At 43.4% G+C, this 112827-nt stretch overlaps 2 protein-coding genes across 8 annotated transcripts; both read right to left on the reverse strand.

Annotated features, from left to right (window-relative positions):
* Positions 1-10772: 10772 nt before the first annotated feature.
* On the reverse strand, positions 10773-26398 carry TBR1 (T-box brain transcription factor 1). 2 transcript variants are annotated; one of them, XM_083427001.1, is made up of 7 exons: positions 25118-25484; positions 23702-23856; positions 23111-23232; positions 22261-22419; positions 21029-21090; positions 17834-17914; positions 10773-15727 (listed from the first exon to the last, which is right to left on the reverse strand). In XM_083427001.1, exons 1-7 carry the CDS (start codon positions 25441-25443, stop codon positions 14761-14763), a joined length of 1872 nt encoding a protein of 623 aa, XP_083283127.1. In that variant the 5' UTR covers positions 25444-25484; the 3' UTR covers positions 10773-14760. The 2 variants fall into 2 exon arrangements, with proteins under 2 accessions (XP_083283127.1, XP_083283126.1); XM_083427000.1 differs by lacking the exon at positions 17834-17914 and having other exon boundaries at positions 25118-26398.
* A 7400-nt stretch (positions 26399-33798) lies between these two features.
* PSMD14 (proteasome 26S subunit, non-ATPase 14) lies at positions 33799-97562 on the reverse strand. Of its 6 annotated transcripts, none has more exons than XM_083413244.1 (13): positions 97195-97507; positions 96883-96978; positions 92422-92516; positions 89915-89967; positions 68126-68197; positions 67399-67518; positions 64474-64544; positions 63415-63565; positions 44875-44982; positions 41985-42059; positions 40483-40608; positions 39647-39709; positions 33799-35504 (listed from the first exon to the last, which is right to left on the reverse strand). In XM_083413244.1, exons 4-13 carry the CDS (start codon positions 89960-89962, stop codon positions 35406-35408), a joined length of 933 nt encoding a protein of 310 aa, XP_083269370.1. In that variant the 5' UTR covers positions 89963-89967; positions 92422-92516; positions 96883-96978; positions 97195-97507; the 3' UTR covers positions 33799-35405. The 6 variants fall into 6 exon arrangements, with proteins under 6 accessions (XP_083269370.1, XP_083269371.1, XP_083269367.1 ...); XM_083413245.1 differs by having other exon boundaries at positions 96867-96978; XM_083413241.1 differs by having other exon boundaries at positions 92433-92516; positions 97195-97505.
* Between the last annotated feature and the right edge of the window lie 15265 nt (positions 97563-112827).

A 112827-nucleotide genomic window follows, 5' to 3' on the forward strand; every position in this document is an offset into this window, starting at 1 on the left:
TGGCCCTCTCTCTCTGGACTCCTCCCAAGAAGCCGTGAATTCTGACGTGCAAGGCTCTTCGTGACCTTGGTGTTAGTGGAGGAGGAGAGCTAGCTGAAGAGAGGCTGTCCTGCTGCTGGGCAAATGAAGTAACACCTGTGGGATTGCAGTCAAATACAACATTCCTACAATGCACATGCTGGGGAATGCTTTGTATCACTCAGGAGAAAACTTGCTAGTTCCTCCTGAGCTAGTACAAACTTCCTTTGCATGTGACTTAATGTGGGTGTGGCCTGTTCTTGGACAGAGGAGCACATGGCCTCCGTGTTCTGCTCTTCTTGTTCTCCATTTTGCGTTCCTGTGTGTTAGGAGACGTGACTGCTCAGTTGCAATCACTTGGGACTAATTCCCTTATGGGACAGTTCATGTAGATATATAGTTATGTAACCTAAGCCTGCCTTCAGGGATCTTATTGTGAACTGGATGTTTGTAAGTAAACTAGTTTTATGTTAACTTTAATCAAATAGTCGTGTCTATTCTTTTAGATTAAAATACAACATTAAAACATTAAAACAATTAAAATGCAGCCTCACAGGAGGAGAAAGGAAAAAGAAAGGGGGGGGAATCAAATTGACTCCAAGCCAAAGGCCAGGCAGAACAACTCTGTCTTACAGGCCCTGCAGAAAGAAATCAGAACCTGCAGGGCCCTGGTCTCATGAGACAGAGCGTTCCACCAGGCCGGAGCCAGAGTTGAAAAGGCCCTGGCTCTGGTTGAAGCCAATCTAACTTCCTTAGGGCCTGGGACCACTAGGGTGTTGTTATTTATGGACCTTGAGGCTCTCCGTGGGGCATACCAGGAGAGGCGGTCTCGTAGGTACGAGGGTCCTAGGCCGCGAAGGGCTTTAAAGGTCAAAAGCAGCACCTTAAATCTGACCCTGTACTCCACCGGGAGCCAGTGCAGCTGGAAAAGCACTGGGTGAATATGCTCCCATGGCAGAGACCCCGTGAGGAACCTCGCTGCAGCATTCTGCACCCGCTGGAGTTTCTGGGACAGCTTCAAGTGCAGCCCAGCATAGAGCAAATTACAGTAGTCAAGCCTGGAGGTGATATGGGATATGGGCCGCATCAGCATGACGGGAGACCGGAGTGATGAATCCCGGGGGACGCTGCGGAGTGATGAATCCCGGGGGACACCCCAACAAAGGGGTGGTCCTGGGGAACAACTGTCTTGCACTGAAGCAAATAGTGTGTGTGCAGCAATGTGCATACATTATCTAAGTCATTCTTATGGAAACTCGGTACTGTCATCCCCACATTGTAGAAGCAGGGGGCCAAATATAAGGTTTGTCTAAGGACACCCACGCAAATTTTAAAGCACTGCAGTCCCACCCAACCTGAATGAGCAGTACTGTATTAAACTGAGAGCTACCATTTGTCATTACATTCTGAGCTCCTGTCTCTATATCTCTATGGCTGAAAGTCCTATATGCCTTGCATGTGTTATTAGAGTAGCAAATAGTTCGATTTCATAGGATTTCAAGCAAATACCAGAAGTGCCAGTAAGGGTTGTATTGGGACTGTACCTGCTTGAGGTCTCTTAGTCCTAGTTAGGTCTCAGTTGAAGAATCTATGGCAGAATTCAGGGCTTCCTGCCCCATAGCTCACACTGCTGATCACAGACCTTAAAGATGTGTGACTTACTTTAATGTCTGTTCCACCTTATTCTTCAGATGCAGAGTACCATAAGACACGGGACAGAGGAAGACCTGACAAAACAGCTATTTGTCTTTATTAATTAGCTTTTTTAAAAGAAAAAAGAAAAATGCATTGAAATCTCATGTGATTAACATGAAAAAGGATAGCTAAGATCTGCTTTAATTGTTACCATACAGCCTCCTTATCATCACTGCATCGAAAGTACTGTAAATGGCAAGAACCATTTAAGGCTGAAATGCAGATTGCAGTTACTCATGCATAAATCCAAGTGAATTCAATGTTACTTACACACATGTAATTAATAGCAAATTGCTCCCAAGAAATTAAATTAAAACATTAACGTTAAGAACACAGCACCTTCCGCCATGAGTGTTAATGAGAAGAGAAAACTGAAGCCCAAAGTTGGTGAAGTGTATTTGTTAATATAAGCTATGAGATGGAATATAACAGTTCAAATCTCACCTCAGCCATGAACTCATTAGATGGCCTTAGGCAAGCCCAAATTCTCTTGGGCTCAGCCTACCCATCTGCAAAATGGGTATAATAACAATATAGGTCCAGATTACATAACCATTGGATAATATGTCTGCAATGTATTGGACATTGTGTGTGTGTGTGGTGTGATTACTTGGATGCAAAACAATGTAAATTCAGCACACCCATACAGTATTTTCCACAGGGCTGGGATCCACCTGACTTTGATAGAAAGCACTCCTCCTGTCAGTTTTCTCAAAGATTTCTGGAAATGCATCACACACACTAAAATAGCCCTGTCTCCCACATCCTGTGTGTTTTGCTAATATGGGGGTTGTCTTCATCTAGAGTACAGTGGTACCTCGGGTTAAGTACTTAATTCATTCTGGAGGTCCGTACTTAACCTGAAACTGTTCTTAACCTGAAGCACCACTTTAGCTAATAGGGCCTCCTGCTGCTGCCACGCCGCCGGAGCCTGATTTCTGTTCTTATCCGGAAGCAAAGTTCTTAACCTGAAGCACTATTTCTAGGTTAGCGGAGTGTGTAACCTGAAGCGTATGTAACCTGAAGCATATGTAACCCGAGATATCACTATATCTGAAATTAACCTTTTGACTATGCTGGATATTCAGCAAAGTTTGAACCCTGTTTCTCACCCCAAATACATACATTTCGCTTTAGCCCCCAGGGGTACCAACTTTAATAAAATATTGGGGGAGCAAGTAAGCCCTGCCCACATAATCAGTCACAAAATGTGGCACGCACACACACCATTTGAATGACAATGCCTGTCAACTGGGGGGGGGCTCAAATATTTTATTGGGGGTGCAAAGGGACATCAGCTCCTAAGAGTTGTCTCCTATATTAGCTCGTATCCTGTAACCTAGAGGTGGAGAACTGCACCTGGGAGCCTCTCTACTTAGTGATCTCTATCTGGCCCTTGGGATTCTCCCCAGACCACACTGCTCACTGATTCTGTTTTACACCAGAAATGCTTTTGCCTGGCTGGAATGTGTCCTTGAAGTATGATTGTGCCTCTTGCTTGACTGATGCGAGGATAGAGAGTGTGTGAGTCTGTGTAGAAACTAGCCTACTGAACAAAGGCAAAATTCTACCTTTGTTGCTCCGCCCATTTTTGCCTCTGGGACCGCCCACCACTGACAGGTGGCCCCCAGAAGGGAATGTGGGCCTCTAGTTGGAAGAGCTTCTCCTCCCCTTCTGTAATGGTATCTCTTTCTTTCTCCTTATCAAACAGTGAGGGGCCCCACAGCCAAGTTGACTTGGTCATTGCAGAATCTGAAGTATATTTCTTCGTGGCAGCCTGTGGAGTGATGGTCAGAGCCATTTGTGTCCCTGCCACATTTGTAGGTCAACAAACAAAAGGAGGCAGTCATCAGTTGAGTGCTACCAAACCAATCTTCTGGGCTGGCTTGGGCTCCCAGGAGATGGAGTTCAAGTTAGTCTCTAATATCTTTGTTATTCATATTTTAAACTTTCCTGGTTAAGAGATTGAAAAACATACACTAAGAATATATATATTTTTAACCACTTCCTATAACTGAAGTAGCGTGTATATGGGTCACTGGAGACTGGGGTCTGTGGCTGCAATACTGTACTCGTTTACCTGGGAGTAAAGGCCCTAGAACTCAGTGGACTTGCTTCTGAGTAAGTACGTATATAATTGCATTTTATAGCATGCTAATTATTAGAACCAGGCTATTCAGCACTTGATCGGTGGACAGCGGAATGGAGACCTGCCTTTACTAGGATTGTGTTAGGAGTGAGGAAATATAAAAATTGAATTTGCAGCAGTTTAATCAGTGATGGCGCGTTCACACGTGCAAGTCGTAATTTGATGCTCCCGTCTCGGAGCGACGCACGTGCGAACCTGCTCTTAGACTCCTCCAGGCACTGAAGAGTTTTGCTGCTCCGAGAAATGCTCGTTCTGCGATCAGCCTAAAATTTTGCACAGCGTGAAACTAAGAAGCGTGGCGTATGCTTTCAGAAATGCCAATCAGCGACTCGCGGGACAGACTCGCCAGACAGACAAGCCTAACATTTCGTCCAGCGCGCTGATTATGCGGAAGGGGCGACTGGCAGAAGTCCTGTCCATTTGCTCAACGATTCCTACCGTGTACTTTACGTTCTTCTTTAATCCAGGCCATGTGCTGCTGTAGCTGTGGCCAGCTCCTGAGCCTATTTACGGAGTCCCCCCCCCACCCTAAGTTTAATGGGACTTATTCCTAAGCATAGCATTGCCCCACTAGCCCTATTTTGAGGGTGCGAATTATTCCGTGACAATTTTACCCTGAGAGGTGGGAATATCCCGGTGAATATCCCGGTGATCCCACAATGTGCTCCTCTAAATCCCCTTTTCCTGGAAATTAAGGCTGCAAGCATAGCCGCAATCACTTGCGGGTAGGCCCTACGAAATGCAACTGGCCTTACTTTCGAGGAAACCTACCTGGGCTCGAGCTACAAATCTCCTTCATGTCAATAATTCTGCACCAGGAGTTGAGTGGAGATGTGATAAGGAGGACCCTGAAAAAGGGTGGATAGGGGTGTTCAAAGGCCTTACACCGCGGGGCCTACTCCCGAGCAAATGTCCATAGGACTGGGGTGCAGGTAATTGTTAATTAATTATTATTAATTAATTAATAGAAATGAGAATTATTAGGAACGAGAGAAGACCTATTTCCGACGCCAAGCTAGAAAAGCATCTATTCAACTTCCTCCAGAGCTAAGACTCTCCTAATTTCAGAGAGCTGGAGGTGTCATGATAATATCTGAATTTCTTCTAACTTAACTGGGGCTTGAGCTTTCTTGCCTCCTCCTCCTCTCTCCCGAACCTTTTCCCTTCTGTGTTATGTTGCTTTAGATTGTGGGCCTTAAGGTCTGTAAATCTCTGCGAGCCTTCTTTGGGTAAGGGGTGGGAAGCAAATTCTTTAAGTAAGTGTATGAGCAAACATACTAGGCATCGTTGCCTGTGGTACGGACCCTGCTCGCTGCAGCTCAGGCTGTGTCATTTGAGTAGCCCAGTGGACCACAAACCAATAGAGTAATGCCAAACGGTATACCTTCAACCTTCCCTTCCTTCCTTCCTTCCTTCCTTCCTTCCTTCCTTCCTTCCTTCTCTCTCTTAACTACATCACTCTCCCACACACACCCCAAAAAATACGGCCAATGTCTTTTGTCTATATGCTTTGCTGTTAAAGGCGCAGGAAATGAGCCTCTCGGGGCTCCCATTTTAAATGCAAAGAAAGAGGCCCGTATCGATAACAGGAGCACGACTCAAAGGTCACCCTCGTTCTTCTTCCCTAGATAACTTCGCATCTGATTTACAGATTCTGTGAGGAATCGCATCAGAAGGATCGAGAGAACAGGGCTGGGTAGGAAGCGCATAATCCGTGGCAAGGCTGAAGGAAGGGGCGGCAGGGGCAGGGGACAAAAAGGGCTGCTTTAAACAGTGCCAAATATATCTTTCTCTCCCCCACACCAGGCTCTTTGCTACCAGCAGTCACCGCCCCTTCACCGGTAGATGTCAATGATCTGTCAAACGTAGCCTCCTGGCCCTATTCCTCTCCCACCCAAGACGCCGACATTCAAGAGCATCACTTCGCCTCTTTCATCGGTGATTCAAAAAGCCTTCCAAAAATATGCGGGTTCTTCTCCAAGACGCACAAAGGCCGGTGTGTGTGTGTGAGCCTTAGACTTGTAAGAGCATTATTCACGTGAAATGAGATCTCCAGGCAGCCCGTCACTACTTGCAGCTGTTTGTTTTGCGAGGGGGCCTTGTCAGTTTCAGGCGGTGTCTCTGCTTTAGTTTATTTTAGTCCTGTTGGGGGGGGGGATTGAACATCACCCCACCCACGCACCCCCTACCCCGGAACAGTTGGACAATAAATCAAACTGAGCCCGGATTGAGTTCTGTTCAGGCAGTTTTAGGCAAAATCCAAGGGATCGGTTTCTTGGCTCGGAAATCCCGGACACATCACCGGCTTTGCATTCACCAAGCAGGCATAGCCACGTCTATATATTTTAATACTCATTGGGGCTGAGCATTCGGGATATGAATGGACTAAGTGCAGGAATAAGTAAATTTGAAAACTGCTCATACTCGAGTTGCAAGCCCCTGCACATTTACTAGGGAGGAAGTGCCATTAAAATCTATTTGGGGTTGGATGCTTTCAGGTTAATGTGCATAGGATCGCCGCCCCGCACTACAATCCTCTAAGCCACTACCGAGAAATAAGTCCGACTGAGTTCATTTGGACTCATTCCGAGGTGTGTATAGTATTGCAGACGCAGTTGTTATCAGGAAATAACAGATGTGCATAAAAAGTAGTGGAAAATAAAAAATAATCCAAACACTTGACAATTGCCAATGTACAGTTTTGTACACCTGTACAATTAAGGTCACACACAAATCGACAATCTAAACAGAAGTCTATAAACTCTCCTGGCCCAGCAGCTGCTGCCAACTCATTAGGCGTAATTTACTTACCCAGCAATTCTTTCTAGTATGCTGGTGTCTCTTTCAGCCATTCCCCGTAAACAGTCTTGCTCTTTTGCTGAAAGCGGAAACGCTGCTTGAACTCGGGGTGAGTTTTTGTTTTGAAAAGGCAGAAACCCCGATTTAGGTTCTGTTTAACAAGAGATTGGATATGAGAGGGCTATACGCCAGTGGACTGATTACATATTCAAAATAATTCTTTTCTGACATAGGGATGTTCCACAGATTTACAAAGCTTATTATTGTAACCATTGGATTTTTTTATATACTGTATAAAAAAGTTGGTAGGACCTTTATTGCTGGGAAGATCGCCACCACCACCACCCCCTGCGTTTGTGTTGTCTAATTCTTGCCCATGCCAGTTCCACCTACCTACAGTATCTCCAACCTTCAAGCGCATATGGGAGCTTTACATTGTCCTAGGGCGGAAAAGAGGGAAAGTAAGAAAACCTACAAAGTTGAGGACCGCATCAGGGGCAAGGTAAGCTCGCCCATGCAGTGGGCCCTGGAGTTATTATGCTGACCACGTGCCCAGTGAGGCCCTGGATATCCCGTGACCCAACACTTCAGCCCTTTCTATCCGCCTAGTAACAGACCAGAAAGTTAAGAATCGTCCCTTCCCAGATAGAAATTGCCGTGAAGCCTCCAGGATCTGCGGGAACTTGGCAGGATACTTCTTTGGCTTCGAAAAGAAAAGGAAGGGGTGGAATTGCTTCTAAAACACAGTGAAACGGGTTACTGGTCTAAAGAGACTGGCGGAGCGGTGCACTAATTTCGCTAAGCTGTATTGCGTATTGCTGGCACTGCGTCTGGCACTGCGCTGTCCCAGGTCCTGAAATTCTTCTTAAGGCAAAGAATAGACCCTTTCTGTCCTGTGCAAAGTCGGCAATGCACAAGGGCACAAATTCTGTCCTTGAGAGAGCAGCTGGATGTCTAAGGTTAATATATAGTTTGGCGCAATGCTTACTCGAAATGCTGGTCTGCGGATCAGTACCGGTTTATGAACTTTCACCCGCTGGCATTGGCGATTCCACCACAGCTCCGGGTGGCTGGGACGCTTCAGGGACCAAATACAGTAGCGGCCCTGGCACACAGGGCTGTGGGAAATTGCCACCACGTCTGATAGTTGGAGAAGCACTGGTTTAACCGATGTTAGGTGTATAGGGAATCTGGGGTACCTTCTAATTCAAAGGTTCCTGTGATATACAACCCAGCTGAGCAACAACAACAACAAAAATCCAACTACCTCCAGCTGAACTGGGGTGAGGAAAGGACATTTGCCCGGGGAAAAGGACAAGCCAGGTGGATCAGCACAACACCCTCTAGGCCTGTGTGTAGCAGGAGGCCAAGGACCCTTTCCAATTGTTGCCCTACAGCTTGCACTGTGATGCATATTTCGCAAGACAGCTGCCATCCTCCCCCGGAAGTTTAGGAGAGCAACATTTCAAGACGAGGGAAATATCAGGTCTGCGTCTCTTTATCTTGCCGCAGCGAAAAGACATCTCCCTCAACCCCATATTATTTGCCTTGGGAAGATTCCGCCTAGCCAGACATTTTGGAGCACTCGCAAAAAGCGGGCAACTCTTTCTTTGCCCTCCTCTCCCCGTTCTTATTTGCTGGTCCTTCCTGATCTGAATCCGCCCAACTCCTTGAAATAAACGGCCACCACCGCCCCCCCCCCGTTTATTTATTTTTAAGCACTCTTCTCTGCCCAGAGCACAGAGCTCTTATTCGGAGAAAAGCCAGTTAAGGGCAATTTGCTTTGGATTCAGGTCTATAGCTAAGAAAAAGGAGGAGCAGGAAAACTGACTGCGCCCGCCTTCGAAGTCGCACTCCTTTCATTTTAGAAACAGTAACAAGAAAACAACGAAAAACACCAAGTCTCAGACAAAAATGGATTTCACGATGCTGTGCAACCATTCATTGTAGCAATTGTTTTACTCATTAACAAAGATAAACATTTGTTATATAACAATCATGTACTCATTCTTAAAGGTGAACCTGTTCTCTCTTGAAACAAAATAAAAAATAAAAATAAAATCCTTCCAGTAGCACTTTAGAGACTAACTAAGTTTGTTATTGGTATGAGCTTTCGTGTGCATGTACACAAAAGCTCATACCAATAACAAACTTAGTTGGTCTCTAAGGTGCTACTGGAAGGATTTGTTTTTATTTTTTATTTTGTTTCGATTACGGCAGACCAACACGGCTACCTACCTGTAACTAGAACTATTCTCAAGGTATGAATTTCATTTGGGTATTACTGTCCAAACAGCAAATGGCAACAGGTTAGGCACATTTGCTGCAACAGGCTACCATATACTACCACAAACACTTATGATTTGAGTCTGAACATCTGTTGAACTAAATAAGTGCATCTTGTTGGTTTGGATTTTTGTTAACAACAACAAATCAGAACCCCAAAGGCTCCTGCTTTTCCTCTTTAATGCTACCCGCCATGCCAGCGTCACTAACAAAGCAGGCAGCCACCTCACCACCACCTCCTCTTCCAGCGTGTGGCCTGCAATTTGGAGAGCCGGAGTGTTTGAGCAAGAGTGAAGCTGGATTCCGACAAGCGCTTCAGACCTGGAAGCAGGAGGCGCATTTTATAAAAGCCGCTTCCTCTGGGCTTATTGACAAAGTGGAACAAAGGTCGCTTACTTCATCGTAAGGGCATACAAGATAAGCAAGCCTCGTAGTGCTTTTGCGCACCATGAGTCACCTGCTGCAATAGGATTTATTAAGTTCAAGCGATGTGCAATTTAAGAATGCTGTGTGAGAGAGATCCTATCACAAACTGTCCTTGGCCCTTGAGAGATGGCTAGACGACCACAGAATAAGTATCAATAATAGCAGTTAAGCGAATTGCTGAATATAATTATTGTTAATAATGTGACAACTGCAACGGTATAATTCTAAACAGCTGTGGCGCTCCCTGTTTTCTGTCGCTTCTGGACTGCAGAAAATACTTTCCTGAAATATCTGTGACGGTTTAGAATACCTGGTCTCTGGGAAATAATATAACACATTTTTAAGCAGGGTGTGGGGAGAGTGTTCCACTGTTCCTCTATTTAAATATGGCCTTTCATTAACAGTAATAACATCCTGCGCTTCGTGACAAAACTAGCTATATTAACCATGCAGAGCCGCCTAGTGGCCAGTCGTAGCATCGCTGGAAACTTCCCAGCAGCCGGAGTCTGACTCGCTCGAGGTTCTGTTTACATCTTTGATTATATATATTTCCTCAAATGTTAGAGTTTTCTGGTTTATATAAGACAAATAATTCCTGGGAGTATTCAGGTGGCCTGAAATCTAGGAAACCAGGTAGGTTTGCTAATCGGTGAAGCAGCATGATAGCCTCAAGTTGTTGAGGATATTTATAACTCTCGGAAGGGGATGCGCAATGGATGGAAGGAGACGGGTCCGGGCCTTTTCAGATGCTTTCTGAGTGTGGTTCAAAAATCTGCATAGATATAAATAGACACACCTTTTGCCTTCTTAGAGCCTTGGGCGGAGAGACTTTTGAGCCAGAGGAGTCGGCCGTGTCTCTAGCATAGGAAAAGGGTGTAAGAAGACGACTCTAGTCTAAACGAACGAAACTGCTTCCAACCAGTGGGATATAGAAGGGAAAACCGAGACAGATTGCTCACTAACAACCTTTGCACCACGCTCTCTTATCCAAGCAGCGTCACCCCACCAACAAAATCTGCATCCTGCTGGATGGAGCCAATGGCAACTGAGTTCAATGGCTCCTGGCATTCTATTTAAAGACAAGCAAATAAAACATCCGGCAGCAACATCAGAATCATACTTTCCCCTAAAAGTCACTGACTTCCTGATTCATATCAAACCCCACCACTCTTTTCCTAACTGCAGGAAAAATTACTTGCGCGGCGGGGCAGCACGTAAAACTGAGACTGTAGAAGTGAGAAGGACAAAAACAAGTTAATTTTCGATGTCGAAAAAGAGGCCGGAGGTGGGATAGGAAACAACTTGAGGGAAGCAGAGATCGGACGCCTCTACTACACCTTTCCTTGCTCGACTTGCCAATATTTCCTAAAAGGGCAGCGTGTTGTGTTCAAAGACCGTCTTAACGTTTTGCCAGGTTTTATTATGCTTGTTGTATACACAGACAATACAAACGGGCGAAAAACCAAAACATTTTTTTTCCAGTGGAGTTCGCAACTTGTAGAAATAAGTATTCAAGTGCACAGACATAACAGGAACAAATATTGTTTTTGTTTTCTTTCCTTTTTTTGTTTGCTTGTTTTTTTAAAAAAAACAACCACAACAATCATTTACAGAAGAGCAAAAAAATATACACACGGTTAAAACCCTGAATTTCTATTTGGGAACTTTTCCCGCCCCTCTGTCGATTGAAACCTAAAGTACATAATTTTGCCTGATGCATATTTCAAGGTTCTTTCCCTTCCCACCCCCATATTTAAAAAAAAAAGGTATAGATTTCCTACACAAAATTCGAAGACTGGCTACTCTACATCAACAAGGGTCTTAGGTGGGTGGGTGGGACTCGGTCAGGTATTAAATGCTCGAATTAACAGGATTTTTTCTTTTAAAATAAAAGAAAACCACTCTTAACTGGCACCACCTAGTCTATTGTTCCCCAGGAAGGCTGTTTTCAGGTACTTACTTTTCCATTAAAAATATAAATTAAATTAAAATTTTAAAAAAATCCAAACTAAATGCAATTTTAAAATGTACAGCTCACGAAGTCATCTTCACTGGACTACACTATGGGTACCAACAAGTCAGTCGTCTATTATCGGTTGTAGCTTGTTCATTACAAAGATTTACAGCAATAGAAATCAACTGGAGCGGGGTGAGGGGACGACGAGAATGGAGAGAGAGGGAGAGAGAGAAATTGAATGGCCTCTCTAGGCGAACCAGCAATGGACTAGGGAGGGAGAGCAGGCAGAGGAAGCAGACGGAGAAAAGAATAGTGGTGCATGTAAATATGGATTAAAATCAAGAGGATCAGTGGGATAAGTTTGCAACGAATCCCCCCCTTCATTCACTGATTGTCTGCTTGAAAAGTGGGCATTTAGATCGGTCTTAATCTGAGCTAACTTTTCTTGAAGGAGTGCTCACACTTATAAAGCGCTGCCTAAACAAACTAAAATCTTAATAAGGCTTATGCCCAGGCGTTGGATTACGCCGTAGATCCCAAAGATTTCACTGACAGAGTTAAGCACATGCTTAGCCAGTAATCACATGCTTAACTCGCCCCTCCCCGCGCATTAGAATCAACTGGATGTTAAACAGTTGATTTAATTTACAGCACACTCATATCCATCGCTACAAGACAGAAATCCCACCGATTTCAAATAAACATTTGCTCCCGTGTAAGGGTGCGCAAAACAATAGCCTTGAGCTGAATCGTGTTCTCAATCTTTATTTCCAGTACCCTAGTCCTAAACATGCCCAGCGAAGGAAATTCGGGGAGAAGCGCGCTCAAGATTGAAATCCGGGGCTGTTTATAAATGCTGCAATCCTAAACATGCTTATTACGGAGTTAGAATGCTTTGGACTGAAGAGGAATTTGCCGGCTATAATCCTATACATACACACTTGCCTGGAAGTAGGTTTCATTGACCTCCTTGGGACTTATTTCTGGATAGGCACCGTATAACACTGCACTGTTGCTTTCTAAGGAATAGAGTATAGGCTCTGGCTGTTGTTAGACCCATTGATTTATTAAACGAGGCTTGAAAGCACGTAACAACTGTTTCGAGACTGCACTCACTAAGTGAAAGGAAGCCCCACTGATACTTTTTATAATTAGTATTATACATTTGGTAGTGGTTGGTATTGTTGTGATTTGGCCACCTGTGTACATAACGCTTTGCAAACAGCGATCCTAGTGACACAGAATCGGAGAAAACTCTTTGGAAATCGGTGGGATTTACTAGTCAACCTGTTCATGATCCGAGTGCATCTTCTGCAACAGAGAATAGATGGGTTGTAGGCACACTTTAGATCCATCTATCCACATCCTATGCGTAGTTACACGAAAGGAAATATCGCTAAATTCAATGGGTCTTACTTCCAAGTAAGTGCACATAGGATCGCGAACTAAAGAGCCCCCTTGATTTCAATTAGAGGGATTTAAGCGAATTATTCTTTGCAGCCTATGCACCTCCACAAGGGGGGGGGGGGTTGAAATTTACACCCGAGTAAGTATAACTAGGATTGCGCTGTAAACGTGACTAGATCGCTCCCAAAGAAGTTATTATGCATCTCCCACCAATATTGCAGTCCTATAAATTCGATAGGGTCCCACTACAAATTCACAGTAGGCTCTGCTTCTAAATAAGCATACGGTCGATCGTCACATAACTTCTCAGCTGCGAAATTGTAGCAATTAGCCACGTATACTTGAATTCAAATTCCCCTAAAATGGTAGTGCATGCAAAATTACACACTACACTCCCCCCTTCATTTCACTGCGAATGTGCGAAATATTCGCTTAACGATCTCATACAGGGCCTTAAAAGTGTTTAACTTTAGTATGGATCATGCGCAAAGGTCAACAAATGCGCAAAGGACTCAATTTCTTAACCCCTTTGAGACTAAGGTGCCAATTAAACCACCAATCCACAATCCAGAAAACCGGAGGTAAGTGGAATTCACACACCATTCTTATGCAAGTGTAATAGGCGACGAGTCCTTTACTTTTCTGCGAAACTTACTTCCACAGAAGTGTTAACTGAATTTCTGGATCCATTCATATTAACTTTAATTAATGCCTAGTTGTATTCATTTCATTGTTGTAGTTTAATTCCCTTAACACTGTTTTGTGAATCCGCTTCCAGCTCACATTAAAAAACAGGAAAATGCCTTTTTAATATTTAAAAATCAATTTGTCAGGATATTAAATACAGGCAAGTATGCGCCTATTTATGTCTCAACTAAGGACAAGAAGTTTCCCACTAAATCCACTAACATCCTTCTAGAAAGTTTTGAGTCCCTTTTCTTTTTCTTTTACAGTGAGAGAGCGTGAAATAACGTTACGAAATAGGCTAAACTTAGTCTGCAGACTCAAAACCATCGGCAAGTCTCTCTTTTCAGCCGCGTTTGCCGTTTACCAGGACACTTAGTAAGGACGCTTAGGATTGCAGCCTTAACAGAATTAAATTTGGATAAGCAACTGGAGGGCGCTGTGCGAACCCTAACAGAAGTTAGCTTTCATGGCGCTGAAAAGGTCCCATTGTGCTCCGCAGAATAACTGTTACCTGGGCGGGTTGATAGCCAAACCTCTGCCAGTGCGATCCTAACTCAGGATGCAGACCAGTTCGCAGCCACTTGGGAGTAAGCCAAATGAGAACAGTGTACTGACTTCCGAACAAAATAGTCCTAGGCTCGAGCGGCGAGGAAGGGGTTTCCTCCCAAACAAAGCTGTATGCATAGGACTGCAGTTTTAGGATGAAGGTTAGGATCCGCACTCTCAGCCTTTAACCATCTTCACTGCAAGCACCAGTTGAGATGGCTAAACGGGATCACGATTCTCGTTGCCTTGATCCGAATGGGTTACCCCTTAAGTGGAGTGACTTAATACGGATCAAGGAAACCTCTGACCTCTCCCTGCAGGAGTTTGGGGACCTGGGTACAAACAACATGGGGGGTGGGAGCTGGGGAGCGTTCCCTATGTTCCCTTTGCCTTTGCCAGGGGCGAAGCGATTAAAATCACCACTTCAGATGGGAAAGAGAGATGGAGAGAGAGAAACAACGATTTCTCGTCGGGGGTGCCGATCCCACCCCCCCACCCCGACTGCGAAGCTAAAGTGGGTTCCGTGCGCCGATGTGCCGCTCGCGCCCTAACGCGCGTGCGTGAGTGAGAAAAAGCGGAAGGGCAGCGAAAGAGAGGGTGCTTTGACTGCGCGTGCGCAGGTTTCCGGAGAAAGAGAGGCGCTCGAGTGACGCGCCTAACTAAGCGCCCAGCCTCTCGCGCAGGCGCCGAAGCTTGGCGGGAAGGAATTGGCGGGAAAGGAGAACCATTGAGGGGAGGGGGAGGGGTATGTATGCGTGGTGAGGGGTGGAGGGGGTAAAGGGCCGCCTCTCTAGCTGTGCGAGTAGAAGCCGTAGTAGCCGATGTCCTTGGCGCAGGTCTTGTCGCAGTCCCTGGGCGCCAGGGCGGGCTCGCTCTTGAGCGGCGAGGAGCTCTCGGAAGCCGGCGTGCCTGCCGGGGAGAGCCGCCGGCGTTTGGCCTGCTCGTAAATCCCAGAGTCGGTCGAGTCGATGGACTTGATGGACGACGGCGTCTCGATCCAGCTCGAGTCGGACAAGTCCTTCGGGGGCTTCGAGTCCTCGGGGGGCTGCCCGGCCGAGGGGGGAGGCGGCGGAGGCGCCACCAAGGGGGAGCGCTCGGGGGGAGCCAGGCTGTCAGGCTCCTCGCCGCCGCCGCCGGCCCCTGTGGGCAAATAGGGGTTGCCCCCCGCGCGGGAGCTGCTCCCTCCGCCTCCTCCGCCGTTGGGCCAGCACGACAAGGCCTTGGCGCAATACTGAGGCGGGCTGCGCGCTCCCCAGCCCGACGGGTCCGGGTAGTAGCTGAGGGGCCGCGCGGTGCAGCCGGCGGCCTGCAGCGGAAGCGCCTTGACTCCGGCCGCCGCGTAGGACAACAGGGTGGCGGCGTTTCCCGCCAAATCGCCCGCCGGGTCGTAGGCCGAGGCTGCCGCTGCGGCGGCGAAGTCCAGCCTGTTGTTGGCGGGCGTGACGAACCAACGCTGAGGGGAGGGAGCGCCGGGCTCCTCGGCTTGCTGAGGGGACAGCAGCCCGTTGGGGTGAGGCACCCCCCGCTCCGGAACCGGCCCTCCGGGGCCCACGCCGGCTCCCGCGCCGGCCCCCGGGTGGTGATGGTGGTGGTGGTGGAAGCCGCGGGACTTGGCGTAGTTGCTGACGAACTGGTCCTGCAGGAAAGAGCCGGCCGCCGCGGCCGCCATGGCGTAGCGGGCGCCCGGCACGATCTGCGAGCGAGGGGAGTCGTTGGGCGACGGGGTCAGGCGGTCCATGTCGCAGCCCGTGTAGATCCTGAGGGGAAGGGGAGAGCGGGAAGGAGGAAGGGAGACGTGTGGGTGACTGGTCAGTCGGCGGGAGAGAGGACGCAGAGCAACGTGGCCGCCCTTTAACCGCCGCCCACCCCCAAAAAACAACGTCAAGAGAGCCGCTTCGGGACTCAAATCCTTGCTCAACTCACTGGGCGTTACTGTCGTCAGGGGTACCAACTTGAATAAAATATTGAGGGCCCTGCATAATCGATCATGTGAACATGGTGCATGCACAGCATATAAATGGGAATGTCCATCAATTTTGGGGAAGTGGCCCCCTCAAATATTTTTTTTGGGGGGGTGAAGACCCCTCAGCTCCTAGGAGTTGACTCCTATTCCTGTCCTGGCACCTCAGGCCTACCTCACGGGATTGTGGTGGTTAAAGGGGGGGGGGGTCGTGTGCACGCCTCTCTGAAGTCTTAAATGATCGGCATCGTATGCATGAGTAGTGTTCAACCTATGGGATTCTAGTGTCCCTCCTGTAGTTAGGGAGGTAGCAGCCCTTCAGGTGCTCCAAGACTCCCAGTTCCTATCAGTCCCAGCCAGCGTGGCCATTGGTCAGCACTGATGAAAATTGGGAGGGGGGGGTCACAGGTTTCCAATCCCTGGATTAACCCTGGTTAATCTCGTAAATCAAGTCGTCAAGGCATCTGAGCATGCGTCAAATTTCTCTGCAGCTACACCCCCACCACGCACATAAAGGAGAAGAGCAGCTAGGTGACAACATGACTTCCTAGGCGGGCTTTGTGCTAGGGTTGCCACTCTCCTCCCTTTTAACAAGGGGAGGACAATCAACCTCTGTCCCACAGCAGTAAATGGCGGGTAACGCTCATTTCTTCCCATCTGGCTTAAAAAGGAGAGAGAGAAATATGTGGGGCTGCAGCTCAGGAGCCTTCTTAAGTTATAAAAGTCAAACACTAGACTCTGCTCTAAAATGAAGAATTCGGGCCAGTTAAGAACCGTTAGGTTCCAAAAAGAAATAAATAAAATGGACAGATCTTGGAATGATTGGGTCCCCACTCCCCAAATTTCCTGTAAATGATGGTTGGGCTGCAGATAATAGGAGGGTCTTGGGAAGGATGGGGGAGTTCACCGCTATAATTCCTAGGGCAGCCTTGCTCAACCTAAGGCTGATGAGAGTTGTAGTCCAAAGCATCTGGAAGTGGCTGTCCTACGCAAATAAGGACCACAAATAAGGGAGAGTAAGACTGCAATATCTTCAGGACCTTGGATAAGGCCCTCTTGTCTCTAGACCCTTGACAAGTCTAAGGCTCTGAGCGAGGTATCGGCAGAACAAAATATGTGTCCTTGGGAATCAAGGAGACGAGAGATTAAACCTCAGGAGGTATCCAGGGGCAATAGTTCTATAACCATTCGCCTGTGGTAGAGCTAGATTATTGGGAGGTCCAGGAGGTTAAGGAGGAATCGACTACACGAGCTCTAAGAAAGCACCTGCTTTTCTATTCTATTATAGTCAGAATACAGAGGATTCATGAAATGAACAATCCAAAAACATTTGATTCGAGAGCCTGAAGCTCAACGGGACTTAGTTCTGAGGACTGCAGTAAGCAACAGCTGGACAGACGAGCCCAGGAAGAGTCAGTGCTGAAAACTGCAGGGTCAGAAGGGACTAGATAAGTGACGTGACCAGATTACTCTTAAGGGGGGGGGGGCTGCTTACTCTAGATAATCACAATTCTCATTCTAAAGAGCTACAAGCTTCAAATCACGGTGGGCATTTTTTTTTTTTACTGCAAAACACCACAATTTTATACAGTGCAAGGAATCTCCCTTTCCAGAAAACGGTGTTCCAGGACATCCCTGCAACTTCACTGGATCCAGGAACTTCACTGGACAGTCAAATGCTTGGGAGAGGGGATCCAGTGGGGTTATTTCGCGGAGAGAAACTAGCACAAGGGAAGTTTACATTTCTGCCCCTTGGATCCAAGAAACTAAACAAAACCCAAGGGACCCAGAACCCTTAAAATAACCTGGAACCACCCACCGAAAAGGCAGCATTCCTAACCCCTTAAATCAACGGAGCCCCGTGGATAAGGAGAAGCCTAGAGCTTCAGACAAGGCAGCGCACCTGGAGATCCAGAGAGGAAGAGGATCGCTGCCTGGCTTGGAGCCCAGAATCCAATCAACTGAGTCCTCGTCTGCTTGATAACTAACCCAGACAAGGAAACATTGGATTACGTCAGATTCACTAAAGTACACGTACGACTTTTGTTTTAAAAGGCGTCCTTTTTTAAAGAGGGCGGGTGGGGTGGGGAGAACTAGACTGGGCTTTTTTTTTTTTCTTCCTGGCCAGATTTATTTATTACCATAAAAAGGAAACCAACAGCGTGCAAAAGGTTAAGGCCGGTTTTTCATTTTATTTTAAACAAGGCACCCCACCCGTCCTGCAAGAATAAGCCTGCCAGTGGGGTAAATCGACGCAGGCCCAAATACACGCAACAGGTACTCCGGGGCCATTTGTAGCAAACAGCAGGCGAGGCAGCCTCTGAGCGGTTCCCTGAATAGGCTGCTTAACGAGCTAAGCGCCAGCGGCTGTGCGAGCAGAGACCAGCCAGGCGGCGTTCAATTGCAACCGCTCCGATCATCTGAGGGGGCAGGCACACGATCACACCCTTTTATTCTCTTCCCGAGGTTGCTAATAAGAAACGGTGGATCGCCGCGCAACGGAAAACGAGGAGATCTATAGCGCGGGAAGCCAGCAAGAACCGAGTTCCGCGCGCTGCTGTTGCGCCTGTATGATGGCTTTGTGCACGACTCTGTCGCCGTAATTGAGGGAAGGGCCCGCACTGATTAACTCTTGCTAACTTGCCACCTGTTTCTTTGGATGACCTTGCGGTCGAGGCTGTTTACATTACGCATGGATTTAAATCTCTAGGAACTTTCGAAATAAATCCTGCATTGTAAACTGGAGGAGAGGAGAAAGTGGGGTGGTTGGAGCGCCTTAAGGGATAGTTGTCCCCTGCCGCTGCGGGAAATTGCTATTGCGCGCCTGGAGGAAGGGGAAATAAAGCCTTTAGTGGCAAATACCCTTCACCATATGTAGGGAACTGTTTGTGCATTTTAGGTCAGATTTGGGCTTTAGGGAACTTCCTGCTCCGCCCAGAAAGGAGCGATGCAGCATCTGTTTCCAACAAATTTCAGTACCTTGGAGAGTGACTTCAGTGTTGCTTGCACTGTGCTAGCTCCCCCATTGACTCTACCCATCCGGATTTGCACGCCCTCTTGGAAACTGTTTGTGGATTGCGAGCTAAAAAGGTTGCTTCTAAATCGCCACTGAAGCAGGGCGAAGAAGCCGAGGAAAGGGTCCCTTCAGGCCCCAGGCAAGGCACGTTTCTCCAACACATGTCTGGAAGGCTGGGTAAACCTTTCCAAAAGCCAGGACCAAGGAACACAGGCAAGGTCAGCATACTTTTTCCTCTACAGCCCTGAGGACCTCGGGGCCACCTGGTGACTAGCCTCCATCAGCCTGCCATCCTCTGCACGTTTACCTGGGAGAAACCCCACTGCGCACAGCGAGAATTACTCCCGAGTAACAGCACGCGCGCACACATGGGGCTGCGCTGCTGGCCTTACGGGGTCCTCTTGGGTCTCCAGCATCAGCCCCAGACGGCCTTCTCCCAGCACAGATGGTGCTTTTCCTTTCCCAAGGGTCTAATGGCTATGGCAGCCCCTCTCGCAACATTGCCCCCTTTACCAACACCAGTCCACAGATCTGCGTGTGGTTGGTGTCTTCCCGACAGAGGAGGAAAGTCGAGGATGAGTCAGGATCTTGAGGAAGGGGGTGCTGTTTCTGGAGAGGGGAGGAGGGGGTCACAGGAAGCAGCAAAGAGTCAGGTTGTTTCTAAAATCGATTTCGCTGATGCAAAGCCTAGAGGTGAAATCAGGGCGCCTGGGAAATCACCGACAGTTTTGCGAAAAGTCTAAAAAAGCACATCTCACAATTTGAGGCAAAACTGGGGATAATTGGTGGCTCTAGGAAGAGAGACAAGCAAACATCAGCCGAAGGTCTTCTCCCGGGGGCAGCCTTTGTCCCTGTGGGAACAGGCGCACTCTAAAGCTATTCTTCAGGGCCGCCGGCTGAGAAATTCTGGATAACTCGAAAACCTGGCTAAGCGCATCACCTATTTTGTAGCCATTTCTTCTTTCGCTTTTGTTAACACTCCTTTTCCTTTGACTTGTAGTTAGGTGGGGGTGGGGGGAGTAGGGACCGTCTTGCTTGGCAAACTTCTGATTAGATAAAATTCTAGTACTGGATCTGCCGAACTTTCCTTATCCTCTCCTTTTGTTTGGAAATGGATACGTCGCACACCTGATCAATTTGTCCGTACAAGGGGCACTCCGCTATCAGCCAAATCTCAAAGCAATGACTACAGTCAGCTGTTTTAGACAGCAAAATCCAAGAAGTGTCAGAGGATGGGGGTGTTGTTTTAAAGACAGGTGATAACTTTTCGGGTTTTAAAAGCGCGCCTGCAAGCGCGTTTACTTAGATTCTAAGTAAGTCCCATTTGACTGACTTATTCTCTAGAAAGGAAGCTTGCGATCACTGCATTTGGCTCAAGTCAAACTTTAGGATCACGCAGAGCCGGTGAATTCCCTAAGATAGTGATCTCCTTGCCTAACCTGCCTCACAAGGTTGTTGTGTGATTGGAGGAAGAGCGGGATACGAAGGTAATTAGGTCAATATTTATTTCTAACACAAAGCACTCGGGGTCGTTTAAAGAGCCATTTCTTCGCACAGGTAACCTGCCCCTTCTTTCACAAGTCTTGTGTCAATAGGCACAGCGCACCCTCCTGCGAGTAAACCCACAGAACTGAAGTCACGCCTCCAAAAGTGCAACTGTTACAATTGGGAATCGGGTAAGCAAAGGAGATGAGCCTGCACTCCCTACTCCTCTCCCCCCCCCCCCCCGCTTCGTCATGCACCAAAATATGAGCTGGACGACCAAACTGCGTGTGCCCACCTGCGCGCACTTCTGGGAGCATCATTCGCACGACCTACTCTGCCAGCGCCTGCTAGGGGTGCGGAAGACTCCCAAAGTCCTAGTTATACAGCAGCCTCGCCAAAGGGGGGGGGGGAGGAGAGAAACGGAGTGGATTCCAGGAGCCCAGGGTTAGTTCCTCTTTGGGGGAAGCCGGAAAAAGGCAACGAACATTTAACGGAGCCGTTCTTTTCAAGGGAGGTGAAGAAGGCTACCCCGATCTAAACATTTCCCTACTACTAACCAGCAGACAATAAAAAGACTCAAGTCCACAGTTGACTTACGTGTCATAGTTATCTCGGAAGCCTTTTGCAAAAGGGTTGTGATCTATTTTCAGCTGTGTGATCTGTGGAGGGGAGGGAAAACAAGAGTCAGAGATGCTTTCTTGGATAGCACATTTCACACTTGAGGATTAGTACTACTAATAAATATAAATCCCACCCAACACCACCATCATTTAAAGCTGGGGGTTCTGTTGTTTCATTCTGGGATTGCCACCCTAACAGGAATAATAGTCACAGCAATGGTAATAGTATAGTATCAGCAGCACTACAGAACACGCCAACACGCGTACATATCCTCCCATCGATGAATTTCATTACCCTGATGGGCTAAAATGTTCTAAATTAACTTTCAAATGCAGTTATTTTTGCAACTCAGCCTAGAAACGCTACACTTCCCTTTTTTTCAACCGGTGTGATCCAGCCGTTCAAACGACTTATCTTCGCGCGCGGATGGGGGCTCCCTCACTTCAGCAAGTGCCCCGCTGAACTCAGGGGGACTGACTTCCCAGTAAACTCGGCTCAGGATCGGGCTGCAAAGGCAGCTCACTTCGAGCCATGTGCTTTATTTACAGCGCCAGGACCCAACAGACTGGCACGAAAGCAAAAACCCGAGCCATTCAAGCAGAACTGGTGGACGCGCGAACAGCGGCCTCCTAGCCGCGTCTACTCAGAAGCAAGTTCCATTGAGTACAATGGGGCTTCATCCCAAGGAAGTGGGGGTTGGACTGCAGCCTAAAGAAAGCTGTTTACTAAAGCGCCCCAGCAACATGACACCTACCGCTTTCTCTTACGCATACAGACACGGGCAAAGCCAGTTCAAATGTGTGTTTGTGCCTTAAAACTGTACATACAAGAATTGCCATAATACTTATCAAGTGGCCAATGCAGGGTGACAAACGCTGAAAGCTATTTTTGGTTTCTTGAAGCTGGTGTTTGTTTGTTTGTTTGTTTTACTTCCTTGGAACATCTAATTATTCTCCCTACTTTGGGATGAGGGAAGATTTTTAGCATTTTAAAATAATATATATTTTTTTAAATCGCGGAACTGGCTGCCCTGCGATCCCTGAAGGTGCTCTTCAGAGTTAGGGACACAATAACTGAGCTCAGCTATGGAGAACCCACGCCACCACTTCGCCCTCCGAGATCCCTGTCTTCCTGCCAACCCCTCCGCCGCGGGCCTCTGTCCCGAATTCAGAGCGGGATTCGGAGCGAACAGACGAAAAGCTCCTTACATCGGTGTTCTGGTAGGCGGTGACGGCGATAAACTGCGTCTCCGGGAAAGTGAAGGTTTGCACCCTGCCGGGCTGGCTGGTGTCCTCCGTGCCGTCCTCGTTCACCTCCACCACGTGCAAGCGGGGCTGGTACTTGTGGAGGGATTGCAAGACCACCATCTGCGGGCGGAGAGAGAGAAAGGGTGGGTTGGAGCGGGTGGGTGCGGGAGACAAGAGCCCAGGCTTGACCGCGGTTGTTTTTAAGGGAAATAAGAGGAACAGGAAAGGGGAAGCAAGATCCACCGGGGATCGATAGCCTTCTTGCAGCGTCTGGGAGCCAGCAGTGTAGGAGCAAGCTTTGATCCGAAATCTTTCTTTCCCGCTCAACCTCTCCCCCCCCCCCCCAAATCGCACTAGTAATTTCGCGCACCTACCCAGCTCACCTTCGGAGATCCACCGCGGATTCCTTCGCCTTTCCCAATAACCCTCTTTGTTCTCCCTGATCCCGCCTATTTGCCTTTTCCTTTCCCTCGCGGTGGCTCGGTGGATCCGCTCAGTTCTTTTGAAACTGAAACCAGATCTTACTCAGCTTCTGTTACAAAAGCGGGGAAATTGGGCGAAGGTGCGGGGATGCTGTGATCCGCCGCCCTTAAGGTGTGGGTGAGGTGGCTCAATTGGAAAGCGCATGAAGGTGGTGTTGGGGATCCCTTAGGATCCACAAGCGAGAAGTCGATCGGGTTCTAAGGCAGTCCCAAGTCAGAGCTGCAGATCGGCATGGGGCGAGGTTGCAAAGGGATAAAAGAAATCAAAGTCCCTCTTTCCTCCTCCTCCTCCTCCTCCTTTTCTCTGGCTCTCGGGCGCAACAACTGACCTGCCCGTTGTTGTTCGAGGCGCCTTTATTGTTAGTCAATTTCAGCTTCCCGAAGGAGATTTCCTGGCGCATCCAGTGGGCTCCTGTGTTGGGGGAGTCTGGGTGCATATAAACTCGATTTCCTGAAGGCAGGCAGAAGGGACACGTTTGAAAACAAAACAACAAGAGAGAGAGACCACTTTGGAAAGCAAGACACAAGGTGCGCCTCTTTCCTGCGCCCCCTCCCCAAGCCCTTCACAGATGGCTCCATTCAATTCCCCAGTGGAAATTGACAGCGCTCAGGAGCCGCGGCGACTCCCCTTCGCTTCATCTTTATTTGATTTTTAAAATCTCAACGCGGGGAAGGATTAAAATAGCCATTCTACACACACACACACACACACACGAGAATAAATCCACTCTGTCTTTCCTCACCAGGCTTTTCAGGTCCCCCACCCCACCCGCCCTCCTTGGCGTCGCTTCCTCGGTCTAAGGCAGTCCAGCCAGGCTCCAATTAAGCCTTCTCACCTAAGCTACGTGCGCGCGTGTGGATGCGGAGAGGGAGAAGAGAGAGACGGGGGGAGCGAACGTGTTAATTGGGGAAGGACTCGCCTTGTACATTGGTGTCCGCTTTGCCGCAAGGCACCCATTTGCCGCCTTGAAATCTCCAGTGGTTTGGATCGGCCAGTATGACATCCACAAAAATATTGTAGTGAGCCGTGGGATCCAGACCAGATATGTTAAAACTTAAGAAAGGGAACATTCGCCTGTTTGGAAGAGGGGGAGGAAAGAGATTTTACATGGAGGAAAAATAATCACAATAACAATATTTTAAAAATACATTTGGATGCCCTAGCACGCACCACACCTCTCACTAGATTTCTTCCAAGCCAGCGTCGATCTTGCTCTCCGCTTTAGGGAGTTGCAGACTGTAGTTTCCCCATAGTGTCTAAACGGACCTCATCGGACCGGGACGGAACCTCAGTTTTGAATGAGCACATTTGTCATCTTTTCTCTCTCGCTCTCTCGGATCGTGCGCCCAAGGCAGTAGCAGCTTCCTGCGTATTTCTCCTTAAGCCACAAGGCTAAAGCGCACGCTTCCAAGTAAAGCCGGCTGAAATGGAGGAGACTTCCTTCCGAGGAAACAGGGTTACCACCAGACAGTCAGACTCTGGTCCGAACCGCGATGGCTTGAATAAATAGTAGCTACCCTTGTTTCGAAATAGATTTGCTCGGAAACAAATCCCGGTGATTTCAGTGGAGCTTACTTTCAGGCCGTGCTGTTTCTGATCCGGACGGAGCGCGGGGAAAATATGCAACCGGTCGAGCGCGATCCCGGTTGCAAAATGTCTTGCTCCTGTCCTAAACTGCTGGCCACCGGGCTCCCGCTCTCCCTAAGGCACAAGCCGCTTCTCAGGTCGCCAGAGGAAAGCGAGGAAACGAGCGGCAGCGGAGCGCAGCGCCCGCTAAAAAAATGAAGTAGAATGAAGATAATAATAATAATAATAATAATAATAATAATAATAATAATAATAATAATAGATTTTTGTAGCGAGGGAGAAAACAATTGAGGTCTGCACGATAAAAGGTGCGTACTAAAATAAGAAGCGCCCCGAAGGTAAAAAAAAAGAAAGAAAGTAAGAAGGAAGTCACTTCTTTTTTGTTTTCTGGCTTAAAAAGAAAAAAAGAAAAAGCCGCTGGTGTGAACTCCTCGACGAGTTCCTGGTACTCGGTGCGTTGTCCAAAAGGAAAGAAAAACGCAGAAGGCGTGTGCGTAAAGAAGAACAAGAAAAGTTTTGAGCAAACCCCAAAGAAGGAAGGAAAGTCGGTTGGAGCTAAGGAAGCTCTTCCGTCGGAAAGGTTCTTGGAGTTCGAAGGGGTTGTTTTGGTTTTTGCCTTTGCGTCTTTTCTTCCACCTTCCACCCTCCCCGCCGCCTTTGCCTTGCGCCTCGCTGGCATTTCTTTCCCGCCCTCGCCACCCCATCCCGCCGCTCCCGCTTTCCTCCGGGCGCCGCCGCCGCCGCTTACCTGCCTTGCTTGGTTATGATCATCTCGGTCTGGTGCCGGTGGAACTTCAGCCAGAGCGGCCTGTTGCATAGGTAGACCTGCGCCTTTCCCGGGACAAGCCCGGCTTGCGCCGAGGGGAACTGATAGAAGGGAGAGCCCTGGTACGAGGGGCCGTACTGCTGAGGGTAAGGGTAGCCGGCGGCCGGGTAGCCCTGCGGGGCCGAGTTGGACAGCAGGCTGTTGTAGGCTCCGTTGGCGATGACCGGGTGGTGCGCCATGTATCGGCTGGGGCTGGCGATGGAGAAGGCGGCCGCGTGCGGGTTGTGCTGGCCCGGGTAGGGGAACATGCTGGCGGCCGTCGGGGGAGCCGACGCGGTGGCCGGAGGCGCGCTGGACGCGGCTGCGGCCGCGGGCGACGAGAGCAGGTAGCGATCGGCCGCGGCCGCCGCCGCCGCTGCTGCTGCTGCTGCTGCCGCTGCCGCAGCCGCGGCCGCTCCATCGAAGGAGGGGCGCAACTGCTCCGCGGCGCCACCGCCGCCGCCGCCGTCCAAGACGACGGGCGAGAGTTTGGCGCGCTGTTGCTGCTGCTGCGGAGGCTGAGGCTGCTGTGGCGGTGGCTGCTGTTGCGCGTCCCCTGGCGGGTCTTTGGAGTCAGAGAAATTGTCTGCCTCGGCCTGATTCGTCATCCCCCCCCTGGCGAGTTTTTTCAGAGGTGAACTCCTCTCCAGGTTGTCAGCGCTCGACGACAGGATGGCGGCGGCGGCGGCGGGATGGTGGTGGTGCGGATGGTGATGGTGAGGATGCTCGTGCAAGGCAAGCTCGGATCCGCCCGACGCGTAAGCGCCGCCGCCGCCGCTCACATGGAGAAATTTCTTGGAGAGCATCATCGACGGAGGCGACAGACAATGCTCCAGCTGCATCGCTCCAGACCCAGCCCGCGCTCTCGATTTGCCTGCCCGCCTCCCCCCCGCCCCAAAAAAGCAAGCCCTGGCGGTGGTGCTTGGGTTTTTTCTTTGCTTTCTTAAGGCCACCACCGCCGGGCCCTCATCCTGGGGCCCCTCCTCGGCGAGGTATCCAGAGACGCTTCTCCCACCACCCAAGGCTGGTCCCAAACTGAAGCCACGATTGCAGTCTCTTTTCTCGGGGCCCCCACCACCACCACGCTCCCTCCTTCTTCCTCTTCTCCTTCTTCTTCTCCTTCTCCCGGATTTCTCCCCGGGAGGAGAGATTGGCCAATTGACACCGCGCAGCAATCAGCCAAGCCACACTTTTGATCTCCCTGCTTGCGGAGCGCATGAAACGGCTCCTGCCATTGGTTCACCGCTGACTGTAATTTAATTAGATAGACATTAATTAGGATAATCACCTGGCTCCCGGTCGCGACGAGCAAGGCAAATGGATGGAGAGAGACTTTTAAAAATAAAATAAAATAAATATTATTAATATGATTGCGGGGGTGGGAAGGGGATAGGAAGGCTGTGGTGAGAGGTTGTTTGTGTTTGTCATAACTGTGTGACCTTTTTGTTGGGGGGAGGAGAAGGAAAAGACACTCAAGAGCACCTTAAGGAGGAGAGAGGGAGAGAATTTGGGCTTTAGGATCAGTCCCCACCTGACGCCATACAGGCCAGGGGTCCAAACGCCCACCCACGATGTCCTGACTCCTAACAATGTGTTTCCACCGCAAGTTTCGGCTCCCTTTTTTTGGCATCCGAAGCAGGCGACCCAGAGCCCAGAGCCTAGGATGAGACGGGACAGAGGCCCCACCTCTTCAGGTGCAGCGATTGGACAGGCCACCCTCCTTCACTCTCAACTATTAACACGAATTGACCACGCGAGAAAAGCGCCGCTGCCGGCCACTAAAATATAATACCAGATGATATCAGGACGTGTCAGGGTCAGCTTCATCCCGGACTGTCCTCGTGCAAATAATAATAATAATAGTTGTTATTATTATTTCCCTCTAATTCCCTCCTTCCCTTCCCTGCCCCTCCCGTGTCCAAAACAAACACCAGCTCCTAGCATAGAAAAGTAACTACAACCCTGGGGGGTAGAAAGGGAACGGGGGGGCAACAACACCCCTTCTCTTTTTCTCCATCCATATTCATCCAAAGTATTATTTCCATTCAGTTTTGAAATAATCATAAGCTTGAAGTGCCTTAATGTATTTGCCTTGATGTTTACGGGCTCTTTGGTAAATAAATATTTTATCTGCACGCAGTGCATGCGGGGGAGATGATCAGAGACAAGCCGCGCACGAGGCATCCATCTCCAGTCAGAGCGACGTTCTCCAAAGCCCCCACCTCAACCTCTCTCTTCCCTGCACCGTCGCTTTCTTCAGGCTTGTGTTCCTTCGGTATTTTTGAATATTTTTCTTTCACACGGAGCTCTCTCCTGTGATAATAAGACGGTTGTCACAAGTAATTACCTGGATTTCGTAGGAATAAATTAACATGCTGCTAGAATCAGAGGAAAGATGTTCTAAAACACACTTTTTTTTTTATTTGAAAAAAGAGCGAGAGAGAGAGACGGATTTTAAAAATCCAGGCTTAGTTAAACACTTTGAAGGCCATTGGTTTCAACAGGAGAGGTTTGCCTTTCAATCAATGCAGCGCGATCCTGCTCCGTGAGGCTCAAGGGTAAATCCCTAGACCAGAATATGGTTAGGATACCAGCTTGAAAATGGCTGTCACTAATTAAATGGAATTTTTTAAAAAAAATAATAATATAGATTTAAGGGGATAATATGCCACTGAGGCAAAGTAAGAGCTGCCTAGCAGGGGGCTGGGCTAGATGAAAGTCGTGGTCCCATCCAACCTTACAATTCTTTAATTCTAAAGGGAGTAACACACTCCTTAGACAGGGTGCGAAGAAATAACTTTCTTCAATAGCACAGCATATCCACAGTGTTATGCTTTGGACAGTCCCCGATTGGCTCGCCATCCCACCAATCGCAGGACAGCAGTCTGGGAGGAATGAAGACCGGACCATATTTTATAAGCGATCATCTTCCTGTATTCCCATTTTAAAAGCTGAAACCCACTGCAGGAAAAGCTCAGCGCCTTGCCCCCTCCCATAAACATCTTTTTCTCTTCCTTTTTCCAAGCATCCAAGTCCGAATAAGACTTTGGAGTAACTGGGAAGCTGGCATTCCACATGGTGACCTGACATTCATTCCAACCACATCTGTATTATTTAACTATATCGTCCCTCTGAATTTCGACAGGGTTCAAGTTTTATTTTTAGCCCCTCTCCCAAAATCTGGAAGTTCTGATCAGCAGGTTCCAACGCAGAGAAAAATGTGGGAGGGCAGCCATTAAAAGAGACCAGTCCTGCTATAATAGAAATGTTGAGGTTCAAAGTTCTTAAGGTTGTGTGTGTGCATCCTTTAAACGTCCTAGCTGATCTTACGCTATATGCAATTTAATTCCACATCACCATAACTTGTTTATATTCTGCAATGCTGGACCTAAAAGTGGGGCTGGTGGGAGGGGGGGTGGGGAAGAGAGAACCTTAAAACTTTATAGAGTACAATGGAGTCCTTAGGTTAGGCAGAAGGCTTTTAAAAACTGGTTGTCCAATCAATTCCATTAACCGAAACATAGAAATCCCAGTACACATAAACTTGAGGCATCCATCCTCTTGCAATGCATGCATTAAGAAAAGAGTATCTATGAGCTTATCTGCCCTTTACAGAGACTAGTATCCAAAGGGTACAAACCAGGCGAGAAAGGTGGTAATTTCAGTTTCCCAAAACATCCTGAGCTGTATCCCATTAAGTTCTCCTTGAAATCAATGGCCCTAAGTCATGTCTGATGGTGTGAGTGGCTCCACTCTATGATTATCACTTAATGCAACCTTCTGTGGTGGCCCTTTAATGCAATTTAAAAAAAAACCCACAAGTTTCAATGGGAAATTCCAGCATGATGCTGCTAAGTTGCCATTCATTAGTACATTCCCTGAGGGGCAGTCCTGTTAGTTTGTTTCAGCAAAAGCTGATGCCCCAATAGAGTTGTGTTAGCCTTTAAGGTGGCGCAAGTCTCTTACTGCATAGCAGAAATTTATTGTGTGGAACTTCCAACACTACAGGGCCTAGCTGGTTATCTCAGTACAGAAATCCATTTAAAGTATAAGGGAAAAACTCTCTCAGACTGCACAGGACAGAGATAGACATACCTTAACAAAGATCTCTGCTGCTCATGCTGTATATTTTCCAGCTAAGAACCTTTACCTGCATTTTATCATTTCCACTAAGGAAAATGCAAGTTTGAGACATATGGAGAGTCTTGCTTGAGAGGCCATCATGAAGATTCTCTTGGGACAACAGTCAAGCAGCAAATGGCCACATCCATTGTCCAATAATATTGAGAATCAAAGGGCAAAGGGGAAGAAACTCCTGGACAACTTACCAGACCCTATGTCTGCAAATGCTATTCTAGGCTGCAGTGATAGAAATATACTGTCCTGGTCAAGCCTAGGCGTAGCCAAGGGGGAGTGGGGGAGGGCAGGGAGGGGCAGCTGCCCCCCAAATCAATAAAAATCCATAGCTGAGGTTCTGCCCCCCTCCAACAAAAATCCTGGCTATGCTCATGTGATGAAGAGAAGCAATAGTCCTACTCTATTCTGCCTTGGTCAAACCACACCTAGAGAACTGTGTCCATTTCTGGGCACCACAATTAAAAAAGGATATTGACAAGCTGGAATGTGTGTAGAGGTATGTAACCAAGATTATAAAAGGTTAGGAACCCAAGTCTTATGAGGAACAGTTGAGGGAGTATTGGTATGCTTATCCTGGTAGAGCCTGATAAAGAGGAGACTGAGTGGAGATATGATAGCCATCTACAAATATCTAAAGGCATGTGACATGGAGGGTGGAACAAGCTTGCTTTCTCCTGCTCTGGAGGCTACGACCTGAACCAATGGGTTCAAGTTACAAGAAGGGCATTCTGGCTAAACATCAAGAGCTTTCTGATGGTGGGACCTGTTTGACAGTGAGACAGAGTCCCACCAGAGGTGGTGGACTCCTTCCCTGGAGGTTTTTAAGCAGAGGTTGGAGGGCTATCTGTCATGTATGATATAGTTGGGATTCCTGCATTGCAAGGCGTTGCATTCGGGAAGCAGCAATTCATATGCTGAGGGTCAGTGGCTTGAAAGATCGTAGCAAAATTGGATGAGCTTAAACAGCACATTCTTAGCTGACTGATGAGTTATGACTTACACTGGGTTTACAGTGTAATCCTGGCCATGTCTACTCAAAAATAAGTCCTATTGAATTCAGTGAGACTTGTTCCCAGCTAAGTGGGGCTAGGATCTAAGCTGAGTGCCAGAATGATCCTTTAGAGCAGTGTAGAAGAAAGAAGGCAAGATCTAAATACAAACCTGTATGCTTATAACAGAAGTAAAAGTAGTTTTGACAAGTGTAACACTAGAAGTTGAGGCTGGTGCCTATTGGCAAGGAAACCAATAGTACGAGGAGCTAGAGGCGACAAATTCTAATTTTCTCCTCCTGCTGCCCAATTCTTGTAGCTGGAGACACCATGAGTTATACCCTACACTTGTCTACTTAAAAGTAACTCCTGCTGGGTTCAGTGGGCCTTAGTTCCAGGAAATGGGTTGTAGGTTTGCAGCCTTACATCCTTATTAAAGTAATGCAACCTTGGCCCATTGATTGCAGTGGGATGTGGGAACTGACTGCAACTCGCACTATCCCCAGCAACTATTGCCAGTGGTAAGAGATGGTGGAAGGTGTAGTCCACCAAGATCTGGCGGGCACATGTGGCTATCCTGAGTTTGGAGGAAAGAAGATTCACCTTGCCCCCAGCTGTCTGAGAACAAATTGCTAGGCTTTGCCATGTCTGTATTTGTGTGTGGATGTGGTGTATATCTGGTCTGTGCATATCCGAAATAACTAAATGAAACACGTGATTTGGGTCATGATCTCACATTTATGCATCAGTGTCTCAAAGATGATCAGGGACACTCTTAAGCTTCCAAGTTGTTCTGAGGCCTTGGTCTTTCCAAACATTTAAACAGGGGTGGGGGACTTTTCTTTTTAGACAGGGGGCCACATTTCCTGATAAGAAACCTGGGTCTGTATGTTCAGGGCTGCTCACACGGGCATACAGGGGGCACACATGCACAAGGATGCAAGCTATTGGGAGTGGGTGAACCACTTCACTTTCATTTAGAAAAAAGAGCAGTCAAGCAGATAGCTATGAAGAAAGTTAGAAAGCAAAGAGTGGAGGCAAATTTCAAAGGTTCCATCAGCCAGATACAAAGAAGCTGCTGTTGCTAAGCTTGCTTACACAACTTAATTGCTGTTGCTAAGCAAACAGAGGAAGGACTGCTCACCACCCTCACCTGGGAGTAGGGAGGGAGGCCTCCAAGAACAGCAGAAGAAACAGGATCAGCTCATTATTGTTGCTGCTAGCCAGATGGAAGATTGTATGTGTACTGGGATATGTTTGTTTAAGCACTTTCCTCTGTGTCCACATTATTTCATTCACTCCCTGTGAGCTGTCTTTATACTATAAAACACAACTGGCTGTTTTTGGCATGATTTGGAAGCTACTTCCTTGAAACTGACCCCTCTCCTCCAATATTCCATGTCTCGCTCTACCCCCCACCCGTGTCATCACTGGTCTGCATGTCATCATTGCTGTTTATTAATATATAGTAATTATAATAAAAAATACAAACTTAACCAGAAAATAGAACCTAAGATCATCAAATACCTTGCAGCAGCCACAATCTAAATTCTAACAGGCTATACTTTAGAAGGGGCGGGGGAACTATCAAGTTTAGGAAGTTTTCCAAGCTGAGTTGTGAAATGTCACATGCTTACAGTATTAGTTGCTTGCCATTGCATATATGTACCTTGCTTTTCCTTCCAGGAGCTCAGGGCTGTGTACGCTGTTTTCTTCTCCCACTCCCTATTTTTATCTTCACAACAGTCCAGTGTGATAGGCTAGGCCGAGAGTTGGTAGTTCAGACACTTAAAACTTGTAAGACTCTGCATACTTATAGATTCTTATTCTTGCTCGTTGTTCTTCATCAGGGTTGGCAAACTTTGATTTTGTTTTTGTATTTTGCTGTAAATATCAGGACTCTGGAAATTTTGCAGTTAAAGCAAGGAGGCTCTTCTTCTGACCTTAGGCATGCTTATTTTTGTGTGATCTGTGAGTAACATTTTAGCGGCAACCTCGTGTGGTGAGCTAGACCGAGTAAACATGTGTACTTAAAAAGCAGTTCTACCCAACTTGTAAGGTATAGCAGACTAGTAGGGGAAAAATACACATGCAGTGGAGTGGGTGCAGGAAATCCTGTTGGCATCCCTGCATATGCCAGTGGTAGATGGGGCTCTCCATCCTGGCATGCAAAGGCATTGTGACAGTTCCAGGAAACATTCCAGCCAGGCACTTGAGGAAGCCACAGGGCAGCACTGAAGACTGCAGCCTGGGAATGTCCCAACATCAGATGAAGAGAGGTGGAGGACTGCATTTGCTTCCCGCACCTGAGGTTCCCCACCTTCAAGTTAAATGCGCAAGCTTTCCCCCTACCTTTTCTGAGAAATGAAACTAAGCTGATGGGAGAAAATGGCCAGAGCTGAAGAGGGAAGTGGTAGTTCTTTTGTTTTGATGGACAATTTTAGCTTCACAGTGAATTATTTTCCAAGGTAAATCAGTGTGATTTGGGAGAGGGATGTTGAAGCCATGCATCAGGTGCATTCATCTCCCAAGTATTAGAATCCTAGAACTGTAGCGCTGGAAGAGACCCCTAGGGTGATCTAGTCCAACCCCTGCAATGCAGGAATCCTGACCAAAGCATCAATGACAGATGGTCATCCAACCTCTGCTTAAAGACCTCCAAGGACGGAGAGTCCACAACCTGCCAAGGGAGTCTGTCCCGCTGTCAAACAGCTCTTACTGTCAGAAAGTTCTTCTGATGTTTAGTCGGAATCTCCTTTCTTGCAACTTGAATCCATTGGTTTGGGTCCTACCCTTCAGAGCAGGAGAGAACAAGCTTGCTGCATCTTCCATGTGATAGCCCTTTAGATGATATTTGAAGATGACTGCCGTATCTCCTCTCAATCTCGTCTTTTCCTGGCTAAACATACCCAACTCCCTCAGCTGTTCCTTTTAATGCTTGTACAGTATATATTTTTTATCTCCCAATCAATTAAAACAGTCCTCTTCAGCTGCAGTCTTCAATTTAATTAAAAATCCTTTACATCTTCAAGGCTGTGTGTATTGCTTTTAAAACAAAAAACAAAAAAACCCCACATTTTATGCCTAGATAGCCAAAGTTTTGCAATCTGCATCAAGTTTGAATATTGCTTGTTTCACATTCATTTACTCTGATTCTACTACTTTAGGTGAGGTGTAAAAACTGTAGTGCTCCAACGGCTTGCATACTGACTACAAAATAAAAGAATTTTTTAATTTAAACAGAAAGCTAACAATTCTAGGGGACAGGGAAGTTACTGTTATTCTATTACAGTTTATATGTTAGCTGTCTTTTGCCAATGCATATTCAAGAGCGAATACAAAGACAGCATGAATGACAGTAGTTACCAGAACTTTATGCACCGGATACTGGAAGCAAGCACATTTTTAAAAAGTGGGCAGCAAAGATGTGGACTTCTCCTGTAGTGGCTGAAGTTAAAAATTATCTAAGAGTGAAAGAAAACAGACAAATCAGGGTTGTTTTATTGGTAAATTTCTCTTCCTTTATTCACCTTCGAATCTACCAGCAAGAGATTGTTTACAAAACTATTTTCAGAGGTTAAAAATCTCTCTTGAACGAGTCTTGATGGTTCCATCTTTTCTTATGGTTTTTAACGTGCAAATCCTTGTTTGATTAAATGTGTATTTTTCAGTTTCTTTTTTACAAATAATAACAATAAAAGATTTAACCCAAAAAGAATTTGTGAAGGCATGTTTTTGATTTGGTGTTTCGCCGAATTTGCTGACAAAGAATCATTGTATTTTATGGCAAGTTTGTTTTTAATAGGTTTGTTACTCTGGCATTGCGTACACTACCCTTTTTTCTGAATTCACATATATTTTCAAGGCTCTTTGCAGTCCCAAGAGCAAGAACAAAAAGTTGGAAGGGGGGGAAGTGACTGAAAATGAAAGTTTTTGAGATACTGAATTCTGTACTTTACAGAGCTGTAGTGAAAGAGACGCTCACCATCGCTTACAGCAGCTATGCCAGGAGCTTGAGCCAGTTTCATGATTAGCTCACAAGGGTTTTAGAAGATTAGTTGTTTTGTGCAGCATTTGATGGGTTTAGCATGCTTCTTTCAAAATCTTGCTTTCCCACTGCCCCTTTCCAGCACACATCCCATAAAGGTGTCCGGGTTAGCTGCTGTAAAATTGCCCCTCTCCTGTTTGCTCAAAATGATAGCTCAAATTAACTGGGCCACCGTATACATTCTCAGAAAAACCTGCCTCCAATTTCGAGGTTTTTAATCAGCACATTGCAGGGGCCACTCGTCAAGCTAGGCAATCCAAATTCTCTTCAATACCATTGTATCTTGTTTCCACCTTTTGCACAAATTTAAGAAGTCATTCTCTAATAAGGTGAACTGCCCTGCCCGGTGGTCAAAGGCCACATACACAGGCTCACGTCTGCTTGGAAGCCACACTCCTCTGACCTGAAAAGTTATAATTTCAGACGGGAGTGGGAAAGGACAGAAGCAAACTCAGTGCTGATAAGAGCTTAGAAGTGCCCTAGTATTGCTTTGGGTATATATTTCAAGACTGACAAGCTCTTGTAAAGTTTCTGCGATTCAGTCCTCCCTCACACCGAAAGCAATAAGACCACATTAGTGCTGCCTATGCATAGAAGAGATATGTGCCGCAACAACAAATGACCACATGCCACAGGTCTCCATGTCTCATCAGCTTACTGAAATATATTTCTTTGCTTGTTGAACTTTGTACAATATTGTCAACAATATACCCTCCCCAATTTATGAACAACACAAGCAGAACACTACGGTTATTAAAAAAAAACCCTATATGGCAATAATCAAAATATATATACTGCTGATTTTCTTCCAAATATTAAATGAAAAACCACACCAAACCCCAACCACATTTTTAACTCAGTTCCAGAATGGCTCTGGAATTTGCAAAGACCCTGACATAAAAACATATCCAAAGTAATTGCATAAACTGAGATGAAAAGGTGTTAGAGAGATGCTCTTAGACTGCAAATGATGTCTTTGACATCCAAACATATCTTAGTCTCAGTGCTTGAAACAATGGATGATCAGAGACTGAGAACAGCATTTACAAGCAAGTCATTATTTAAATACAACAGTATCCAACATAGCTGCTAAACACTGGACAATGTTGCAAGTCATCAGCACATCCACATGTTCTTCTAAGTGACGTTTGGGGTCCTAAAATACAAGTAGAAAATATTATTCGTAGAGCTTATCGGAACATCACATTTGCAATTATTTGCTCTGTGTTTCTATTCCACGACAGAACTGATGGCATCAATAAGCAATTAAAACTCAGGGTTCTCTTATGCAAGCTATTTGATGTAGTTTGTAATTAAAAAACCTTAAGCGTTAGATTGAGGCTGCACAGTGTTCATACAAACTAAGCATGTTATTGTCCTGAAAGTGGCATTTTGAACAAATGAGGACCTAACAATAAGAGACATACTTCTTTCCCCCTTAATATCCTGACATTGATGGGCAATTCTTGTGGCTATAGGAGTGGAGGACAATAATGGATAAATGAAGCACTCCACATGTGCAATAGCTTTCCCACTCCTTGTACTGGCTTGGGCAGCTGCTTGTGTGCAATCCAGGTGAATGGGGGGGGGCTACATTGCACAGAAAGCTCTGTGACAACACTGGAATGTGCAGAGGATTCTTGACTGGGGATTATCATCATCATCATCTTCTTCTTCACTTATTAAATTTCAGACCTGCCTACCACCATGAAGTGCCAGGGGAGATCTCCAGAAGCGTGAACATTAATTGCCTGCAACTGTTTTGAATCAGACCCACACTGCCCATAAACACAGGACTGTGGCCTTGTATGGTGCTGCTTTTTCATATTAAAGGGCACCCCATTCAAAACCTGTTCCAACACAGCAGTTCCCCCTTGTGGTTGCTTTAGGGCAGTTAAATAAGAGGTAGTGGCAGGGAGTTACTATATAGGGACCTACTAGGACAACATTTGCTATTCAAGACTATGCTCCCCCATGTTGACTGCGCTCGTTGACCTGCGGATATAGGGCAGTATACAATTTTAATAAATAAATCATAGTAATAATAGTTGCAACAGATCAGCATGAAAATAGCCATAGCCAAATAAGCAAGGGGTTTTTTTTTGGTTTTGTTTTTTTAAGTGCAAAACAGCCTCAGAGGCTGCAATTAAGAGCGGGAAGAGTGGTTAGAGGATAATGGGTTGCTCAACACAATTCTTACAATTTGTCTGTTGAAAGCCACACTAACAAGGTGCTTTCTCATCTGCAGCGAGAGAATAAAGGCGCCCCACATACGCTCCACCCCATCTTCTTGTAGCTACTGAGACTGAAAGCGCAATTTGTTGGGGGAAAGAACTGATGAGCCGTGTCAAAGGTAGTCTGACCCTTAATCCAACTGCAACACTAGCAGGCTGCATCAGATCACAATCGCATAGCCCTTTACCTAGGAGTAAGCCCCACTGAACCCAATGGAACTTACTCCTGAGTAGGCATGTACAGTACCACACTGCAAAATGCAATGTTGTTATTAAACCATAATCATGTCACCCTGTTGAAAAAGATACTTATCTAAATATCTGGATATGCATTGCATTGAAAATTAATAGTGAATTTCAACAATTCATTATAACACTGTCTTGTTCTTATTCATTTATCAAGTTCATTACTGAATTCTGGGCTCCATTGACATCAATGGGAGCTTTGCCATTTGCTTCCAATGGAACTGGGACTCCATCCCATGTTATTTTAAGATATCCTCACTCAAAACAAAAGTGCTTTCCAATTAAATAAATGAAAACAAACCATAAAATACAGATTGGGGGTGGGGGATAGTGAAGTGGGGGGGGGGGGAACCCTGATGCTAAAATGCTCTTTTTAGAAAATTTTGATTTGCAAACAAGTAGCGTATCCATAGTTAGCTACTGAATTAAACATTATTTTTGTCCACTCTTTGACTGTTTCATGTGCCTCCGTTAAGAAACTGCACAGTTGGACAAAGGAGGATTATCTTTTGCCAAGATTAGTTATGCTTTCCAAGATGAACCTGCTTAATAAGCAAACCCAATGACACAGCCAGAACAAGACTTTGTCTTCTCAGCCTCTCCTGTTGTCCAAAGCTGCAACTTAGGTTTATTACATTTGTATACTGCCCATCCAACTAAGTCCCCTGGGTAGTTTAATTTAAAAACAACAACACAAATTACAATTTGCAATTAAAACCACTAAATCCAAACACAATAAATCACAAAGGCAAAAAGCCTAGCAACCCCACCCCCCCAACTTGAAATTGGCATAAAAAGCAGCCAAAACAATTTAAAACAGGATTTAAAACCCAGCAAGAGGAAACTGCATTTAATATCTGAAGCACCTATTAGATTGTAATTAAGAGGCCCCCTTCTCCCAAGGCTATAAAGACCTCAGGATGGGCACCTGTCAAGTCTTGCACTGCATCACCACTGCAAAAAGACCTTCTTTAGCCTGCCTCTCTACATTAGAAGAGGGAATATGAAGGCCTCCAAACAAGATCAATGCAAGTGTGGATGGGAGAAGGCAATTCTTCAGGTAACCACAATTCAAGGCAACTGGATCCAAGCAAGATGACAGATAAAAAAGATCTGTAGCTGAGATAACTAGCTCATCCTTCCTAAACTTCATTTCTACCCTGCATACCTGCTATAGATGTAGATGTACTTGCTCAGGCAGCACAATTTTTAAATGACATGATAAGGGAACATATTCTGTTCCATGGCTATAACCATTTATAAGTAAATAGCTGCATGCAATGCTGCAGTTCCATTTTCACAGATTTCTGCATGTGCAGCAGAACTGTCCTTTCCTCTGCCTGTAGCTCCACCCTTAGTAGTCTTTTCAAAATCTGCTCCAGAGGGTTTGACCCTCCAAATCAGGTTTGTTGGGGGGGTACAGGGTGGAGGAAAAGAAAGGGACGTTCTGAGCAGAAATCTGCTTGATCGGGGCTGGGTACAACCCATAGTAAACCTCAGTACTGTCTCTTTCTTCAAAAAAAGGGGATTGTTGGTTGGTTTGTAAAAAGCTTCAACCCCCCCACATTCTGGAGTATCAGAATAGTTTGTTTCCTCCCTTCAACAAAAATGCCCTTTCGGATTGATGAAGATTTTTTTTCTAGAAAGAGGTGCTGGAACTCCCCCTTTTTAAGCGGGGTGAGTTGTTGAGTGTGTGTCCCCCCCCCCCTTGTTTGCCCGCTTGACCCAATGCCACAGGGATAACATAAAAACCTTCACCGCCAAAATAACCCTGCTGCCTGCAGCCCGGAGCACCATGCAGGGGGATGCCACTGCAAAACTACACAGCTGCTGGAATGCACCAAAGAGGTGCTGAAATGCAACAAAGAGGTGCCGGAACTCAGTTCCAGTGACTTCCAGCTGAAAAAAGGCCCTGCCTGACTTTCCTACACAGCCATTTCTAGAAACGCCTTGATATGCACCCTGTTCACTGAAACTCATGTCCAAGTCCTTGCCATGAGACTCAATATTGGGTATTTGCATAGCACCTGGTAATATTCAAATAGTGCTGCCCTCACATCCACTACCTTGTAAGGTAGGACAATATTAAATCATCCCCATATTAGTTACCATGCTATTATACCTTTAGCTTGCCACATGATGCAGCTGGGTGGAGTGTACAATAGAAGAAGGCCTGCAGGATAACTCACTCCCTCATCATGGATTTTAAGGTCCCTGGGGGGTTATTTGGCAGGCAACCTGGCAACTTTACTTCCAAGTGAATGGAAACAGATTATGAATACCCCCCCCCTCCTTGGAATGCCCTTTGGCACAGGGGATTGTCATTTGAAAAAGAAGGCGTTCCCAGCTCTCTATGGCACAAGGAACAAGTCAAGTAGTACTCTGGGATTCAAGGATTAGGTTTCATGGTAACAATCCAAATTTACCGTCCTAAAATCCAAAGGACATGGGCTTTGAGCATTGGTAATGGCTGAATTTTTGTGCTGATGACAGAATTTTATATGGATATTCTTGTTCTCTTGGCTTTGGTGCCCAAGTGCAGGAATACTAGGGAAAACCCACTGTTTTTAAGGATAGGATGCCAGATGGTTTATTTAGGTAGAAAAATACCAAATGAAACAGTGGCAGATGCCAAATGACAATTTTATGCTCCACTGTTGAGACTATCTCAAGTCAAAGACTTCAAATAATTTGTTTCAGTGGAAATAAGTGCACCATTTGTAAGGAGTTAAGGAGAAAGGAAAAATCATCAGCATGTGACTAAACAAAAATACACAAAACATGTTATTTCACGTCAGTATAATTCATTACACCTCACCTGCTTGCCAACATTTTTTATTGCCAGCTGTTCAGGTGTCATCTTATCTTCTTCCTCCACAGCCTGTGAAGGATATGCAGAAAAGGTTAGCATTTGAGATCTTATTAAATCAGGAGCCCCCCAAAATTAAATGTTCTTTTATAAGGTTGAAGCTGAAGTGACAGCATCATTTTAATCACTACATGCCCAATGAAAAAGGAAGTTGTGCTAGGGAAACAGTCAAGGCCCACATCTCCACCCCCCCAACCCGTATAACAGTGCTTTCATTGCCACTGTAAGTGGTCTGTGAAGTGTAGCATTTATATCTGTGGTGCTAACAATGTACACCCCCCTTCACAGACTGACATGAAAAAGGAAACACTCTTCAGGGCAGGGGCCTAACTTCTGATAGAGGGGGAGACAACCGGAGGATGGAAGGAAGTGGCACAACTAGCAAGGAACACGCAAGAATCATTGGATCTTGCTTCTGATGGGATAAGCCCTTCTCTCTCGCTAGGTTTGCAACATGTTTATATATATATTATAAAGGGTAAGCCTGTCTATGTTGTGCACTTTTCTACCTTTCTAAAAAAGAAAGCAGATGCCAGCAGGGCTGGCAATTTCATGCTCACTTCTTAGACACTTTTAATGTTCAACAATGCCATTTCAGTTTGGGGTTTTTGGCCCCCAATTCCAGCACTAAGTGCCCTGATTTTTATTCTTTGTTTTTTAAAGGATGAACAGCTATACCCCCAGTACATGTAGACTGGATATCTGAATCTGGAATTCCAAAGGCAAAAACAAGTCTGGGGCACCCACAGAATATCATCAGCTCAAGCAATGGCATACTGTGGTACCTTGTTGTAGTTCTTTGCTAATTCCAGCATTTCCTTCACTACTGTCTCGTTGAGTTTGCAGTGCTCACTGTAGTCTTGAAGGGTTAAACCTTCCATCCAACTCTTCTTATGTAAATTGAGCAACATCTGGTGAGGAAAGTCAACAAAGTATTAGTGATTGTGGAAGTGCTTAGGTGAGAGCAGGAGTTTGGGTATAGTAATTGTGGCCTCAGTTATGCAATAAACTTTGAACTGTGAAGAATCATGCAGATTTTCTATGTCTATCAGGATTTGAAGCAACACATGGCAAGAGACAGGAAAGTTTTTGGTGACGGAAAGTGCTTAGAACACTGCTGCCAAGTCTGAATTAACTGGGGCTATCACAGATCATTTTTCTGTTTTGTAAGTTGACTCCTCACCCCAGAGTTGAGTATCCATTGGAGATCATCTGATGAGAGAGAAATTGTTTGCTCTAAAAGATAATTGTAAAACTTGAACCCACCCTCACAGGGGGATTTATAAAGACCCAATTGAGTGCTAAAAATGGTTTGTGATCATGTGGTTTCAGGCATTCTGCCAGACTATCAGCTTCCAATACATAATTGGTGTCAGAATTGCAGAGGTCCGATTCCCAGTCATGAGAATGAAGTCATGAATGTGCAGAGAAGAACACTGGACTGAAATGGATGCCTGCACACTAGGTGAAGACTTCACATGTTAATGGAAATAGCCCTGAATCCTAAAATCTCTCCTTTGTCACACTTGGCAATTACTGTTCTCGCCTTTACAAAAGTGCTCGCAGTGTAATGAACAAAAATACAATCTCCTCAGGTTAGTTCTAAGGCCTAGACTCCAAAATGTAGAGCAGAGAGGGAAAAAAAGGTTTTTCTGCAGGAACTAAGATCCAAAGGAACCATTCATTTGTACGTTTCTTAATGTCTTGAAAGCACAGGTCTATTACAGAAGGTCCAACACTAACACAAAAGTATTTCATTTCTCCTTTTTTAAATTTTTTGAATTGGCAGAGTTTGTCATCTGGTTCTTGCACACTTTTAATGAGGTGGTTCCAAGCAAGACAAAGGATAGATTCTGTTTGTCAATAAAACTATGTAACTGTTTGAATACAGCCTTTATTTAATTTCTATACCCTCCAATAACTAGCATGGGAGTTACTTGACATAGAAAGAGGCTGTCTTAAAGGGCAGAATCTAGTTGGCACCCTGGTGCTTTTGATCCAGTAGATGCTTCTAATAACAGAACAAACCATTCCCTCCTGCAGTCCTCAGCATCCCCTTACCACAATGAAGTTCAGGCTGAGGTTCATTTGGGGAAGGTAATGCATTTCCCATATGACATAAAGGGGGGGGGGGGAGAGAGAATGACATAAATGACAACAAAAGATATTAGAAATTAAAATTCTTATCACAACACTGCAGCATGCTGTAAGTCAATTTAAGCCATTTGCAAGCAATTTTTTAAATAACACCCCAAGCAATTGAAAATATGCTAGGAACAAAACTTACCTTCTGTTCTAGTTCATTCTTCCTGTAGTTGATGGTAATGGAGTAGTAATGTCTATTTAATCCATGAATTAACGCCTAGAACATTTAAAAGCAATAAATAAAATATATCTGATAATTTCTACTAAATACATGCAAGAATCTGATTAAAGTCTAGAAACATGGACTTGAGCTGTAATTTGAAAAACTTTCCTGAAAGTTGTTTAGGTTTCCATATCCAAAGCTGCCCAAACATATAGCCATCAATTACATATTTTGCTGTACTTTATATTTTGCTAGAAACGCATCCAAAATGAAACACACATTTCCAAAGGGTACAAGTAGGGGACTATAACTAGGTATAGAAGATGATTAATCCTTTAAGTAAGGATGTATCTGTCTAAGTTATACTCAGATCAGACCTACTGAAATTAATAGACCCAAACTAGACATGTTCATTATTTTCAATGAGACAACCCTGAGTAGGACCAACATTGGATACAACTCCTATTCTGTCACCCAAAATTTTAATTTTGGTGCAGTTATATAAAATACAATCTTAAAATGGCCTTAAGCAAAGCATGATTTTGTAAACCTGAGGACTGATTCACACGACAATAGTTAAACTTTTAACATGAGTATTTGTCTCAAATGGAAGTTAAATAAATGCATGTAACTGTTTCTGGCCAGGATCCAAAGTAATATCAGATCTGCACAAGGGAGAGCCACAGCCTCAACTGAGATTTGCTGTTTTTTGAAGGCCAGAGGGTTTTCTGCCTGTTCTGGTGCCACAGTTTCTATCACTAAAAAGATAGAATTGCTTTTAGAAGCCAAACAGCAGCTTGTCTCTTTGACAGTAGGAGCTGCTGCAACAAAATCCTATACGACAAGAGCTGTTATTCCACATGCAGACACATAACTATTTGAATTCTTGTTTCTTGTTTCTAAGGAATGACACATATTAATGGATGGTAATTTAGAAGGAATGTTGGAATATACAAATTGTTAGGTTTGGGCTTGGAATAAAGAACCTGCAAAGGTTGGCAATGCTTTTAACAGCTGATCTGAGACCAAGGTATTACTGAACTCTCTAAAACAAAATAATAATGAAGCATGACACTTTGGGGTTTGCCGGAGAGGTCATTACATGCTGCCTTGAAAATCCCAGTAATATATTCTCTAGAAACAGACAAGCACAGGCTTGCCCGCACCCAATCAAAAACATTAGTGGGTTCTTCTATACTCATTATGATTTGCAGTTTGCACAGATTCAAATTGAGTAATATACTTCCACCTTATTAAACAAGCATTCTTTGGTTTGCTCAATATTTTGTTAAGCTGCTGCATTCATGCTACCAATATACGTTTTGAAGTCTGAGGAGTTTATGACTATGACTAGGTAGGAAGTCTCCAGGGTGAGAGAAAATGCTGGAGCCTATGATTCCAACTCAACAGTGGTCCTATGCTGTTTTCAAGGAAAGTTCAGTGTTTACAGCATATGTTGCTATTGGTGCTCCTGTAATTAATCTTTGGAGAAATAATTAAGGTTCTTTGTGGCAACTATCTGGGCCTTTTAAAATTCATTTTGAAAGAAAAAATAATATATATATTTTTTGAAATTATCGTCATTAGAGCATGAGAATGATAGCGACAAAGCATTAATCATTCATGAGGGAATGCTTGTTTAAGAAACAAGAAGCTTCCTGTATGGAGCTCTGTTTATACCCAACTCCAAGAACTGTAGTCTTAAATGCCAGATTATTCTTACAAGATAAAATAACATAGGGTGTTTGTTTTTATTTTTAAAAATTATATGCCTTACGACTACAAAAGTTCTCTAAGTGGTTTACTGTAGACAGTTAAAAAAAATCATTAAAAAAACCCCAAGATACATAAAAATTGCATGTAACTTGACTATTAAGCTTTTTACATGCACAACTTTGGATAGAATGAATTACCCCCTTTATCTTCTACCCGTGGTTAAAGAGAACATGGGGGGATGCCTGCAAACCCACAACTTGTATTTTGGATCACACTGCAAATAAAATCTCAGGTTTATGAGGAAATATCCAAAAAGGCCTATTTTCTGAGGAGCTAAGATTGAAGTGCTAATGGAGGCAAGCTATAACCCCATAAGTACAGATTTGTTTAGCAGAGCTACTGAAGTCTGCAGAGATATTCCAAGCAATGAATTTGATGATTCAATGGAACTGCCCTTATGAACCCAGCACTTATATGAAAAAACTAGGACCAACAGAAAGAGAGAACAGAAGAAGCATCAGTGTTTAAAACAAAACGATGTGGAAATAATTTATTCTAACACACACCTATAAAAATGTGATAAATCTGCATGTGATCTCTGGAAAAACAAGGGGCATGGCAGCCGTAAAAATGAGTCACTATAGATCTTTATGCAAAATGAAATCTCTTAACTTTGGCTGTAATATTGCATCTCTATAGTAAGAGTCAGTATTTTATAAATGTAATTTATTGTACTTATAAGCCATTTCATATTCAAAATGCTCAAATCAGTGTATTATAAAATGAAATATAAAATTAACAAATGTTTAAAATACAGTTCAATGACTTACACAAAGGCTGGTGGCCTACAAAGCTGATATTAACAACCTAGGAATGCCTGGATAAACAAAAACAAACTGCAGTTGGTACCTATCTAATTTCAGGAGGAAGAATGTTCCATAAAGATGGAGTTTTATTGTTAAATACCCTGCTCCAAGTAATGATAGGACAAATATGAGAAACATGTGGGCCTTGTCTAATGACCTCAGTGATCAGATAGGGTTATGGAGGAAGATTACATTTACCCAAAAAAAGTGTGTATGTATGCAAATATTAATAATATGCATTATAAATATATATATATAGACACATATATACCAAATACTGAATTTACCTGGATAGATGGCTTGTTTAAGTGACCCAGATTTGAAGTTGTTTGTCTTGGTTCATGTCCCAAGACCATCATATTAGCATTGATCAATCTGAAAGCATCAATAACAACCTGTAAAAACAAGACGCCAAAGTCAATTCTTTGTAGAAAATACAAGCAATTGCACCAAGTAACAGTGGAGAAGTCACGATCAACTCACATCTGTTTTTGGCCTTTCTCCAGAAAATTATTTAATTATAATATTAATAAAAAAGAACCACCTGCTGTCTCTGCCATCAGCACACCAACTCGGTTGAGTATTGTAAAGTGACACCAATTACTACATTTTTGGGGCAGTTGAGAAAAAATAAATTAAGTTTTATACACTCTTATTTTGATGGCTTAAGTTTACACACACACACACACACACACACACACACAGTAACTTTAAAAACATGTTTGTCACCTACATCTTACCTAGTCAAATTGAATGACAGGGAAACTAAATCTGAAAGTGAGCACAAGCTAAGGGACCATGTTTAAAGCCCAGTCCTGTCACATCAATTATACCACTGGAATACTTGAAATGACAACAAAATTATAGTCAGCAAGGAACTTTCCCCATGTATTCCCTTCTAGTCAGATGCTTTTTACTCCCTGCAAGTAGGAAAGAGGCTATAAACTGTCGGATGGATTATGACGACCTTGTCAGTGTCATGGCCAGGAGCAAAACCAAGCAAAACCAAAAAAGGGAAGGGAACAAAAATCAAGGTCACTTACAACTGTAAATATACAGCGGGCAACTTTCGGGGAGGTGTTTTTGTTTTGTTATTTACTTATTTTTGTTTAATCCTGAAGAGCTCTCAAACCATAGCCATAAAGGCGACTCTTGATTTTGCCTATGGAGTCTTCAGAAAGGACCCGGTGGGTCGCAAACAGAATACTGCAAATTCTGATGTGGGGCAACCAACACAAAGGACTACAATGCTAGAGACAAGTTGTTTTTCAATTTAGCCCTCAGTCCTTCAAGCTGATTTGCTTAGCAGTGATCCAACTTTCCTTTTTCTCAAAGCAAAGAGAATCGGTGTAGTGTGAGCTGAGTCTAAAACCCCCAGTTTATCTCACCTCAACTACCAGCTACATTCTTAGCTCTCCATCCATAGTAAGAGGATAATAACAGTAGCCTATTTTGCAGGATTATTTACTAGGAATGTGCAAAGCTTGTTGAAGGAAAGGAGCATATTGCAGCTTTACAATTTTGTAGGAATAGCATGGCAAAAACCCACACTGAGCCTTAGGAAATGATACCAACAGACAATTGCATCAACACACAACTACACATCTCCACTAGGGGAATGCCAGTGGCAAGTTAAATAGGATGTGCATGAGATCACAGGATGAGGAACCACTCAAAAGTTTGTAGGCTTCTTCCTAATGCAAATGTTTTCTGTGTGGAAGCAGCGCTTGAATCAGACTATGACTCCAAGCAAACATTAAGAGCACAGGAGAGAGGCAGCCAGGATTCATTCCTAAGAGGCCTCCCAAAATGTAGGAAAGCTGCATGGACTAAGGAGAATCAATGATTCAAAGGTTAGAATTACCAATGAGACCCCACAGAACTGAAATAAGCAGAGCTAAAAAGAAATCCAGAGGTCAGCAAAACAAATCCAGAGGTTATCTTCTTTCAATCCCCAAGCTACAGAAGCTGTTCGGTTCTGCTCTTCAGCTGGGTACCAAAGGGCAGCAAACAAGAGTTTAAACTGTTTGGATCAGAGGGTGGAACAAACAACTTCTGGGTGATTACATATCCTTTATGCCTACATGGCAGAAGAGAGAAATAACAAATGCAAGAGTATGTTGTTGGAATATTATGTGATGCAAGTCATTCTTCATTGTAAGCACTGCCATAAGGCCAATGAGTAACAAACACAGCTACAAATAGGAATTTTCCTACAGCACTGTAAGCATCAACTATAGATTCTATTGTTCAGAAAATTAAAAGCATAAATTGTACTCCTGAACCAAAGTTTTTTTAAGCACTTGCTAATGAATGACACATCAAATGTTTAAGTCCTGTCTAATTAACAAAGCTCTCATCATCATGAAGTTAGAGAAAAAGAGACGCTGAAGAACCCTTCTCCCACATTTCAGCTCGCAACCTGCATAGCTTAATGTGGTTGCTGGAGGACTTACAAAGGGTGGCAACCCTGTTGGCTGATATTAACTCAAAAGGGGACATCTGTAGCTCACTGGCAGAACACCAGTTTGTAGGCAAGGGGTCCCAGATTCAATCCTTGGCAACTCTAGGTAAGACTACAAAAAACTGCCTGAAACCCTGGGCCACTGCAGGTCTGTGTAGACAATATTAAATTAGATGGATCTTTGATGTGACTCAGATTTAGGCAACCACCTGTGTCCTTATACAAACAGCAAACCATCAAAAGTATAAAGTTTGGGGAATTAGTTCTATAAGAAAAAGTCCCCAAATAGTATGGGACAAAGGTGTCTTACTTTTTTTTTAGAACTTGCATTAAATGAATGAAAACTCAGGAGTTAGTAGGTAGATTTACACCATGCTCAGTCCCCTGCTGCTTCTTGAAAGTGGTTAGCACTATCCTGCACCCCAAGCCCAATAGCTTAGCACCACGCCATTTCTTTTGGGTAGTCTGCAAAAAAGAACTATTATTTGCACATTAGTACCACAGAGTAACTGAAGTTGTCCAATGTAAGATGTAACTGAAGGCAAAAATATTTGGGGGGGTTTCTTGGGGGGGGGGCAGAGATACCTGCACATTCCTTCTATCCTTATGATTATCTGGCCTAATTAAATACATAATTTTAACCTAACACTGTCGTTTACTTGATGGGTTCCCCACCCGGTTTAAAAAGTTACTTTAGATTTCCAGACAGTGAGATCCAAATATATGCATATACTGCGTGCTTCCTAACAGAAGCAACTAAAAAGAGAAGAAAGAAATGAGAGTATGCAAGAGGTGGCTTGATGCTTTGTATAATCCTGCTAAGAAAACCCCAAGCGCATATGTACCAAGAGGTTGGGACCCAGGGTGGGGTGGGGTGCTTAACAGCCCATGAGGGGGCATTTTCAGTATTAGCCCCAAAGTTGTGGAATTCCCTCCCCACAAAGGTACATCTGGCAATTTCACTATAGTTTCCAATATATGCAAAAAATGTACCTCTTATCCTGGCCTTTGACACCCAAGATTAAGTTAAGTACTTAATTCGTTCCGGAGGTCCGTTCTTAACCTGAAACTGTTCTTAACCTGAAGACCACTTTAGCTAAAGGGGGCGTCCCGCTGCTGGCGTGCAGGCGCCGCACAATTTCTGTTCTCATTCTGAGGCAAAGTTCTTAACCCGAGGTACTATTTCTGGGTTAGCGGAGTTTGTAACCTGAAGCGTATGTAACCTGAAGCGTATGTAGCGTGAGGTACCACTGTATATTTATATTTAGGACCCACTCTATCCTTGTGACTAATGGTTTAAAACTGTTTTTAACACTGTGTTCTAAATGGTTGTAACCCACTTGTGTCTTATGGTGAAGGATGGGTCATAAATTAAAAAAACCACCACCGCAACAGCCTTGTGGCTGTTGCTTCTCAGACACTATTCCTTTTCCAGCTCTTATCTCCTGTACTATCAGAGCTGATCAACTGACAAGGAAGGAAATAAAGTCACAGCTGACACTGTGGAGACACTGGCCATGTACCCCTCTGATAAATTGTGTGTGTGTGTGTGTGTGTGTGTGTGTAGCAGTTGCTAGTACCCCTGTCCCTGTTATGCATGCAGTAGAAAAATGATGGAAAGATGATCTCCCTGTGAAAAGTCATTCCCATGCCTAGATTTCCCTTCCTAGATTGAGGCAACTGTATGACACCGTTACAGCAACTACAAAAGCTTAGTATTTTAGAGATCGGCGCCAGCTTTTAAATTTCAGTTATAAATCTAGTATTTTTTATGTAACGTTGGTTTCTTATCAGTTTCCCAAACTCTTGAAGCAGCATTTGAACCAGATGTTTTAATTTATGAACACCTGCAAATGCCCAACCACAGCAAAAAAGGGAGTATAAATAAAAAGGAAGTAAAAACATAACTAAATATTCTACACTGCAGTCCTCTAGAGGCTTACTTGATAGGAAACAACACAAATAAAGAATTTACACTGAGGATAAAGATACAATTACTTGGCAGTGTATCAGATTCAAAAGGTGCTTCATATTTTAGAGTACTAACACTTACACTCCTAGAATGGATTCTGACTGCTCCACTAGAAAACATGGAAGCCATCCAAGACTGCAATGGCGTTTTCTAACAAAATTGCCTCTACTTGTATTTGAGCTCCATATGCACTTTTCATAATCGCTTGCTGCAAACGATGCTGAATCAATGGCCAAGCATCAGGTTTTACAACTGTGTTATGATTACAGCGGCCCAGTTTTACAAGGTCATATTTGGGCAACGTTTATGGAAATGCCTTTAGCCATCTAGTGGTTTGTGGTGGAACTATACAAGCACAAACGCTTTGGGAACCCTGGACATTCATCCAATAGCTTTGTTTCAAATCAATTTCCATGCTGCTCCTCGAACAGAGGCAATTCTATATCTCTGATAATCACCAGTGGTCTGCCTATTTAGCTGTGCTGTTGATCAGTGCTCAGATATATGTCCCTAGAGAAAATTATACAGTGGCACCCTGGGTTACAAACTCTGCTAAGCAGGAAGCAGTTGCTCCAGGTTAAGAACTTTCCCCAGGATAAGAACGGAAATCGCACGCCAGCAGCGCAGCGGCAGCAAGGGGCCCCATTAGCGAAAGCATGCCTCAGGTTAAGAACAGTTTCAGGTTAAGAAAGGACCCCCGGGACGAATTAAGTTCTTAACCCGAGGTACCACTGTACTGGCTTTTATGCCTAGGCACAGCAATTGCATAAGGGCATCTGATTTGGAATTAAGAAAGTCATTTCTAATAAACTACTGGACAAAAATATGACTTGAGTGACATTTTGCTTCTACTTAACAGCATCATTACAACCAATGAGAAAAAGAATATTTTAACTACACCAAGATTAAAGGAATTCACTGTGATCACTATAGCAACTGTCTTAAGGAAAACTAACATGCTCAACAACCTGCAACCTAAAATTAGATCTGGGATGCAATAAAAAAGCATAAATGCAGCAACACACCCTACATTTTGATTTCTATGCAATCTTATAATTGCTTTTTTGCGCAGCAAGAACAAACGAGTCCCTTCTTTAGATAATCGTATCAAAATAAATAGGCTCATTAATGTCCAGTGCACTAATGAGCAGTGGATGAAGGAGGTGTTAATTATGCTACAGTAAGATTCAGGGATAAAGCCCTGGTGAGCACTTGCGATATATGCAGTAGCTCAAGCCTTCTTTAGGTTTGTGTACTTTGAATTTCATTGTGATGCGGTGACAGCAGTGCAGTCACCTTAAATTTAGCAGCGGAAACTTTGTGGACACAGTAGTTGGAACGCCAATATCACAAGGGTCAATTCAAGAGGAAATAAATTGATATATCGCTTCCGTTTTTGCAAGGACTTGAGAGTTCTTTAGACCTCTAAATTTCTTCTGACCATGACAATGCATAATTGCATTAAAATGCAGCCTAAAGGCTTACATGACAATTACCTCTCCCTAAGAAGGGGGAATAAAGAGCTCTGTGCAAAGTGGAAAAAAAAGTATACAGATCAAGGTGGCTTTTTGTTATTACATGTTGTCCTATACAGCAATTCTTTTCACCAACTGGACGATTTAATCCTGCCTAGTGCAAGTGCCTTGAGACTTTGCAGAGGTCACTTCAACAGTAGACAGCTTATAACAAAACCATTAGCGGTTTGGCTAGCTTAAGGAAACCTCTTCCTTTCCTTTTTTTTTGTTTATTATCACTGCATGAATCTGCAGCATATGATAGTTTATAATTTCTCAGGCTTGTTAAATTCATGTTAAAGGTCTGTTTTCTTGTTGAATAAATTTTGTTCATATAATGCTGCCTATTTCATACAGTGAGTCTTTAATAGCACCTTTGGTCTATGCGCAACTCACAGATCAAAACAGAGGACTAAAATAGGGGTTGATGATGCTATTTACATGTGTGATTCCTGCTGTCTTCTTGTTAGTAGCTTTAATATAATAGAAGACCTTGTCTGTTTTGTAATTAACACATCTTTACTGGAGAGATATTTGGAAGTGATTGCTGTGAATATACTGGTTAGTAAAATAAACACAATCACACACCACTTTCTGTTATCAGACAAATTTGTGAATTGTACACATTATACTCCAGATCAACAAACTGTGATATAACAGCCAAGTAGAAGACACATTTATATAACCTTATATTTTTTTCTGAATATGTGTATTCATTCTGACCTTGCAAATATAATTAGTTTGTGGGATGCATGGAATTCAGTACCATGTTTAGTAATTGCAATGTTTAGAAATAGATACTAAATATTTTGAAGCTGCCAATACAAATTAAAAACTGTACCTATGTATACATCTGTGTTGGTTTTAAAATTGTATGAAAAACAGCTACATTCCATATTTGTATCAACGGCTGTCCTCTGATCAAAGGTCCATGATACTGCTTGTTTTGTCAAAATCTAGCATTCAACTGAATTTCCATCTATACACATTTTATCCAAATCATGAAATAATCCATTTAACAAGCTATCATCCTAATAAGTTCTTTCAATATGATTAATTATAGACCAGCAAAGGGAATATTTTTACTACTTTTAAAAATCTATTTTCTAATATATTGTTGTGTTTTTAAGAATCCAAGACCTTCCAGTGGAATTATAGCTTTTACAAGTGTTTATATACTTGAAGGTATTTTTAAAAAAATAAAAAAAACTTTTTAAAATATCTATACACAATCAGAGGTAACAACATTTCAGGGGGAGGGCATGCTACAAATACAGATTTAACATCTAAGGTGATTAACTGCAATCAGTTAATTCAGTTCAGTTACTCAGAAAAGAAGCTATTTCTGGCATATATTTCCAGCCAAAAAACCAACAACCCCCCACTAAACCCTACGACATGCAGAAGCTCTTTCAAAAATGTATTGTGTTGCAATTCAGTCATCTAGCTATTGTTCATGCCATAGTTTTATGAAGAAACATAATAATGCATAAGAAATTCTTTGCAAAGGATATAATGTAGCTATGCTAGGTGCAGAAGAAGTAATGTCCCATCTAAAATCTCTTTTATCACCTGCAACTGACCTGTTATCAACTGCTTAGTTGGTTTCTAAATTCTTTAAAAATTAAATGGAACACATGACCCTTGAAGCGCAGCTGAGGTTTATGACCACTTCGTTATTTATGCTGCCATGCACACTCAGACAACCACAACTGAAGAACATCTTTGGTCCCCTGTAAGCCCACAGCATAAAAAATTCAGAGAAATCTTACTTTTTATGCCATTTCCAATGAAAAGCACTAAGAACAGAAACTGACTCATGCCAAATGCATATCACTGAATTGCTGTGATTGTGAGTTTGAGGTCTGCTACATGGAAATTATTTATAAAAATGTCAATTTTAGCTCTGGAAAAGAGATTCCTAGGAGTATGCACATTTTATTTCTTTATCCTTGGAGAATTTGTTTGCTTTGGGTCAGGTCTACTATGCAACCTGAATACCCATACTGGGAGGGGAGACAGCTACAGAATAATACATTTATCTTGACAAGCAAAGGCATGCATCTCTAAGCCACAAACAGAAAAACCGCAAGTTTCAAGGCTATTTGCCTTAATGAAGATAGATGGATTATTCTACATCCACCATGGTAAAAGGCATTTAAAAATTAATACTTTTAAACAAAAAGTCTACTTGGAACTTTTTGGTTTAGGGCAGGGAAATAAACTGAAATAACCCTTCGAATTTAAGTAAGCTAGCACTACCGTCTTATCTAAAGCACAGCACTAATTGAGTACCACTGCATTAAAGAAAACTATTCAGCATACAAAAATTGCATTTGTTAAGTAAGATATTTCTTTTTCAGCTCCTAGAAGACAAACACACATCTCATCTTCACATACTAAAAGATGAAATAACAAAACCTTTAAAAATTCTTAGGTGTGCATTATACATACGTTAAAAGTTAACAGGACAGAAGATAAAACTGGTACTGGAATGCAATTTGCTACTAATGGTCAGTTTAGGAAACCCACATTGAGACTACAAAGATGATAGACCAAACCACGGAATCACTGTTTGGAGGAACATAAATGAGCCCCAGTTGCATGCGCTTCCTCATTCCCCTCCTAATCACACAAGACTTCCCTTCCTCTTTTCCCAGTCTAGTCACGTATGGTTTCCCCCATTACCTACTTAGCACTAACCAAAGTTTGTCACAATGTCTGAATTAGCTAACTGATAAGTGCTTGCCTTCCAAAAGGAGAATCAGAAACACGCCAACAGATTTCTGAAACTGATTCCCAAACTTTGCATATTCAGAACGTGGAGAAATATGGACTGTACTGAACAGGGGGGGAAAGCCACACGTCATATGGGATGGGGTGAGGAGCCTATGTGTGAATCCATGGCTTATTCGTGATCCTCCAAACTATGGTTTGATCACTTGAATTAAGCCACTTGTTAGATGTAGTTCTGTAAATTGTGCAAATGACCTTGGTACATGTCTGAGGTTTATCATCATAAACAAGGTTTGTGAAGTTGGCACTTTCTAACAAGGCGTAAGCCAGCAGTTCTAATTTCCCCCCTCTATGGACGACTTTAAAAGTGCTAGGGTCTCTGCTGACCACTTAATAAAATGAGCTTATCTCTTCAGTGTCAGTATCAGTATCAATACCAATGCCATATTATGAAAACCACAGGCCCTAAGCCAGGATGCTGAGAAAGGCCACTTTAACTGATTTTTCAAAGGGAAAAATTAATAGGCTGCACCAACACCATATTATGAAAATCTTAGGTCCACGCCAGGGCCTTGTTAGCCTGTTCGATAATCCAGCCCTAATCAAAACAGTCTTGATTATCCATCATCTGTGGGGCAGGGGAGAGAATCTATCAAGTGCAGAGCAGGAGTCAGAAATTCTTGACGATTCCAAAACCTTTCCATGGATCACCTGAATGGAGTTCTGGAAGAAACAGTAATCTAGATGAGAATATCTCATCAAACCTAACATTTAAGTTACGTCACTTGTGCATGTGTATTTCACAATACACACACACACACACACACACACACACACACACACAAAATATACATTGTTTCATGTGCAAGGTGAGCTAGCATCACAACCTGTATCAGCTTCTATGCCACAGAATCATAGAATTGTAGAGATGAAAGGGACCTAGAGGGTCATCTAGTCCAAATCCCTGCAATACAGGAATCTCAGCTAAAGCATCCATGACAGATGGGCATCCAACCTCTGCTTAAAAACCTCCGAGGAAGGAGAGTCCACAACCTCCCGAGGGAGTCCATTCCACTGCCGAACAGCTCTTACTGTCAGAAAGTTCTTCCTGATGTTTAGTCAGAATCCATTGGTTTGGGTCCTACTCTCCTAAGCCTGAGAAAATAAGCTTGCTCCATCTTCTATGTGGCAGCCCTTATGATATTTGAAGATGGCTATCATATCTCCTGTCTCCTCTCTTCCAGGCTCAACATACCCAGATCCTTCAACCATTCCTCATAAGGCTTTGCTTCCAATCCCTTGATCATCTTTGTTGCCCTCCTCTGCAGCACATGTCCCAGTTCGTTAACATCCTTCTTAAACTCTGGCACCCAGAACTGGACACAGTTCTCCAAGTGCGGTCTGACCATGGCAGAATAGAGTGGCATTAAAACCACTCAATCTGGTGAGAGCAACTGCTCATTTCTGGAAGTGTTTCCAAGGGCTAATTTTACCTTTACCTACTCATGTGTTTAAGATTCGTGAGGTTAAGAGAAAAAAATGTTCAGACGCAAGTTGCTGTATTACTGAAATTAGCTTTAATGTATGTCAGAAATGTGCCTTAAGCATACAATCTATATAACTGCTCAAAGATGGTAGTCTCGCATGCTGATATTACAAAGACTAATGTCTTTGGCAAGCTTTGTACTCCTTCCTTAAAAACACTCTGAAATATAATGGAGGGTGGGGAAAAGTGAGACACTGGAGTCAGTACTAGAGTTGAGGATTTGTGATATGACTGAAAAGAGAGCTTACGAGTTAGGCTTCAGATCCAAGTTGTCAACTTGACAGAACTGAAGTTGCATTTAGAAGCAGCCAAAGATCTGTGCCAAAGTCATCTTTTTGCATTACAGAAGATCTGAATGTGTCAGTCACACAGCCCACAGTAATGCAGAAAGGCCAGAGAAATCAACATTAAGTTTTCTTGATTTTGTTGGCATTTCTCTCAACCAATTCACTAAGCTCTCCGTATTTGTCCAAATAAGCCAGTTAGACAGAAGACAGGTAAGAATAAAATGCTTAAGAAAGGGCACTATTCAGTGTATAGATTAACACTCTGCATGTAAACACTCCTAAGCTGTGAAGCAATTTACATACAGGAAAGCACTGTGGATGAATCTACAACAATCTCACCAAAACAAATTACATCATGAAGAAACTTATTGCATGCTACAATATAGCAGACACAATTTTAAACAAACAAACAAACAAACAAACAAACAAAAACTCTTTTAAAAACTAGAACCTGAAAAAGCACAAAATATGACAGGAAAGCAGGATTTAGAAGTATTAGCAAATGTACTGTGAGATAGGGGAAAGATAGCCCTGCGGCATCATTTGAGAGCAAAAGGAAACAACTATAGGGTCAGGTACAGTGCACTGAAGAGATGAGAAACCACTAGCAGGGAACAGTGGGAAAGAGGAAGCAGCGGTGGGGGCGGGTGGGAGCAGAAAACGCAAAAATAAAAGAGGGGGCAGCACTAGTTGAATGGTTCAGAGTGCACAGTGGTGACCCATGATGGCTGCTTTCAGGCAAAACTGTCTGCAGCACCATAGCTCTGTGCTTCAAGCCTTGGCACAGGCCCCCAGAAAGGCTACTTTCCTAAACCCACTATTGCTTCTTCCCTGCCTCCACACAGGAACAACTTACTGCACTGTGGCAAACACTGCTATAAATTATGTTCTGCTACAAGTAATAACAGTGGAGCTGATAATGCCCTCTGACTGAAGTGTAGCCATCAAAAGACAACCTTAGCTATTTCTGGAAGATCCTCAGGCGCTGGATTACAGGAAGTCAGTTCCATAACCAGGGAACAGCAAACAAGATCACTTACCTGCGCACCCTCTGCAACTGGAACTTGGCACAAAGATGGCAGTGTTTTGAAGGCACTCTAGGTTGATGCCAGGGAAGAGGGCGGGAATTGTGGAGAAGGGCTCTTGCTTCTACAGCACACTGCTCATGGCTTTCTGAAACTAGAATCTGCCCTTTGACTTTGGCTATGGCAACATTTAGGGATCCAATGCAAATTTTGTAGCAGTGACATAAAGCGCACCTAGTTGCCTTGCCAAGCAAGAGGTGGGCTGCCCCATCTGTACAAACTGAAGGCAGAATGGATTGCAGTGGCCGGGTCCTATCTAGCTCACAAGGACACAGCCCTTTCAACAGATGGAACTCATTGTAAGAATACCTGGCCAGCGCTAGCAGTAGATGCAGAACCAAAATCACTCCATGACAACCAACCGGAGGAGGGAACTATTTATGGTGGGAGTCCAAACCTCCCACAGAGTACAAGATTTGCCAGCCATTGTTAGTTCTTCAGCTCAGGATTTTGATTCGGAGGGCTCACCCATATTCAGCTTTCAATCATGGTTCGCCCATGAGTCAGCACCGGGATGAAAAAAAGGAGGTGTCATTTCCTACGACAGCACAAGAATGTTTCTCTGTATGTTGCCATCCCATTAAGTCTTTCCCTCACCCCTCTCTACGTCTTGTACAATTACCTCTATAGCTAAGTGGATCAAGGCCCAAAGTGCAGTATCAGCATCATGTATATGGGGCCAACATTCTGAAGATGCAGGAGGAGAGGACAGCAGGGAGCATGTGGCGATCAAATGAGAGGCAGCTGCAAGCGACACCCATCTCTGCTCCCCCCAAGCAGCCATTGCTGCCTGGACTGCTTGAAATAAAAAGAAAAGTCTGTCGGGGGGGGGCGGGGGGGCTCCACCTGGTCCTAGTTCCCAGCAACTGCTATCTGGGTTGGGACAAATAAAGAAAGGAATGGGCCAGTCTAGTGGGGTAATTCTGAAGGAGAGGCACTGGTGTGGGGGGGTGTTACACGGGAGTCTGGACCCCTGCCATGTGATAAAGACCCCCTTAACAATAGAAGGTAAAGGTAGACCAGGGTGAGTCTGGATTGCATTTGGGTTCTGAATGAGATGCCCCCCTTGTGGATAGAAAGGTTCACTGAGTAAGAGATGGGGAGGTGTTTCGGAGTAAAGGTTGAAGCTATCTACAAGTGGATCAATCCCTTCTGCGTGCAGGGCGGCTGTCTACCAGCTCCATCTGGTACGCAGGCTGAGACCCTACCTGCCTGCGGATTGTCTCGCCAGAGTGGTGCATGCTCTAGTTATCTCCCGCTTGGACTACTGCAATGCGCTCTATGTGGGGCTACCTTTGAAGGTGACCCAGCAACTGCAACCAATGCAGAATGCAGCAGCTAGACTGGTGACTGGGAGTGGCCGCCGAGACCATATAACACCGGGCCTGAAAGACCAACATTGGCTCCCAGTATGCTTCTGAGCACAATTCAAAGTGTTGGTGCTGACCTTTAAAGCTCTAAACGGCCTCAATCCAGTATACCTGAAGGAGGGTCTCCACCTGCATTGTTCAGCCTGGACACTGAGGTCCATCGCCGAGGGCCTTCTGGTGGTTCCCTCACTGTGAGAAGCAAAGCTACAGGGAACCAGGCAGAGGGCCTTCTCAGTAGTGGCGCTCGCCCTGTGGAACGCCCTCCCATCAGATGTCAAGTAAATAAACAACTATCTGACTTTTAGAAGACATCTGAAGGCAGCCCTGTTTAGGGAAGTTTTTAATGTTTTATTCTGTTTAATATTCTGTTGGGAGCTGCCCAGTGGCTGGGGAAACCTAGCCAGTTGGGTGGGGTGTAAGTATATTATTGTTGTTGCTGTTATTAATTATTATTATTATTATTATTATTATTATTATTATTATTATTATTATTATTATTTGCTGTCTACAAGTGATCCAACCCCTTTGCATACAGGTAGTTGCACTCTGAGCACAACAGATAACCACTATTTACATGGTCACTTGTAAGCACACAATCTGGCCAAGGGAACCTGCAATGCTCCTTGGTTTGCTGAGGATGAAGTGGGCAGTTACAAGTCCCTGTGTGTGTCAGAAATCTACCATCCAGGTGATCATGAAGCCACTGCAGGTTTCAGACCAAGTTTTATAACCAAAACAGCCTTGGTTGACCTGACTGATGATCTGTATAGAGAGAGGCAGGGCAGGGTGACTGTTACTTCTCCTTGACTTCTCAACAGCTTTTGACACCACTGACATTCTGGTATTACTTGGGGGCAGGGGGAGGTTACTGGAGATGCCGTATTAGGATGGTTCTGCTCCTATCCATAGGACCCTTACTAGAAAGTAATACTGGTAGACTGTTGCTTGGCTCTGTGGCTTTTGAGCTGTGGTCTTTTGCAAGGGTCTATTCCTTCTCTTGCTATTCAGTAATGATGATGGCATACAGCTCTCTCTCTCTCTCCACTGCATCTGAATAAGGAATGGCTATGCAAGTGTTAGACCGGTGTCTGGAAGCTGGATGGGGGTGAGTAAACCTAAAGCTGAATCCTGGTAAGACAGGGTCAGTGTGGGTGGGAGGTTCCTGTGCCTGGGAACTACGTGGATGACCTCTTCTGGGGTGGGGTTTCACTCTCCCTGAAAAAAACATATCCAAAGCCTAGGAGTACTCCTAGATTCTAACCTACCACTTGAGTCTCAGTTGGCTTCTGGGGCTAGGAGTGCTTATGCCCAGCTTAGGCTGGTTCGCCAGCTACAGCAGTTCCTGGACTAGAATAGTCTGGCCTCAACTGTCCACGTTCCGGTGACCTTCTGCATGGACTATTGTAATGCACTTGTGGATGGTCTGGAGACAGCAGCTAGTGCAGAATGCACCTATTAGGTTGGGTAAGTGGGGCAACCTGACGAGACCATGTGCCACCGGTCCTGAATGAAAGCACTGCACTATCTGTCAGTGAGCTAACATGCTCAAGCTGGGGTTTTTACTACTAGTGTACATTTGGTGATTGAAAGAAAGAGTGGGGATGTTCAATCTCAACATTTCAATGGGGTTTCAGGGTTTTTTTGTTGTTGTTTTAATGTTCACATTAAAAAAATGATTTAAAAATTGATCCCTTTGGGTTCTTTGATGAAATAGGACACCTAATGCAGTATTTTTTTAGAAATGTCTCACGAATGAACAAAGCAAGCTGAAGATAAAAACTGCAGGAAGAAACCAACATTAAAATAAAAGAACAGTAAAGATGTGATGCCTCATATTGTGTGGGAAAATATATGTGAGGTTTAAGCAAATAAGATGCTCTGGGAGGAAACTGGTCTCATGGTGCTCACCTCTCCAAAGTACCCTACGAAAAACAAGGGGAGGGGAGCCACCATCAATTTGCAAAAGGAATGTTGTAATTTTACTTACTATACCTCGCCATGCACAAGCACTTTCAAATGTATCCAATTTTCTCTCTTTATAATAATTCACAACAAACCAAGAACAAAGGAACTACAGATTCTAAAGTGAGAGTAGCTGCTGGGGTGGAAAACAGAACATACAGAAAACGATATGGCAGACTGAGGTTAATGGGGCAGCTGAACTTGTGGCAAGCACCCCCGTATGGGGTTTTACACTCATTGTGTCATTTTGTCACCATGTTACATCATAGGTAGGTGCAGTTATTCTTTGGCAGATTGCTTGCTTCCAACAAATTACATCTATTAGCTACTGCTTAGGAGGTGGATTCGCTATGGCCTGGGATGAATACAATCGTTTCTACAGAGAGATAAAATGAAGCCTCATCTCCATCAATCTCTTCCTTACATCAGAGTGGATAAGCAGATAATGACACATGTAGCTGCCTTAAACAGAGTCAGGCCACTGGTCCAGGTCGCTCAGCACTGTCTACCTTGACCAGCAGTAGCTCTCCAAGGTTTCAGATAGAATCTTTCCCAGCCCCACCTGGAGATGCCAAGGATTGAACCTGGCACCTTCTGCATGCAAAGCAGATGTTCTACCACCGAGCCATGGCCCCTTCACAAATATAGTCATTAAGTCCACTTCAGATAACCATTTTATGTGGTGAAATCAACTAAGTTAATTTTCCCTAATTGATTTTGGCCTGTTATGTTGGAGTTTTTAACAAGACTCATTTCATGGCCAGATCTGGTTCTACCTATTTTTAAGTGCTCTACTAGCGCACAGCAGGTCATTTATCTGGACACACGTTTGATCAGTTACAAGTTTAGCTCAACAAAGTAAGGGGAGCAGAGTGTGGGAAGAGTAGAGCACTAATCCCACTTTCTTTTTTTCATGCATGCCTTAGCAACTAGGAAGACTTGAGATAGTCCTCTCTCCTAATTGCTGCAATATATTAAGGCAATTCCCTATGAGATTTGGCAGTGAGAATACCTGTGAATCAATTCCCCCCATCTTCCAAAGAATCCAGGCCTCTTGAAGGGTTGAAGAAGCCTTCTCAGGCAACACCATTCTACCCTCCCAAAATTCCAGTAAGTGGTATGGAGGAGTACAAGAGCTTATTCCAACATCATGCTCTGTGCTTGATTCATTGCAGGCCCCTACATCTCAATCCCATCCCACAACAAATGCAAGATGAGATGTGGCTTACAGGTCTAAGCAGAGATAGATACAAGTGAAATATTTAGCGGAAGAAAGGAAATGGCTGTGGATACAGTTTAGAGGCTTCATAATGCCTAGCAGCAGCCAGGAAAGCTTCAGAACTGGAAAGTTTCATTAACAGACCTATCATGTCCAAGGGCTATGTAGGTATTTATTAGAATTAAGAAACTCTACTTCCTCTTCTATTCATTCCAAAGTTGCCGATTAAACATGCGGTGAACCAGACTAAGTAACTCTTTATACAGGTTATCAATGTTTACTACAGAAAGCGATACTAAATGGGCTAAAATAATAACGGAAGCTGTAGATATTCTGAAACAATACAAAAACAATGGTACAATACTTTGTATCAAATAAGAGATCTTGAAGGCAAACTGAAGCCTAGCACCAAAAACAATGCACAAAGTGCTCCTTCTCAGAATCTCTGAAAGTGTTTCAGCTCTAGATATGCTTGAATAATATCCTGCACTTCAGATACTTGCTTGAGTCTTATATTTTTTTTAATTCCTTTTTGTTTTGTTAGATCCACACACTTGTACCAACATTCTTGGCTTTTAAAAATGAAAGTTAACAACAAACAACAATTATATGTTGTTATAATACGCATGCAAGTTGACATCTCATCGTAACTGCAGCAGCAATATTAGCTGCTCACCTGCATTACCATCCCAAAACCATTAACACAAGACTTAAATACTTAAAATATTTATAAAACTGTATAAATGCCATACATACTATTAATTTAATGACTATTCTGCAATACAATAGAAAAGCATGCTCAAACAAAACACCTCAGCAGTATTTTAAAGCAGTAACCAACTAGCCAATTTCTGTATGTTCTGAAGTTTTTCTAATCCACTCTCCCTGTGGCTGAGCAAAATCGAATTGCCTCTCACATTTGCAGACAGCTCTGTGAAGGTGATAATAGAGCTGCTCCCTGCTGTCATGAGGCAGGAAATAGGAAAATGGCATATGGGGCTAGAAAGAAATAAAAAAAAGAAAGAACCAAACAAGAACAAAAGAGATTTCAACAAAGGACAAACTATAACCCAATATGCTTTGCAAGTTAATCTCTTTTCATAATGATTTCACATAATCATTCATCTGCAAACTTACCCTAAAACGTGAATGGCTGCAAAGTCTTTGGGGAAAGTTTTTATTCCGAAACGTTTGGAACACACAAAGTGTTGTGTTCCTGCTCTATAAAGCAAGAGTGTTATTTCTATCCATGAAAGATCGAATCCAGCTCAATCTAATAGGGCAGATTATTTATGTTGCCAGGCTTTGAACTCATTTCTTTCTTTTAAAAAATTAAGCTCTGCCTCAATTTAAAAGAGCAAGGCTGCTTACAAATGTACGCAAGCAATTGTTACAAGAAAAACCCTTAAATAAAGTCCCCACTAAAATAGCAAATCGCAAATGCTTACATCACAGGCAAGCTCCTAATCTGACTCTAAACACATTTACTCAGAAAAACTGTGCAGTTTCAATGGGACCCGCTTTCTAATTTCACTTCATATATTTCACATAAATTTCTAATTTAAGATTATAGCCTTAGGGTGTCGTTTTTAAAAAAGAGATGTTACCTATCAACAAAATGCAGCAACTCGACTGCTCACTGGGTTCAAAATCTGACCATCATGTTACACAGCTGCTAAAAAGCTTGCACTGGCTGTCAATCAGCAACTGGGATAGGTTTACGGTGCTGGTACTGGTGCCTTATTCAGCTCAAAATAGGATACCTAGAAGATTGCCTCACCCCCTATATACCCAACTGATCACTGTACTCTGCAGGAAAGGGCCTCCTTCAGATGCCATCTTATCAGAAGGTCCACTCTGCACAATGTAGGAATTGGACAATTCAGTGTGATGGTACCAGAGCCTAGGACTTGCCGATCAGAAGGTTGGCAGTTCGAATCCCTGTGACGGGGTGAGCTCCCATTGCTTGGTCCCTGCTCTTGCCAACCTAGCCATTCAAAAGCACGTCAAAGTGCAAGTAAATAAATAGGTATTGCTCCGGTGGGAAGGTAAACAGCATTTCCGTGCGCTGCTCTGGTTTGCCAGAAGCGGCTTAGTCATGCTGGCCACATGACCCGGAAGCTGTACGCCGGCTCCCTAGGCCAATAAAGCGAGATGAGCACCGCAACCCCCGAGTTGGTCACGACTGGACCTAATGGTCAGGGGTCCCTTTACCTTTACCTACCCTTTAGAATGCCCTCTCCTTACGTATCAGAAACACATTGTCTCTACCATCCCTTCTGAAAACTTCTATTCCAAAATGCTTTTAAGTGAATATTTTTTATCCCAGTTTTTCATCTGTGTTGGATTGAAATTGTATTTATGTATGTCTTTATTGTCAAATCTTTTATGGGAAGCGATTCATAAACGACATAGGGAAGCACAGAAGGGCTCTTCAAGAGCAAAGAGGGAAAGAAAAAAAGAGACAGCAATTACAGGACCAAGTTGAGCTATTTCCATCTACAGAAGTATGGATGTGACAATGTTAATAATATCTCATTAATGAGAATCCAGAATGCCTCTATGGGATTTTTAACTTAAAATCCCATGGAGGCATTCTGGATTCTCATTAATGAGATATTATTAACATTGTCACATCCATCCTTCTGTATGCAACAGAAACTAATACATACCTTTCCTTTCACGCTTTGAATGGGATCCACCACTACAGCTACAGCTCTTTCGGACAGGGCTTCAAAACTCTGCTGAGTATTGATATCTACACCAGACAACCAGCAGCCAAAGCCAGGGTGACTGTGATACCAGCCAACAACCATTTCAGGTCTGTAACAAAGAAGGCATTTGGAGATTATCATCACAAAATATGAAAAGCTGCAATGAAATATGGATGTTTTCAGTAGGAAATGAAACCCTGAGATGTGAAAAGGCACCATTAGAAACATTTAAAATCGCTGCTCACTAGATTGTGGTGAAAACGTTAAAATGTGACAAAGAAGTGCAATCAATTAAGGGACTGTATATTAGCATTGGTAGCATCAGGCTCTCACTTTTTCACCCTCCTACCACATCTCCCAATGCAGTTTTTGCCCTTTCAGCACTTCAGCAAATACCTTTGCGAACTCACTGCCACCAAAAGTTGGCTTTTCACAGCAGAATGTCCATTTCAGACATGGACGACAGGAAAAAGCGGTGGGAAAAGATTAAATATCAATTAAACCAGCAGTAGAACTAGGAACTCAGTCAAAAAGCAATTTGCACTGTTCTGCTCAGCTGTTGAATCTTTTGTTAACAGTAATTTTGAAGTTTCTGCTGCAGTATAAGAATTTGAGCAAGCAGATGACAACTGTTGAGAGACCCCAAGTGAAGTAACAAAATTTGTTTAAATATTTGGATGCCTTTTTATCAGGTAACCTTTACTGTGGTGTACAGACCACCATAGCTGAAAAATCAGAGTTGGGGTGGTAACAGTCTATTTTGTACGAGTGGAAGCTGTCAGCTGAATATTAATTCAATGTATGCAATAGTTCCAACCAAAAGCAGAGTTGGATGCAATCTTACTGTGTGTATTCTCACAAGATAGCAAGCCCATGATTAGGCTTTCGTAACACGTTGTGTTAGTTGTACAAGACTAAACCAATTGCTTCTGCTGCAGTACTAGTAAATGAGCCAAGAGGAAACTAGGACATGCATGATTTATTCCTTTTTTAAAAACGAATTGAGAAATTCTTTACCTTCCAGTCTGCTTTAGCATATCCAACATTTTGGCTTGAAACACAGGATCAACTGCCTCTACGCTGACCCCCTGGATTTGGAGACAGATTAACAGCATAAAAATAATCTAGTTTACAGATATTTATGAAAAGACTTTTCTTGCACACACACAAATGATTCATGATAGTAACAATCTGCTCCTGTATATAAAGGTTACATGGTATTTTAGATGTCACCTTTTAAGAATTCTAAGAATTTTATAGGACATATCATATCTAATCTCCCCCTTCTTCTCTAGGAGCTCAGAGCAGTATCAACCTCACAACATCCCTGTGAACTGAATGTAGGCTATGAACGAATGTAGGCTATCAACAATTTGTACAAGGCCACCCAGTGAACTTCATATACGAGCAGAAATTTAACTTTAGTCCTCCCATCTCCAAAATGAACAGACAATAGCTTCTGCACTGTACTTGCTAGCAAACCTAATTTTCATATGTGATGATTTAGTTGTTCAAATGTATAAAATGTTAACTATTTGCATACTTTTTATAAAACCCAAGAACAATTTGTACACCTCTTAGGTGTTCATTTTGTAGTCTCTGTTTACAAAAGGCTTCTGGGCAAGCCCACTGTCAATATTCAGAAGTCAATACTCATTTTCTTTGTCCTCCTGAGTATTCATGTCTGCTGCTTGGTTTCAGATTTACTGCTGGTGACAAAACATCCTCCATCAGCCAGTAGTGCATACATCAGTAGGAAAAAAATAGCTCAGTTGGTAGAGAATGAGACTCTCAATTTCAGGGTTGTGGGTTCGCGTCCATTGGGCAAGAAGATTCCTGCACAGCAGGGGGTTGGCCAGATGACCCTTGGGGTCCCTTCCATCACTATGATTCTCCACCATCTTGCAGTTTCATTCAATGGAACCTTCCCCAAATGATTTGTGAAATAAGGGCAATGTGAGGGAACCCACAGTAGCCCATGGTGACTTATTAGCGAAGCACTTAAGAGGACATAGCTGCTCACATCCCCTTTGACTTGGACAACAGAGGTGTGCAACTTGTTCTACTGATTCTGTAGGACACGTTTTAGTTGGTTACACCTTTGAGCCACAACAAGTTGTTTGGTGGGGCGTGTGGTTGACCAGCTGGTTGCCCGATTATGCTCTCTCATAATCATACTTCTTTGCAAGAAGAACCAGTCCTGGCCACCTTGGAGATACAGTACTTGAGAGGCAGCCACAACAGAAAACATCCTTAGATACCAAGAACTGTAACTAGTGGCTGCTCACCAATATCCAATTCCTGGGGAAAGTGTTTGAATGGGTGGTTCTTGTACAACTTCAGTCATTCTTAGGTGAAAATTATCCAGATCCATGACAGCTGATTTAAGGCACAGAAACTGCCTTGGTTACTTGGACATCTCAACAGGAGCAGCTTTCAGTAAAATCAACCATGGAATTGTACTAGATATGCTGAGTGATTTGGGAATTGGAGCAGTGTACTTCAGTAGTTCCACTCCTCCCTGGATGAACAATTCCTTGGATGGGAGACTACTGCTCAATGGGATCCCTTGTACTTCTATTTCTCCTTCTCACTGGATACAGGTGAGGCACTGGAGATGCTGGTGGCAGCAGATGCAATCCTGAATAGATTGTTTAGCCATAGTTATCCATGCCTTGCCAACATTCTACTAGTGCAATGTACTGCCTTTGAAGACTTATCAGAAACATCTTTTAGTACAAAGCACATCTACCAGGTTACCAATTAGGGCTGTTTTTGGGAAACATATCAGCAGTACTTAAAAACAGCCACACTGTTTGCGGACACAATTCATAACCTATAAAGCCCTGAGCTGTGGCCCCATAAAAATGACTGGAGAAGTTATGGTGACTCCTGTTTGGTATGCTCTTCCCAGAGAAGCTCACCAGACACTAATGGTGATGTAATTTCAGTGTTAAAATCTTTTTTTTAAATTCCAGGAATTAGAAAATATTGACAACATGATTTTATTTTGATGCCTCTTCTTATGTGGTTTCTCGTTTAGCTATTGCCTGCTGCTGTTGTGATTCTACTATCTCCAAGTTTATATATTTTATTATTATTTCTTTAAAATCCTGGAAACCTTAATGCTCAAGGACAGCTTATAAATTCACAATACATATATACAGGTAAGATGGGAGCAGCATCCCATAGGATTTGGGAGCACATCCTTGTAACTTGTAAACCAGCACACAGTAGTCTGTGCCTTCGAACAACGATGAGCTATAGACTCAAGTTCCATTAGTACCAAGTTACAGAGCAACTCCCAAATGTAATAGAAATATCTGAAACATAAGCTGAGCCACACTCAAAACGAATCTGATAAATAGGTTCAGAAGTACTATTATGGATAAAGCACAATATATTTTAAATCCCACTTTCTGTGCTGTAAACAATAAAACTTGATACTTTCTGCTATTGAACAGATCTAGCTATGAAACCTGAAGCTGAGACTCCAATACTTTGGCCACCTCATGAGAAGAGAAGACTCCCTGGAAAAGACCCTGATGTTGGGAAAAATGGAGGGCACAAGGAGAAGGGGACGACAAAGGACGAGATGGTTGGATAGTGTTCTCGAAGCCACCAGCATGAGTTTGACTAAACTGCGGGAGGCAGTGGAAGACAGAAGTGCCTGGCGTGCTCTGGTCCATGGGTCACGAAGAGTCGGACACGACTAAACAACAACAAGCTATGAAACTGTGAGCACTGCACCACTGAGGCACCCAGGTATATATAGCTAATAACTGACACTACCCAGTCCTAACAGACCACTACATTTCTTCCAGCACTGATAGACATACGACAACTATCAGTATTCTTTTCACAACCATCACACATGTAGGGAAGGAAGGGATCTTGGGGTACAACTGGACATAACACATTCACTCACTGAAGAGCACTTACCGTTCCCGACTGTGGCATAGCAAACACATCAATCACTCTGACAGTATAGTCATCAACAAATTCTCCAAGCATCAGCCCCATAACTTCCATGGGAACACCAGCTCGACCATGCTTCAACATCTGGAAAGAAGATCAAATTCTACTGAAAGACTATTCAAGGGATACATTTGACTCTTATTCCCCAGCCCCTGCTCTGTAATGTAATAAAATGCACTTGAAATATCCATGTAACACCAAAGGTATGAAGTTATTACATATTCATATTCACTTCTTTAGTACTATAATTGGCTTTATTTAATTATAAAGTCTTATTTTCTCGAAACAGCTGAAATTTCTCCATGCTATGCAAGTCACTTAAAATACCCCCTTCCCCAAGGGCACATGCCACAATAACAGACAGAAATTCAATAGTTTGAATTCAAAAGACAATGGGACAGTAAGACACCTTGTTTGGATTTGAGAAGTCAAGGTATGAAAATGTTAAAAAATAGTAACATTACAACTTATGCTGCGATGTTCAAATGAAGGGCAGGCAGGATATAAATTGAATAAATAATAAAAATAAATAAATAAATGTTGCCCAAGAATAAAAAAACATTATTGTTGTTGTTGTTGTTGTTGTTGTTGTTGACATTCAAGGATTACAGAAGTGTCTCACTTGTTCATAGTGGAGACAGATATATGCAGGGCTTTGTGAAATATCATCCAACAAAACACAAATACTTACCTTCAAAAGCGCAAGGGAAGAGATGTAAACCTGTTCAGCAGTGTCAACTGCAGGAGCGTCAGTAGGAGGCCCCTAGGTAAAGAAGAAACACATCACCATGCCTTCAGATTCATGTATAAAAGGTTTTATTCTAGAAAGGCAACACATGCACACATTCTGCCCTATCAATTACAGCATTTGACGTACAAGACAAGAGGAATCCAGAGCCCGATACTATAGTATCTTCCATCTCCCTCTTCTGCCCATCAGTCCCCAACTGGTCTCCCTAAAAGATTCAGCTGAATAGCAGGGGAAGCAAGGGCCAAGGGCTACAAGCTGGAGGAAGAAAACCTAACAAACCACCCTCCTTTGTTGTTAATACATCGAGCTATGAATCAGAAGTCTATACTTCCCACCTTGCCACTGTCACAAACTCTGTATGTAGCCCTTGGCATGCCACTCTCTTGGTCTCAGCCCAGCATCTGAGCTATGAGGATAAAACTGTCCAGTCTTACGGGGTTGTTGAATGGAATACAGAAGAATATTGTGAAATGCTCTCAACACTTTATAGTAGCCTTTGGAACCTTTGGTTCCCATATGCTGTTGGGAGTACAACCTCTCCAAGACAGCTTAGACAATCGCCAGGGATGATGGGAGTTGCAGCCCAAAAACATTTGGGGGCCCAAGGTTGAAGGCTGCTTTAAAGTATCATACAAATGCTAAGTATTCTTATTGGATTAGCATGTGCGTGTGCATGTACACAGACACGTGTTTCTGGATCCTGGCCAAAGTTGATAAAGAGCACTTCCCTATATAAACTAGTGATTTAGTCTAAGAGAAGGCAATTGTGTTTCTTTGATCATCTATCTACTCAGTATTTAAAAATCAAAAATACTGTGCTTAGTGAAAATCTTATCAATGATACAGGCTTGGACTCCAATGAAGTTCTATTAGTGAATTAAATCTTGCAGGAAGTCTCCGCAGATATATATATATATATCTCCAATTCACCAATTAACTGCATGTTTCTTACAGTGGTGTGAATATAAATGCTGCTGGGCTAGCATGATTAACTGGCACCAACACAAACACAATTTCCTTTGCTTTCCCTTTGCTTCGTCAGTTTTCAGCTAAAGAGGACCTGAAGAAAAAGGCTATGGGAGCACTTTGCAGATCCACTGGTGCAGTGAGAGAAAAATGGACCTCCAATCCCTAGGTGGAAAAGCTGTGAACAAAATACTGTGCTCTTTGCTTCATGAGTAGCTAATAAAAAATTAGCACAATTGTCCAAGGTGTGAATGATGGCCGAGGCCAGTGCTGTGTATTGCTCAAGTGGAGAATGCCAACTAGCATTTGAGAGGGGAAAAATGCCCTTCCTGGGAAGCAAGGTGCTTCCTGTGAATGATGACAGTGGTACTAAATCTTTTTCTAAACGTGACTGGTAAGCCTAGAATAAACTCCACAGAGAATAGCTTGTACATATTGATTATCAAGGATGAAGAAGAAAATCAGTGATATTTTTATTTTATAGTGTTGTCTCGCTTCTTTTAATTATATTTGAAGCAGCAAAAAAATCCATAAAAATAGGAAATAAAACAAAAAGTGTAGAAGTAGTGTACATTAATGGGGGTTTTTTTGGTGTGGGAGGGGAGAAGTTGGTGTAAACAGGAAAAGGCTTTTTACATGCCTTCCAATGACAGCAAAAATGAGTATTTACTTCTCTGGGAAGGGAATTCCAACAAAGTGGGGTCTTAGTGGACAAGGACCAGCCCAAAGTCCCTGCAAATAACATCACCGTAAGAGCTGCAACTTACAACAGTAACTCTCAGATGATGTCAATAGGCTGTGCAACTCTGCATTAATAGAGGCTTCCTGAAATTCACTTTGAAAATAATCATCATAATTCTTTGGGACTGCAGACTTAGGGGAGGCATACCCTTACCTCCACCACTGACCAGGGAACCAACAGCCACTAGAAGACTGCAACCCCTGCCTCCCAGGAATAGCATCCTGGCAACTTGGTCCCACCCATTCACCAGTGAATGAGAAGCTGCTCCAATGCTTGCTTTCCTCTCCCTTCCCATTCCTACTTATTTGCTACATTTCAATCCCACTTCAATCCCAGACACTATTTTCTTCCATAGTAGCTCACATCAATTGAGGGCGGCTGTCAAGCTTACAAGCTGGACATAAATTTTCACTGAATATGAAGGTAAGAGAAAATTGCGGATGGATGAGTAGGTGGCATACAACAACTGTCGGAATTTTTAAAAATCAATAAAAACTATTCACTGAAATGTGGAATATAATTGGGAGACTTTTTTATCATGTGTGGTGGAAGTGGGAACTGCAAAAAAAAGTTTGGGAAAAGATCAGTATTCAAGTAATCAAAATCTTTGGGTACAAAGTTCCTTGCCAACCACTAATGTTCTTGCTAAATTATGTGAAGGGTCCAGTAAGACTGCAACAAAGAATTAATATCATACACGATAAACTGCCACTATGATTATATATATGCCAATGTGGAGGCAGCCATCCATTCCATCTGCAACCAAATGGCTATGAAAAGGTTTTCCACATATGCTGTCTGTGATGGGATGAAGAGCTGCTTGTGTGTAAATTGCAATCCCTCAGAGTTTGAACAGCTTCTCAAACCTCTGCCTGTGACGGAGCCCCTCCAGCATGGCTGCGTCAGTCGCTAGCAGAATCCGAAAGTGGTTGCTTTCGGAAACGTTTCCAACATAAAAGCTCCTTAACGGAAACACGTCTTCTGGCCTCTCTGCGTGACAGTTTCCGGCGAGGAACGGGTGTCCCTATAGGTGGTTCTGAGACATCCCCACTATTTTCACTGGAAGCATCTCTGAGCCATTCCTCCGACTCTCCTTCCCTTGACATTCCTGTTCGCCCCCTACTGGTTCCTTCTTCAGGTGTTACGTCTCCCTTTCCCTCAGAGAGCCTTGGCACCTCCGGTGCTGCCGATGGCAGTTCCCTGACATCCACCTCCCCTCCAGGGCCCCCTTCACCCTCTCCCGTCTCCTCCCCTACAGTTTGGGAGGGGATAAAACCCCGGAAGGAACCTTCCTCATCGTCTGAGGTTTCGAACACCTTTCTCCACTTGTTGCGGTTCCTAATCTCTCGGTACTCCTCGTCGTCTGAGTCCGTTCCTTCTTCCAACTCCGACTCCGCGAATCCTTCCAGTTCCTCTTCCTCGTCTGTGGTGCCGAAATACTCCCTCCTAAACCTTGCTGCCGGCTGTGGTTTCCTCGGGAATCTTTGGTGGAACGTTTCTGTTAAAACCTCGTCATTGACCTCCTCTGCTGTCACCCAAGTGTTTTCTGACTCCGGTTCCCCTTCCCACGCCACTAAATACTCCACCTGATTGCCCTTCCACCTGGAATCGAGGATTTCCGCTACATGGTTACTGCTCTCCCTCTCTTCCAAGACTGGTCCCCTGGCGTGCTCCCCTTCACCTCCCCCCTTGTACGGTGACAGTAATGACCTGTGGAACACTGGATGCAATTTCATGTGGTTGGGTAACCGGAGTTTGAAAGCCACTGGATTGACCTGCTGAATGACCTCAAAGGGTCCCAATCTCTTGGGTCTTAATTTCTTACAACCCCCTTTGAACGGCAACCCTTGGGTGGACAACCACACCTGATCCCCCACCCTTATGGTTTCACCTTCCCTCCTGTTCTTGTCTGCCTGCTTCTTATATTGAGCCTTGGCCCTTTCTAAGTTGAGCTGAAGCTGACGATGGATCGCTTCCATCTCTTCTACAAAATGTTCGGCCGCTGGGACGCTCCATCTCTCGCCTCCCTCCCCCGGGAATGCCCTGGGGTGACACCCGTAATTGGCCAAAAAGGGGCTCATCCCTGTGGACACATGCTCCGCATTGTTGTAGGCAAATTCTGCCAGCGCCAGCTTTTCGACCCAATCATTCCCTCTGTCATTGACATAACACCTCAGATATTGTTGGAGGATGCCATTTGCTCTTTCCGCCTGCCCGTTGGTTTCAGGATGCCGGGCCGTCGAAAAATTGACCTCCACGTGCAGCAAGCTCATGAGCTTCCTCCAGAACCTGGAAGTAAATTGTTTCCCGCGGTCCGAGACAACCCTCAAGGGGGCGCCATGCAGCCGGAAGATGTGTTCTACAAACAACTTCGCTGTTTCTTCCGCTGTCACTGCATGTGAACATGCTACAAAGTGGCACATCTTAGTTAACAGGTCCACTACTACCATGATGGCCGTCTTCCCTTTGGATTTGGGCAGATCCGTCATAAAATCTATTGATACCGCCTCCCAAGGCCGTTCTGGCGTGGGTAGTGGTTCCAATAACCCTGCCGGCGCCCTTCTTTCCCCCTTGGCCCTCTGGCATTGGTCACACCCTCTTACATACTCCTTTACATCTTCCCTCACCTTGGGCCACCAAAACTCCCTGGTGACCATCCACATGGTCTTGTGTTGTCCAAAATGTCCCGCCGTGGGACTATCATGCAACTGCTTGAGTACCCTCCCTCTCAATTCACCTTCTGGTATATACAGCGCCCCTTTGTAATACAATGCCCCATTTCTTTCTTCAAAACCCTCCGGGCTCTCACCCTCTCCCCTGAGGCCTCTGAGCTTATTTTGGGCATATTCGTCAGTTTCCGTTTCTTCTACCAGCTCTCGTCTCCCCACCAGCGCCGCCCCACACACCCAGCGGTCCTCAGGAATGACATGTCTTTCTTCGCTTGCCCCCTCCCCTTCCAAGTACTCTGGTTTACGTGAGAGAGCGTCCGCCCTGACGTTCTCTGGGCCTGGTACATAACAAATCTCGAAGTGGAATTTGGAAAATTCCTGTGCCCATCTCACTTGTCTTTGGTTGAGTACTCGAGCTGTTCTCCAATACTCCAAATTCTTGTGGTCGGTGCACACTTGCACCTTGTGTTGTGCCCCAATCAATAAATGTCTCCACCTCCGGAACGCTTCGTGAATGGCAAGTAGTTCCCTGTCATACACCGTGTAGTTCCGCTCGGACTTATTCAGCTTCCTCGAGAAAAAGCTACACGGTCTCCACTCCGACGTATTTCTTCCCGGCTGAAGAAGCACAGCCCCCACCGCTCTGTCTGACGCGTCTGTCTCCACCCTCATGGGCTTCTGTAGGTCCACATGCAGAAGTTGTTCTTCCGAAGCGAAAGCCCTTTTCAGTTCTTCAAAAGCTCTCTCCGCTTCCGCCGTCCAAACAAATTTCTTCTTGCTACTGAGGCAGTCGGTGATGGGCGCCGTCAAGTGTGCAAAATTCTTGATGAACTTCCGATAAAAGTTCCCAAACCCCAGGAATCTTTGCACATCCTTCTTGGTTTTCGGTGTCTTCCATTCCAGCACCGCCTGGACCTTGCCTGGATCCATGGCCAATCCTTGGTTTGACAGGCGGTACCCCAGGAATTCCACCTCCTTGGCATGAAACTGGCACTTCTCCAGTTTCACCCACAGCTGATTGGCTTGCAGCCGCCCCAACACTTCTCTCACGTCCCTCACATGCTGCTCTTCATTTTCCGAATACACCAACACGTCATCCAAAAAGGCCACACAATTCTTGTAGAGCAACGGCCCCAGGACGTGGTTGATAAAACTTTGAAAACATGCGGAGCCGGCTTGGAGACCGAAGGGCATTACGAGGTATTCAAATGCTCCCAAAGGGGTGAACATGGTGGTCTTCCATTCATCCCCCTTCCTTATTCGTATCAGATTATACGCCCCCCGCAGGTCCAGTTTTGTAAAAATCTTCCCCTTCCTCACCCTGGTCAGAATGTCATCGATTCGGGGCATAGGAAAGGCCAGGGGTTCCGACACGGCGTTTAGGGCCCTGAAATCCACTACAAGTCTCGGCTTATCTGTGTTTTTTTTGTCCACAAAAAACACTGGGCTGCCCCCCACCGCTCGGGACTCTCTGATGAAACCCCTCTTCAGGTTTTTGTCAATGAACTCCCTCAGCTCCTGCATCTCCCTGTCTGACATGGCGTACAGCTTGCCCACTGGGAGTTGAGCCCCAGGGAGTAGGTTGATTTGACAGTCAAAGGGTCTATGCGGCGGCAGTTTGTCCGCTTCCCTTTCGCTAAATACGTTGCTCAGATCTGCATATTGCGGAGGCACCTCCCCTTGCTTCAATACCTCCATCCCAGCTAAGGTGAGCTTGGCTCCCCCTGGATCCTTCCCCTGCTTGCAGTGTTCCAGGCAATGCGCTGACCCGAAGGAGACCACCCTCTGGTGCCAGCCCACCAGAGGATCGTGTAGTGCCAGCCAGCTCATCCCCAAAATTATGGGAGCTCCTCCCAATGTGGCCACATTAAACGCTATCCTCTCGGTGTGCCTTGCCACCCTCATTATCATAGGGACTGTCTGTTGGTTCACTTCTCCTCCCAACAGCTCTCTGCCGTCAATTGTGGTCACCTGCAGGGGTTTACTTAAGGGGAGGGTTTGTATCTGGTGCTCAACTGCGAACTCCTTACTCATAAAATTACAGGAGCTGCCTGAATCCAGCAGGGCCTTGATCTGTAGGGGGTGTCCGTTTGGCAGCTCTAGCAACACCTCTATCACTAGAGCAGGTCTGGGAGGTTCTGGTGCGGGCACTCTCACTGCTTTTGAGCCTGGCTGCTGTGCCCCGACGGCAGCCAGGCGTTGGCTTTTACTTGCTCTGTGCTTTCCTCCTCCTCTCCCCCAACAGCTCCCGCCATGCCTTGCCATTCCTTTCTCCGTGGACAGACTCTGGCAAAGTGTCCTGGCTGTTGGCAGAGATAGCATTTCTTCCCGCCCTTTCCCTCCTTCCTCCGCCCTTCACCGATGTTTGAAACTGTGCGCGCACGCGCTGTTCCCACTTCCATCGGCTCTGCCGGCGGGAAAGGCTGCTCTGGAATGTCTGGAATGCGGAGCTCCCTCCAACGTTCTCCTTTCCCCTCCCGCTTCTCCAAAGCCCTCGCTTCCTGGCGCGCTCCTATGGCTAGCGCGGCTTTAGTCAGCTGGTCCATAGACTCTGCTCTGGGGTTCCGGGAAAGTTCATCTTTCAAGGAGGAAGACAGACCTTCTTCGAACAGCATTTGAATGGGCTCAGAAGTCAATTCCCACCCCAAACGATGAATCAACATAGTGAACTCAGTCCAGTACTCACGGACAGTCCTGTTTCCCTGTTTGCAAGCCATTAACTGCCTTCGCACCCCTCCCTGCTCAATGTCACTGGAAAACATCAGGTCCATGGCACGAAAAAACTTCCTTGTGTCCTTTAGGATCTCATTATTTGCTGCCATCAAGGGTCTAACCCAGTCCTTCGCCCCTGATTCGAGATGGCTTATTACAAAAGCCACTCGCGATTCCTCATCAGGGAAGTCATCAAATTGCAGATTGAGAGCATATTGCATCTCTGTCCTAAAGACATGGTAGTTCCTGGGGTCCCCCCCAAATTTCTGCACCAATCCTGGCATCTTTCTGTTGAGTGGGGTGGCTTTCTCCCTCCCCCTCTCTGCATCCTGAGCCCTCCTTTCTTCCAGCCTCGCCGTCTGCAAGGCAAGCTGGATTTCCAACGTCCTATACCTTTCCTCCAGGCTTGGACCTCCTCCAGCTGCCCCTCCGGTTCCTGCTGGTTCGCTCATGATGCCTCTCCCTGGCACAAGCTAGCTGTCGATGACTTTCGGATTGCTGTGATGGGATGAAGAGCTGCTTGTGTGTAAATTGCAATCCCTCAGAGTTTGAACAGCTTCTCAAACCTCTGCCTGTGACGGAGCCCCTCCAGCATGGCTGCGTCAGTCGCTAGCAGAATCCGAAAGTGGTTGCTTTCGGAAACGTTTCCAACATAAAAGCTCCTTAACGGAAACACGTCTTCTGGCCTCTCTGCGTGACAGTTTCCGGCGAGGAACGGGTGTCCCTATAGGTGGTTCTGAGACATCCCCACTATTTTCACTGGAAGCATCTCTGAGCCATTCCTCCGACTCTCCTTCCCTTGACATTCCTGTTCGCCCCCTACTGGTTCCTTCTTCAGGTGTTACGTCTCCCTTTCCCTCAGAGAGCCTTGGCACCTCCGGTGCTGCCGATGGCAGTTCCCTGACACTGTCAATGGCAAAACTGACTTATTATTTAAAGAATAAGTAGGGTATGTATTAAAATGGTTGTGGTTTTTCGCTCTCTTTTTGCATTACTAAAGTGTCTGCAAGTTAATAGTTTATATGCTTTTCATTTCCCCTATAAGGTAGCAGAGATTTATGCAATTTTTTTTTTTAATTTCCGTATATATTGTTTCAGACTGGCTTTAAATTATCAGGTGACAATGAAAGATATAATAAATTTCAAAACCAAAATGTGCAGCAAAAAATCCTTATTGGCTAAAAAGACAAAGTCACACATGGAAAGGGGAATGGAGTGAAAAGGTAGAGGAGGTCACCAGTTCTTTAAGGTCAGCATGAGTCAGCAACTGTGAGAAGGCATTGCTATCCATTTCTGGCCAGACCTTGATGGTGTTCTTGCTTGAACAGCAGTTGGTGGCTCTTTGGCTGATGAATGGGACCTTTCCCCAATGCTTCTGCAGCCCCACAGCACATGGAGCTCAGTATTCTTTCCAGCAGTGTCCTGGGAGGCAAAGTTCCTCCTCTGGCTGATGGGATGGGAGTGCAGCCTCCCATAGACCTTTGGTCCCCAACCTATAGCAGAGGCCAGCATGCGCTGCCCTTTAAGCTCTGCAGTCCAAGGGGGATGAGATAATTTTTTCCTTTTGTTATCCTATCTATTAGACTAGGAACTTGAAGGCAAGGATTGGCAACTTTTAATTTATGACTAGTGCTTACCACCACTGGGTTGCATCCAACAAAGTCTTTGTTTCGGTGCAAGGACTTCCACTTTCACAACTGGCCTTGTGCCCCTCCAAATCTGCTCCACGACAGACTGGGGTGGGGTACAGAAAGAGGAAGGCCAAGTCCCTAGGCAGAAGTCATGGCACTAACCAGATGACTTAACTGGATACAACCTGTGGAAAACCAACATGCTGAAGATAATTTGGAGTAAATAACTTGAGCAAAAGATGTATGTGTTTGTGTGTGTATAAAAAGAGGCACTGGAAACTGAAAAAGGGGCAAAGGAGTATAATGGGATTTGGTAGAACTTTTTCCGCAAGGACAGAAACTATTTGTAGTATGAGATCTAGGGGGCAATAGCACAGAAGTAGGGAAAGGGAATTGTAACTTCTTGCCAATGGCCTATAGCAGGAGTGCACAACCTGCGGCCCTCCAGATGTTGTTGGACTACACCTCCCATCATCCCATATGCTGGTTGGGGCTGATGGGAGTTGTAGTCCAGAAACACCTGCAGGGCAGCAGGATGTGCACCCCTGACCTACAGAGACCTCTATCACACCACACCATTGTCCATGATTTTGGGCCACCAATGGCCATTAGATAATCCCAAACCTTTTTGGGGTAAAACTGCAATAGTTATTTCTATAGCCTCTTGAAAAAGCTCAGAATACCTGCTAAATATTCTGATTTAATCAATCTCTCAACTGATACTTATACTACATAGTACTATTGACGTTTATAGCAACTTAGTTAAGAGTGCTACTTTTTAAAAATTCAACTATAATGCCTGTTTATGCCCAACGCTATTGCTGCAGTCAGCTAATACTAGAATGTGAGTCGTTCAAGTATTTCATATTTTTACCTGAAGTGGAACGACACTTTCTACCCTCTAGGCCTTCACACATTGCTGCTTTGCCCTCAGTGGTGTTCACAACGTCCCTTAATTTAGCCACAAGTTGTCAATATGCATGAACACACTACCCCGCCTCTACTTTGTTAGAACTGCTAAAGATAATATCCCTAAGGTACTTTACATAGCAAAAGTGCAATGTACTCAATCAGTTAAAATACAGACACGATACATCCTACTCTCAAATATTCTAATTGATAGTGAACTACTATATATCAATTATACTTCTTAAGTTTGCTTAGTGTGGCTACCCTTAAATGTTGCCAATGTGGATACATTTTTACATTTACTTTAAAAACAAAACACATTCAACTGTACAGTGGTACCTTGGGTTAAGAACTTAATTCATTCCAGAGGTATGTTCTTAACCTGAAACGGTTCTTAACCTTTCGCTAATGGGGCCTCCCGCTGCCGTTGCACTGCTGGCACGCAATTTCCGTTCTTATCCTGGGGCAAAGTTCTTAACCTGGAGCAGCCACTTCCTGGTTAGCAGAGTTTGTAACCTGAAGTGTCTGTAACCCGAGGTACCACTGTATATGGACATATGATTGCAATCCCAAGTGCAGTCTTGTATTTAAGGACAAGCTTTATAGCCAGAGATGCGAGGAATTGCTGAGCAGGGAAGTGCAGTGGGTGGCTGCAGAAAAGACAAAGTTTCTGGTCCTCTTCTGACAGCACACTGCAGGCTAGTACAGTGGTACCTTGGTTTACAAACTTAACCCGTTCCAGAAGTCTGTTCTTTAACCAAAGCATCCTTAAACCAAGGCGTGCTTTCCCATAGCAGTGGGGGGCTCAATTTACAAATGGAACACACTCAACATGTTCTGCTTCCAAGACAAAGTTCACAAACCAAAATACCTACTTCCGGGTTGTCAGCATTCTTAATCCAAGTTGTTCATAAACTAAGCTGTTCTTAAACCAAGGTACCACTGTAGCTGCTGTGGACTTCTTTAAAAGGCTGCCTAATTCCGACCAAAGTTATTGACCTTTTTTTAGGATTGAAGTTCTTGAGGTTTTTTTAGGATTTTACCCCAAAGTTGTTGAAGTTGTGGAGGTTTTTTAAGGTTTATTTACAATTTTAACCCAGAAAATAAACTGCCACAGGGGCCAGATTAAACCAACCGGCAGGCCAAATTAGGCCCCCGAAACAGACTTTGGACATGCCTGTACTAAATACAGTGGTACCTTGGTTTACAACCATAATCTGTTCTGGAGGTCTGTTTCTAAACCAAAACAGGTTGTAACCCAAGGCGCGCTTTTGCCAATGAGGCCTCAAAAAAAAAATTAGTTTGTAATAAAAAAGGGGGGGGGGTGTAATCCAAAAAAAGGTTGCAAACTAGGACACGCACTACCGGCTTTGACGTGTTTGTAATCCAAAACGACGTATGCAAACCAAGACGTATGCAAACCAAGGTACCACTGTAGCCTGAAAACCTATAGCAAAGACACAGTTGGTTGTGTTTTTGTTCTGATACAAAATACCAGAAATCTGGACAAGTATTTAAACCAGTATTTTAAAATCAGATGAATTTAAAGAAAACCTTCTCCCAATGACAGCTAGTCTTAAAATGTTCAGCCTCATGAAGAAAAGCAGTAACGCAGCAAACTTCCTTCAAAAAAAGGGGAAGAAGCTAAACATAGAAGCTGATTATTTAATTTATACTGAAGAATGGTGTCTACAGAATGCCCTTTGAAAGTTGCAAGGAACACTGAACCTTCTTAAATCCATACCATAACCAATTCCTTTGCACGCTACTGTGCATATCTGTAAGCTTGTTAACATGTTAACAAAATATATCTATAAACCCCAAACTGTCAGGGGGACTCATGCTGCCCCCCCTTTTTACCTTCCAGCAATGTTAATGAAGGTGCATGCAGCCTGAACACTGAATTGTTAGATTACACATCAACCCTCATCTGCCAGTCATTTCCCATTCCAACCAGTAATCTACAAAGGTGACAAAAAGTAAATATACTTTTCTCCGATATACCAGATGCATCAAATTCCCCTGAGATTCAATGTGCTAACACCACCACCAAGGACTGAAACTGAAGCAAGCCTTTAATTTGGTCCTTTACTTTTAACTAAATAAGCCATTAAAAAAACAGAACTTTATTTTAAAAAAACCCAACATTAAAGTTCTTTTGTACCCAATGCATTACAAAGCAAAGGGGGAAAATCAATCCCGATTATACTTTTAAGAGGAGAAACAGATGCTTCTTCCTGACTAAACTGTCTACCAAGTGTTAGTCAGTGAACTGACCTGCCTGCAGGGCAATCATATCAGTCGTAAGCCGTATCAATCATTTCTTTTAAGCCCTCGCTTATTAGAGAATGGAGGATTTAAGGTAGACTCACACTATTAAAATTCATTTCTTTTATCAACATTTAGCAACATAAAATGCCTCCAAAAGCCCAAACGAGCAAAGATAACATAATCAGCTCACAAATCAATCAAATGGGGTTAACATGAGACACTACTTTTCTTCAGGAGCATTCAGATATGATCCAGTTATAAAAACTGTGACTTTTCCTTGGGCAGCCCTTGTTGACTAAGTGTTAAAAAAAGGCATTTGCCATTATAACAGCATAAAACTAACGCCTCAGAGTGTTACCTACTCAGGCCTTTTAGCAAATTTGTTAACACTTTTAGGTATATTACTCCACCTTTCTCTTAGTGTGAACTGGTATCAATTATTTAGCCAGTTTTATTATGTTATTAGAATACCTGCTGATTAATCATGAGTCACTTTAGAACACTGCCCTTCACTTGCATCATGCATTTCTTCTCTTAAATACAGGAGATGCAAGATTAAACAACTGACAAAGCTACAAAAATGAACACCATCAACCTGGAGAGAGAAAAATTGATACTTCACTCTGAGTATTGTCTTACTCCAGAGTACTTTTAAAAATTCTTTTTTTTTAAGCCCATAAACATTTTAAAAAATGGGACAATAAAAAAAAAATCCAATTGATGCCGAAATCAGTACAAATGAGCTCTCCGCAGCTAAACTAAATTCTTATATGAGAGAGGGTGAGATCGGAACCAACTCCAACCTTTATTTTCACAATTAAAACCCCTTTAAAAAATAAACACAACAAAACAGACACAAGCAAATGTACAACTATCCAACACTGTCATGTTTATTCTTACCCAGCAAAGTAAAAAAGGGAACCTTTTAATACTTAATTTTGTGAGTATTAAACAACTAGTGTGAAAAACAAGATGCATGTAAACTATTTCTACTGCCTCTGCTTCAATGACTAGCTGAGACAACCTGTTATAGGAGGTGTTAATTGGCAATAGGAGTGCAAGTCAGAAGCATGTTCCCCATCGTCCTAACCCAGCAAGGCTAGGTCATTAAAGTGGAAATGAATTCTTTCATGCTGACTTAACTCTTGGAGTGCAGATTTTCAGCTGTTACACCTACAGACAATTGAGAGTGTGTGTTAAACCACTCGCCTCTAAAGAAGAACCCCTCTATATCGTGTATAATTTATATTTTATTATTCATGGAACTTATTCATTAAAAAGTATAAATAAGTTCAAAGGGTTTTTAAAGCATTAATGCATACCTCCCTATATGCAGTTTCAGAACTATATATATATATATATATATATATATATATATATAGGCATGCATTGCAATCTGTATACTTGGGGAAAAGAGTGTAAGACAAGTGGTTTTTCTTAACAAAGGTTAAATAATGCTAAAATCCCAAGGTAAAATTTGTGTTTAATCCCATCAATAGTTGTTAAAATCATCTGTACACGCCTATGGTTTTATCTCTGCTCATGTTTTATATTTGCAAAGCAGGGAAAATTTGGGTGTTCACGTATTTAGATATTTCTAGACCACCATCACCATATGGTCACAAGGCAACGTGCAGCATATTAAAACACACCTCTACATATTTCTAAAGCCAATTAAAACATCAATAGAAAGTAGATGCAGCATAAACTAAAATGTGAAAATCATGAAACAGCAATGGGTGCAATACAAAACTACCCTCAAACAAGTTACACTTCACCTCCAAAAGCCTGGCAAAAATGTATATCTTTACATTCCTCCTAAAAGAGTGTAACGGTGAGGTGAAACACATCTCAATGGGAAGAACATTCCAATGTTTTGGAGCCACCACTGATAAAGCCCTACTATGGGTCCTTGCACTGCTGACCCTGTGCTGGACAGGGACCATCAGATGGGCTTCAATGGCTGATCTTAAAGACCATGCTGGATTGGAATAGGAGATGTTCAAAGTACAGTACACACATCTAAGGAATACCATATGCAGCCAGTGTGTGAGACTAGGTTTAGCTCAGATTCCTGCTCAGACATGAGGCTTAGTGGATGAGGTTGGGCCAGTTGCTATCTTGGTGCCCAAACTCTCTTGACAGCATTGTTGCAAGGAGACGATGGAGTGCACATCACACTAACTTCTTGGTGGAAGGGTGAGCTAAAGGACAAAGAACCTCTACCTACCACAAAAGATAATATTGTCCAAAAAAACCCTGTAATTATTACCTACACACAGAACATAGCAGTAAGATGTGCTCAGACACTCTTTTCAATTAATGCTTTACAAAAATGTTTTCTGAAATGAGATCCTCTACATCTTGCTAGAAATGTCCATTTTTGTTGTCCTTCAGAGCTAAGGATATCTACATTAGCGCACTAGAGGAAGCCAACACATCCCAGTGATAAGCAGCAGACAAGTCATGTTTAATGTACCAAAGAAATCTAAAAAGGGCAATTCTCCAAGAGTTTTCAAGCATCAAAATGCCATTCCACACTATGCAACACACTTAAAATGACTAGTCCCACTATTTGGCTCAGAGGAAAGAACTTAAGTGCATTTGCTTTTTCATGAGACAAATGTTTAGATGCCATCTGTAGAGATTACTGGTGGACAGTCATATGAAGGGAATTTACTTTCTGAAACATTTATAAGGAGACCGTACGGAGCACTGACTGACTGAAAACATGCTCAGTAAGCACTGTTAAAATTTTCAGAAAAAGGAAACAAAGAAGAGTATATAGCATCAATGTATTATTTCTAGAAATACTAGAATGTTCTAAAAAAAAATCTTCCCCAGTCCATTAGAAGCAATTTTGTCAAAATTATGTATACATGTATATATGAGATTCGTTGTTGCTCTAAAAAACATATGATTAAGTCAGAGATCCTGGAATACTGTTCATGTGTACATTCTACAAAACTGGATGTTATAAAGCTTAAAATCTTAGTTAAAATATCCCATGAGAATGGACAATTAATATGAACCTGCAAAGAAGTAAAACTTTACGAATGGGAGAATGCATACAGCTTGATACAGGGAACTCAACAAAATGTATGAAAAATATTGCCTGTGCTTTCAAAAGTCTACTGGAGGTCACGTGTGTCTGAATCCTCGTCTTAAAAAAACCCAATAACCTGATACTTGTATACTTTCGTTGCTTGGATATTTTCAATATTTATGGAAGCTTTGTGATTTCCACTGCAGGGACAAAGCCAGTGCTGCCCCCAACCTTCCATGACATTTAGCTCAGCTATTTCACCGAGAACACACAGAAGCCATTTTACCATAGGAGTGGGTGGGAGGGACTCATCCCACATCCTGCTGTATCTCAAGCTGAAGGGGAGATGAATATTCACCCCTTCCTCCCTCTGTGTCAGGAAGGCTCTGCATGCATAGGATCTGCTGGCTTGGCTCAAAACATAGCAAGAAGCAGGCAGGTTAGGAGCCAAGCACTCACTTTCCTGCCTTCCTCAATCTTCCAAAAGGTTGAAATCCTCTGCAAATTTTTGGGGTGTAGGAAATGTAGAGGATGAAACTTGTTTTCCTGCCCTTTCCCACTAAAGGGGTATCAATACAATAGGCTGCTTACAGGCATTTATTTTTTCAGAATCCTGAACTGATTCAATGATTGAGGTAAGGTACCCAGTGTTCTTGGTGATGTGATAGCCTGTTAGAAAAGAAGACAATAGTAATCTTCTAACCCCCAAGGTTTCCTGATGATCACTACTAAGCCCAGTTCAGGAATGCAGAGTTCCCAGCATGGGAACAGGTAGTACTTAAAGTTTTTCTTTATGCCCTTCCTCATATATCTTGGCTTTTTAAAGAGGTTACTTGAGGGAAGAGGTGGGCCAACATACTTCTGCACACCTCTCCTCTGGGCTTTTCATTAATGCTTTAGAACCTAACCATGCACACACTGACTCAAGAGTCAGTCCCACTGACTCAAGAGTCAGTCCCACTGACTGAGGAATATGCCACATTAAATTAAATTAGAATTAGCATAGGATTGCAAGCCATATCTGAATGGGTATGGATGACCGAAAACATTGTTTATTAACATCACTTCTGCCGTACTCTTCTGCTGCACTTGCGGCAAAGCTTAACAGGGCATTAACGACACTCCTGAAACCCTTTTTTTTTTGTAAAATCAAACAATAGAACATTAAAAAGAAACTTTTAAAAATATATGCCTGGTAACCACAATGCCAGGATGCAAGTTCCTGAAGTGTAAGAAAGGCCTAACGCGTTTATGGTTCAAGACAAGTTAGAAGAATGCTCGCCTTCAGATTTTTCAACAGATCGTTCATCTGTCATTGTAAAACACACAAAAGGAAACAGTGCCTGTGAGTTCAACTTCTACATACATTAGATCAGCATGCACAATAGGATTTTTAGATCAGTGGCAGGTCTCTTAGGTGCTACAGGTTTTATCAATGAGTTCTTTTTTTAAAAAAAAAAGAAAGGAAAGAGTTTCTACAGAATCAAGCAGTGCAGCACTTGAAACCTCTTTCAAAGTGACAGTTTTCAAGTGCCATGTACAATGCCCTAATCTGGAAGTGTCCCAGCTAACCCATCTGATCAACAATTTCACAGATGGAAGCACTTGATGCCTAATTGGCAAGCCCATTATTCAAACAAAATAGCTATTTGCAATTCTTGCTTCTTTATTTCCAGTTGAAGTGCTAACGCGGCTAAGAGACAGGTCACCCCTCCCCCCCTCCTTTCTAAAAGAAGTGGTCCACCTTTACATGTATTCCCAGAAGACACCACTTAAAAGCATCTAGCCAAAATTGCAATAAGCAAATATGGCAAGATGCTATGTTCTGCATTCAAGGACAGACTTAGCTGGCGTTGCAGTTACTCTTTTTGAGGGCTGTATACAGTGTTACTCTGGGTTATTTACCCACCCACCCGCATCATCATGTCACCAGCTGTCAGTGCTATTGTGCACTAGAAATGACATTTCAGAATTCAGAAAAGGAAATGCAGTGAGAAGAAATGTTTAATTTACATTAATAAATTATATCAGTAAATTCCAAATCCTTAGTCAACACAAGGTAATTGTACCGTTACTCCCTATAGCCCAGGTGTAGGCAAAAGGAAAATAGGCATTTACTGGTAGATGTCTAGGTGGTTAGCAATAGAACAGCAAGGGGCTCTGGCTCCAAATTGTTGGAACAGCAGCAAAAGCAAAACAAAAAGTCTTTTCCCATCTAAATTAGGCTGCTGATATTAAGAAAGCAGATCAGGGGTGCATTTTGGTGTGACAGGAACTCAGCTCAATTCACTACAGGTACTGAAAACACATTACTAGGCTCTGAATGCACTCAGAAACAGAATCATTTTTTAAATCCTCATTGTGCGTCTATTGTACATGGCTCCTGTTAGTGGCTTTTGGGGTTCTAGAAAAAAACAAAGTAGGCCGGCCAAGCCTAAATCATGCCCACTCCTGCTGCAACCCACTGGAGAAATCCCTCCTTATCTGCCCTGTACACAAAAGACATGAGCAAACATGGCTGTTGACAACACAAATCTTTCATTATAAAAGCCATCAGTCTTATTTGAGCAGTCCCCATACTGCTCACTGGAAAGAATGGCTATGAGCCAGGCCCAGGTTCGCAGCCACAATTCCACCTTTTGTAAAGCAGAAAATTTTTTATTCATTAAATTTATATCCTATTCTTCCTTCCAAATAGTGCTCAGGGCAGCTAATGTAAGATCCAGTGATACTGCATGAGGTTTTTTTGTTTTTACAATCAAGCAGTTTATAAATTTTATGAAACTGATAAGTAAACGCCCAATAATTAAAATGACCATTATAACAATGACAGCGCCTAAATGCACCAATTCCCTGCCAAAGGCGTGGCCAAACAAAAATGATGATGATCTTCTGCATGCGATTGTTAAAAGAAAAATATCCAAGGCGGAAAATGTTGCATTTATTACACTTTCAAAGGAAGAAGCTATTTAAGGGGAGATCTGCTCCGACGGTTATTTATTCTATTGTACCTCCCCAATACACTCAAGGTATCTCCTTAAATAGGGTCATCAGAGGCAGTCTGAATTACTTTAAAGTAAAAATAGGCAATCTCAGGACTGGGGATGGAATGTGGCTCTCCAAGCCTCCCAACTCCCCTCAGCCACGTTACCTACAAGCTCTTACTTTGCAGCTCTGTGCCTTTTGCCTGGCTGGACTGTGCTATTGAACTCTGATGTTTCTTGCTTCCCTGGACCAAGGATGAGTGCAGAAACTGGTTTAGTGTGCCTTAATGTAAAATTTACAATAATTGCCCCATCCACTGTTGCTTCTGGCCCCACCCTCCCCTGGCGTGTGATCACTGGAGCATTTGCCAAAAAGAGAATGAGGCCCCTTGGCCTGAAAAAGGTTGTGTCCCCCCCCCCTGCTTTCAGAGATGAAAAGCCCCTTCTTTCCCCAAGGAGACAGATAATGGCCACATTCAGACTACTACCCAAAGACTAGTTATTGGTGATCTTAGTTTGCAAAGAAGCTATGATTTGAGGAGAGTATGCAAGTCCAAGGTTTATCTCTACTTACATCCAATCTTCTAAGCCAGAGCTTTCCAAACTGTGTTGCAACACCTTAGTGCAGAGGTTTTCAATGTTTTTGAGTCCACAGCTCTTTCTGTGGCACCCCAGTGGAGCCCAGTTATGCCACCCCTTGCCTGCAGAGCCAGCAGCCCCTCAGTCCTTTTCGAACACACCCTTGTGGAATGTTCCTCAGCTCCTCTCTTCTCCCCTCTCCTTGGGAGTCCTCTGGACAGCCGCAACTGCCCCTCCTGGTCTCTGGGCTGCCCCCCCCCACCCCAAAGAGAGGTGCCTCCGCACACTTCTTCACAGAGGCCTGGGAAGCACCCCCTGGCCAGCCCCAAAGGCACCATTCACCTGGAGAGCTCATAGCTAGGGCTGCTGCAACAAATAGTTGGGCAAGCCTTTAGGAGGCAGAGATGCAAGAGGGCATCAGAGGTGGGATGGAAGGAAAGAGTGACAGAGGCCACTGTTGCCTGCAGCACCCCGACCATCATTCAAGGCACCCCACGGTGACATGGTACACTGGTTGAAAAGCACTGCATTAGTGTGTCTGCTAAAGTGTGTACATGTGTCGCGTGAACACTCCCCTCACTCCTCTCAGGGCTGGAAAGGGGTTAAACTTCGGTGGCGCTGTGGGTTAAACCACAGAGCCTAGGACTTGCTGATCAGAAGGTTGGCGGTTTGAATCCCCGCGACAGGGTGAGCTCCCGTTGCTCAGGCCCTGCTCCTGCCAATCTAGCAGTTCGAAAGCACATCAAAGTGCAAGTAGATAAATAGATACCACTCTGGCGGGAAGGTAAACGGTGTTTCCGTGCGCTGCTCTGGTTCGCCAGAAGCAGCTTAGTCATGACCCGGAAGCTGTACGCCGGCTCCCTTGGCCAATAAAGCGAGGTGAGTACCGCAACCCCAGAGTCGGCCACGACTGGACCTAATGGTTAGGGGTCCCCTTTACCTTTACTAGTAAAACTGAATTACTGTGTTGCTAAATGATGCATGCCTAAAAAGTGTCACCGACATGAACAGTTTGGAAAGTTCTGCTCTAAGCCACTGATTCCCAATTAGCTACATATGGCGGACCCCATTTTTCAATAGCCAAGGCATGGAGTCCCTACCTTTGGAAAATTTGATATTTCTGAGGTAGGTTTTGTTGTGTGAATGGTGCCACAAACCTCCTGTGGGTTAGGTGGACTGCCTGGGGTCCATGCACCACCAGTTGGGAACCACTGCTCTGAGTTTTATGAAGTAATCACTAATTTCAACATTTGTCTCTCAACTTGTCAGAAGCATCATTGCTATAGTATTGATAGCCAACATCAGACACCGAACACAGCTCCCATTTCAATTTGAACACCTCCCCCCCAAAAAATGCTCTGGCGAATTGAGGAATCATATGGAACAGAACAGCTGTCCAAAGATAATAACTTTTCTCTATCAACTTTATCCATCCCATTCATCATCTTATAAACGTCAATCATGTTACCTCTTATTCCAACTTTTCTCAAAACTGAACGGTACCAAATGTTGTAACCTTTCACCAACTCCACAATGCCCTTTGTGAGCTGATGTAACCAGAACTGTAGACAGCATTCCAAATGTGGTCTCACCATTGATTTGTACAACAGCATTATGGTATCAGCAAATTTATTTCCCATTCATTTCCTAATGACGCCTAGCACTGAATTTGCCCTTTTTATATCTGCTACACACTCACAATGCAATTGACGGAAATAATATTCCCAATGCGAGATGAGCGCGCAACCCCAGAGTCGTCCGCGATTGGGCCTAACGGTCAGGGGTAACTACCTTTATGCTTTTGTTAGTGAGGACCTCCACAGGTTTAAAAGCCCTTCCACAAGTCAAAGGGCCGCAGTGGTTAGAAGGGCTTTTAAACCTGTGGAGGTCCTATACGACAGTTATTTTCCTACCTTGAATGCATCCTCATTTATCACTCCTCTCCATTTACATGCCTACCTGGAGAGTTCAGACCAACCTCAAGCCAAGACACCCCACTCTCAAGCATCACATGAAAATATCATGCATAGTTTTTCAAACAGAGGTATTCTGCTGTCATTATCTCTCCCTCTAATGGAGAACTATTGCTAACAACAGTTTTGCTTATTTGCCTTTTTCATCATGATATTGCATTACAAAACAGGTCACCAAAACAGAACAAAAAATTGCAGTGCAATTTTATAATAAACTGAGCCACAGGAATTAAGTTTAAATGTGTTCTTTTCCCTGATTTGGTGAGAGAAGGACCATTACAATAGTTACAAAGCCTCTGTTTCATTCCAAGGAGAAATTATTATAGCTTATACCTAAATGCACATCTGTTGGGAATTCTAAAGTGATGGACTTTCAAGCTTACTTTAAATTAAGATAGGCTTGAAAAGAAACTGCTACGGACTTGGTCATCAATATGCCAGTAGGCAGCAGTGATAGAAACAAACATGGAAATCATTGCCAAAAAAGACCTCAGGACTTTTTAAGGTATGGCATTTTGTTGTGAAAGAGAATAAAGATTACATTGGGTGGAAGGTGTTGGAGGCTTTCTTGGAGGAGCTGTTATTTAAAATAACCATCTTCCTGTACCCCAAAACAAGCATGAAGTTTAAGTACTACAGATCTATTTCCTTACACACAGCAGTTAGTTTTCAATGTTTATAATTTGTACTATGGCTATGGTGATAACCATGAGGTCTGTTTAAACTAGGTCTGTTCATTGCATCATATGAATGAAAACTGAACTATCATCACTAAACCAGGAAGGTTTTATTTGCAACTTGTTTGTGTTTTCCACTGCCTGCTGGATCAGATTTTGCCGATTCATCATCTGTGAACATATGATCCCACATGACTAACAAAAATATCCTACAACTTCACACATTGCACACAGACAAATTATATTTGGAAAGTTAAGAGAGTGCAATAATTTACACTGATATATCAGACAAAGCAGGCTTTTGTGTATGAAAGTTCAAGCCACAATAAACATGCTTTCACACTGACACACTGTTGTTGCTTTTGCTGCAAGAAACATACACAGCTCCCCTTCAATAATTCATATACAGTAATGTTCACTCAAAAAGAACCCTCTTCTTTGCACTTACCGTATTTCAACTGCCTGTGGAAGTTTGATCATATTGGACTTTTTGTTTTGATGATTAGAAGTAAGACTTTAGGAACTGTAATTAAAACTTTTTTAAAAGTAATTAACATACTGTATACTAACCTGTCCCAGACCAGGCATACCTCCTCCAAGACGTAGAAGTCTATCCATGTTTTCTAAAGAAAAGAAACAAAAAGAAAGCATACCTAGATTCTGATCTGTTTACTAAATTGTTCTCCATATAATTCACCTTCAGTCACTCAGTATGTCAAAAATATTGGTAGTAATTACAACACAACATCAGACTTCCTGTTAATTAACACCACATATTAATTCAAGAAGCTGTCTTCCATACTAATTAACAACCTTACTTTAACTGCATTGGTTTTGGGTTATCCCTGGATTTGAAAAAGACAAGCATTTCTTGTTTTTTATATATATAGCATTTGCAAAAATCATTGACATTCTCCTCACCCCACTTACCTGAAAAAGCATCTGCATAGCAAAGTAAACAAAACTCATCACCAGTATAATAGAATTCCCTTCAATTTGTCCAGAACGCATCAATATAAAAATAATTCAAAAGTGAAATTTTTTAACATCCTCATTAGTAAGTTCTGTGCTAATTAACTTACAGCTTGTCAGTTAGCATCAAAACTACATGTGAGAGACGCTGAACAAATTATAGATTTCTGAATTAGCATCAAAAGCTTTTCTTAATGAACTCATTACACCAAAAGAATGCTGTAAACATTAAATGCCTTTAGTTAAAATACTCTGTACATTTCCAATCTTGTTAAATGCGGAAAGAGATTAAACCACCAGCATTCTACCATTTGTTATACTGATCTAGTCCTAACACACCTCCAGGTACAACATGTCATTACTAGGTTCTGAAATCTTGAATATCTTAAAGCACAAGCAAGCATGCATTTAAGTGCTCAGAATAGCTAAACTTCCTGAGCCAAGGCTCAACAGGCTCTAGAGCCAGATCTTAAAAGAGGTAGAACGTCTCTCTCACCACTATCAACAGAGTCCACATTCCCAAGATGAGTGGTAAAGGCTTCCAGGGCAGAAGGCATGCAACAGGGGTGGGTAACCTCTGGCGTGCAGGCCTAATTGGCCCACTAGGCTTCCCTATTTGGTCCGCGAGACAGCTGCAGTCAAGCCACACCAACCTGTCCTACACCTGACATCATATATGATGTCTGCTGAAGAGCCTTTGCAAATTGCTTTGTCCAGCACTTAAATGAATGAATGTTAGTGCTTCAGTGAGCTGTGGTTAGAGATTTGGAAAGAAAGGTGTCAGAGGGGCTCCCTCTAACCGACAATTAGCTGGTGACCAGTTAAAGGGAGCCTCTTAGAAGGTGCACTAAGAATGCCAATCAGCACACACATTCAAAGGAGGTTTGCTCTAACTAACAATCAGCTGACTGAGGAGTACAGCAGCTTCTTTCAAGTTTGACAAGTGGACGGTCTTGCTCCAATCTAGTTCCCTACCTTGGCATATAACTTCAAGCAGGCCTAGATAATAGCATGGGGTGGGGTGGGGTGGTGTAGAAAGGGAGGCTGCACTAAGAACATCTCTCTAGATATGCTTGCTCTAGATCTGACCCAAGACTGCGATGGGATTTAAGAGAAAGGGATCCTTCAATACTTCATATCTACTGATAGCTACAACTTCTCTCTTCCTCTTATTCAGGTGTCTACATAGTTGGTAAGAATGTAATATGCAATTTGCCCAAAGTGTTAAGCTACCTTTCGGTCTGGTTCCTATTAATTTCTGAATGAGTAGATAATTACAGTCAAGGGGTTCTTTATGCACATGTGAGCTGCAACAAGCAGATAAAGCTCCCACATATGCAAATGTGGCCTTTCAAAAACTTCAGTATCAGGGCAGCTCTAAACACCACCATCTGCACATGAATGAAGCACTCACCACCACCACTGTAGCTCCAGATTGACTATACTGGCACAAAAGCTCCATGATGGAGGCTTTGGAGCAAGCCAGCAAACTTCAATATTACATCCAACATTTAACTCATTTAACTAAACTTTTATGATGAGAAAAGTTTCTAAGATTTAATAATTTTGTTCAAAAGTCTTAGTGAGAAAAGAACTAGCAGTAAAAGACCCCTGGCTTTCCGAGTCACATAAGCCATAGGTGCAGCATGGAACTAGCTTTCTAATGCAGACAAATGTTCTCTGAAATACTCAATAATCAACTGATTATTGATACTTGCAAAGCGGTGGGTGCAGGTGACTGATGGTGCCCGCAAACCCTCTTTTGGCCCTGCTGCAAGTTTACCCGCTCCATACCTGTCCTAGATTAGGTGTAGACAGGTGGGTATGGCTTGGCCAAAATGGCTTAATTATACCCGTGGGCCAGAAGTATCTCACTGCTGCTCTAGATAACAGAATTATGTTCCTAAACAATTTAAGTAACACACAGCCAAACATCTAAAGCAGGCATGGCCAAACTGGGCCCTCCAGATGTTTTTGGGACTACAATTCCCTGACCACTGGTCCTGTTAGCTAGGGATGATGGGAGTTGTAGTCCCAAAACATTTAGAGGGCCAAGTTTGGCCATGCCTGATCTAACGGAATAACTGGATCTATTCTTTGTTTACCTTGTACTCACCCGGTTTTCTGTTCCTTTAAACAACTCTCTTCCTGATCTCAGTTGGATGTCCAAATTCTAGTGTAGGGAAAGCTTAATTCCAACCTAAACAGAAGGAACAACAATTATTTAGACTAAGAGAGCATTTCCACTGCTTTAAGTATTCAGTGCTCATACATATACAGTGGTACCTCAGGTTATACACGCTTCAGGTTACATACGCTTTAGGTTACAGACTCCGCTAACCCAGAAATAGTACCTTGGGTTAAGAACATTGCTTCAAGATGAGAACAGAAATCACGTGGTGGCGGCGTGGCGGCAGCGGGAGGCCCCATTAGCTAAAATGGTGCTTCAGGTTAAGAAGAGTTTCAAGTTAAGAATGGACCTCCGGAACGAATGAAGTACGTAACCAGAGGTACCACTGTAGTCAATAGTAGTGTTAGAAACTAGGACAGAAAAGCCATTTGCCACATGACTCCTGAAACCTAGGTTATGGGCCCAACAGAATGTCTAGCCACATTTTTTTTCAATTCAGTTACACTTTCTATTTATTTTTTTGAAACACATGAACTAATACACAGTTCACATTAGTGACACATTCTTATTCATATTTTTAAAAGCAATTCTTAATTGGACAACACAAACATAAATGGGGCTCAGCCCCCGGAATAGTAGCCAAAACCATGTCATTTGAATTAATTTTTACAAATACTGCCATATTTTTCACACACACACACACACACGGGAGAGGCAAAGGGAAGGTCAGCCTCACTTGGGGGGCAGGGAGAGGCAAAGCGGCACAATGTCATGCCCATAGTGGCAGCAGCTGTCAGCGCCAACCTGGTGAGGTGACTGACACTTCCCTGCACAAGCAGCAGCGATCTAACTTGTGTGCAGGGTGGGGAGGCATTTCTCCTGTGCCCTCAGTGGTCGGTGGCAGCAATTTTCCTGTGTCTCAGTCGCCACACATGGCGCCAAGGCTTCTTAAAGTGCTCACAATCTGCTAATCCCTGGTCGCAAAATGCACCTGGTGCTTGGCTAATTTCAAACCCTGGGCAACTGTAGTGTTTATTTTTAAAGCACAGGTGGTGACAATTTTGTGCGCATTCAGTAGGAAGGGTTTTTATGATTAAATACCTACCTTTGAAATTGTAATTTTACAATGCTAAGAGAAAGATGCATATTGTATTTAGAACAACAAATGATGTTCCAATATACTCAGCTTTATTTTTAATTTTTTTAAACATATTTTTATTAAAGATTTCTTGGTTTACAAAAGTATGTGTAATGTTTCTTTTTTCAAGCTTTATTTCTTGATATGCACATCAGTTTAATGAAGAGCTGTGTGCGAAAATATTTTTAAGCTAATAAAAAAACAGAATTAGCTAATACATCCTGGAGTAACTCTCCAAGCACAAGCTAACTGCTATATATATGAAAACACTTCCTATTGTCCACTTGAATCATGTAACCTTATCTCTTATTATCACATTTATAGGTGCTAAATACCAATTTGATTCAACCCAGCAAATTAAAATTGCCTATTTAGCAACACAGAGTAGCCATTGTTAAAACATATCAACAATTATATAATGGACTTTGAGGTTGCCACATTACTGTATTTAAAATTGAGGCTCCTGAGGTGAAAAGTGAGCTGATTGAAGGAATAGTAAACTTTCTCCTTCTGCCCTCCACACAGATCCAGTGTTACATACAAGTGCTGCCAACCCTTAAGGAAGCTCCTAAATCCACTTCAAAAAACTAGTTTCATTATTGTCCTCAAAGCATGTTTAGCAGCACCCCATAGCTCATTTTAATCTTGGTTGGCGACAGTCACACAATGCAGAACCCATTTTATTTTATTAACGATTAAGTGGTATATAAATAACTTAAATAAAATGGTAACATTTCCAAGCGGTGTTTACCAGGTGTAAGGTTAAAGATTTGCAGGCGTTTCAGATAAATCCCTAAATCCAAGTTAATTGTAAGTCTGCACCAGTCCCAAGAAAATGTTGGATGCAAGCCTTTATTAGCCATTTACAGTAGTTAAACATTTCATGAAAGCTGAAAAAGCATTTTTCACATTTTCATATGGGCAAGTTTTTTGCAGATGGATGCTGTTGAGGTGCCAAAAAATAATAGTTAATGAACAAGTACACCAGGAGTTCTGCACAAATGCAACAGGATCTCCAATTATCATAAATATTTGTATTTGCAAATATTTATGCATAATGCAGTATTGTTTTAATAACTATTCCAATGCAAAAATGCTACTTAGAATTTTAAGCTTGGGGGAAGCGTTGCCAAGAAAACAATGTAAACATTCTACTATTGGTTTTGTCAAACATTCTATTAATAGCTAGTTATACATTCTTTAATAGGCTACAAGAGCCACAAACCCATTTTTCAATTAACTTCAACACCTACCACATGTGTATATGAGCATTCTCTACCCAGACATTCTGGGATGACAAGAGAAAGCTATCAATTATGTACAACAGAAAGAGACAGGGGGCCTCCCACCTGGTACTCAGATTTCTCTTGATTTGAACTCAATTGCTAGACAAGAGAAGGCATCTTGAGCTTTTTCCTGACACGAACTGCCAAGACATTTCCAAATACTGCAGCATGAAACCAACTCAGATTAGAATTCATCTGTATCAATTTTGGATCATATGGAAGGACTAGCTCCTTGATAAATATGCAGCATAACTGAGTTACTTGTAAAAACAAAATTGTTGATTACAAGATCCAATGCTGCACATAAGGCAATTAGCTAGTTTGGGCTAATTTTGTTGTTAAATTTTTGTCTTGCTTTTTCCATCTTATTTCTTCTGTATGTCCCTTATTTTTTCACAGAAGATGCTAAGCATGAACATTTTATAATTAAAAATGCAAACAAAAACAAAAAAGTAGTTTGTTGTAGTTAATATACTATAGTAAAATCAAAGAATGTAACACTGGCTAACAATCACTAAGCTACTACATGAATTTTATTACTCTGCAGATGGGAAACCACAATAAAACATATCATAAGCACAATACAAAATTACTACAATGACTGGCTCATCTTGAAGTGTGAACAACTGTATAGGCCTCTAGTGTAAAGGAATAACTTGCATTAGAAAAACATAGGGTCTCACACAAACATATCTAAATAGGAGAGAATCAAGAGAGATTACACATATTATAAAGCCCTTACAAAATGTATAAAATACTATGCTTTCTTGTCAATAAAAAAACAAACAGTAAGATATAGCAAACAAAAGCTTTGGTACACAACTTCACAGCTACAGTGGTGGAGCAGTTAAAAATAGCTAGTTTTTTTTTTCCTTTTAAAACATGGGACTACTACCACCACAGGCAGTTATTGGGTTCAGAGTTCTTATCAGAGGCAGCAAGAGATCACTGGACTGCATCCTCAGTTCAGGTACTTTTTAACAGCACCCCTCAGTAAAACTTCACCTGTTTCTACAATATCGCACATGTTTTTGAAAAGGACCTGAAATTATGGAAACACTCCACAAGTTCACAAGCAGAATTTTGAACTCGGGAGGCAGACAGCCTTCTAAGTTAATAGGACTTACTCCCAGTTTACCTGAGTGCAAAATTGCAGACTGAACTCTCTCACCTCACCTCAGGGTTTTAACCCCTTTTTTCCTAATACTATCCATGGCAGAGAAAAATCAAAAGTTTGATGACCTTTCCTTCCGTCCTTCTCTTGGCAACAGCTTTAGATCAAGATGAAGAAAGAAAGAGACGGTAGTCAGATTATGATGGCATAACCAAGCCATACACTTTTAAACAGAGTATGTCAGCGATGGAGGATTTGTATAAGCAGGGCTGGGGAAAACGTGACCCCCATGATGCTGCTAAACCAACGGTGGGAGGGGTGTGTGTATGTATTCATGTGTGCGTATACATACATACATACGTACATATGAATATGTATATATATGTGTGTGTGTGTGTGTGTGTGTAGGCCACCCCAAATATATATTTTCTAATGCAGGCCACAATAAATAAATAATAAATTACACACACACATACAGTGGTACCTCTGGTTACGTACTTAATTCGTTCTGGAGGTCCGTTCTTAACCTGAAACTGTTCTTAACCTGAAGCACCACTTTAGCTAATGGGGCCTCCTGCTGCTGCCGCGCCGCCGGAGCACGATTTCTGTTCTCATCCTGAAGCAAAGTTCTTAACCCGAGGTACTATTTCTGGGTTGGCGGAGTCTGTAACCTGAAGCGTATGTAAACCGAGGTACCACTGTATATATTTGCGGAGGCCTGCATTAGACCAGCAAAGGCTCCTGAACCAGCTTTTAAACAATAATAATAACGTGTGTGTGTGCGCGCGCGCGTGTGCGTGTGTGTGTATTTGAGGAGGCCTGCATTAGACCAGCAAAAGGCTCATGACCCAGCTTTTAAACAATCATTAACAACAACATACAGTATATCTCCCCCACCGAAATTAGAAACCCGAGTCCCGATGGGTCAGAGAAGCACGTCGCCCCTCGCTTCTGAACTGCGTCTTTCGCAGCCGCCTCTGGTTGTTTTAGATCCTGGAGATCAAGATAAAAAGCGAAGAAAACTTGACGAAGTGGTCAGCGCCCCTTGCCTCTTGGCTCGCCTACAACTCCCATGGCGCCGCCCCTCACCCCGCAGCTATCGGGTCATCCTGGCAGGGGGGTTCGTGAACCCAACGAAGCCCGGAGGGCAACCACGCCGGCTACTCCCGCGTCAAAGGGCGCCCTCACACGCGCGGGCCCGAGGCCTACCTGGCCGCTCGAGCCCTTCCGTCTCGCCGACAGCCGCGCTCGCCGCCGCCTTCCGCTCAGCCGGGCCGCGATGAATCAGCCCAATTCATTCAAAGCCGGCGCACCGTCCCAGGCCTTCCCCCTCACGCCTTGCACTCTCAGACAGCCTTCCCCCGAACACTTCCGGAGGCCAAAGGGTGACGCCCGTTTTCGGCTTCCGTTCCACGGCGGCGACCAATAGCGCGACCGAACTCGGAGCCATGGCGACGGGACGTCCCGCCTACGCTGACTCCCTTTCGCCGCTTCTGCTGCTTCTCCGGCTACGCCCCGCCTCCTGGGTTGCCCGGAGCTTCGTGGCCTCAGCGCTGTTCCCTACATTCCCCCCCCAACCCGCCTACGGCGTACAACGTAAGCGCGTTTGACCGTGTGCTGGTACGCGCGGGACCCTGATTGGCCACGATACCCAGCGCGTGCCTGTTTCACGGTTGCTGTTGTTTTGAGGCTCACTCCCGCCTTTATTTACCTATCTATCTATCTATCTATCTATCCGCATATTCAGCGCACATGGCTCTTCCCTCCACAAATAATTCTGGGAACTGTAGTTACTTAAGGGTTTTTTGGAATCGTAGCTCTGTGAGGGGGTTCGTTCATTTATTTATTTATTCAGTCAGTCAGTCAGTCAGTCAGTGCTTTTTTGTGGGGGATGCATACCCCTAAACATTTTGCGAATCTTTGTACTTCTGTCCATTTACTTTATTTTTCCCGATTTGAACTATAAAATGCTGATTTCCTTGAGTCAAAATGAGAGTACCACTAAACATTTTTTTAGAAAAAAAAAGCACTGCATTCATTCATTTATTTAATTTGCATATTGCTCTATACCTGCAGGTCACAGGGCGGTTCACAAGATAAAATCATAATATAAAAACACAAAATACATACCATAAAAACAACCCAATAATGCCCCCCAACACATTTTAAATGGGCATTGGATGTCTGTCAATCAAAGGCTTCATTAAAGAGGAACATTTTTGCCTGGCACCTAAAGGAAACTACAGTTCCCGGGATTCCTTGGGGGAAATCAATGTGCTTCAATTGTCAGACCATTAGTATTGTCAACACCAACTGGCAGCAGTTTTCCAGGGATGTCTCCCAGTTCTTCCATTAGATTGAACCTGGGATCTTCTGCATACAAGTATAAGCTTCACCGCTGGTCTATGGCCCCTCTCACCACCACACCCAATTTTATTGTCATGGCAGTGTCTTAGGCTGAGAGAGAGCAAATGGGCCTGGGCAGGCTGGGTCATCCTCTTAGATACCTGCTGGGATTGACAAGGCATCTGACTCTCACCTGAATCTCATAGCTCTCCTGTAGCTGCCTGTGATTAGTTATCATTAACTCTTGGGGGACATAATTAACATCACATGTCATGTGTATGGACGTTGCCGAACCAATTAACCAACTAGAAGGATCACTGTTAATAGCACCAGTTTTCCTATAACTTGATATTGCTGGATAGTTTTGATGAACTGCAAAAGCATTTTTAGTTTGCTTTCTGTTGCCACCCTGGAACTTTTCATTATTAGTGCCACTTTGTTTTGTACAATTCCTTGCAAATGAAGGAAAACAACTTCTGCTTGTATATGTTGATAATATGATTTTGGTTACTGAAGACAAACAAGATTGTACAAAACAAGATTGGGTGCAGGCCTGGCCAGGACACAGGCATCCTGACTGTGACAAAGGTGACCTGTGTGCTTGCTTGCTTGCTTAACAGCTGTTGGGAACTTCAAGGTCCCTGGTCTCCCTTCTTATGGTCTTTGTACTGGACCTGGAGACTCCAATAGCGAGCATTCCATGTCAAGAAGGAGGACAAGTGGGCACTCTATCAAATCACAGGGTAGGAGTTACACAGAGCAGGGCCTTTTCACTGGTGGTGCCCATTGTATGCCTCACTCTCCCCAGACCTGCTCTCTTTTGGCCTGTCTTTTGGAGCTTTATAATTTAGGGAGACTTTGGAAGAACTGGTTGACAAGTCTTACCAGTCGCTGATGTATGAGCAGTTTTTATTTCTGTGCTTCTGCTTCACCAGGGTTTACACCAGCCAGGATGCCAGAAGGGATACAATTTATGAGCTTTCTCTATTATCTGCACAGTAGGGGCTGTTCAGTCAACAGTGCAAAGGCTGAGCTACTAAGGGGGCCCCTGCACCAGGGCAATCTAGATGGATTTTATTTATAAGATTTTGCAGACTTTGGCTGTGAACTGGGGCCCTACAAAAAAAAAAATCAAGTTGTGCCCCACTGCTTCAAATTGGGCCCCACTGGCTAGCCCTGAGTCTCATAGTTGCTGGGCCTGAGTTGCCCTGCTTTTGCATGGGTTTGCAATTTGGGAAGAGGAGAGACTGCAGCACTGGGGAGAGGGCGGGCTGGCGAGGCCCCCTAGATTTAGAGGCCTTAGGCTGCAGCCTACTTAGCCTATACATACCGTAAATCCAGCACTGGCTGGGTGTTGCTCATGCATGCAAGTTTTGTGCCACACGATACCATCACCAAAAAGTTGGGCCATATTCCCCATTTCAACAGAAAATCAGATATGCTTTTTCTTTAATAGGTTGGGGGGAGGGGATATATACCAGCATTTTGATGAGAGCATTGTGTGGACCCTGCACAAATCGGAGCAGTATCAAGTCCACAATAAGCTTCCCAAGTCTGATATGCTTAACTACTACAGCACAGTTTTGATCTCTTTTACAGTAGGGATGGCAAACCTCTAGCTCTCCCATCACACCTGATCTGACCATACTGGCTGGGACTGTTGGAAGTTGGAGTCCAACAACATCTGGAGGGCCGCAGGTTCCCCATCCCTGCACTGCAGTTTATGGACGGTATCCAAACTGCGGGAGGCAGTGGAAGACAGGAGTGCCTGGCGTGCTCTGGTCGATGGGGTCACGAAGAGTTGGACATGACTAAACGACTAAACAGCAACAATCCTAACAACAATTTATCCAGGAGCAAATCCTGCTGAAATCACACATACAGACAGGTTGCATATGTTTACAGCAGCAAACTCCACCAAGATCAGCAGAAACACAATTGTCTCTTAAGAATACAGCATTACACATAATAGAATACACATAATAAACTTTCTAGGGTTAAAAAAAGAAGTGAAGCCTGTCCAAACAGCAAAGCCACTTGCATTTTCCAGGCATATGCATCTGCAACTCATATGCATTGGTCACATGTAGTGATTTAGACCTGGGTTTAATGCATTTCCTACCCAGAAGTGTGGCACTTGTAAGGAAAGTGTTACTGTAGGGAAATCAACTTACTGTCAGTGAAGATGTCTTTGGATGGAGGTTTGCAAGGAACACATTTTGGTGAATGTGATCATTCAAGAATTTAATTTAGGAATTATAAAAGCAGCTGTGATGCAAACAAGAAAGTCTTGGTGTCGGAAAAAGCAAGTTTGTACCCAAGTTTTGCTAGTGTCATAAAGACTTTTCAGACTTCATGAAATGGAATGCCTACCATCATAGTATTAATGATTTAAATATTTTTGCCTATCAACAAGTAAAACTTTCCTTTTTCCTCTTTCCAGAGCTGATCCCCCAAGCCTTTTATAGCATTTTTCTTTTCTTATGTAACTGTGAAATGTGCAGAAAGTTTATTAAGAATGTGGCGGACGGGAGGAACAGAATTAAATAATCTTGAATGTGTGACCCCAGTTTATGCCATTCATAACAAGGTGGATTGAGTTGCTTGCCTTTCATTACAAAATAGCCTGCTTTGTGTCCATTATATATGGATTGGATTGACTGGGAACCGAGCCAATATTTCCCTTTATTGAAGAGACAATTTGTAACTCACGCAATGCTATTACAGGATTCCAGCGTTTCACGAGGTAATCATTTTGATGCAACAGTTCCTTGCAGGTGCAAGAATCTGGACTCAAACAAGAGATTTCTTATTCAATTCAACTGCCAAAGCAGTTCCAAGCACATAAACGAGTTTGTGTGCTTCCCTGGACATGAATGTTCAGGCCATCTTTCCCTCTTCTTTGCTTGCACCATCAAGAACACATTTATCACAACATGAAGTAAAACAAGCTTTTAGGAAAATACTGCATCCCTTCCCCCTTCAGGCAACCAAATCTACAGAGCAATCCTGTATGTGTACAATGGGGCTAAGTCTCAGGTAAGACTAAGGCAATAAAATGATTTCATCCTAGCAAAAGTTCATACTTTACATTGGAGTGTTCAAATAACTATATTAACAACTATCACAGCAAAATGAAATGGAGGGAAAGTGAAATAAACAAATTCCAAGATAATGTGGAAGGTGAATCCCAGGTCTAAACTAGGTTCAAACTAATCCTTTAAGCTTTAATGTGAGCTGATAATATTTATCAGGACATACTAGGACAGAGACCCTGTTGAGGTCCCCATTTATGTGTTGGTATGAAAACGTATGATTTATATGCGGCTTAATATTATACAATCTCTAAGCAGTTTACACGAGATATACTAAATAAAAAATAGGGGATAAAATCAACTGTAAGGGGTGAACTACAATTTCCAGAATTTTTTTTTTGGGGGGGGGGGAGGGAGCCATGTGTTGTAAATATGCTGTGGATGTGCCCAGATAAAGAACGCATTTGAGAAATTAAGAGACAAAGCAGTGCCTCTAAGGCTGGAAGTGGCTGTCTTTGCTTAGGGATGGTAAGGTAGTGCGGGCTATTTCAATGAAGGGAGGACAAAAAATCCTTTTAAAAAACACAAAACAAATTAACATATTACCATGTACTCCAGTCCTGGTTTTCTCCTTAGTACTTGATTTTACTTCCTTTTGCCAGCAGGGAAAAGCTGAAGTGAAACTTCAGCAATCCTTGAATGCTTTGCATGACTAGTGTACCTCATGTACCTAGATTTCAGACCTCCAGGTTTTGGCAGGTGGTAGAGATGTCACCACATTATACCGCAGCCTCTAGGTTTTGACAGCACTGTCCAAAATCAGGATTAGTGTACTATAAACTGGACTGGACTTTAAAGGGCTTAGAGTTGGGTCTATGGATGCCCAATGGTCAAAATATAATCCAATGTCCTTGGACTTTGCAAAATTCTATTCTACTTCCACACCTCATTTTGTGTTTGTTTCATACTACAGTATTTTTTCTTCTTCTTCATGACAAATAATTTCTGAGTAAATAAAATAATTTCACATTTTAAGTTTGCATTTTGGCTGTCCCATTTTTAATTCTTAAACCTACTGCCCTTTTAATGCAACTGTATCATAACCAGCCCTTTTGACATATATTTTTTAGATTTGTAACCCAGTATGACATAATATTAAAAACCTTTTTATCAACCATTATTTAAAATGCCTTTAGAAATTTACCTTATTTCTATCTTAAATCTGTTTTTATAGAGAACTCAGTATACAGAACTATCTGAATATTTTTTTCCATGATGCTTACTTTACAATATTGCTTCAGGGATTTTATGTAGTCAATAGGCATCTTCCTCCCCACCACCATCTTCAGAGCTGAGCCCAAAATATAGAATTTGTTTATGCGATCCATTTTCCCAAGTTATCAACACCTTAACTAGCTTCCATCTCTAATTTGTTTACATGTTCACAGATTTAATCAGAGGCCAAAGTGAGCTGGAAGTGAGGGGGAAGCCCTAGATAATTAGGTCTTCTCAACTCATCTCCATTTCATTTCAGTGTAAGTATCCATATAAACAATAACAAAGTTGTGATTTCAATTGGAACAGTGGAAGTGGAATTAAGAATCCTCTGTAGTATGCAGTATCCCCCAAATCACCTGAAAACAGCAAATCTGCTTGGGATTTACTCGTCACACAAACAGGGTTTGCTTCTCCCTGATAAAAAAGAATGAATTAAGGACCTCTGGTATTTCATATTGTTTCTATGTACACTATTCAGGGCAGCTTACAAACACTTTACAATCAAAACAAAAAATTCAGTTAAAAATGTGATTCCTCTCTTGTATTTTTTTTTGTCTTTTTATTGAGTGCCTTGTTTTATACGATACTATGATTTTAAAATGTTGTGAGCCACCCTTAGTAGTGCGCAGATACTTAGAAAGGTAGTACCGGTATATATCACTCGGTTCTTTTTACATGAACAGGTTAATAAAATAAAGATAATCACATTGTGAAAACAGTGACAGGAATTAAGATAAAAACGCATAATATGATGGGGTTCTGACCAGAATTTTGTACATCCAAGATGCTTGATTTCTGTTTTCTAGGGCTTTTCAGAGGTATAAGAATCCAACACAAAGAGAAGTTGCACAGGTTAATCCAAACTAAAAGAAGCTGTGTGGATAAATCAAATATGTATTCAGGGTGTTTTTCAGCCTCTGCTGTGGCATTCGGTCTTTTCTGATGTCAATTTGCTCTCATAAACAAAGAGTTAACAGCAGGTATGCGCATGGCAGAGGTACCTTTGAGTCTCAAATGAGTATTACATTCCTGAAGAAATAACCATTAAAATGCACTGTCTCTGCCCTGCAGGATTTTACAGAACTTGCATGAAATTTTAACACATATTAACAGACTCCGCTGTATCTCATAACGTGTACATTCTGGAGATATATTTAACTGTGGCACTCAGACTTTAACTGAACGGCATAGTGAATGCACTGTGATTCGGTGATCACTCATCTCTACAAAACAGGATTGCTGCATGCTTGCCACGAGAGGGAGGAGAACATTAGAAATTTTGGCATAACCTAAATCAGATTTAACTATGGCTTACAAAGCCATGTGTGCTGTGACCTGCAACATGCTTGAAAGCCTCAGTTTTTGCCGTCACAGGTAGACAGCGAACAAGAGCATAATGCCAAATAAATGTTTATCATCTTCAACCCTATACTACAGCAAGCACCTTACCCTCTGAAATAGCCTTTTGGAGTCACAGGCAGTTGCAGTCCATGAGCACACGTCTACTGCTGGTTTTAAGAGTCATCAAACCCAACATGGGCCTCTCCAAAATCTCTTTCTAGTGGGCATTCATTACAGTTTGTGTTCCGTGTGTTCAGTGGTGTAGCATGGGTTGTCAGTGCCCGGGGCTGCACAGAGGGAGCTGGTGGGAGGGAGGGAAACAGATTGTATGCATGCACAATCAACGGCCTAATGGCATCCATGTGACCCAGAACATTGCAGCCACAGAGATAAGAAAAGAAAAGTTGCTCTACTGTCTGGAGTGTTCACTTCCAGGTTCATGTGGAGAAACCATTTTCAACACAGCCCAGTGACGGAAGCACACACCTGTATTGAGGCAGCACCAGGTGTTGAAATTTTGCACCCCTAACAATTTTGTCTGCAGGGGGCAACCACCTGTGTGGCTCCTCTCCCATGCTACGTCATTGATTATGGTACCAGGGCAGTGATTCATAATTCAACTTTCAATACCGTTTGTGCCTGCAGAAGTTTCAGGATTGAGAGCCCCTGCTTCATTTCCAGTCAGTGTATGCTCTGTAACCTCTTGCTGAAATTCTGTTACTTTTTATGCCACAAGTGTTTTGGGGAGGGTGGGTGTGTTGTCACACTTTTCCTGTGCTGTGGTGCACAAGCCATAGCTGTCAACTTTCAGATCTGAAAATAAGGGATCAGCAGCCTCGAAAATAAGGAATCAGCAGTCTCACCTGTCCTAGGGACAGTCTACGGGATATCTAACAATCCGGGATAGTAGCGGGAAGCAGCGGGAAAAACAGCACTGGAATAACGGAATTTCCCGCAAAAAAAGGGAAGGTTTACAACTATGGCACAAGCGCCTCTCCAAATGACAATAATGGGACTGCACTGGGAGAGCTTCACTGAATAAGTAGTAAAGGGGAATGGTGTGTGGATGGTTCCGTCTAAACCACCACTCATACACAAGTACCACATCAGTGACATGTTGCAGAATACACCTCAGAAAAACGCACCAGTGGTGGGGTCCTTGGAAGCAAAAATGCTACATCTCCCCTGAAGCTGATTTGAATTTAGCTTTGCTAAACCTGTAGATCCAGTACTGGCATTTTAGAATATAAAGTGACAACAGACTTTCACTGTTATTCTTAATGATATATCAAGTCATCTTATTGTTTTCTCATGAACGATACGAATATCGTAATATCATAATCTAAATATCTATTCCGAACAAGAAAAGAGAGGAAACAAGAGAAATATTTACATTAGGAAGTACAGTGAATTAATTGCATATGTAAAACCAATATCCAAGTTGTTACTTCTGACAGATGGTATTTTATATTTTGATGTTAAATATATATATTCTTAATCATATATGTCAAGGAAAAGAGACCATATGTTGTTAAACACTTCCAAATCATCATTTATTACGAGGGGCCTCATTCTACTATGGTCGCATCCGGCATGACACATATTTGACATGCTGGATGAGACCATGGGGAGGTGAGGTTCTTGATTGCTCCTCATAATAAGTGACAATCTGGAAGTGTCTAAAATACATCTACCCCATTTCTGCAATTATTGGTTAGTTTTCATTGTAAAGGTGCCACATAATTATTTTTCGTGTCTGACTTATGTCTCTAAAAACAGAAAGGCCCATGAAGTGTTAATGGGGGAAGGACCAAGGGAAGTTTCACTGATGAGGCTAAGCATGTCTTCTAGGCTGAAGTCTCATGGTAGTTGTTGGTTTCTCAATAAGTGATAAAAGCAAATGCAGCTTGCACAATTATAGCTGACTGGGAAGTGTTGCACAACAAAACCTCTGGACTTTTTGCAGTCAGGAAAGTGAATGATGAAATGCTCTGGGAAGTGTGGGATAACCCTTGCTTTGGTGCAACGTCATCAAACAAATCAGAGTAAATGCTCACTAAATATCCAATGCCATCTAATCCCCTGTAAGGAAATCAGGATCAATGCTCAATAAACAGGTCATCTGGAAATGCGCTAAGTCTCGTGGCTAAAAACACCCTTTGTGACTCTTGTCAAAAACAAAATGTCATTTCAAAAAAAGGGGGGGTGTTGAATAGCTTCTCAGCCTTGTCATGCGATTATAGGCGGCAACCATTTCGCATGGGGTTTTTGTCCCTGGCCCCCATGTGCATTGGCAGAGTGCGCATAAGCTCACTCCACCTGCTCCGCCCCATTACCCCTCACTCCCGTTACTCCCTGTTCTGCCCTCTTCTGGGTTCAAAAGGACCTGCGTGTCAGCATCAACTGGAAGCACCCAAAATGGTTGCCACCTGTATAATAAATCTTCACAAATCGAACACAAGGATGGTAGTAACATCCATAAACATAGACATCCATGTATTCAGATGGTTATAAAAATTATCCCAACACGATTCTGTTGTTATAATATATGTGCACTCTAATATAGTGAAGTAGACTACAGTCGTACCTCGGGTTACATACGCTTCAGGTTACACACTCCGCTAACCCAGAAATAGTGCTTCAGGTTAAGAACTTCGCTTCAGGATGAGAACAGAAATTGTGCTCCGGCGGCGCAGCAGCAGCAGGAGGCCCCATTAGCTAAAGTGGTGCTTCAGGTTAAGAACAGTTTCAGGTTAAGAACGGACCTCTGGAATGAATTAAGTACTTAACCCGAGGTACCACTGTAATTACAATAGGCTTTCACAACCTAGGACTATATATGTGTATAGACTACACAAGCAGGAACCCAAATCCACTGTGATTCCCATTGAACTGGAGAGTCTATATGCATACTAAGCCATATGTACATGGCCATCACTTTCTGACATAGCACAGAATGCATGGAGGTTGGGAGTGGGATCAATGGTGTGCCACATCAGAGATGAGGGCAGCCTTGCTTCCCCATCCATGCTTTTGGGAGGGAGTGTATGAACAGCCCTTTGTCACTCACCAAGTCAAAGGTAGGTCACAAGCCATATGTGGCAGACTCCTGCAGGGGCTTGAAAAATCTCCTGTTTTTCCCCTGCCTGATTGGATTTCTACAAACAAGAGTTTGTTAAGGTGGGAGGGGGGGACTATGTGGCTTGAGCACTTTCCACGTGCTTGGTTCATCACGCAAGTAGACTGGTTACAAAACGTTGAGGTGTCAACACTTTAATGACTACATCATGTTGACCCAGCAGTAGTATGGGAGAAACATCGTATGCCAGAAGGTCTGAAAGTTCCAGAGGATTTTTCAGGCTGTTCTCAGGGTTGTGTGGATGGTGTTTCAAAAACGAGGAATCAGGAAGCAGACCATTGGAGGATAGGCGAATCAGTGGCTTCTAACCATGATAGCTATGTTCTACCTCCACAGATGGATACAATATACTTCTGAATGGACCACTGGGCTGATCCAACAGGGATCTCCTTTTGCTTTTATGTTCCCATTGTGTGCCCCTGAAAGAAGTACAGTGGTACCTTGGGTTACAGACGCTTCAGGTTACAGAGTCCGCTAACCCAGAAATAGTACCTCAGGTTAAGAACTTTGCTTCAGGATGAGAACAGAAATCGCACAGCAGCGGCGTGGCAGCAGTGGGAAGCCCCATTAGCTAAAGTGGTGCTTCAGGTTAAGAATAGTTTCAGGTTAAGAACGGACCTCTGGAATGAATTAAGTTCTTAACCCAAGGTACTACTGTATTTCACCTTAATTGTGTGTGCATGGGGAAAGTCTACAGTTTGTTCAGTAGTAAGAGAGGTGATCCGTACATGCCCAGAAGTACTTTTATTTTTCTTTAAAGAAAATTGAGAAGGGGCAAGGCATGTTTTGGGGCGGGGTTGCTTCTAAATGACCATGTCTAAAGGAAGAGGTATGGCCTACAAGACCAACAATACCTCTCTGCAGTTGATTTCCCCTCTCTCTTCACCATTGGTGACAGGAAATGAAACCAAGGACAATATTCATGTGTATCACATTTTATATGATGTGAGAAGTGAATCAAGCTCCGTAAAGATGAATCAAATCAAGCCTTCTGCATCTATCTGACTGAAGGCGAAGTTTGTAGAACACTGGAGAAAATGGAATTGGAATTGGGAAGGTTGAAATCCTTCACACTGTCATATGCAAGGATGCTTCCATTTATTGTTTGTTATCTACTAATATAGAACTGAGAATGACTGGGAAGAGATGCTCAAATGTTCTAAGAACAATTTGGTCCATGCAAGGGTGTCACTGGTGCGTGTTTCCAAAACACACTTCTGAAACACAAGAAATGTTGCAGCTACAAAATAAAGCTTGGTGACGTGGGTCTGAATTGTGAGAAGGCAGATAGACTAATTAGATGGAAGTTATAAATGACAATCAAATCAAAGCGATGCTTGCATATGGCACTGGAAGGAAGAGAGTAACAGTGAGCAACAACAGGCTTACTAATGCCTCATTTGGAAAACCAATGTACTATTCAGACTTCTTGTATCATGCTCTCCCCACAAGACTGGTGAAAACTAAACTCAATTGTTGGTTCTTCATACTTACACTTCACACTGGCAGTATACCTTTGAATCTTTCCCAGCCTCTTATTAGGGTACATATGGACTAACATAGCAAGAATAGGGTAGGAAGCCAGTTGCAACTCTTTGAGTTGGGATATACTGGGGACTGAAGTAAAACTGTGCTCTTCAGTTATCTTGAGGGGAATGGGCTATGCTCTGTAGTTTTCAATCCTGAGGTTTATTTTTTCAAAAATAATTGGGATTTTCAAAGTGTCACAGGCTGAATCACATTTGCTCCCCATAAATCATTTTTTTGGGGGGTGTGAATTTTTGGGATCGAATATTTTCCAGATGTGGCCCAAATGCATTCGTAATCAGCCATGTGCTTATCCAATGTGCATGGCAGAGCATGTTCTGAGGTCTGCACCAAGTTCATGTGTGGAACTGTAAAACCTCAACACCACACCTTTTTTTTGGGTGGCCACCACTTCCCCACAGAATGCCGAAATGGGGGTAAATATGGGGTGACCTTTTGATGCCAATGGCATTGTGTGGCTGCTGCCAGAAATGGCACGCATGAGTAGTACCCATCCCACAATAAATCCAATACTCATCTTAAAACACGTCTTGTCTCTATTAAGAACAGCAGACAACTTTCTCTGGGAATAATTTTTCTATTGTTTACAACCACGATATGCAGATGATCACACCAAAAGTTTATATCCTGGTGTTACGTGCCATCTGCCGTTCTCAAGGGTGAGGAAATGGCACTTTGAACTTTTGCAAAGTTTTCCAGATGGTACAGAGAAGATGTGCACTACTACTATAATTCAAAATGCTGGTGATGACTTTTAAAGTCCTAAACAGTTTGGCTGGGTATGCGGAATGTATATAATTTGATCTCATCCTAGACGTTATCATTCCAAAACAATACAAACTATGTTCATCCATAAATAAACATGTGTTTCGTTTGAAATTAGCCCCATATTTGTATATAATATATGTGTTTATATATTAGGGTGTCCTAAATTCTATGAACCAGGCAGAGGGCCTTCTCAGTAGTCGCGCCCGCCCTGTGGAACGCCCTCCCATCAGATGTCAAGGAAATAAACAACTATCTGACTTTCAGAAGACACCTGAAGGCAGCCCTGTTTATGGAATTTTTTAATGTTGTATGTTTTATTGTGTTTTTAATATTCTGTTGGGAGTTGCCCAGACTGGGAAACCCAGCCAGATGGGCGGGGTATAAATAATAATAATAATAATAATAATAAACCTTATGTGAGAGGAAAAAGGCTTCCCCCCGTAATAAACTATAGTAAGCTGTAAATAGTAAATTATTTACCATATTCAAATTAATCTCTTCAACTGCTCTATGCAAATTATTTAATAAGATCTTCAGAGGGTCTTCAGGGATCTTATACCATGTGATCTTCTCAATGTAATAGAAGACAGTTTTGACATGCTAGCTACCACTTATTATACTCAAGAATGCTGCATTCTTGTACATGTTTGCCAATTATTGAATGACTTATTAGTTATTTTTCAGAGTCAGCTCACATAGGCACTATTTGATTTGTCATCAGTTGATTATTTGGTACTTGGTGACTCTTGCCTGAGCATGTGGATGTCACCATAGGAAAGTACGGAGATTTTGCGTTAAAGTTCTGTTTGTGTTTCACACATACAAGTCATCTCTTGATGCTGTTGTCTAGTGATGAACATTAGGAATGTGAACCCCATTGGCAAGTTCATTGCATACATGCTAGCTTGACGTTACAGCTTCATGCAATAACAGCTATTCCTAATGATACCATTCCCCATTTTTTTACAAGGCTTCGTTGCCTATTTTTGACATAGCAGAACCATTCTTATGAGTCTTTTTGCCTGCCTGTATAGAATAGCATTTCAAATTTGTCATGTGTCATGTAGACAAAGCTTAGGAATTTGATTGCAGCAAACCTATTATGTCACAGCATAAAAACCCAATAGGAAATCTTTTGGAAATTTAGCACTTATTGCAGCTTAAGTATTTTTCTTATGCCACAATAAATTTGTTAGACTTTAAAGACACTGGAAGAGGCAAATGGGGCTACTTCTCTGAGATAGGTTAAAAGAGTTACTGTTACTCCAAAACTAGATAAAATTAAAGGGTAATTGTAAAAGGTCCTATGATCAGCTTCAGATACTGATTTTGCAGTCATTGATAGAATGATTTTTTTTCATTGGTTGGAGCATAAAATAAGTAACAGTATGCAAATGATTGTTAAGCAGACCATCTGTGTCATTTTAATACAAGACCATTAATTGCATGAAAACTAATGCTTCATGCAGTACTAAGCTTTAAGATGAAGCTTCCCTCAAAAAGCAGCCTGTGAATAAATATCACAGCTAGAGCCTTCAAAAGAATCCCAGACAATTTGGTGCTGTTGATAAACTGGAAGGGAATCCATTTGCAAGATGAGCTGGTCACAAGGCAAGTCAGTGAAAGACATAGGAGCAGAAGTCAGGTGGAGATACGGGACACTTGGGAAAGAGTCTATTAGGGTGATAGTAGCTGAGCAGGTTTGAATGGGAGGAAGTGGCCCTTCGGTTACTCAGGCCTCAAAGCAGGTAGAGTTTTAGAGGTTAAAACCAGCACCTTGAATTATGACAGAAACTTGTTCCTTGAAGTACATATGGATGCTCAAGATGCTGGTATTAAAAGTTGTTTAGTAAATTGCTATTGGCAGACCTCTCAAACTGTGAGCTTGGCAGAATACTCTAAGATAGTTTATATGCCAGGTGAGAGAGTTACATCTATCACCCCATAATCTTGATGATGCCCAGTTCTATCTCTTTTTTCCATCTCATCCCAATGAAGCCGTAGATGTTCCCAATAGGGAAATGGACGGAGTAGGCATGAGCATTCAACTGCCTAACAGTGTCTACAGCACCCAGGAGATCATAGAGATAAGAAGAGAAGAGTTGCACCATTGTCTGGAGAGGTCACTTTGCAGTTCGCATGGAGAAGCCATTTTCAATGGAGCCCAGCGACTCAAGCCAGCAGCTGTATTGAAACAGCACCAGGTGTTGAAATTTTGTGCCCCAACAATTTTGTGGCAGGGGGCTACCACGCCTGTGGCCCTCCTCCCACTCTACTCCACTGGCCATGAAACTGGGGGAGGGGGGGTGGAGTTAGAAAAGAGTGATCGAAATGATTCTGAAGTTGGAGCAACTTTCCCATGGAGAAAGATTATGTCTTCATATTAGAAAAAAGGTGAAGACGAGTTGGAGAGGGATGCATAGTATGGAGAAAGTATTTAAAGAGAAGTTTTTCTAGAGTCTGAGGCTGTTCGACGAACCTGAACATTAGAACATGCAGGACAGACAAAAAGAATGGTTTCATCACAGCACATAGTGCATAGCTGAACTATTAATTTTTCTCTATATAGACTGCAGTGATGGTCATCCCCATGGCATTTGGTTGGCCACTATGGGAACAGGATTCCAGATGAAATGGGGCTTTGTTTAATCCAACCAAGCTGTTCAAATGTTCTTATGATTCAAAGATGCCATATGTATTTCTGCTGCCTTTCCCCATTGCTGCCATACATATCTAAACCGATTCACACATCCAGCCACCCATAGGCATGGCCACCTAAAAAACACACATGCACAATAAGCCTGCTCTGTTTTGTGTGAAGTGGCTCCCTACGTGTTCACGGCGCTTTCCACGATGCCCTGATTTATGGTGGTGCGATGAAACTGCATTGAAACTGCATGGGGAGCCACTGCGCACAAATGGCGTACCATGGGCCACAACTTCCTCCTGGGGGCCACCCAGGTGGGTGGTGGTAGCATCTGTTAATTAGGCCTCCCCATATTGAGGTCTGGGGAAGAAGCCAGTGGGAGGATGAGAAGGTGAGAAGGAAGGGTGCTTCTCTCTCTGATAGGCACATTCCTTTCATTATTGTGGAAATCTTGGGTACCGTTTGCTGGCAATATTTGCCTAGACTTTTTGCCTAGGCGCCGTGCAAAACAATGTTTAGACCTTTCCATTTGAATTTATCACTTATTTCAACTCTGCCCCACGATTTCCTTTTTCCCTATGAATATTTTGTTTATTTTGCTTCACACTTTCTTTGTTCCACTCAGGAGTATGCCTACCGTGAATATTTCCACCGCCACTTTCAAATTAGATAAGACTGCTCATATCGGAGTGACCCAAGTGATATTACTTTTGCAAACGGAATAGGGCTCGCCGCTTGTT

This window comes from Podarcis tiliguerta (assembly GCF_965153285.1).
Source record: "Podarcis tiliguerta genome assembly, chromosome: 1".
Lineage (NCBI taxonomy): Eukaryota > Metazoa > Chordata > Lepidosauria > Squamata > Lacertidae > Podarcis > Podarcis tiliguerta.

What these genes read in the sequence shown, in the direction of transcription:
- TBR1 (XM_083427000.1), bottom strand. Translation starts at nt 26,016, where the DNA reads ATGCAGCTGGAGCATTGTCTGTCGCCTCCGTCGATGATGCTCTCCAAG. An exon ending in AGCGGACACCAATGTACAAG is followed by an intron (nt 23,233 to 23,701) that starts GCGAGTCCTTCC and finishes GCCTGCCTTCAG; the next exon opens with GAAATCGAGTTTATATGCAC. An exon ending in TTCCGAGATAACTATGACAC is followed by an intron (nt 15,728 to 21,028) that starts GTAAGTCAACTG and finishes CCTTCCCCTCAG; the next exon opens with GATCTACACGGGCTGCGACA.
- PSMD14 (XM_083413243.1), bottom strand. Translation starts at nt 89,962, where the DNA reads ATGGATAGACTTCTACGTCTTGGAGGAGGTATGCCTGGTCTGGGACAG. An exon ending in TTCAAAGCGTGAAAGGAAAG is followed by an intron (nt 44,983 to 63,414) that starts GTATGTATTAGT and finishes TTGTTTTTACAG; the next exon opens with GTTGTTATTGATGCTTTCAG. An exon ending in AGAATGAACTAGAACAGAAG is followed by an intron (nt 40,609 to 41,984) that starts GTAAGTTTTGTT and finishes TTTCCTCACCAG; the next exon opens with ATGTTGCTCAATTTACATAA.